Source organism: Carassius carassius, chromosome 4, assembly GCF_963082965.1.
Source record: "Carassius carassius chromosome 4, fCarCar2.1, whole genome shotgun sequence".
Lineage (NCBI taxonomy): Eukaryota > Metazoa > Chordata > Actinopteri > Cypriniformes > Cyprinidae > Carassius > Carassius carassius.
The window spans coordinates 39,641,797-39,774,790 of record NC_081758.1 but is presented as its reverse complement, the minus strand read 5'-3'; the positions used below and the strand labels follow the sequence as shown (position 1 = coordinate 39,774,790).

The following is a 132,994-nucleotide window of genomic DNA, read 5'->3' as shown; positions in this document are numbered from 1 at the left end:
GTGTGGTAGTCGAAGGGCGAAAGGTTAATTCCTTTGTGGTAATCCTGAAACCGTAGAGGATTTAGAGGAGATCTTATTTCTTTTGTTTTCTGGACGGTACAGATGTGAGCCGTCTCTTGGACCAGCTCTCTCAGACGTGTTTTAGAAAGGGCTTGCCATGGTCACCAAAGACAACGCTAACTCTGGTGAGTATAAAATGATCTCAACCCACTATACATGATCAAAAAAATTACATTAATGACAGTTTTCAACATTGATGATAGTAAGAAATGTTTCTCGAGCAGTGAATCAGCTTATTAGTATGATTTCTGAAGGATCATGTGACACTGAAGACTGGAGTAATGATGCTGAAAATTCATTTTAAAATATATTAAAATAGAAAACAGTTCTATTACTGCTTTACTGTATTTTTGATCAAATAATTGCAGCCAATAATTGCAAAACAGTTTTAACAAATATGACTGATCCCAAGATATTTAATGGAAATATAGATAGAAAGCTAGATTTTAAATTTCTGGATAAATTCCAGTTTTATTTGCTAATCATCATAACTCTTCCTGTACATGAATGTTAACTTGCCAAGGAGAAGTGCTGGAAAATATGATTTCTGCATGGCAGACACTAATGGGTGAAAGCAATCTTTTAGGCTTATATTAAAGGAGTCAAGTAAGATCTATAGATATGAACATCAGGGAGACTCTTTTTGTCCCTTTTCTTTAAGCAACCAAAATGCAACATAGAGAGTTTTGCATGCACATGTTTTTCAATTAAATATATGTGCTCTCTTTTATTGTCCTAGGCTCTGGCGGCAAGACAACCTGTGTGAAGAAGCAAAAGTGTATGATGAAAAGTTCCCAAAAGGCTGGGACACTTTACAGGGACCCGCAGAAGACTATATTTGAACCCGAAGTGACCCTAGAGGTCACGGCTGACTAAGCTGGAAGGAAAACGAATCTCAGTGAACAGTGTTATAGAAACGGCTGTGAATGAACAGACGTGTAACATATGGAGTGTTTCCAATCTCCAGAATCTGAAAGAGATGCAATATCTGCACCACGAGACTGAGGACAGTCTAATTGACCCATCACTGGACATAGACAAGTCGTTCCTATTGGCTTTCATTGGCTCTAGTAACCTGGAGAGCTCAGAGGATGCTCAGACCGCTCCGTACATCCAGGTGGACGTTAAAACAGATGTGGTGTTGATCGATGAGGATGATGATGATATGTCTCTAAGGGAGAGGACAGTGACAGACATGTCCACTGCAGACGGGAATGCAGCCGAACTTGTGTGTGGACAGCTCCAGTCAATCTCCTCTGACTCCTACCACTCTTTATGTGATGGGCGGAGCCTAGAGCAGGTTTCGACCATTGAGAAGCCTCAAGAGAAGCCGCCCAAAAAACACAAACGCTCTTGCTGCCTCTGTGTTATCATTTGAGGTTTCACAGAAAAAAAGGCCAAGATTATAAACTTTTCAAGCATTTACAAAAACAATAATTTTATAATTTTAGTCAATGATTCTTGCATCAAAAACAGTCAGAATTTATTTTTTCATGATCATTTTAACTCTCTGTCTTAACCTCCTTAGCGTTAAACATGCTTTATTTGCTACTCACCTTTTAAAGTCATTAAATTACATTTGTAAACTATTTTACTTCCATAATGTGAGCTATTTCCAAGGAAAATAATATTTTAATGGGAAAAAAAGTAAAGTAAAGAAATTTATTAATGTTTGTCAAGGTTTCTTGAACAAAAAACTTTTGTTGTTTTTCATGACCATTTTTAACTCTCTCTCTGACCCTTAAAATTGAGCTTATTTTGTTACAGTCCTAAATGTTATGGAAGCCCATTTCTGCAATGGAATAAAAAGAAATGAAAAGGTAATTGTGAGTCTTTATCTCAAACTTCATATCAGAATTGTGAGATAAATAGTTGCAAATATTTTCTTTTCTTTTTTTTGCGGTGGAAATGGTCTTCCATACATTTTAAAGTAAAAAACAACTTCCATTTCCAGGTGAAAGAATATTTTATGTGGGAAAAAAAGGGAGGGAAGCTTGACTGTATTTATCATGACAACTTTTATTTTAAAAGAGCAAGAAAAATCCTGTTTTCCATTTGGCATGTTGAAGTGAATGCCCATTTACACCCAGGATGATAACTATAAAGTTTTAATCATTCTATTTTTATGAGAATATTAAACTATAATGATAACGACACAGAGGACCGATATCATTGGAATCACTTGTGGAATGATTATTCCAGATGATGAATGATAAAATCATCTTGTGCTTTTAAAGCCACAGACTAAACTGCAGCCCACTTATGATAGACAGAACATTATTAGGCATTAGTGTTTTTCATGCGTCTGGCTTCAGTAGGGTTTTTGTGAATTACTAATTTTGAATGTATTTGTCTTTTATTGCAGTTACGCTTTGGCTTGTGAAATATTCAGCTCAGAGCTTTTAAGAGGTCAGAAGCTCTGTGGAAATGTGAGAGGAAGACAGAGGAAAATATAAATGTGGATTCTTCTAGCTATGCAAGCTCGATTTCAGTCGGTGGTTCACCGAAATGTGTCACATTGCATTGTTAACAGGATTTTAGAGGCAATATCTTATTATAATCAATGTTAGAAACCATTGTGCTGATTAATATATTTATTTAAACCATGACTCTGTGATGAATAGAAAGTTCAAAAGAATAGCATTTATATGAAATAGACATCTTCTGTAACATTATAAATGTCTTTACTTCTGCTTTTGCCCAATTTTATGTGTTCTTGCTGGATAAAAGTATTTCTTTAAAGAAAAAAAAATCTTACCAGTAAGTAAGGTAATTTTGCTACCATTAATTCCATTCCCACTATTTGACCTTCCCTTGCTGGTGTGACAAATGAGCCTGAAGTAATATCACTTTTTAAACTATTATGTATTTAACACATCTTTTATCGAACTTCCAAGATTTTTGTACACACAACATTTTTATGCATAATTGAGTTTAAAAGATTTTAGTTTCTAAGGCAACCAATTCAAGCATAATATCAGTTATCTTTGATGTAATAGTGTCATGTGACAACAATGTTGCAAACTACTTTTTGAAGCCTTTAGTATGCAGCGTACTGTTTTACACACTCACTTTTACACACACACACACACACACACACACACACACACACACACGCACGCACACGCACACATGTTTGTTTTTGTGAAAAGTGGGGACATCCCATAGGTGTAAAGGTTTTTATACTGTACAAACTGTATATTCTATGGCCCTTCACCAACCCTACACCTAACCCTAACCCTCACAGGAAACTTTGTGCATTTTTACTTTCTCAAAAAAACTCATTCTGTATGATTTATAAGTGTTTTGAAAAAAGAAGACATGGGCTATGTCCTCATAAGTCACCCTCTCCTTGTAATACCTGTGTCATACCCATGTCATTATACAGAGTTGTGTCCTGATATGTCACAAAAACAAGAGCACATATACAGTGTGTGTGTGTGTATATATATATATATATATATATATATATATATATATATATATATATATATATATATCTATATAAAGAGAGAGAGAGAGGAACTATTCAGTATACTGTGCAGTATGCACTAATATTCCATTTAGAACACAGCCTGGCATCTCTGACAACAGAACATTTCTAAAATGCCACATTTTCTGGACTTTGCTGATGAGCTGCATCTCTTCATATGGCTAGAACTGTGTCTGTTTTGTAAGTTTTAATAAAAGCCTTGCATATGTTGCCAGATCTTGCTCTGGTTTGTAATCGGAGTCACGTGTGCAGTACAGTCAGGTGGAGGAAATGGTTTCTCATCTCAGTGGAGGTTTCCACTGAGGATGATTTGAGTGAGGGAGTGTGTCTTGTTGGGAGGAGTTTCTGTGTGTGTGTTTGAGGGGTGTGTAAGGAGGGTGATAAGGCAGAAAACGTTTATCTTTAACTCACCACCCTTCAGAGTTGGCGCTGTAAATGTGTCACGCTTATACACTCAGGAGTGTATTTGTACTCTTCGTGAACTTGTGACTGTTATTGTTCTTTAGAATAATTGTAATTAAAGAATAATTTAATCTGTTTTGAAAGTACTTTGTTTGTTTTATTTGAAGAAGGTTATACTTTTTTTTTTACATCAGAAACATGTAGACCAGAATTTGCACCTTCAAAAAGGTATTTTTATTTGTATTTTATTAGTAATTATATATATATATATATATGTAATTTTAAATAGCATAATTAATTTTTTTTTTCACACAGTAGATAGCCCATGGGTGTATTCACAGCAGTTTGGCAGCTTTCATATACAAAACTCAGCTTGTGGCCAGTGATGCGTCAATTTCTGTGGCCATAAGAATGAGCAGGTTCCCTTTCATACAGAGTGACATTTAACTGAATGTGTCAGCGCTGATGATAACAAACCACACAGAAAGCTGAGAGGAGATGTGCTTAACCTCATCTAACTCACTCACTGCTATCAACAGAGTTCAGAATGGAGGAGGAGGGTCTTTAAGGGGAAATTAGGAGAAATGTGGAACAGAACTGTGGTATTCTCAGTACGCCCAAACAGAGGAGAGAAAAACAGAGATGACAGTCGTAAGAGCGGCCTTATGCTTTCTGATGATACAAAGCATCTTTAAAGTTCAGTTTCAAACAATTAATCACAGTCTTCAAATATATTTTCAAATACACAGTCACAAGAGATTTGAATAAAAGTATTTAATTCATTGACAAAACTGTTATTTGAATGTTATACAGTGTGCATTAGCACATAGAACCAGTAGGGCCCAGAAGTCCATTTTTCTTTAATTAAAAATGATGTTACCAGGATAATAATTTCTGTGATTTAGGTTTATTAACGTTAAATTAACATGAATTTGATAAAAGTATTTGGTTTGCCTTTTGCTTTAACCAGATAATCATGATTTGAGATGTTTCACTGAAAATCTTACTGAAATGTCTGAAATGTAACAAATTTTCCTTAGAAATGGTATAGAATTGTATGTATTTTTACTTTTAAATGTGTAACTTTTTACATTTTTACAGGTTTTATAAAATATCCAGATTGTTCATGTTATATATAAAGTAATATAAATGCATAAATGTTATAAATTATATTTTATACTATTAAATAGCTTCAAAATACTTTTAAATATATAACATTAAAGTCATGGATATCTGAAATTATGTAAATATAAAAGTTTAGAAGATTCTTATTTCAAAATGAAAATGTTAATTGAGGGTTTTCTTAAATATAACAATTAATTTTAGGTTTTATAAACATAAATAAAATTAAATTTTATACATTACACATTATGCTAAGAAAAATCTTTAAAATAAATATTAAATATATATATATATTTTTTTTTTTAAATGTTAAAGTAATGCTCATCTCAGTTGAGGCTTAAAAATCAGGTTTAATAAAGCCAGATTTAAAAAACAAATGTATAAAGTAATATGAATACTTAAATGTTGTCATACATTACATGCACATAAGTGTCTTTAAAATAAATATTATTAAATATTAATCTTATATACTGTATTATTGAAGTAGCATGCATTTAAATAATTGTAAGTCTAACATGGAAGTATGTATTTTCATTTTAAATTGGAACTATTAATCCAGGTTTTTCACTCTTCACCTCAGATATAACAGTGAAGACAGACACAATGGATGTTTGTGCCTCTTGCCATCAAAAGGCCACCTGTAATGATAAAACTGATGGATCTGGGGGGAAAGTGTGCAACTGCATGTATGGATTTGTTGGCAACGGGAGGACCTACTGCCAAGGTTTGATTATCTTGAGAACTGTTTAATAACTGAGCATACCTTTTTGATTGATAAACTTATATGTTATATTTGTTTCAATACAGATAAAGATGAGTGTCAGCTGGGTAAAATCTGTGGTGATCACACCAAGTGTCACAACACGTACGGCAGCTATTACTGCACCTGTCTCACAGGCTACAGCCCATCCAATCACATGAACACATTCATACTCAATGATGGAACGTACTGCCATGGTGAGTTTTCATTTCAGTAAATGAGTGCATTTGTAGAGCTTTGACACTGGAGCTCCAGCATATCTTCCCCCTAAGGTTGTTGTTTCCTGAATGAGGTGCAGAGACGTTGCAGGAAGGGTGTGAGCATGGTTTTGCAAGTGTTATATCCTGAATGGCTTAGTTTGTTAAAAACGTCTGCAAAAGTTGTTGCTCAGCTGTGGCTAAACAATGTTAAATGGGAGATGCTTCAAGTGGAATGTGTCAAAATACATTATAATGTTTCTTTTTGACAAAGTGGTTTGGAATTAAATGATCAGGATTTTAAACTTTTGTAAACTTGGTATGCAGTTTAACTCTGGGGGTCATGTAGAACAGGCAGCACATTTCTCCTCTCACTTCAGGATGTTGTTTTTGCATGTACTGTAGATATAGACGAGTGTGGCGTGCAGGGGGTCCGTGGTGAAGGAGGTCTCTGTCACAACACAGAGGGAGATTTCACCTGTTCCTGTCAGACAGGTTACTGCAGCTTACTGCAAGGGTAAGAACAGAGCTATAGCACTTTGAAAGTCATACATAAATCACTCATTTGGACCTCTATAGAAATATCACCTCATTTACAAGAACACTGTGTGTTTTAGTCACATGCCAATAGTTGATAAAAAAAAAGAATTAAACAAGTAAATAAAGAATAATTATTATTATTGGTGGTGCTTTCTTAAGACAGTAATGACACCTCAAATTGTGTGGCTTATTGAGCAGATTTAAATTGGAGGAGGGACCTGACAAGAGACCAAAGTATAAAAGACCCTCTTGCTTGGCAACCACCTAGTAATGCCCTAGTAACAATCCAAATCTAATCAAACAAACCTGAGCAACCAATCAACAGCACGCCTTAGTAACTACACAGCAACAATATTCTGAAATCACCCTGAACACAACCACCACAACAGCTAATCAGACTTCTCAGAAACCCTATAGCAACAAACCAGAGCACCCTATCAGCAATCCAGGAGTACCTTATAACTGCCTAGCAATATATATGTGTGTGTGTGTTTTAAATGTTAATATTACTGTGACATAATGGATCTGTTTTTGTGTGTATGTTTTCTATAGTGATAGACTGTGGGTCTCCTCCATCAGTCCTCCACGCTGAGCAGATCTCATCCACGATCACACACTACAACAGTGAACTCCAGAATTCCTCAGTCTGTGGTCTGGATGGAAAATGGCATGGACCCAGTCTGGTCTGTGAAGGTAATATTGACAATTGAGCAAGTCAGTCTGCCAGATCTTGAATTAAAATGCACTGAAGTAAACATGAAATTATGTTCATAACATTTAAACATACACACACAAATTCAGGTTGAGATTTTACCCCTTTTGATTTGACACAGGCTTTTACAAATGTATTGCATATTTTTACTGACACAATGTAATCCATTTTTACGCAGAAGTGGACTGTGGGGAGCCTCATGTTTTTCCTCAGTCAAAAACGGTTTGGAATTACCTCTCACACATGGGATCATTGGCGCTGTATGTGTGTGACCCACATTTTTATAACAGTGGGCATGAGAATGTATCAGAATTTGCTGCTAATGGGACATGGAGCCGTCCTGACTTCCAGTGTGAAGGTATTTACTTCTGTTTATTATTCACACAGAAATATGACACTGAATCTCAAGCAAAGAATCTGTTGAGTTTGTGTTTGTGTGTGTTTAGAGATACAGTGCGGTCCTGCCTCACTCAGTGTTATTCTGGAACAGTGTCAGTAAAATTGGTTCTGTGGCTCTGTATGGCTGTGATGTTGGATATCTCAGTTTGGATAAAGGAAATGTGTCTGTGTGTGAAAGTGATGGTCAGTGGAGTAACCCAGACTATTCTTGTGAAGGTACAGAGAATCTTGTCACATGTCTGAAGATTTTAGATTTAAAGGAATAGTTAGCCAAAAAAATTAAATATCGTTATAATGTGTATGCTTAGCTTAACTTAAAATGCAAACCTTAAATCCACAAGTAAAAGCATTATTATTTTGGAGTTTGTACAACATATTATATTATGTTTGAAAAAAAGACCAACTTTAATTCTTAAGTTAATGCAACGACAAACAAACAAAAGAATCTTTTACTGCCTTAAAAGTATAATTGAATTACCTGTACAAGTCTTTGCTACTTAGATTATATTAAATTGACTTAAAGCTCAGTTAAATCTCATATAACTTAAAAGATAAAAAATAAAGATAAATAAAATAAAAGTAATTGCTGTAAATGTGCTCACCCTAAGGCCATCCAAGATATAGATGAGTGTGATTCTTCATCAGAACACATATTTGTTCTAATTTAAAATTACATCACTTACTCACAAATTGATCTAATACACTGAATGGGTGCCGTTAGAATGTAAAAAGTCCAAACCGTAAAATTAAGGTTAAGGAACAATATATTTTGCTATGACTGGAGTATATTTGAAAAAGTCCTGAAGATGGTTGCCTCATGGTTTTGAGGTTTCTCAACTTCCACCCTAATCAATGTAAATCCTCTTTATACTGCAGTGATTCAGTCATGACCACTGACACTTCGTTTCCTTCTCAACAGAGATTGTGTGTGGGGAGCTGCCTATAATGCCCCTCACTGAACACATATGGAATGGCAGAGTCACATTTAACAGCACTGTAACATATCACTGCAAACACCGTTACTATCCTAAACTAGGACTTAATATATCTGTGTGTGCTGAGAATGGTTACTGGACAAGACCAACTCTGTTGTGTGAAGGTATTTGTTTACATTTTTATTTTATTCAAAGTTTTGTTTTTTTAGTAAATGACCTGACTTTGTATGTAATGTGTAAACTGAAGACATTTTCAAGGTTTTTGTTGTTTCTCAGAGGTGAACTGTGGAGTACCGCCCTCTCTCCCCCTCTCTGTAATGGTATGGACCGGAGACACTAAAGTTGGATCTAGTGTGTCTTATAAGTGCATTGAGGGATTTTATAATGTTGGGACAGGAGGTGCATCAGTGTGTGATTCAGAGGGAATCTGGAGTCATCCTGATTTTCTGTGTCAAGGTATATTTTTATACTTTTTTCCTTGTTGACATGTTTCCCCTCTTTATTTCATAAATTGTTCATTCTCATGAAACGGCCATTTATTTAGTTCAATTTTGATTCAATTTAATTCAATAACTGAATAACAGCGTGAATGTTAAAAGCTCCTTAGTTATGAAACAGAAGATAATAATGTGATTGTTCAGCTCGAGTAAGTTTTTTTGCATTTATTTTTAAATGCTTCATGTATTTTCAGAAAAAAATGCTGATTCTGTCCCATGATGCTTGCTTATAAAATTTTATTCTTTCTGACAACAAGGGGATAGTTCATACAATAATTACAATTTGCTGAAAATGTACCTGATGACATCAAAGATGTAGAGGAGAAATGTAGCATTACATCACTTGCTTGTCAGTGGATCCTCTGCAGTGAATGGGTGCCGTCAGAATGAGAGTCCTAACAGCTGATAAAAACATCACAATAATCCACAAGTAATCCACACCACTGCAGTCCATCAGTTAATGGCTGGTGAAATAAAAAGCTGCATGTTAAATAGAAAAATCAATCATAAAAATGTTAGCTTTAAGTCATCTCTTTCTGGCCAAAATTCAAGTTCATAATCCATAATATTGCTTCCTGCAGTGAAAAAAAAAAGTCCACCCTGTTGATTCAGATGAGATTACTTTTTCCCACTGGAGAAAGCAATATTATGGATTATGGAAGTAACAGTTTGTAGTTAAAAACATCTCCATGATTCCATGCAGCTTTTTGCTTCACAAGATTATAACTGAGGCTACATTTCTCCAGATCTGGGTGAGCACATTTTCAGCAAATTTTTATTTTTGGGTGAACTACTCCTTTCAGGTAGATCGTCCATTTCCTGAGAACGATCCATTTGATATTTCAGCACTGTTCTCTTTAATAAGCTGTAATAATATGTGTGCACATGTACAGTGTGTCTGTATGTGTGTTTGTGTAGAAGTAGACTGTGGTGTCCCCGTCTCACTATCTCACTCAGTTGTGTTGTGGAATAACAGCTCCTGTCTGGGCTCTGTGGCCCTTTATGTGTGTGAAGCTGGATATCGTACTGTGGGTGAGGGAAATGTGTCATTGTGTAACTCAGACGCAAAGTGGGGCAAAGTTAACATGAGATGTGAAGGTACTGACAACTTGCCTGTCATTGTTTACTCACCTTCATGTCATTCAAAACGAATATGATTTGTATTTATTTTTGTGGAACAACATTAAAGATGTTTTACATTTTAAGGTCATCATACGTATTTCAGTTGGAAATAAAGAATGTGCAGCATTTTTGCAGTGGACTTCTAACTCTAAACACTGGTCCCATTGAGATAAACTGTGGGCCTCCCCCAGAATTCCCACTTACAGATGGGACAGAATTCCCACTTTTCCTCACACAGCAGAGATGTGACAGAGGCTACGTCACGGCCCAGATACAGCTCAGCGGTCTGGCTGCAGAAATCAACTTCACTGTAGGAGATCAGCAGCTGTATGGAGACTTCTTCAACGCACCTCTGGAAAATGGAAAAGACTATTATATTATCCTCCGCACTGTGTGTCAGTGGGGAAAGGTGGGTAGATGTCTTCTGTAAAATGAATGCATTTAATACTTTTTTTTGACTGATTCTCTAAATTCTCTTTCTTCGTTTACTTTGGTAGTCTAGAGCACAGTCCTGTGTGATCTGGGCTAAAGCCAGAGGTAATGATCATAAATAAACACTGCTTTGTGACACCTACAAATTCTGTGTAAAATACGTGAAGCGGTTCAATATAAACCATTTCTCTTCTCACTTTAGGAACATCTTACATCATGAAGATATCCGCTCTTGTAACTGTTGGATCCATAAGTGCTGTTGGCTCAGTCATTGTCATGGGATACTGGTACAGCTGGTGAGATTGCAGTGTTGTATTTTTATTAATTAACAGGATGATAACATTGTGCCTCATATTTCTTGTAAGCACTTTCAAATGATTCTCTCTGTTTTTTATTTATTTATTTTTTACAGGTACTGTAAAAAGTCCAGTCCCAGATTTTGTTCTGCAGCAATATAAACCATCTTCACATTATACTGATTTCTTGAAATAAAAGCCATTTGTCTGTAAAACTGAGGAGTCGAGTCAAAAACATTCTTCAATATATTACTGAATGTTATTATAATGAAAACAACTAAAACACTTGAGGAAAAATTGTGAGGTGCAATTTTTTGTCCAGACTTTTCATCCATTGCTTTTCATGTTGATAAGGATGGAACACATACTGTAGTTAGCAATGATGATTTTTAAAAACACAAATCTGTCCTTTAGATGGCAGTGCACTACCACTGTTCATCAGTGTGACAATGAATGGTGTTTCTCTTTAATAAGAGTAATTGCTAAAAAATAAAATAAAAAAAATTGGTGGTTCACAAACACATCACTTCATTAGATACAGGCTGCTGCATACTTCTTTTCATGACACCACACTTTTATTAAAATATTACATTTTATTTCGCCACAGTAACAAATTATAATAAATTAATATGGAGTCTTATTAATAAGAAATGGTTTAAGAATGCTTCATGATTTTTCTGACAGTTATTAACTTTGCTCTATATGTGATGACGGTGGTGGTTAATAGTGTTGTTGTATTACTGAGATACGCTTATATAAAAAATATTTATATTTTTATATTTACTGTTTTTTTATTTTGGTTAAAGTTTTAGTAAATTTGTTGGGTTTTTTCTCATTTTTTGTGTATAGGTTATATTTATTTCAGGTTTATTTTTATTTATTTTACCATATCAAGTTCAACTAAACGAAAATGGGAAATGCTGCCTTGTCTACTAGCTGAAGTAAAATAAAAATCAATAAATAAAATTAAAATGGCAGCTCAAATCATAAATCAAATGTTAAATGCATTTTAATTTTCCTCGATTGATGAAGCATAAAGCATTACTTTAAAGAAAATAAAACAAAATTATATATTTTTTGTCATTGTCCAGGATAGGTATAAACATAAAAACAACAAAAATATGAATCCACTGTGAATGGAGACTCTCTGCAAGATCAGTCAAAGAGAGAAAGCGTGTCGTGGGCGTGGCTTCATAGCTCAGGCTGTCAATCACTGAGAGAGCGCGGCGTCTCCCCTCAGATAATATTACTAAAGATAAGTTAGTCACGATAAGTTAGTTGATCGATTTAACTCTATTAAAAACATTTTAAATACATTTAAATACTCTATCGTTATTTCAATAGAATTTCAATAGAACCGATATTTGACGATATAGCTATTCAGCGCGATCGCTTTAGTATAGAATTGGAAAGCCACCAAAACCAGTTTTAATATTTTATATAATTCCGTGCAAATGAGGAAAGAAATTTGCACGTTTTCTTGAAACTGCACTTCTATTCATATTAAGATTTTTTCACAGCAAGACATAGCTAACTTAGTTCCATTGATATGTTGTAAATTCGTTTGTGTGTGTGTGTGTGTGTGTGTGTGTGTGAGTGTGTGGGTGGTTTCAACATAATCACTCCACGTCAAGGTTTAATATGTTGCAGACAGGAAGAGGACTAAAGGAGATGGCCCGCAGCTCTAACCCTGCCTCTCAGTGCAGTATCACTCCTACAGAAGCCCTCAGGCTCTTAGATGGAGTTGAAAACAGTTCAGATCAAAATCAGATCACCTTGGGAAGAGAGATTTAGTCATTGTGCTCCAGATACAAGCTCTGATGGAGGAAACTGGAATATTCAGTATTATTTTGTGTTTATGTCATTTCTGTATTCATACTGTTCCACTTATATCAGTCCAATAATACAATATATTTATTTAAAGAACTGAATATGTGCCTTTCAGAACTGTCAAAAACAGGCCTAAACATGACACAGACCTGCATCATAAAAAAATTAAAAAATTCACAAAACAATTAAAGATTTTTTGATATATATATATATATATATATATATATATATATATATTTATATATATATATATATGTAAAAGCTTTAATGCACTATAGTCAAAATAACAACAATATCATAATCATACAATGCAGTTTTAGACAAAGTAACAGGTGTCACGTTTACTTTAAATGCTACAGAAGAGTTAAAAAACAAGGCAGTACTGAACGAAGAGGTAATTGTCCAAACTGACTCATGATAAAGTAAATGTCTCTCTTTGTTGTGCTGTTCGCAGCTTATGAAGAAGTTTTGTATATTTAAATACCAGCTATGATTTCTAAACAGTCTCTGATGTTGCCTGTTGAAGTTCAAATGGATTGCTTTCCAAGACAAGAGCGCAATTATTCCTTTGCACAAATGCAAGATTTTCTAAATGTCACCTGTGAACCTAAAGAAGAACATTTCCCTTTAAAGGATCTTTTCTAAGAAGATAAAACTTGACCTATAAACAACAAAAAATGCTAATTGCCCCCAATGTGCATTAGATAACAACATATCAAAGCGAAGGTGTTTATTTTAAAGAAGGAAGCACAAGTACACTGACTGTCACAGTGTCTGAACGTGACACTAACCAAGCAAATCATTGGACAAAAACACATTTGTTTTGGTTTTAAATGATAAAACCATTGATGTCCTGTTCAAATGCCAATAACTGTCAAAAAGTGCCAATAAATAGTTTGAAAGTGCAAATACCAATTGCTTTTGCATTTTATACAACACAATTACAATCAGAAATACTTTTTTTTAGCCATTATATTGCATGTAAAAGTCAATGATAATTATATTTCATTTATAGTCACCTCTGCTGATAAACACATGGCTGAGTTAGAGGTCCTGCAAATGCCTGAAAGCAGCTTTGCTAACATCACCTTCAAGGAGCCAAAATCTTCAGGTATGGGAAATTTCTGTTCATATTTAATCACAATCAAATAGTGGTTCCTGCTGCAGATTGCTCTTCTAATCTCCAGTGACTTCAGAACCTTTCATTCCAGTTGCTTTGAGGTTTTATGCTGAGGTGGAATTAGACTTGCTTCTTTCACCACATAATCGTAGACTGTATTTACCAGAGCAGCTTATGTCCAGCAGACAGCTGCCAGCTGAGATAGTGCCACCAGTTTATAAGCAGTGAGTTTGTTGCTTTTGTTATAACAAGGAGAGAAGGCTGTAAATATTTGGTAAATTAAATATGTTAAGGCATCTAGAACAGGCTTGTTTTCACTTGCACTTTTGTTTTTACAAACCTGATTCCAAAAAAGTTGGGACACTGTACAAATTGTGAATAAAAACAGAATGCAATGATGTGGAAGTTTGACATTTCATTATTTCATTTAGAATACAACATAGATGACATTTCAAATGTTTAAATGTATAATTTTAATGGAAAAATAAGTTAATTTTAAATTTCATGGCATCAACACATCTTAAAAAAGTTGGGACAAGGCCATGTTTACCACTGTGTGGCTTCCCCTCTTCTTTTTATAACAGTCTGCAAACGTCTGGGGACCGAGGAGACAAGTTGCTCAAATTTAGGAATATGAATGTTGTCCCATTCTTGTCTAATACAGGCTTCTAGTTGCTCAACTGTCTTAGGTCTTCTTTGTCGCATCTTCCTCTTTATGATGCGCCAAATGTTTTATATGGGTGAAAGATCTGGACTGCAGGCTGGCCATTTCAGTACCCGGATCCTTCTTCTACGCAGCCATGATGTTGTAATTGATGCAGTATGTGGTCTGGCATTGTCATGTTGGAAAATGCAAGGATCTTCCCTGAAAGAGACGACGTCTGGATGGGAGCATATGTTGTTCTAGAACTTAGATATACCTTTCAGCATTATTGGTGCCTTTCCAGATGTGTAAGCTGCCCATGCCACATGCACTCATGCAACCCCATACCATCAGAGATGCAGACTTCTGAACTGAGATCTGATAACAACTTGGGTTGTCCTTGTCCCCTTTAGTCCGGATGACATGGTGTCCCAGTTTTCCAAAAAGAACTTCAAATTTTGATTCGTCTGACCACAGAACAGTTTTCCACATTGTCACAGTCCATTTTAAATGAGCCTTGTTTAGATAGGGCTTCTCTTTTGACCTATTGAGTTCTAGTTGGCAACGGCGAATGGCACGGTGGATTGTGTTCACCAACAATGTTTTCTGGAAGTATTCCTGAGCCCATGTTGTGATTTCCATTACAGTAGCATTCCTGTATGTGATGCAGTGTCTAAGCCCGAAGATCACAGGCATCCAGTATGATTTTCCGGCCTTGACCCTTACTCACAGAGATTGTTCCAGATTCTCTGAATCTTTGTATGATATTATGCACTATAGATGATGATAACTTCAGACTTTTTGCAATTTTTCTCTGAGAAACTCAGATATTTCTGATATTGCTCCACTATTTTTCGCCGCAGCATTGGGGGAATTGGTGATCCTCTGTCCATCTTGACTTCTGAGAGACTCTGCCACTCTGAGAAGCTCTTTTTATACCCAATCATGTTGCCAATTGATCTAATAAGTTGCAAATTGGTCCTTCAGCAGTTCCTCATATGTACATTTAACTTTTCCGGCCTCTTATTGCTACCTGTGCCAACTTTTTTGGAATGTGTAGCTCTCACCAAAAATGAGCCAATATTTGGCATGATATTTCAAAATGTCTCACTTTCAACATTTGCTATGTTATCTATATTCTATTGTGAATAAAATATAAGTTTATGAGATTTGTAAATCATTCCATTCCTTTTTTACTCACAATTTGTACAGTGTCCAAACTTTTTTGTAATCGGGTTTGTATTTTTTGAGTCACATTCATCATGTGAACACAAATAATCCACTGCTGACGTGACTGAATATGAATGAGTGGTGAATTTCTATTCGAGATTTGACATAATACGGGTTTATTATTTTGCACTGCTGACATTAATTACTAAATTACTGTTACTGCAACAATGTTTTAACAACAATTTTTTATTAAGTGGTCAAATAACTAGAGTCTTTAATCTTTCTACTGATTGCACAGTTTGTCCAGAGTGTGATGTTTAATGTGCAGTGAAAGTGAAACAACAATAATCTGGGATCGCCGATGATCCTTGAACGCAAAGGGGGTTAACAAACAAAACTTTTATCATCATTCACTCACCTTCATGTAACTTCAAACCTGTATGAGGAGCTTTCTTATGTTGAACACAATATTTTGAAGATTGCTGGTAATCAAACAGTTGGTGTTTGCCATTGACTTCCATAGTATTTTTTTTTCCTACTATGGAAGTCAATGGCAACCAACAACTGTTTGATTACCAGCAATCTTCAAAATGTCTTCTTTTATGTTCAACATAAGAAAGCAACTCATACAGAATGTTCGTTTTTGGGTGAACTATTCCTTTTAGGATTTCCAGTAACATCTAAATCAATCTGGTTCATATCTACTCTGCATCTGTATTCCTCGGAAACAAGTCTGAGAAGTTTGATGTCAAGGTATTTTCTTCCTCATTTATTTTTATATCTGGTAACCTCAAAACAATAGTCAGTGTTTCTAAAGGTTATGCCGATGCCAGATGTAATATTTCTTTGTTGTATGCTCTATTGAAAAGTATTTTGCATGTACGCCTTGAGATCATATGTGGCATACGTATGTTTAAGGTGTTACTGGTGTGTGATGAAGAAGAGATAGCCAGCTACATCTATCAGATCTCCTCACTTACGCTGATGAACTCAGGGAGAGACGGACTGAGCTGGTTGGATAGAGACTGGCTAAATGACAAGTCTACAATCTGCAACTTTTTGTCACGAATCATCTGTCACCCTGTTTGAGATTCGTCAATAATTTCTCAAATTTTAAGTAGATACAATCAGTTTAAAGTATATATATATATATATATATATGAAAAAAATATAAAATTATGAATACATTATAAATAGTAACTTTTATTGTTATTGTAATCCTGATAGCATTCAAAAGTTTGGTGTAAGTAACGACATTAAATTGATCAAAACTGATGTTAAAGACTTAATGACTTATAATGTCATAAAAGATTTCTATTTCAAACAAATGCTGTTCTTTTAAACCTTTTATTATACAAAGAACCCTGAGGGGAAAAAAATGTTTATACAAAAATGTATAAATGATATTTAAAAGAACTGTTCAAAATTCAGCTTTGCATCACAGGAATAAATTACATTTTAAAATACATTCAAATAAGAAAAACAGTTATTTGAAATTTAAAAAATATTAATCAAATAAATGCAGCCTTAGTGAGCAGCAGAGACTTATTTCAAAAACACAAAATATCTGAAATATTTTACATTTCAATTTGACTTGAAGTGTATATTTATTAATGCATTTATATTCAAGATTTGTACTTTTATTACAATAATCATAATGATAAATATATTTTATTGGCTAGTTAGAAATATACATGGTTGGCAGGTGTTCTTGTTGGCACAATTTAATTTTGGAACCTATTCCCATGTAAAAAAATTGTATTTTTATTTTTTCAGAGCAATAATTTCAATTACTTGTTTATAACATAACAGGTCATAACAGAAGAACAGGAGAGGAAATATGGCCAAGAAATGAATGATCTCTTCTAGATCCAGCCCATTTTCACTCATACAACCCGTTAACGCCAAGTCAGTTCATTTCAGCATCTGGCAGCCCCAGGGTGAAAGATTCATTCAAAACCCAGATCTCATGCCAGGCCGAGCTGTTCCCTTGGCTCTTCTGCTTTCCCCATGAAGTACAGAAACTCTGCCTGTGGATTCTGCTCTAGACCACAGAGTAAGAATCACTGGAGCTCACCTGAGAATGATCTGCCCCACAAGACAAGACAAGACAGGAGAGGAGAGGAGAAGAGAGGAAGAGGAGAGGAAGAGGAGAGGAAGGGGAGAGGAGAGGAGATGAAGAGGAGAGGAGAGGAGAGGAAGGGGAGAGGAGAGGAGAGGAGAGGAGAGGAGAAGAGAAGAGAAGAGAGGAGAGGAGAGGAGAGGAAGAGGAGAGGAAGAGGAAGAGGAGAGGAGAGGAAGAGGAGAGGAAGGGGAGAGGAGAGGAGATGAAGAGGAGAGGAGAGGAGAGGAAGGGGAGAGGAGAGGAGAGGAGAGGAAGAGGAGAGGAAGAGGAAGAGGAGAGGAGAGGAAGAGGAGAGGAAGGGGGGAGGAGAGGAGAGGAAGAGGAGAGGAGAGGAGAGGAGAGGAGAGGAGAGGAGAGGAGAGGAAAAGGAGAGGAAGAGGAGAGGAGAGGAGAGGAAGAGGAGAGGAGAGGAGAGGAAGGGGAGAGGAGAGGAGAGGAGAGGAAGGGGAGAGGAGAGGAGAGGAGAGGAAGAGGAGAGGAAGGGAAGAGGAGAGGAGAGGAGAGGAAGAGGAGAGGAAGGGGAGAGGAGAGGAGAGGAGAGGAGAGGAAGGGGAGAGGAAGAGGAGAGGAAGGAGAGAGGAGAGGAGAGGAGAGGAAGAGGAGAGGAAGGGGAGAGGAGAGGAGAGGAGAGGAAGAGGAGAGGAAGGGGAGAGGAGAGGAGAGGAAGAGGAGAGGAAGAGGAGAGGAGAGGAGAGGAAGAGGAGAGGAAGGGGAGAGGAGAGGAGAGGAGAGGAGAGGAGAGGAGAGGAGAGGAGAGGAGAGGAGAGGAGAGGAAGAGGAGAGGAGAGGAAGGGGAGAGGAGAGGAAGAGGAGAGGAGAGGAGAGGAGAGGAGAGGAGAGGAGAGGAAGGGGAGAGGAGAGGAGAGGAAGGGAAGAGGAGAGGAGAGGAGAGGAGAGGAGAGGAGAGGAAGAGGAGAGGAGAGGAAGGGGAGAGGAGAGGAAGAGGAGAGGAGAGGAGAGGAGAGGAGAGGAGAGGAAGGGGAGAGGAGAGGAGAGGAAGAGGAGAGGAGAGGAAGGGGAGAGGAGAGGAAGAGGAGAGGAGAGGAGAGGAGAGGAGAGGAGAGGAGAGGAGAGGAAGGGGAGAGGAGAGGAGAGGAAGGGAAGAGGAGAGGAGAGGAGAGGAGAGGAAGAGGAGAGGAAGGGGAGAGGAAGAGGAGAGGAGATGAAGAGGAGAGGAGAGGAGAGGAGAGGAGAGGAGAGGAGAGGAGAGGAGAGGAGAGGAGAGGAGAGGAGAGGAAGGGGAGAGGAGAGGAGAGGAGAGGAGGAGAAATCATGCACAGTGGTACAGATACACACACACACTTTAAATCTGCTGATCCAGAGAGAGCGGTGTTCATTATGTAGGCTTTATGTCTGAAACAGCTTCTCAAACAGTCTACACAGTAGGCTTCATTTCTGTGTTGCAAACATTAAACAATAACGAAATTATTTGAATAAAAGTGTATTGTCCAGATATAGACTCTGATGTTGCAACCTCTGGAACTCATGTTATGCGTCAAATATAGATTGCAGATGTTACATTATGACAGTAGGAAGCGACCAGTGACTGTTAAATACGTTTATTACATATATATATATTTTTTATGAAACCTAAGTGAATTAGCCTGAATATTGTTTTGTTTTTGTCTAATGTTTTGTTTTCAGAATCATGGGAGAACCGTGATCTCTATTTTAAAAATCAATTATCCAGAGTCATAGCTTAATAAATATCTTGCATCTAGCTAATACTATTATTATGGTTTCTAATATTAAAATGTAGACTAGGGTGTAAAATGTACAATCTTACAGACTTTATGTAGTAAAACATCAAGTATTTGGTACATTCAGCGGAACACAAAAATGGCATTCTTAACAATATTTTAAAAAAGTCTGTCAATTAATTTCAGAACATATGAATGCATAAGATGGTAAGGTGTATTTGCTGTATTCTTTGTCCTGAAAACAAATATAAATAAAAAATTATAATAAAGAAAAGAAAAAACTGCAAATAGCAATTAGTGAAATTCATAACCTAATTCATATTCACAAAATACAAAACCTTTGGAAATGTGCAAACATACTTGCACATTAATGAATTGCATCTCCATATCATATTTTGTACATGAATTAGCCGATGAGTGAATTGCTGTTTGTAAATATATGAACGTTCTTGTAAATGTGAATTAGCCCATGCATTTGAGAATAATATTTTGTAAATAAATCAATTTAGCTCCACAGAAGGAAACACAATTGGTGTATGAAAAATTTCACTCAGAAATTGCTGGTAAATTTCATAATTAATTACAAAGAAATGGCAAGTAACACATTCGATCAAAGGTTAAATGTGTAAGTAGAAAGAACAGAATAGTATTTTCTTATAAAACATACTACAATAATCTTGGTTTTACTTAAAACTTAACAAAAAAAATCAGTCATCTTGTGTTCCACAAAAGAAAGAAAGTCATATATATGTCTGAGGTCTGATTGTTCAGAGGTATTTAGTGCTGTTTTGTTTTTTCTCTCCAATTATAAGACCAGTATTATGTGGCTCATTTATCTTCTGACCTTTGACCTACAGTTGAGAATGAGCATATGCACACATGCATCTGTTAGCTTTACAGTCTGTACACACACAGAAGCAGGTGTAAAGGATGCATCTGGATGCAGATGAAAGAGTTCTATTCAAACGTGACACTGTTTTGACAAACATGTGGTGAATTACATTTCCAGCTACACGTTACTACTGCGACGCCGGTCTGGAACTGAATAAATCATTCGGTATGTGAAGCTGAATGGATTGGCATTAAAAAAAACATTTTCAAAATTACCAGTCTGGATGTTGATTGGGACGACGGTGACAGTGGCCATTCATTTATCTCCCACACCAGACGCATTTCCAGCCCCTTGCTATTTTCTTAAATAAGCGTGATAGAAAGATAGTCATTCAATTACAGGACGATCTTCTTATCGCTGACAGTCAGAGCAGAGGAAAAGCGCCGCACGCACAGAGGAGGAGGAAGAGAGGGAGAGCGATGGGAGTCGGAGGGCTTATCTCAGTCTGACAGCAGCCCTCGCAGGAATGAGCTGGAGAACAGACTCCCACAGGGCATTTACCTTTCTTCATCACTCTCCCTTTCACTCTCTCTCTGCACCCCTTGAGCCTCAGCCTCTGTAAAACACCATAAATAACTCCAACACCATCTGAACTGTGCTTGTGTGCCTACTGAAACAAAAGCAAATAAAACCACAGTGTTCAGACAGTGTTTTCGGACACATAGGTGTAAAGGGGGAAGACGTGTGTCCAGTCTGAGGAAGTAAAACACGGTGTAAATAAATGCATCAGTAATGTGACTGTTATCACAGCGTTCTTTCAGATGGAAAAAGGCTGTGAGAACAGAGCATGTTGTTTAACTACTCTCTTCATTGCAAACATTGGGTCAAATCTCTTGTCACCTTTATTACACTGTCAACAGTGTTTAACCCTTTAACTGTCACCCCGTCCCGTATACGGGACGCTACATTTACTTCACTATATTACAATTAAATCTAATCTAATCTTGACAAACTGTATATCGTTGGAAAGGTCTAAGACTACCGAATATATATTTTACCAATGTTTTTTGTTAAAAATTATGTAGGAGAAGTAATAGATTAATTTATGACAAGAGTGCATCCTCAAAAATCTACTTTGTAACAGGAGTTTTGACCTTTGTTTAAAAAAAAGATTCTTCGTTGAATTTTTCTCCATCACATTTTTGAAATCATCAGAAATTATATATCGACTGAAAACTTAAAATCTCAAAATTCATCCTTTAAAACCCATTTTAAAATCAGACATTGCATTACCATGTAAACGGTTCATCATTATCATGTTACAAAATGTTTTCATTCATGAATTATACAAATTAAAGTTTGGATCGTGCACTATAAAGTCTATGTTCAAAAATGTGAGTGACAGTTTTAACAATGTCTAAATGCTCAGATAAGAACAATTGGCCAAGGTTTCTGCATTTAACTAGTCCTTGCTGAGGTGATCTGATCAAATCCCACAGTAAGTTACTTTTTCAGTCAGATTTATTTATGTTTGATTCGCTTTTTGTTTCCATCATACAAATAACATGATAATAATAATAATAATTATATATGCAGCTCACCCCTAAACCATCTCAATTGGGTTCAGGTCCGGTGACTGTGGAGGCCAGGTCATCTGGCGCAGCACCCCATCACTCTCCTTCTTGGTCAAATAGCCCTTGATGCCTTCAGTGTGACTCTACAATTTTCATAGTCATGAAAATAAAGAAAACTCTTTGAATGAGAAGGTGTGTCCAAACTTTTGGTTTAAATTTTTATTTTTTATTTTTTTATTTTAGTTTCAAATATAAATGATGTATACTAAAAATTTTGTGTATAGAATTTCTAAATATAAGATAAAAACATTTGTATATAATATTATTATATATTACAGTTATAATTATTTTTAAATCAAAATTGTATTTCTCATATTGCATTTTTTTATATAAATAATATACTGTATATATTTAAAAAATATTTAATTAAATAGATTTTTTTTACATTTTTATTTTAAATATAATGGATTTTTTTTAAGTTATGGATACAAAAATTAAGCATTTTAAAATATATTTAAAATAAATTGTAATATTGTATATAATATTATTTTAAAGTAAATTTATATTTTATATATACTAGATTATATTATATAATATAATAATATGCTGTATGTATTCGCAATTTAAATATATTATTTTATGTTATTCAAAATAAGCTAAATTGTATTTCTCATATTTTGCTCTTTTAATTTAGTTATTTTTAATTCATGTAAAATACCAGTTTTGTTGTGGAATTCGTTAAAATAAAAACAGACTCACTTGATACAGTTCATTTGGACTGCATAGCTCATTTGGTCTGTGAAATATTGGAATTCAAACTTTTTTGACAAATACAAATTTTGGATTGCAGACTTTTGACCAAATCTGAGAGATGGAGTGTTTTTCACAGGAGAAATATCTAAGCCTTTGTTTAATTGGATCACTGTCTTGGAGAAACAACTGCATGGTGTTTCTTTCCAGTGGGAAACCGGAGCTCAGGTAGGCTGAAAGTTTGAGTGTGGATTGGGTGAGAGTTTTGTTTCCGGGCAGGTTTGCGTGTTGCTGAAGTTTTTGGCGGATCTGAAAGGCAGCTCTGCAGCTGCAGGGTGTGTTGAGCGGTTTGAGTCGTGAATTCAGCTCCGTCCTAACTGTGTCTGTCCTCTGCCTGACTCCTAATCCCTCCATAATCCCATTATGTAAATCCCCCACAATTCTCAGAGAGACTTTTAACGCAACAATTGCTGCAGCGAGACACCAGCTTTTGATCTGAAGGGAGGCTGAGAGTTTGGGAGAGAGCGAGAGGGGGCTTCGGAGACCTTGGCCCCGAAGAATGTGTTGATCCACAAGCTTGCCTCTGTCATAACCTAGTGTAATTTATGTGAAGCCCCAGGACATTCTAAACAAGATTACCAACATTCAGACAAAACCCATATTATTACTCTGTCAGGGTGAATATGCTGTGGGGTATTTTGGCACAGTGTTGTCCAATCAGAGGAAGGTTTTCATTATGATGTCACTTCACTCTTGGACAGAGTCGCTGTAATAGATCTGTTAGCAGGTGGACATCCAGCATCCCAACAAAAGAGGGAAGCACATTTTGTACAACAGCCACGTATTTGTTAGAGCTCATAGGCAATAAGTCTGCTTTGAATAGTCTGTCCTTTCTGTTGTTTCCCGATGGTTTAAATGTGGAGGGCTTTAAGATTATGAATAAACTCTCCAGGGTAAAATGGTATATGCTGGTTCAGTCGCTGACTTTTAAAGAGAGTGGAAAATATGCCAAATATATTTACACATTGTTCGGTGGATAAAAATGAGAACATAAAAAACTAAAATATTTGGCATGACATTTTGGTGAGATTATACCACTGAGATGGGCTTCATTTTATTTCCTCTTACCTGTTTATATGGCCAATCCATGCATGAATATGACTGGCAGTCTACTGTAAAGTATATAAAATATTTGTATTATAGTTATAGGCTATAGTTAAATATAAAGAAAAAAAATTCCTAGAGACATCAGTAGTTCTGGCATCAGTGATACTCGCCTCATAAAATGAACCCATTAAACATAAAGATGTCTCTATGATGTTTCTACATTCATTTGAAGATTCAATGTGAAATTATTGCAATATAAAAGTATAATTAAAAACGTAAATGTTAAGTGGGGTTAATCACAATTAATTTCAGGAAAAAAGTGTGATTAATTCTTTTTTTTTAATCCATTGACACCTATTTAAAGTTTCTATTTTTTATGTTTCTATTTTATTATTCTTTTTAAAAATATTTATTTTTATTTATTCTTTTTAATTGAAGATTAAGCACAGGACATGATGGATACAAAAGCTTTTCATATGAAATAAATGTACCCTGCTAGGTTTAAACACTAGACTGCAGTTTGTTTTACATGTTCAGTTGGTAAAAAGCTTTATTTCTTTGTATTTACCCCCCCCTCCCCCAGACTCTATACCTGTGGATGGAAACACAACGCATTATGTTAATTAATTTAAACGCATTAATGGCAGATGTAAAAATCACCCCCTGACACCCTGCAACGTCACACAGCGGCATGACTATAAAAATGAGAAGCACAAGCCAAACCCCATCCCTCCCTCACATCCTCGCTCTCTTTCACTCTGTTTTCCATCTGAGGAGTTTGTTCAAGGGTTCAGGAGTGTTGGTTAGCAGAGACTGAGAGGACGGATGCTGATTTATTACTTCTGCAATTACCTGACAGCACTTTATCTTTCCTAAACACTCTGCTCCATGCTGCTTTAACTTGATGTGGACACTATTTTTCATGCCTGAAAATTTGTGCCCGATGCTCCAACATTCATAGAGCTTCAAGGCAACAGAAACTGGTAAGTATTTGTACTTGTTGCTATTAACAAAATCCTTTTCATTTTCCCCCATGCTCATAATCAGACAATGTCATGAACGGCCGTGTTTTTTTTTTTTTTTTGCAGAAGTACTGCATCATGACTAGGAAGGTGTTCACGAACACGCGCGAGCGCTGGCGCCAACATAACGTCAACACAGCTTTCGCAGACCTGCGGAAACTCATCCCCACACACCCGCCCGAGAAGAAGCTCAGCAAGAATGAGATCCTGCGGCTGGCCATGCGCTATATCAACTTCTTGGTGACTTTGCTGGAGAGCCAGGGAGGAGAGCCGGCAGCTCAATCGCAAGCCGCGCTCCTCACACTGATCACGGGGAACATGCAGAAGCTGCGCACCGAGCGCACCTGGACGAGCGACACCGACCCGCCCTCACCCGGGTCCAGCTGCGACAGTTCAGAAGCCTGGTAGAACGGAACGAAAGTGAGAGGATTCCGTGATTGTGATGTTTTTGCAAGTTCCATCGCCATGTAGGGACAAAGCTGGATTTTTGGAACTTGGAATGTTCGCTATGACATCACAATCACTCATTTCAGCCAAGCTGTTTGGAAACGAATGCTCTTTGGAAACACGTTATTCACCAGTACTGCTGTAGTTGAGCAGGAACCACGATCAACATATGCATGGTCAATGATGCACTTTGGAAGCATCTAACTGACACTTTGTAGTATTAATGTAATTTCATTTCCTTGACTGAATTAACAATGTTTTGTTTGAGGTTGAAGGCAACCTCAGAATTGAAACTGTAATTTATTTGATCGTATTTATTTATTTTTTTATATTTATGCTTTCGATGGATTCAGCACATGCAGCTAGTTGTACATTAAATTGTAATTTATTAAATGGAAAATGTTATTGTTTAAACTACTCTGCATTCACAAATACAAAATATGTTTTGCCAAAGATTATTTTTGTGCATTCATTATTCAAGTGTAGAATGTCTTTTCTCAATAATCAAATAATTGTTACTTGAAAATTAATTATTGTATTAATGTAGTCTGTTTGATATTAAAAATGCTTAAAAAAAAATCCCGTCTGCAAATTTACTAAGCTCTTTCAAACATCATCAGGTTGTTAAATGTGGCTGTTGATATAACTGGTTTGTATGAACAAGGGTGCATGCTCTGAAGGCTTTTATTTTACGGTCAGATAACTGTTCACTGCAGTGGCTGTTTTAAGAGCCGTGTGACCATAGCGATGACCTCTGGAAGTGTCCAAGCCACATGATAGAGGTGAATGTAGACACAGCTTAACTTTTGGCCTGAGGCCAGAGGTCATTGGAGTCAAAATCCACACTCGTCAGTGACCAATCAGATGCACAAAGAGGGAGTGTCTAAATTTGTGTTGCATTCAAACTCCGTATAATTTTCAGTATTGTTGCAGTATAAAGTTTTTTTTGTGCATTATATTAAGTGACATTTTAGGAGGATGAATGTGCTAATAAAATCAGAGGTTCTGTTTAAATGTTAATAGTTATTAATATATATATATATTAGTTTTGGAGTGAAATATGATCTGGCCATGAGATTCAGCCTATTATGAGATGATTTTGGATAAACGCATAATGCATATAACACTACAGATAACCATATTCTAGTATTAAGAGCACATTTGACATAAAATTTAAAAAAGACTTTTTTTATCTACTTTATCCATGTTAAATTCATCATCACAGAGGAAGAGTGAGTTTACGGGCAGCTGTTTATCGTTTGAAATCAGCAGCTGACGACCCTCTGTACTAATCACCATTTAACACAACACACAATCACAACTGCAAACACAGAAAAGGCAACTTTGTGATCCTAAAAACAAACACAGAAAAGCAAAGCTCATCTGGCAAGTATGTGAATGGTTGCTAATGCTTATTAAGAGCCTTCCGTTTAAAATAATGTTCAACAACCACTAACAATATTTGCATAATTAAGAAAATACACTGTAAACTGCATTATCTCACAGTCGGTTGTATATTACATCAAACAGTACACTTATATAAAGTTATATAACAAATCTCAAAGGGCTGATTTTTTTAATTGTGTAGCAAAATATTATTGGCCAGCTCTTTTGGATATATAAAAATATCCAACTTTATCTTCATACATAGTATACTCAATTAGGGCAATATATTATTATATTATTGGCAAGCTCTATAAATAGGTGGACATGTGAATATATCTACTTTTATCCGCATACTTACAATATACTTTACTTAGGCAATATGTACTATATTGCAAATCTCAACTGCTTGTTTTTTTTTATTTCATTGCAAATGTAACTTTATTATCATCAAGTTGGATGTATAAAAATGTTTGCATAAATGCATTATAGACTCACTTAGAATGATACATAGCCTACTAAATAGCCAATTCCAATTGCTTGTTTGCTGTTATCAATGGAAAATGTAAACTATACTATTACCAAGCTCGCTTTATAAAGTTGTACTGTATATATAAAAATGCCCAACTTTACCACATACATACAATATACTAATGTAGTGCAATATATATTATAAAGCAAATCTTGACAGCTTGATTTCTTGTATCGTTGCATGATGTAAACTATGTTATTGTCCAGCTCTAATTCACTAAATGCAACATTAACATGATTTTCTGTAAAGCTGATTTGAAACGTTTTGTGTATAGTGAAAAGTGCTATATAAATAAATTTGATAGATTGGACTCGAGCTCTGTTGCACAGCAAATGATATTTAAAGCAAATGTTAATGTGATGAAAAGAGAGTAACCATTAATAATAAATAACGAACAGAATCCATTTCAGCATGACTAACACATCTCCTCTTCCTTCCAAGTGTCCTCCTCTCCTTCACTGTTCTACTCCAAGTATGCGGCTAATCTGCTATTGAGTGTGCTTTTCCTTATCGGAACCCCACACTCTGCCTAAATCTGTTATCACAATGGAGCAGATCATGGGCTTCTCCCTCCCTCCGTCTCTCACATGCATTCACTCCCGCGCTCCATCGCCCTCCCCGAAAAGAGGCTGAATGCAGAAGTGTCTCTGGTGCCAACCGATTAGCCCTGATCTCTTTATACGTCTAAACCAATTCACATGCTGCATGCAAAATTTTTCCCACTCTATCTGAGAGCCTGTCTCCAAAAGGGGGGCTGGAGGGGTCATAAATCTTTATATTTGCCCCCATAAAAATAAAGGAAGCATGGAAGAGAGGGTAGAAAGTGAAAACCATTTTGTATTGGAGTATAAATGTTTGCAAGTGTCAGATGTTATTGATGAATATTTTCTTCAATCATCACATCCTCTTAAAAATTTTTTTTTTTGCAATGAATAGAACTGGGTAGTAACTGATTGCATGTAATCTGGATTACATAATCAGATTCTGCAAATCAAGTACTCTTATTTGTGTATATTACACATTAAAATGCTCATAATCAGATTACAGTTCCTTTTTTATGGATTACATATTGTTCACACAATGGCAGTAAATTATGCAGAATTTATTAATCATCCCTAATTCTTCTTTCTGTTTTACATTTTTCACAAAAAATCCTACTGTGTGTAATTCCATTTAGCTTTGACTATATTCACAATATAGAATGGTCATGTAAATAAATTTGCAAACCATGTTTCTGAATTTGGATGGAAAAAGCACCTCTCAAACAATATAGACCATGTGTGAAACACAAAATTATGCAAGTTATTAAACACTTGTAATGTATAGCTGTAAAACACTCGTTCTTCATCATATCCAACCTTCAATAACATTTGATTCTGAAAGTCTGAACAAAATATTTCTAGCCTGGAAGACTTTGGACATTTAATACCATCATATTCTAATGTTTATTCAAATATGTTCATGTAATGCAGGGTTTCCCAAACGTTGTTTGTTAGACAAACCTCTGTGACATGAGATACAACCCGAATTCCGGAAAAGTTGGGACGTTTTTTAAATTTTAATAAAATGAAAACTAAAAGACTTTCAAATCACATGAGCCAATATTTTATTCACAATAGAACATAGATAACATAGCAAATGTTTAAACTGAGAAAGTTTACAATTTTATGCACAAAATGACCTCATTTCAATTTTGATTTCTGCTACAGGTCTCAAAATAGTTGGGACGGGGCATGTTTACCATGGTGTAGCATCTCCTTTTCTTCTCAAAACAGTTTGAAGACGTCTGGGCATTGAGGCTATGAGTTGCTGGAGTTTTGCTGTTGGAATTTGGTCCCATTCTTGCCTTATATAGATTTCCAGCTGCTGAAGAGTTCGTGGTCGTCTTTGACATATTTTTCGTTTAATGATGCGCCAAATGTTCTCTATAGGTGAAAGATCTGGACTGCAGGCAGGCCAGGTTAGCACCTGGACTCTTCTACGACGAAGCCATGCTGTTGTTATAGCTGCAGTATGTGGTTTTGCATTGTCCTGCTGAAATAAACAAGGCCTTCCCTGAAATAGACGTTGTTTGGAGGGAAGCATATGTTGCTCTAAAACCTTTATATACCTTTCAGCATTCACAGAGCCTTCCAAAACATGCAAGCTGCCCATGTATGCACTTATGCACCCCCATACCATCAGAGATGCTGGCTTTTGAACTGAACGCTGATAACATGCTGGAAGGTCTCCCTCCTCTTTAGCCCGGAGGACACGGCGTCCGTGATTTCCAACAAGAATGTCAAATTTGGACTCGTCTGACCATAAAACACTATTCCACTATGAAATAGTCCATTTTAAATGAGCCTTGGCCCACAGGACACGATGGCGCTTCTGGACCATGTTCACATATGGCTTCCTTTTTGCATGATAGAGCTTTAGTTGGCATCTGCTGATGGCACGGCGGATTGTGTTTACCGACAGTGGTTTCTGAAAGTATTCCTGGGCCCATTTAGTAATGTCATTGACACAATCATGCCGATGAGTGATGCAGTGTCGTCTGAGAGCCCGAAGACCACTGGCATCCAATAAAGGTCTCCGGCCTTGTCCCTTATGCACAGAGATTTCTCCAGTTTCTCTGAATCTTTTGATGATGTTATGCACTGTAGATGATGAGATTTGCAAAGCCTTTGCAATTCGACGTTGAGGAACATTGTTTTTAAAGTTTTCCACAATTTTTTTACGCAGTCTTTCACAGATTGGAGAGCCTCTGCCCATCTTTACTTCTGAGAGACTCTGCTTCTCTAAGACAAAGCTTTTATAGCTAATCATGTTACAGACCTGATATCAATTAACTTAATTAATCACTAGATGTTCTCCCAGCTGAATCTTTTCAAAACTGCTTGCTTTTTTAGCCATTTGTTGCCCCCGTGCCAACTTTTTTGAGACCTGTAGCAGGCATTAAATTTTAAATGAGCTAATTAAGTGGATAAAAGTGTAAAATTTCTCAGTTTAAACATTTGCTACGTTATCTATGTTCTATTGTGAATAAAATATTGGCTCATGTGATTTGAAATTCCTTTAGTTTTCATTTTATTAAAATTTAAAAAACGTCCCAACTTTTCCGGAATTCGGGTTGTATTTACTATGAAATAAATATTATATTTAATATAATACTATTGAAATATCAGAGAAAGTTTATATTTCAGTAATTTAACAAAACATTCCACAGTTTGATGTCACTTGACATGCAGATACACAAATTAAATAATTATATTTTTAGTGTTCAGGTGTTTAAATTATTTGTTTTACATTTTTATGATTTCTATGATTTAATTAATTAGTGGATTCCTCAGAATGATTTATTAGGTTTGTATTATAATTTATAATTGTGTATTTATTTTTAAGAGTTTTTTTTCCAAGAGCTAGTCAATTGACATTTAAAGCTAGCTAACTGAGTAATACTGCATTCAGGTTAATGGCACAAGAAAGTGAATTAAACAATAGCCCCAAGCTGGTTAACTTTTGCCAAACAACATAATCTTCTCTATCCATGTTTTCTTTCCTGATGCAGGAAACCGGAGCATTCATCACTCACGGAGGCACTAATGATATATACTGTATGAGGCCATTTATCATGGTGTTCCCATGGTCTGGATTCCCTTGTTTGGTGACCAAGCTGATAATTTGGCCCATATGAAGGCCAAAGGTGCTGCTGTTGTCAAGGACTTCAACAGTATTCAAATTCGAGACCTGGTGGATGGACTCAATGCCGTCATTAATGATCCCTCATGAGCTGGTTTCAAGACTTCAGTGTAGATATTTTAAAAGCTCTTTGCTGTCTTTCTCGTTAACATTAAAACGCAATAGATATATGAACAGCAAAGTATACACAGACATATAACAGTATTTGTCTTCGTCTCCTCAGGTATAAAGAGAATGCTATGCGTTTGTCCAGGATTCATCATGACAGACCAGTGAAGCCTTTGGATGAGGCTGTGTTCTGGATTGAGTTCGTCAGGCACAATAAAGGCGCTAAACACCTGCGTGTCGAGGCCCACAACCTTACCTGGTACCAGTACCACTGTCTGGATGTGTTCGCTTTTCTCCTCACTGTCCTGATTGTAGTCTTCTACATGCTAACTTTAGCCTGATAGCACTGAAAGTGAACGTCCCTCCCTCACTGCAATCACCGTCCAAAGCCACGCCCCCTGAACGCATACACACTCACAGTCCAGAATACCAGAGACAACATTACTACAATAGGCTACACCAGCGGTTAACAATTCCAGTCCTCACGCCCCATTTAAACCAATTGAATTCCAATTGAAGCTTGTTTCAGGATATGTCTATAAATCATACTCTGACAGGATTCTGAAATCAGTTGATGGACAAATTGGGGAATGGAAAGTTTGACGTTTTTCTGTCAGATACGATGTTCCCGTGTGGCTTTGTGGTCAGATATATGATTTATATCTGACCATGATTGAACTCTCTGACAAGGTGTGTTTTACAGAGCGAATCATCAGTATGCTGCTCTACCTTTCTCAAGATGCTCTTTCCATTTTGGTGTGTAAGAGAAAGGACAATGATTTTGGTGTTCACACACAAATGAAAGCTGTTTATTCACCTCATGTACTTACAAACCTACACGGTGTGCTTTTTTTCCCCAGTGGAACACAAAAGTATAATTTTGAAGGATCTTCATGCATATAATGAAAATTTGATGGTCAAGCTCCAATGAAGACAAAAATTTCCATAAAAGTAGTCGGAATGATCTGGTTCTCAAATTGAGCACTGCAACAATCCCATTCGCAAGTTAACAGCTCACTGGAGAGAAAGATTAACAGTGACTTGAATTTCTGTTTCTTACACAATGCTTCAGTATGACATCAGAAAACCTGAAATATAGTGTGTAATTCTTTTGTGTTGGATTTTTTCCCCCTTCTTGACGTGATCACTATGGATTATGGAGCTATATGAAGGAGATTAATTACAGAAATTTCATTTTTGATGGCACTGTTTCTTCAATCTGTATTGATAGCATTTGTTGCACATTTGTGCTTAGGCTCCCAGGATTCATTTGTGTTCAATGGAAAAAAAATTCACCAACCCCACATAAAACAGCCATATGGATTATAAATGAACAAATGTAAAAGTAACTTGCCATCTGCAAAAAATGTATTGATATTATTTTCTCTATTTTAAACTATTCTTTATCTAAAATTGACTTTTATTTGCCCTGGTCTGCTGACTTTGGAATCACAGCTCAGGATCACTGGGGCTTCATATTAATATACTACTTTTGTTTTATTTGTATAAACACATAAAGAAGTCTGTATAAAACCCAGGTACATTCTAAAGCCTGGGTGAACATAATCCTGGGTTATCTTGTATAGCATTTGTAAATTTACGCAAGGGTTATGTTAAATTATGACAATGAATCACAAATAGAAGACTGTATCAGCATTTCTTGGACAGTGTGGGCATAAACAAATGATGGATCTATACAAATAAAAAACAGTTTTACTAATTTTTAACTATTTGTAGTGTTTTGTCCTCTGGATTAGATATGCTTGTATCATTTTCATGTTCATTTTGTTTGCTAAATGAAAAATTTGGTGCCCAGATGTAAAGCAGCAAAAGGGTTTTGGAATATGAAGACATGATGTTGTGTCTAAAAATATATTATGAATATTTAATATATGACCCTGGACCACAAAACCAGTCACTGGGGTATATTTCTAGCAATTGCCAAAAAAAAAACATTATATGGTCAAAATAATAAATTCTTCTTATATGCCAAAAGTCATTTGGATATTAAGGAAAGATCATGTTCCATTAAGATATTTTGTAAATTTCCTACAGTAAATATATCAAAATTTAATTTTTGATTAGTAATATGCATTGCTAAGAACTAGATTTGGAAACTTCAAAGGTGATTTTCTCAGTATTTTGATTTTTCTTTGCACCCTCAAATTCCAGATATTCAAATAGTTGTATCTCTGCCAAATATTGTCCTATCCTAACAAATCATAATCCATAGGCCTGCCCAAATCAATAGGCGACTTGCTGAAAAAACAAGCTCAAATCCACCCACTCCACTCATTCACTAAGTGGACTTTGTTTGTTTTTTTCTTCCATTCAAAGTCGGTGGTTTTGCGATGCCATATAAGGAGAAAATGAACTTCATTGAACCTTGCATGCATCATTGTCTTGCAAAATCATGAATATGCAGAATCTGTAATGAGAACTTAAGGTTTTTTGTCACTGTGAATGAGATACAGTGCGGCAAATGTATAAATATGATGCATTTTAATTTAGGAAATATGTGATAAAGAGTGTGTGTTTTTTCTAACAAATATTGAAAGCTATATGAACCTGCTTGTCTGTTTTCTTTGACCTTTACTTTTAATGCTTTGTTGATTTATGAGTGCCATGACTTGTTAAAATCTATATACTAGGTTAATAATTACACCAGGCGGTACATGTTGATGCTGGACAAAGATGATCTCAGTCTATCTGGCAATCATGAGACTCGTCGGCTGTTTTCTTTCCCTGCTCACTGTTTTCGGCCCTGCAGAATGTGGGAATGTTTTAGTATGGTATACGGAGGGCAGTCACTGGATCAATCTTAAGATTGTGTTGGAAACGTTGATTGACAGGGGACACAATATAACAGTGCTACTGCCAGATGCTGCTCTTTTCATGAAAGCCAAAGAATCAGATCGATTCTCCTTCCAGCACTTCAGTGTGTCCACATCTGCACAGGACATGCAAGACTTCCTTGATGAACTTCTTCACTTCTCAGTGTATGAGATGGACCATTTAAACTTACTGCAGATTCAAATGAAATTCTACAAGCTTGCTTCCAAACATCAGGATATGTCTATATCACAATGTAACGGCATTCTGAAATCACCAGAGTTGATGGACAAATTGCGAGATGGAAAGTTTGATGTTGTTCTGTCAGATCCGATCTACGCGTGCAGTGATATTGCAGCTGAAGTGCTGAACGTTCCCTTGGTTTTCACGTTCCGGTTCTCCTTAGCTCATACTGTGGAGCGAATATGTGGTCAGTTACCAGCTCCACCATCTTTTGTTCCTGGAGCCATGAGTAAACTCACGGACAAGATGAGCTTTACAGAACGAATCATCAATGTGCTCTTCTACATTTCTCAAGATTGTTTTGCCACTATTGTTTGGAAAACATTTGACAACTATTACACTGAATATTTTGGTGAGTCAAAGCAAGGTTCTGGCGAGAGTTCATTGACAAATAAATTAGTTGTAAACTGGATAATAATTAATTGGCCAGGGACAGCAGGTTCTGTTGCTGTTAAACACATTAATTATTATTATTTTATATATCTGGGGAACAAATTGAAATTATTTTCAAGGGTAATCAACATGCCACAAATACAGATGTTAGAGCTTATGTTTATGATTAAACCCAGAACATTCCTTCAAACACTGATCAGTGCACACTGACATTAAGGTAAGGGACACACTTGTATAGTCATGCTGACAGTCATTAAATGAAGGGGGTTTAGGGCTTTTCCCATCAGCCAAATAGTTTAGTCATGATGTCATACTTCACTCATGTGGAATTTGCATTTGTGTTTCTTATGTGCTGCAGATGCAATATATATTTAAGCATGTCTAAAGTACCCCTCTTTCCAGGACGGCCCACGTCCTATTGTGAGATGATGGGTAAAGCTGATATCTGGTTAATCAGAACCTACTGGGATTTTGAGTTTCCACGGCCATTCCTGCCCAACTTCAAATACGTTGGAGGAATTCACTGCACCCCTGCCAAACCATTACCCAAGGTGCATCTGTCTTCTTCTTCTTCTTCTTTTTTACATTATAACTCATTTACTGTTAATAAGAAAAAAGGAGATCTAAATTCATGAAACACACTTTACAGATTAAATTTTTTTCACTGCAGTGAATTAGATGATGAGTGACCAGTCTGAATGGATTCTATTCAGTTAACTCAGTATTTCAGAATTTCTGAAACAATTTATTAAGGGGTTATAGTATGCCACATGCACTTTTACAAGCTGTTTAAACTGAAATGTGTGTTGGCAGTGGGTGTACACAACCGCTCTATAATGATAAAAATCCATCGAGTGTTTCTTTTTATCTACTCAAATATTTCCCCCTTTCTCAAATCGAGCCTGTGTGATGTCACACATACAGGCCCCTCCCACGATAGTTTGATTGACAGTGGCGTTTCGGCACAGACTGGACTGGTGTCTTACCTTAGACCCGCCCTATGTGAGCTGTCATCAGTCCTGCATTGTTTCACAACAGGATCAGATGTAGACAAGAATGACTCCTAATAGATTGAGGTGTTCTGTTGTTGGATGTAATAATGAATATAGCAGTCTTCCTTTACTCCCGACATCTGAGCTGCTGAAGATGCAGTGGATTACATTCGTTTCTGAAAGGAATGAGCCCCGATCTATATGCATTTATGTTCGTGCAAAACATTCATGATCCAGCTTCACCTACAGAAGAAGTGAGTGTATAATGTTTTTTAAATAATCTTTGCAAATCGCCTTTCCTAATAATGTGCTAATTAGCTAGTTTCACGATGAATGCAGCTAAAGTAAACAATCCCTCAGAGAGAGTGGCTGGAAGAGAGGGGCGGGGTTAGCAGAGCTCATTAACATTTAAAGGAAAATGTTACAAAACAGCTTGCTCTAAAAGAGCTGTTTTTGACAGAGTTAAAAGGGTGTTGTTTTACACTACCATTGAGAAATTTTTACCAATCTGTGTTCATCATATCCACTTGTGGAAAATGGGTATCCTATGACCCTTTTAAAACAACTGGCTTATAAGAGTAAATTGTTCAGGAATCAAACTCTGCTGTTCGTGCTGAATGTTTTTGATTCAGTAAAAAAATGTACTCAAGAATCACTTGTTGAATGAATCATCTTGAATTGGACGGTTCTGGTCACTTTGCATTTGGGAATCTCAATAGAAAGAACTTTCCTGTGATTATTCATTGCTATATTGTTTTAATTATACATATTTTTAACTGTATCACATTCAGACCTGTTAAATATAATTTATTTTGCCATATCACTGAAGATTCAGTAGCGGGGGAGAAACTTAGTACTTGTATCAACTGCTTTTAGTAATATTAGTAGCGATATTATTTTACCTGAAATCTGCAGTGAGCTGTAACCTGTGACGGCATATTCTGTATTTTCCATTTTGCAGAAGTATATTATGGAGTCACTTTTCAGACCTCAAGTTCATGATGTCTTTTTTTGTGTAGGACATGGAGGAGTTTGTTCAGAGCTCAGGGGATGATGGGATTGTGGTCTTCAGTCTGGGGTCTATGATAGACAAAATGCCTAAAGAAACAAGCAATATGATCGCCTCCGCACTGGCACAGATTCCTCAGAAGGTAACTGGCCATTGTTACAGTCTTTTCATCCATATACTGTATCATGACTGTATAAGCACTGCTTCTTGATGTGATTGAAATTAGGGAAAGTCATTTAGCTTTGTCACAATTCAAATCTCAATGTAATTTCTTTGCTATTTTCTGCTGATAAGTTGAGAGTGTGGTTGTATAAATGTGTTGCAGGTTTTATGGCGATATGGTGGAGAGAAGCCAGATACTCTTGGTGCAAACACCAGAATCTATAAGTGGATCCCTCAGAATGATTTATTGGGTTTGTGTTATAATTTGTGACTCGATACTACTTTACATTTTTTTTTAATACATAAAATGACTATTAAAAAAGTAAGATCTGCTTAAAATAATTTTTTTTTTTTTACCTATGTTTGTTTTCTGATGCAGGTCACCCCAAAACCAGAGCATTCATCACTCATGGAGGCACTAATGGCATATATGAGGCCATTTATCATGGCGTTCCAATGGTCGGGATCCCATTGTTTGGTGACCAGCCTGATAATTTGGCCCATATGAAGGCCAAAGGTGCTGCTGTTGTCATGGATAACATCAAAACCACGCAGCCACAAGACCTGGTGGATGGACTCAATGCCGTCATTAATGATCCCTCGTAAGTCACTCATACCATTTGATTTGATACAGTGATGTCAATGCATAACAGGACTCTGGACTTCAGTCTAGATATTTTGAGGGCTCTATGTTCTCTCTGCATATGGACTATATACTCAGACATATAACAGTATTTGTCTTCGTCTCCTCAGGTATAAAGAGAATGCTATGCGTTTGTCCAGGATTCATCATGACAGACCAGTGAAGCCTTTGGATGAGGCTGTGTTCTGGATTGAGTTTGTCATGCGCAATAAAGGTGCTAAACACCTGCGTGTCGAGGCCCACAACCTTACCTGGTACCAGTACCACTGTCTGGATGTGTTCGCTTTTCTCATCATTGTCCTGACTGTAGTTCTCTACATCTTCTTTAAAATGTGCAAATTCTTTATAATGCGTTGCTGGTTTAGTTCAAAAAGGAAAACCAAAAAAGAGTAATGAATTTTTTTTTTTTTTTGCACTGAACATTATGTATCTAACCATTAGATGTCCATCCTGAGGTCCAGTAGCTGTCCTATTATTAACCCAACATCTCTATCACTAAATTAGGTTATCATTAAGATGTGCCTCATCACCACCAGTGTTGGGGGTAATGCATTTCAAGTAGCGCGAGTTATGTAATCAGATTACTTTTTTCAAGTAACTAGTAAAGTAATGCATTACTTTTTAATTTACAAGAAAATATCTGAGTTGCTTTTTCTAAAAAGTAAGGCAATTAACTTTTTGCTTACAATTGACTGTTTTCCCATTTATTGACTGATAAGTCTTCTGTCCCCATACTGGGAGAAATCGTAGGTACAGAGGCGTTGTGTGTTTTTGCTGAAGAGTGTTGAACTTTCTTCTCCTGTGTTCTACTGTACAGACGTGAATTTGCTTTTGCTTCAGCCTGAGGTTTATTCATTACACTTTTTGGTGTGAAAGGACTGCTAGAACTTCTTATATTAAAAACAACCACGCCCTGCTCATATTTAAAAAGTAACGCAAAAGTAATATAATGCACTTGTAATAAACATAATACAGTAATTCTTAATTCCAATAATTCTTAACTATTTCCTCATTGATGCCAACTTTTTGTTTAAAACCATACATTAGAACCAGTACATAGAATTGAACTGACGTTCTGATCTGTTTACTCTTCTGCAGATATATTGCTGTAGTGTTTGTACTGTTTCAAACTCCACATTGTGGTAGTGCTAATATTGGTGAGTCTTGCACTTGTTTTGCTTCATTTGTAATTTCTTAATTTGTCACTGGATGAAACTGCCTGCTAACTATAATGCAAATTAAACATTCCACATGGCAGTTTGCGGTGAAATGGATGTAAAATCTCTCTCTCAAAAAAAATAATAAAAGAATATATATATATATATATATATATATATATATACAGTACAGACCAATAGTTTGGAAACATTACTATTTTTAATGTTTTTGAAAGAAGTTTCTTCTGCTCATCAAGCCTGCATTTATTTGATCAAAAATACAGAAAAAATTTAATATTTTGATATATTATTACAATTTAAAATAATTGTTTTTAAATTTATTATACTTTAAATTATCATTTATTTCTGTGATGCAAAGCTGAATTTTTAGGATCATTATCACATGATCCTTTAGAAACCATTCTAATATGATGATTCATTATCAAAGTTGGAAACAGTTCTGCTGCTTAATATTTTTTCAGAACATGTGATACTTTTTTAGGATACTTTGATGAATAAAAAGTAAAAAAAAAAAAAAGAAGCTATGTTTTTAAAATATAAATATTTTGTAATAACAATATACACTACTGGTCAGTAATTTGGGGTCAGTATTTTTTTTTCTTTCTTTTCTTTAAATAAAATCAATACTTTTATTCAGCAAGGATGTGTTAAACTGATAAAAAAAGATAGTAAAGAAAATATATTATTAGAATACCGTATATATTATTAGAATTTTTTTTTTTTTTTTAATAAATGCAGTTCTTTTTAACCTTTTATTCATCAAATATATTAGACAGCAGAACTGTTTCCAACACTCATAATAAATCAGAAAATTAGAATGATTTCTAAATGATCATGTGATAGACTGGATGTTATATGTGACACTGAAGGCTGGAGTAATGATGCTGAAAATTCAGCTTTGCATCACAGGAATAAATTATTTTTTTTAAGTATATTCAAATAGAAAACTTTTATTTTAAGTTGTAATAATATTTCACAATATTACTGTTTTTTCTGTATTTTTGATCAAATAAATGCAGGCTTGATGAGCAGAAGAAACTTCTTTCAAAAACATTACTAATAGTAATGTTTCCAAACTTTTGGTCTGTATTGTATATATATATATTTTAATTAATATAACGTTTTTAATCATTAAGAACTTTGAAAATATTTTGTTCCAAACAACGAAGAGGAAAAAGTATACTCTTGTTTAATTTATTCTGAAGTCTAATAAATTAAAGCGTGGCTGCCCCCTGTGGCCATTGTAAATCACTGCAACGGGACTTTTATTTTGAAGGCTAACTGCTTTAGTAGTGTACTGTACTTCACATCACGAGCGAAAAGGTCAACAAGCAAGGGAGCTCTTCCTGTGATCCTGTCCGTTTTCCTTAAAACCCGAGACGATTAGAGAAGGTTTGGTGATCGAGGGATTTGCCGCATGATTGATGGCCTTCATTTGAACTGTAGTCCATTTGAGATGGTTAGTAACGTTAACTGTTAAAACGGGTCATCCATTTATACAAGCTTAATGAAATCCTTAATTACTTTTTAAAATTGTATTTAAGTTATACCTGTGAATTAGTATTATAATTGTATAACTGTTCTCGATTAAAGCTAAATTGTCTTTAGAGCTTCGGAATTGTTTGTAGTTTCATAATAAGAGGCCTGTGGTCAATGATGATGTCACAGATCTTGTGCATTCTGACCATAGACTGTATAAAAACAGATTCTGACGCAAATGATGCGCGAAGCTGCGTGAAACTGAGACCACTAATAAGCATACTGCTTTCTATTTAAAATGCATAGCTAACGATTTAACTGATCGACTTAAGTAAATGGGTTTAGAAATATAGAGAACTTGAATGCTGTTCACCGATCTGCCAGAGCTGGTTATAGTAACTGATTACATATAATCTGATCCCAAAAATTAAGTACTTCTGATTAGATAAAATTTAATTTTAAAATACTCCTAATCGGACTACAGTTTATACATTTTATATATTTATTTTGTATTGTTTACATGCTTACACATTCACGAAATAATGAATTCATAATTTATTGATTCTACCTAATTAGTCAGGAGTCAGCATTTGACCACTGGATTTACAAAAAATAAGGTTTAATACGTTTTTCAACTTTGCATCAACTACTGATACACATACATTTTTATTAGAATTATCACCTCTGTCTTTGAAAGGCTTTTGTCTTTCAAACACATTCAAATGCACCAATTCACATTATTTCTTATTTACATGTAAAGCAGGCATTCCTAAACTTTTTTTTTTTTTTCCATCTGAACTGCTTTCATCTTATATATTTGCTAGGAGTACCCCTGAGATTTAAAAATATTTAAATATTTTAATTAGTACCACATTTGCATGTTCATTGTTCTCTGACATTAGTTAATGGTCACATGGCATGCAGGTAAACAAATAAAATATTTCATTTGTTTAGTAAGTGTTTTATTTCAGTTGATGTTATTTGACATTTTTATCATTTGTAATTTTTATAATTTAAATAATTATTAGCTGTCCATTAAACTCGTGATCCCCATTTTGGGAACCCATCACAATGTTCAATGCACATCATGTTGTTAAATACAACGAAATATGATATATATTTCCTTACTCTTGGTATGTTAATATCAATATGGTACAATATTTTCCTAATTAAACAGTCAAAAGTAATAAAAAGTAGTCCGATTAGACTATCTAAAACGTGTAATGTATTAAGTTGCTGTCTACAATTTTACAAAAGTAATCTGACCAGCTCTGCATACGGCAAAAAATTTATTAGTAGTATGCTATTTAACAAATATTCCACTTTACTTAAAGAAAATACACTAGATATAACCTAAATTCTCAAACATGAATTTGACATAATTTACTTATCATTAGGTGACAAATGAATCTTTTTTTGACTATTCTCAATGTATTGTCCTTCTTTCTTTCTTTCAATATGGCAGTGTAATGCAGTTGTACTGATGACTAATAATAATAAAATAAATAAAATTGCAATAAAAAAAGACCGTCTAAACCCAAACCATGATTATGGTTTATTGGTCAAAATCTGAGAAAAGAAGACATGACAAAAATATCTTTAAGACCGTGGTGGTGTTATGATTTTGTTCTGCATCGCAGGAGACAGCTGGTGAAAAACACTAGTGACATCCAAAGGAAAGCTGAGTGGGCTAAAAGAGAGAAAATGTGTCTTAATAAAAGCTATTCACGCTCCACCGAAATGCAGCAGCATTGTTCGTCTCTTGGGAAAGAGAAGTATATATTCCCAGAATACTTCAAATAGACTAGATTCAGTCATCAATCAGAGCCCATTCAGATTATTCACTGATTATACAACCGTGAAAAACTTTGAACAGCTGTGCCACATTCCAGGCTGAAACATTTATGATCGTTTATGACTTGGTGGAGGGTGAATAAGCTAAAACATTTCAAAAATCACTCAAGACCATGAAATGACAATCTGAACCAGCCCCTCAGTCCCTTTACCAGCAAATGTTTTCGCTCTATAACGGATGAACTCTCAGAAAGCAGTAACACACATTAAGGTTTTGGTTTTTAGTCCGACCGCATCGACTTTAAGCATCAGATATGAATAATCCCAGAAATACAGCAGGATACAGAACTCTGTAGAATTTTTCTTGCAAACTATTAGGTCTATATATAAAAACCAACACTAATTTCCACCCTCACTTCATCGTCTATTAAGGTGTATCAGACATTTATTTATTCTTTTCAGTTAGACACTGAATTTGGCCTCATGTCCTGAGGGACTGGTGCAAACATTCTAGTGTCATTATTAAGAGATTATGGAAATCGCAAATAGAATATTGTGGAAAATATGATAATGGTACAAGAATAATAATAATAATTAAAAAAGATTTACATTCCAGCAATAATCTTAAAAAGCACATTCATATTAGTAGATGCTTTGGAATGATTTTAGTTTTGGATAACGCTAAGCTTGTGTGTTCCACCGTTTACAATAAATGTGTTATTTTAGTCCTTCTTATATCCATCAGTTAGCCATGTACAGCTTTCAAAACAATAAATAAGACAGACATTTCTGATTGGTCCTTGAGATAAAAAAAATTAAATCAAAAAAAGATGTATGGAAAGCTCACACTTTTTGATGTTAAGTTTGTTTTCGGTCACTGAAATACACTTTTGGGCTGCAGAAATTGAGCCTTGAACCCACAAATACACAAACACATCTTCCCACAAGGTGCTTGGAAAGAATTAACACTAGAGATCAGCGAAAACTTGATCAAACTGAAGTGAAAGTGATAAAGTCTTCACATCGTGGAGCACAGAAGTCAAAACCTCTGCTTGAGCTTTATATGAACATGATCCACCCTCAAACACACACACACGTCGAGTCATTATTTACATCAGTAATTAAGCCACGCTGATCGAAACAAAAGTGAAAAAAGTGTGATGCATAGAATGGCAAGAAAAAAAAAATCAGCATTAATCATTTTGTCTTCATCCCAGAAACCATCTGTTTTGGAGCTCTTTTGAAGTGCAGGACACAGACTGTAGTCTCAGGTGTGTGTGTGTGTGTGTGTGTATGGTTTTTAATCATCTACAAATGACAAAAGGATGCTGGCATGTTCCCCTTTTGAAGGAGGAGAGATCCAGCACCACAGGTCTCACTCTTCAGAAGAGCGCATCACAGTTTCGGAAGAGATTAGACTGTTCCTCAAGCAGAACGAGGTCTGTTTTCTTCCTCGGACTGATCTCTCTCTCAGAGTGTGTCTGTGTGTATGGAGAGAGCGCTGTGCATCAGGCCGCTCACAGAGCACGCTCAGAACAGGGCTTTGGCTCCTTGGTTGTCAAACTCAGACCAGGCATCGCTCAGCTCCATGAAGATCATTTTAGCATACTGCTCGTACGGCTGACCTGTAGCCTGAAGACCAGAAAAAAAGTTATTTCTCCATAGTTCCTGAATACGTGGATGAGAGTCACACCAACAGAATGTTATTAGAATATTCTTTAGCGCTGAATAAAAAGTCAGAATGAAATCAGAACTGAACCTCTTAATGTATGCTTTGGGATTTATAGTGAATGATTTGTCCATGCACATTAAACTACTTTTTCTTTTTTTTTTGGACCTTCAAAAATGACAAAGCTGCTTTTTGTGACTATATGAATTCATATTGTTTATTACTACCTATACATTTGTAACCAACCATATTTATTAATATATTGTTTTATTAATAATAAATACATTGATTAACATCATTTAATAAATTTATAAATATACCCCCCATTGATTGTTTGAAATGAAAATGTACAAATAAATCATAAACATGAATAAAATCAATAAACAAATAAATACATACCTTTTATTTTTTTGTTCTATAGGCTGATTTTGTATTACTGTCAATAAATATAACAGTATTTAACAATATTTATTCATATATTTTTTTACTTTAATAATTAATAAATTGCTTAATTTATAACAAAAATGTACAAAATAAATATTCTTGAATATAAAAAAATTAACCCCAATACACGTCTGAAATGAAAAGAAAAGAAAAACTGTAATTTTAAAATAAATAACAAATAAACAATAAAAATAATAAACAATGAAAAAACAAACACATACAATTTTCATTTTATTCTTTTATTATCGTCTATAATTTTGTATCCATATTATTTATTCATATATTGTTTAAATTAATATTTAATATGTTTATTAACACATTAATTATAACTAACTATTTGCTTTAATTATTATTATCTTGGGGAAAAAAAAGCTTTCCCCAAATTCTCATGTCTGAAATAAAAAGAAAACAATAAAATACAAATTATTAAACAAACAACAAATAAAACAAAGTTGTTAGTTGTTCCAGCAGAAAAAAAAAATATTTTAGAGGCCATATTTTTGCATTGTGATGAAAAGATTAAATGCATAATGTGCACTGACAAACAACGTGCAATAAGACTTGAGGGTCAATTAAGAGTCAATTTTGAATTCATGTTGACTTTAGAACATATCGATTCACTGTTACAAAACGGTTTATATGTGAATGTAAACCAAACCTTGTCTGGGTGCACAACAAGCACTGCCTTCCTGTAGACCTTCTTCACCTGGTCAGGGGTGACCAGATCTGCCATGTTGACGGGTCTCCAGCGGGTCTCTCCCTCCCACAGGACCGTGTGCAGCGTGGAGAGCAGCGCTCTGATGTTCCTCTCCTTCCCCTCGATCCAATCGAAGATCTAGCATACAAACAACAGCATCATCAAGCCCAAAGCACATCTACATGCAACTATGTTCTTGAACGTAAATTCTGTTACACAGTCATACCTGAAGTTTAAGAGGGTCCATGTCTCTAGACAGCTCCTGTCTTCTCATCTCAGCAATAGTTCTGGGCATCTTCTTGTCAGTTTTGGAGCCAAAACCTTGTGTGGATAGAAGATCCTCAAAGTCATCTTCTTTCACTTTGGGCTTTGGACCTAAAGAGCACAAACAAACAGGCCGTGATGATTATTGCATTTAGTCCCCAGAGAGGCTGACTTAATCTGGATCAGAAATCTACTAATACTGACAATCAGATATTTGAAACCAGTCATGTTCTCCAGGTTAATAAACCTAACTTACAGAGCATTGATGGTGGTTTAAACTACTCTTCTTCTTCTTCTTCTTTATTTGTATTGCCTGACTTTGCAATATTAATAATAGCACGTTTGTCTCTTAGAAAGGCACATTTGACAGTAGCTTGAGTAAGAATGCAGATGTAAATTCATGTTCATTATCAAAAACCGTAACTTCTGTCAAAATTGTAAAAACTTAATTTTTATATGGTGAAATGTTATTATTCAGATTGTTTAAATTTCTGAGTTTTATTCAAATTAACCATTGGGGTCTTCCATAGATCACATTCACATTTAGATCTGGAGATCAGAGTTAAACCAACACATACAGCATCTCAGTAGCATGCAAATATTGAAACTATATTGTTTCTGGGTATTTGTTTGAAAAACAGTAGTCTAAATACAAAACAATGGTTTCTATTTTAATATCCTTTAAATTATCATTTATTTCTGTGATGCAAAGCTGAATTTCCATCAGCCATTACTAGTATAAAGTGTCACATGATTCTTAATAAATCTTTCTGATATGCCGATTTATTATTAGAATTATCAATGTTGACAACAGTTTTATTTATTTTTTATTTATTTATTCATTCATTTAGCTGACGCTTTTATCCAAAGCGACTATATATGTCAGAAGTTGCACACCTCTGGAGCAACTAGGGGTTAAGTGTCTTGCTCAGGAACACAATGGTGTCAGATTCGAACCCGGGTCTCTCACACCAAGGGCATGTGTTTTATCCACTGCTCCAACACCACCCCAGTTGTGCTGCCAAATATTTTTTGGAAGCTATGGTTCTTTTCTCAGGATTCTTTGATAAATAAACAGCATTTATTAAAAAATAGAAATCTTTTCTAACAATATAAATCTTTGCTATCACTTCTTAACAATTTAACACATTCTTGCTGAAAAAAGTTACAATTTATTAAAAAGAAAAATAAAGAATAACAATTTACTGAACCCAAACATTTGAAGTGTAGTGTATATTGTTAGAATTTTTATTTTATTTTAAATAAATGGTCTTCTTTTAACTTTTTATTCATCAAATAATCCTGAGGTTCCAAAAAAAAAAAAAAGAAAAAAAAAGAAGCACAACAGTTTCCAGCACTGATAATAATCTTCATTTTAGAATAATTTCTGAAGATCATGTGACACTGAAGACTGGAGTAATGAGGCTATCAAAGAAAATTAGTTGTGTATTATCTGAATGCGCATTAAAATAGAAATTTTTATTTTACATCATAATAATATTTCACAATATTACATTTTTCCTGTATTTTTGATCAAATAAATGTAGCCTTGAAGAGCAGAAGAAACTTCTGCAAAACACATTTAAAATTGCTCTATTTCAAAACTTTTGACTGGTGGTGGTGGTGTGTGTGTGTGTGTGTGTGTGTGTGTGTATGTATGTATGTATGCATGTATGTGTTTGCCCCCAACCCCCACCCAAGTTTTCATGCTCATTTGTTCTCAAACTGGTGAAAGCGTACCAAATCCTGGCGCACGGATCCCCCTCTCTTCTCGTCCACTGATCACACTGAAGCTGGGCTTGAAGTTTGATTTAGGCGGTTGGGGGACAGATTTGGAGTGCTGGGTTTGTGGTCTGGGTGCTGAGCTCGGAGGCATCCAGGGTTTGCTGGGGCCGGAGGAGGGCCGAGGAGCCTGCTGCCGCTGCTGACCTGAGTTCTTAGGGCCTCCTGCAGAGGGCGTCATTTTTAAACCTGAGCCAGAGAAACCAGTGCTGGCCGAGCCTGAACACACATCAGTGATACATACATGATACAAGTGATATGTGAGAAAGTGTTCTGATAAAGAGTAAACACAAACATACCAGGCAGTGTTGAGCCCAGGTTACCCAGGTCTGCGAAGGGGTCAAAGCTCTGAGATTTGGCCTTTGAGAAAGATGAGACTCCTGAGGCTGCACAAACACAAAGTCAATGGGTTACAAAAGAAATGTTTTAAATGCTTTATAGGCTGCTGCAACTGGATTGTGAGCAGTCTTATGATTTAACAAGAAATCTGATTGGCTGGTAAACTTAGGAAATGTTTGACTGTATGACCCGAGTAATGGTTACTGGTTAAACGTTAGCACTTTACAATAAGGTTTAAATTGGTAACACCAGTTAACTACATTTGTTAACATGAACTAACAATCTATTAACCTTAAAACCTTTAAAGTTAATGGTAGTCTCAGCATTTACTAATACATTTCAAAGATGTATTAGTTAACATTAGTTAATGTACTGTGAACCAGGGTTATTAAAAGTAAACTAAAACCATAAAAACATTTTAAAATAGTCAAATTTTTTTTAAAAAAAATTAAAAAAAAAAGTTTTCAAGGCAACATTTGTCAAGGCAATTAAAATATAAACTAGTAAAAAAAAATAAATAATAGTAACTATGTAACTATGACAATATCGCGATTCTTCAATAACAGCTGTGAACTAACATGGACATTTTTATTAACTAACATGTAAATGCTGTAAAAATATAGGTAATACATTATGTCCTTCTTATGTTGCATGTACTTACTATAGTAATAACGGTAAATAACACATAATTACAAGAAACTAACCTTAAACCAAACCCGGGAGCACTTTATTTGGTTGCACTTTATTTTACAGTACGTGTACTAACATGTACTTATAGTGTACTTAGAGTGTATTTATCTAAGAAAGTTCTGGTAATACAAGGTAACTACATGGGGTAGGTTTAGGTTTAGGGGTAGGTTCAGGGTTAGTACCTAGTTATTACATAGTTATTGTAATTACTATAGTAAGTACATAGTATGTACATGAGGAACAGGACTGTAAAATAAAGTGCTACCCTTTATTTTACTGTCCTGTTCTGCATGTACATACGAAGTACTTGTTATAGAAATTACAATAATTATGTACTAACCCTGAACCTACCCTGAAACCTTAAACCTCACCGAACCCATGTAATAACATTATATCATCCAATACTTTCTTATGTAAGTACAGGTAAGTGTACGTACTGTAAAATAAAGAGTCATTCCAAAACCTAGTCCTATACTAAGTACGTTGTTAAAAATATGACTTCATAATTATATATTTATACTGTATCAACGACACCTTCAAATAAAGTGCAACCAAAATATATTGCCCATGTCGCTTAATTTTAATTAATGCATTAACTAATAACAAAATAGACTTTCTAAAGTGTTACCAGTTTAACAAAGTAACTGTTTTGGTAATCTGAGTGAAGGTCTGATTGATTACCACTCATAGTAGGTTTGCTGGCAGCAGTGGTCATGTTACTAGTGGTGCTGGTTCCTCCTGTGCTCCAGTTTTCCCAGCCACCTAACAGATCAGGCTGACTCGCTGATGATGTCATCTTCGGAGGCTCGCTTGCTAACTTACCTGGCAAAACATTTTCAGACACCCCGAAGTTTGCTTTGAAAACAGCACAGAACTACCCACTCTCAGTAAACACAATTTTTGTGTCCATTTTAAATGAGGCGATTATGTTTTATATTGAATAACATGTTATTTAGTATTCCAAAGTTTTGAATTATATGTAAATCAGAGCAGAACTCACTAAGGTTAAAGAGGCTGGAGTTAGATGCAGGAGGCGGAGCTTTGAACCCGCTGCTAGCACTGTCTGACCCCAGGAGGTCACCAAACAGATCGGACCCTGCAGAGGCTGACCCCACACCGAAGGGGTCAAAGAAGTCTACAGAAAGAAGTTCAGTATAATTTACAAAACACATTAACAAAATCTAAAATAATAATAATAATAATAGTATAGTATGTTAATAACAAACAAATACATTTACAAACAACATGTGCAGGTGAAATTTTACCCCAACATTAAAAGAACAGAAAAGAAAAGAATATACAGTCAGTATAGAAAAGAATCACCGGCCTTTAAAATAATCACATTTTGTTGCTTTGCAGCCTGAAATGAAGACAGAGAGTTTTTTTTATCCAGCTGTATTTACTCAGAGCAACTTATAACATCAAAGTGATTCTTTTCTATACCCTTTGTGTGTGTGTGTACATATACATATATATATATATATATGTGTGTGTGTGTGTGTATTGCATAAATAGAAATTTAGTGCAAATAATGTAATTACTGTATATGTCCTTGTTACCGTAATGCATCTGTATTTTTCATTATTCTCATTGATGATTCTCCTTTCTGTAATTTAATAATGAAAATAATCCTATGGCAATATTTTCTATTTTTCTTTTTATCATGAGCTCCCTTTGTTTGAATATTTTAATTTATTGTCATTTGTTTTAATATTTATAGATGTTGCTTTTCCCCCACACTGTATAACCATGTCAATTCTATTTATGATCGCATTATATATATATATATATATATATATATTATATGAAGAGAATTTGAGATAAAATAATGTAAAGGCAAAAATCATATTGTTCCTTAAACATGCTTTGTTTTCTTAAACCAAAATATTAATTTTATATTTTTTGTACTTTTATCTTTATTTATATGCATTTCATTTGTTGTCATTTTATTCAAAGCAAGCAACAGGAAATGTTACAAAGTACAAAGATGGTCCCACTGGAATAATATGGGCTCACAAGGGCTGCTCTAAGGCATCATGCTTAATGCAAACTTTTGGCGACTAGCTTTTAGCTACTGAATGCTACATTTAAACATTCACGTACAGTCTCTCTTACCTTTGTTAGCGGTTGGTGCCGGTTGGCTGGATGTGCTGCTGAAGAACAGATCTTCCCCTGGACCTTCTCCCATCAGGTCTTCTGCGTTAGCTGAAGGCACAGTATTGGGTGCAGGGGCGAACAGGTCGTTCAGTAAATCACTGTTACTGGAGGAACTTTTCAAACCTGTCTCATTCGCAAGGCCCAGCTGAGTGGTGGCTGCTGGGGGACAGGGGTCAGAGTTCAGGCCGAGTAGGTCCTCTGTGTCGGGCTGAGGGTCAGGTGGTGTGGTTGTGAAGTCTGCCTCGAAGAGCGGTTCACTGGTGTCACGTGACAGAGTCCCATCGATGGGGGCGGAGTAAGGCACAGACTCCTCCTCCGATCCGCCACTCAAATCATCCTGGTCCTCCAATTGGCTGTCAGAACAATCAAACTGCCGACTGCCATCTGTAAACACACCATAATACAATCCAGCTAATTCAAGTGCATAAAACATAATAAAGGCTGAAGAAAGAAATGCTTTGGTTGGTGAAAAGATGATGGTCCGAATACAAATGACATAAAATGACTTTCTATGTAATAAATCACTATGGGGAACAAAATGTGCCATAAAATTCCGAAAACAAGGTTTAATGCTTACTTTTCGCCCCGAGGAATCAAACGTGCCCCTAATTTGAAAAATAACTATTCATTTAAAATAACGTATTTATATCTTAAACATTGAATCATATGTCCGATACAATTTACTGCACACCAAAAATACCAATACTAACCAGCAAAGTTCTCCGGGACTTTTGAAATGTCTTTACCAATTCAAGGTGCTTTATCCATTAGTCTATTTTGACTTTGAAATGTGCAGCACTCACATTTATTTAATTAAATCACAGCATGAAGTTTAATAATCACATAAAGCTGTATCAAAATTCCTGTTTTCAAGCCCCAAATATAAGACCATCTTAAAAGACTTTTGCTTTTGTATTTTTAAGATACTTAAGACTTTATGACCTTAAATTTTGATTTAAGTCTTTTTAGGGACCCACTTTTTATTTGCGCCCATGCTCCTAAATACACAGTACAGTTCACACACACATCTATAATTAGTCATAAATGCAAGTGAAATGCACTGTTGAGCTCTGTAATATTAAAATTATTCATTAAACTTAGATAGGAGGAAATATTTTTAAATTATGAAAAGTTACATATTAACACCTTAAATGTTCAGAGACAACTAACGGTAAAACTTCACAACAAGGTTCCCCTTTTGTTATTATTAATTAACCGCATTCGAAAACATGAACTAACAATGAAAAGTGATTCTGAAGCATTTGTTAATTTTAACATTCATTTCAACCTTTACTAATTCATTTTAAAAATCAAAAGTTGTATCTGTTTATATTATTTAATAGATTTTTACATGTTTATATTATTTAATGGATTTTTATGTTTATATTATTTAATGGGTTTTACATTTGATGTTAACAAAGATGAATGAATACTGTATTTGTGTATGTATTTCTCATTGTGAGTTTATGTTAGTTAATGTTTTACCCAACTAACAATCGAGGGAAACCATGAAAAAGTCTATGGATTATGTGTGCTCATTTGCATAGAAATGTTATGAATGTACTGTATACCTTCCCAGTCAAGCATCTGGAAGAAGTTGTTGGCATTGGTGTCTGTGCTTTGAGGAGAAGGGGAGTCCTCCTCGGTCTGTGGCCCTTCAGGCGAGCGCTCCGGCTGGGCCGGTTCAGAGCTGTAACAGGCTGTTGATCCAGGCTGACGTGGAAGTTCTGGTTTACCTGATCAACCAGAAAGATTGAGAACAAACATCTCAAGTTAAAATTAATTGGAAATGTGCAACATAACATCGATGAGAAACAAGAAACAAATCTGCAGAGTTTTAAAATTAAAGACCTTTTTAAGATTTAAAATAACTTGAAATGTATTATTGCGTATGAAATAAAGGATGGTTTATATTGTATTTGGTATATTTAAAGAAATGCAATATTAAATTAAATTTATGCATTTAGCAGACGCTTTTATCTAAAGCGACTTACAGTGTATTCAGGCTAGGGCTGCACGATGTGTCGTTTAAGCATCGATATCGCGATGTACGAATCCACGATAGTCACATCGCAGGATGTGCGATGTAGGCTGTCGTAGTTGATCCGTTATTCATTAACTGTACGGGACGGCTGCTCCCCGGCCCTTGACAAATGTGATTCGTGGATTAATTGCACAGCTTAACTGTCACAGAGTGAAAGTTTATCATGTTTATCAAACACATTATGCATGTGTTTTTAAGTCCTGTCAGTTTAACAGGGCAGAGAGAGAGAGAGAGAGCGCGCGCACGAGAGAGAGAGAGAGAGAGAGAGAGAGAGAGTGCGAGAGAGAGAGAGAGAGAGTGCGAGAGAGAGAGCACAAGATCGCGCGCGTACGAGAGAGAGCGCAACAGAGGGAGAGAGAGAGAGCGAGAGAGAGCGCGCGTGCGAGAGAGAGAGCCTGAGAGAGAGAGAGAGAGAGCGTGACAGAGGGAGAGAGAGAGAGTGCGCGAGAGAGAGCCCGAGAGAGAGAGCGCGACAGAGGGAGAGAGAGAGTGCGCGAGAGAGCGCGCGTACGAGAGAGAGAGCGATAGAAAGAACGACAGAGGGAGAGAGAGAGAGAGAGAGAGAGAGAGCGACAGAGGGAGAGAAAGAGAGAGCGCGAGAGAGAGAGAGAGCTAGAGCGAGCCCCGGCCGCACGCTCACCGTCTTCAAACAACACGAGCGCTGTCTTGCTCTCTCTCCCTCGCGCATATTAATCAATTGACACGAAGGTGTCGATGTTTAAATCATTTAAAATGAGAATGTAAGTGTGCTCACCCCATTTTTGTTTGTAAGAAAAAATTTGATTAGATTTCATATCGCAATATATATCGCAGAAAAATAAAATATTGCAATATCATTTTTCCCCAATATCGTGCAGCCCTAATTCAGGCTGTCAATTTTTACCTATCATGTGTTCAACATACAGATTATTGTGACAAAACTAATAAAATCTCTATATTGAATGTGTTAAATAATGTTCTTAGTCTTTACTTCCTTTGACAGAGTGTGATTAAGTTCTAGATATAGTTTATTGTGTAACCAAAATTAAAGACCTTTTTAAGATTTAAAATAACTTGAAATGTATTATTGCGTATGAAATAAAGGATGGTTTATATTGTATTTGGTATATTTAAAGAAATGCAATATTAAATTAAATTTATGCATTTAGCAGACGCTTTTATCTAAAGCGACTTACAGTGTATTCAGGCTAGGTCTGCACGATGTGTCGTTTAAGCATCGATATCGCGATGTACGAATCCACGATAGTCACATCGCAGGATGTGCGATGTAGGCTGTCGTAGTTGATCCGTTATTCATTAACTGTACGGGACGGCTGCTCCCCGGCCCTTGACAAATGTGATTCGTGGATTAATTGCACAGCTTAACTGTCACAGAGTGAAAGTTTATCATGTTTATCAAACACATTATGCATGTGTTTTTAAGTCCTGTCAGTTTAACAGGGCAGAGAGAGAGAGAGAGAGCGCGCGCACGAGAGAGAGAGAGAGAGAGAGAGAGAGAGAGAGTGCGAGAGAGAGAGAGAGAGAGTGCGAGAGAGAGAGAGAGAGAGAGTGCGAGAGAGAGAGAGAGAGTGCGAGAGAGAGAGTGAGAGAGAGAGAGCACAAGATCGCGCGCGTACGAGAGAGAGCGCAACAGAGGGAGAGAGAGAGAGCGAGAGAGAGCGTGCGTGCGAGAGAGAGAGCCCGAGAGACAGAGAGAGCGTGACAGAGGGAGAGAGAGAGAGTGCGCGAGAGAGAGCCCGAGAGAGAGAGCGCGACAGAGGGAGAGAGAGAGAGAGAGAGAGAGAGAGAGAGCGACAGAGGGAGAGAAAGAGAGAGCGCGAGAGAGAGAGAGAGAGCTAGAGCGAGCCCCGGCCGCACGCTCACCGTCTTCAAACAACACGAGCGCTGTCTTGCTCTCTCTCCCTCGCGCATATTAATCAATTGACACGAAGGTGTCGATGTTTAAATCATTTAAAATGAGAATGTAAGTGTGCTCACCCCATTTTTGTTTGTAAGAAAAAATTTGATTAGATTTCATATCGCAATATATATCGCAGAAAAATAAAATATTGCAATATCATTTTTCCCCAATATCGTGCAGCCCTAATTCAGGCTATCAATTTTTACCTATCATGTGTTCAACATACAGATTATTGTGACAAAACTAATAAAATCTCTATATTGAATGTGTTAAATAATGTTCTTAGTCTTTACTTCCTTTGACAGAGTGTGATTAAGTTCTAGATATAGTTTATTGTGTAACCAAAATACCATTAATATACCAAATTTTTTATCATAATGCATTAATTATAAACAAGCCTAAATATATAAACAAGATCAAATATAACGATTCATAATATAAACATAATAAAGCAAACCCTATCATAATCGATCAACAGTGGATCATAAGCAATCGCTTGGCATAAAGGAACAGTATTCACTGATCTTGGTCTTTATATGTTTAATAAACACATTAGGCTGTATTTCAGTTCCTGTTTTTCTGTGTCTATTCTATTCCATTTCTGTGCCCAATTCTAAACCATTTAGGATATTTAAGACACAAACCGAACCGGATACATTTTCAGACTTTTTAAGGACGTGAGAACCCTGAAAAATCAACCAAATAGAGAATAAAACCTCACCAAATTTGGTCAGGATCTCTTGCTGTTCATCTCGGCTGGAGAAAAGGATCTTGGGATTGAGTCCTTTCGTGGGAAAATTTTCCCAAGGCGGAGTCTTGGTGCTAGGGAGACCCTGAGGCTCCACCTCCACATTTACATGTACCTGGAAGAGGTCGGGGTATTTCTCTTGGATGTCACACGCATCGAGATCATACCTGCAAACACACACAGCACCACCATCTTAAATAAAACTGAATGTGAAACTGATGTGAGATCATTCTAAGAGTGAAGTGAAACTTACTTTGCAAATTTGACAGTGGAGGCATTTCTGGGCACAAACCCAGTATGGAACTGAATCTGAAACATCTTCATGGAAGCCATCTACAAAAACCACAGCACAGCAATGACTAAGAAGCATTAACAAAATATGAACAATGGGTGAAATAGACTTCTAGGGCTTTCAGTGTGAAGATCTGTTGGAAGCAAGCAATAGAATAGAATAGAAAGAATATACAACACTGTAGGTGAAATAAAAAATAAAACCAGCCCATTAATATTTCTTATTGTCCAAAAAACATTTTTATTTGACTTTTTAATTCCATATCAAAGGCTATATTTAGGGCTAATATAAATGTAAAAAAATAATGAGAAAAAAAAAAAAAACATACATTACATCATGCAAATTATACTATATAAAACATAATAATAATAATAATAATAAAATATTTAATGGAAATAATTTTATAATTTCTATCAGTTATTAAAGATTTTACATAGTTGTTAATGTAGTCGTTTTATATAGTTTTATATAATATATATAATTATATAATTTTTATTATAATTAATAAATAAAAATAGTATAATTTTTAATATAATAATATATAAAATGATTATATTAACAACTATATAAAATCTGTGATAAATAACTGACAAATTCTAGTATTTTTATCGTCCACTGTATTATGCATTGTTATATTAATAATATACAGTAAATCAATCGATGTGTTTTTCCTGTTAAATTAATTATCCCCATTTATCCATTGCATTTTGTGGCAAAACAAAAATCACTAAACTTGTAAATTAAACGCAACAAATCTCACAAACAGCAAAAAAAAAACAAATATATTTTGTTCATCTTAATCTTAATTTTGTTCTTTTTTATTTTATTTTGGTGGCTTTAAAAGGGTATAATTATAACATACTTGGTACAATTTGTAAAAGAGATGCACAATAATTTTTTTAAAATATTTATTTATTTACCTTTTTTTAATTCCTCTTGGTTAATTAGGAAGAGACTGAAAAAATGTAAAAGATGCACAATGGTATATTTGTCTTCGATTTGATTTGCTCAAATTGTCAGTAAGGGTTAAACTACTGTTCTTACTAGGGCTGCACGATATTGGGAAAAAATGACATTGCGATATTTTATTTTTCTGCGATATATATTGGGATATTTTTTCTTACAAACAAAAATGGGGTGAGCACACTTACATTCTCATTTTAAATGATTTAAACATCGACACCATCGTGTCAATTGATTAATATGCGCGAAGGAGAGAGAGCAAGACAGCGCTCGTGTTGTTTGAAAACGGCTCTCTCTCTCTCGGTCTCTCTCTCTCTCTCTCTCTCAATTCAATTCATATTGCTTTATTGGCATGACATACAAAGGTACATATTCCTAAAGCATTGTACATAGCAGAATAGAAACAAACAAAACAAAAATACATATATATTCATAAGAAAAAAAAATTACATGCAAAATAAATCCATATACATTTCTATAAACATTGATGGTACTTCTAATGTACTCTATGTCTGTCTCTCTCTCGCGCGCGCTCTCTCTCCTTGTCTGTCTCTCTTGCGCGCGCTCTCTCTGTCTCTCGCGCGCGCTCTCTCTCCCTGTCTGTCTCTCTTGCACGTGCTCTCTCTGTCTCTCGCGCGCGCGCTCTCTCTCTGTCTCTCGCGCGCGCTCTCTCTCCCTGTCTGTCTCTCTTGCACGCGCTCTCTCTGTCTCTCGCGCACGCTCTCTCTCCCTGTCTGTCTCTCTTGCACGCGCTCTCTCTGTCTCTCGCGCGCGCTCTCTCTCCCTGTCTGTCTCTCTTGCGCACGCTCTCTCTGTCTCTCTCGCGCGCTCTCTCTACCTGTCTGTCTCTCTTGCACGCGCTCTCTCTGTCTCTCTTGCACGCGCTCTCTCTGTCTCTCTTGCGCGCTCTCTCTACCTGTCTGTCTCTCTTGCACGCGCTCTCTCTGTCTCTCGCGCACGCTCTCTCTGTCTCTCTCGCGCGCTCTCTCTCCCTGTCTGTCTCTCTTGCACGTGCTCTCTCTGTCTCTCGCGCGAGCTCTCTCTCCCTGTCTGTCTCTCGCGCGAGCTCTCTCTCCCTGTCTGTCTCTCTTGCGCGCACTCTCTCTGTCTCTCTCGCGTGCTTTCTCTACCTGTCTGTCTCTCTTGCACGCGCTCTCTCTGTCTCTCGCGCGCGCTCTCTCTGTCTCTCTCGCGCGCTCTCTCTCCCTGTCTGTCTCTCACGCGCACTCTCTCTCTCTCTCTCTCTCTCTCTCTCTCACAGTGTCTCTCGCGCGCGCTCTCTCTCTCTCTCTCCGTCTCTCTCGCGCTCTCTCTCTCCGTCTCTCTCGCACTCTCTCTCTCTCCGTCTCTCTCGCACTCTCTCTCTCTCTCTGTCTCTCTCGCACTCTCTCTCTCTCTCTCTCTCTGTCTCTCTCGCGCCGCCGCGCTCTCTCTCTGTCTCTGCCCTGTTAAACTTGCATGTGGTTTTCAGTCCTGTCAATTATAAACTTTCACTCTATGATGGTTAAGCTGTGCAATTAATCCGCGAATCACATTCGTCAAGGGCAGGGGAGTAGCTGGCCCGTACAGTTAATGAATAACGGATCAACTATGACAGCCTACATCACACATCCTGCGATGTGACTATCGTGGATTTGTACATCGCGATATCGATGCTTAAACGACACATCGTGCAGCCCTAGTTCTTACATCGCTGTTTACATTATAATCCATTAATGCCATTAATATCATGATAATGCCATTCCTAATAAAGTTACCGGCCAACTGGTCAGTAACATTTTACTTGCATCCGTTAATTTCTGCTTAGAAACGTGTACTGGGAAGATATTAGCGAATATCTTACTTTGTCCTGCAGGCGTCCGCCCAGCGTTGCGCGTGAATGATAAATCACTATCAGCACGTCTCCCTGCACAGTTATATTCAGAGGAATCTCCGCTCGCCCGTCCTCCATCTTAAAATCCCTGCAGAAACGGCAAAAGTAGTTAGAGATGCAGACACTAGGTATATATTTTTTCAATAATGCCCATCAGCAAGGAATCACATGACGTTAAGTTTCATCACAGGGTTGACTTACTTCATTCTGTCAACGTCCTGTGAAGTGGTTGCGACTCGCTCGTCACCGACGTAAACCTCACAGAACGGCCGACAGCCATATCGCTGCTTATTAAAGAGTGGTACGGGAGTCATGGCTACGGAGCGGATGGTAATAGGCTTGCTGTGGGGGATTATGGGCTCTTCTGCCATCATATCACACATGTATTCAATATACCTACAAACAACAACAGTCATCAGTTAATGCAATTCATCAACATGCAGTTATGACGAGCATCTACAGCTAAACCACACATTTCGATCACGAGACGAACCCAAATTTACGAGGCTATCCTCAAGACTTCTGTAACTTTTTTCATGTGCGGTTGCTTTGCTTTAGACGTTAGCCAAGGTTTCTTGTACCAAAAACAGTGATTTCGTTTTTACATGGCCATTTTCACCCCCCTCTCTGAACTTTTTTTAATTATACAGGCTGTTAGTGCACTTTTCTATATGCAAATGACCTTATTTCATAAGACTTGAATACACCAGTGGTTCGAACAAAGAGCTTTTTAAAGGCAATAGTGACGTTTTACAATGTATTAATGTTGATTGCTTAGCAAGCACCATTAACAACCAGCAAAATCAGCATGGTTCATCATCGAACATCTACGCTCTGGGACGAGATGCCTGACCTCATTCTCATGAACATTAAAAACTGAGATCACTTCGATCTTTGCCATGAACCCCACATCCTCACAAGCAGATTTCACACATCAGGAGATATCATAACGTGAGATATGTGCACGAATGTGTGCTGTGAGCTGAAAGTTTTTTGTCTTTTTATTTATTACTGTGGTGATTGTTTGGACTTTTTCTATAATACTGGTCTATTTTTGCATGGTTTACAAGCTTTATACGATTATGACAGGAGTCATGATCGTTTAAGTTAAGAAATGAACACAAAATAACACAAAAATAATCAATGACTAAATCTCGAGGCAATCCTTTGGTAGTCTAATGGTTAATTCAACACAAATCAAACTAAATTCCACCATATAAAATGATGTTGTTACAATCTTTATAGATGTGACTGTTTTTGATAATGAACATAAATTTACATCTGCATCCTAACTCAAGCCACTACTACTGTAAACTCAAGCTACTGTCAAACGTGCATTTCTAAGAGACAACAATTTAATATTATTAATATTGCAGCATGCACAACAAACTGTGCTTAAGATCCGCGTCAAAGTCAGGCAACACAAACCCGTTTCATGATTTGAAACAATAACATTAGAAAATGCAGAAACTAAGAAATTAATTTTTATAATAAGATATTTATTTTGTTAAGGAAGAATGAATGGAAAAGTGTAAAGAATTAAAAAGTTGAAGTGTTTGTCACTTTCTGAGAATAAAGAGTCATTTAAAACACAATTAACTGGTTTCTGGGAGCCTGACTTCTACAACTTTCTCTTGGGAGCAAAAATATGCCTTTAAACATGAAAGAAATAAAGATTTGAAAATTATCATGATAATTATCAATATCGACTGATATGAAAAAATGTATCAAGATAATTTTTTGGGTACATCACCCAGCTCTATTTATACTGTAATACTGTGCATTAGAACCTGTGTTCTAGTTTTTGTAAATGTTGTGAATTAGATTTTATTTTTATATTTTCTGTTCTCATTTGAATTTGAAAGCTTTAGTAATTTAGCTTTGTGTTTGTCCTTTTTGTTTTTTGTTAAATATGTCTGCATAGTTCTTGTCACGTTTTAGATTTTAATTACTTTTTTTCTTCATATTATTCAAAAAAGAAAAAAAAAAGAAAAAGGTTACTTTTGACAACTAGCTGAAATATTTTATTTTCAGTTCATGTTTATTTTATTTCAAATAATTAAAATGTTTCTTTATGGTTTCAGTTTTTATAAACAATAACTTGTTTACTAGGGCTGGGCGAAAAAATCTGAGTTTTCGATTAACAGTTTTTTTTTAAGTGGTCGATTCAATATCGATTCTCAAAAGCTGTGAATCCATTTTTTTCATATCTTTTTCCGCAATCATTGAATGTAAGCTCTTAACGAGTCTCTTTTTTTTTTTTTTACTTGTCTTCTCCGCTAGATGTCACCCTCTTCTTTACCTTGAGTGATGTTACAACAGAGAGCCTATATATAAAATTGTTTTTTTATAAAATGACAAAAGCACATTATAAAATTAAAAAAATTTAAATGGAAAATATAATAAAAGCTAATTAAAAATATTAATAAATACTATAATATATTAATAAATACTATAATAGTATATAAGAATACTACATTCCTTTAAATGCAGCTCAACACTCTTGCGTTCTGGTGAGCAGCAGAACTGAACGTTCTGTTCAAGGTTATGTCACTTCCTTTACATTTAGCTGACAAAGTCACTGTTATCAGCTCCTGTAACCACCCACATTCACATTTGGTTAGAATCAAGAGTCCCATGAGCTTGCGAAGTTCGGCAGAAGCAAGCCAAAGAACAGCTGTGGCAGGAAGTGACCTCATCACTAAAGAATCGTCACACCTGCGGCTCACTGCTCATGTTCAAGCACCTAATTCTGTGAATTAATCCACAGAGCATTCATTTCTGTTCTAAAACAACCTGCCCTGACATTCTGCTGTGCAGTACTTCTTAACTCAAAGGAACAGAGTGAGAAAAAGACAGGAAGTTACCGTTTGTGTGAGGGCGAGATGCCTGGTGGGCATCGTTTCATGCTGAACATGTAAACTGCAGCCTCGGCCGTAGAGAAGAGACGACAGAAAGCGAGGAAGGCACAAACCACCACAGCTGACGCTGCCCGTCCATCCTGCAAACACACACAGACACAATATGAAGATCCCAGGACACACATCATTTTTCTTCTGAATATGCTGAATTCAATGAACTGGAAGGCAACAGTGTAAAGTGTTTGTTTGTAGGCATGTTAACGCATGTGATTAATGTTTTTTACTTTAACGGCATTAAAATATTTAATCACATATAATTAGTTAAATTGTTTTTCAATCGACTGACAGCACTAATATTAACATTGTTGGAAAAGGGCCTTGTGTGTGTGTGTGCTCACCAGACAGTGTACGATGCAGATGTTCCTCTGGTCCTGTTTGAGCCACTGGTGCATGTTTTTACATATACTGTACAAGTTCTTCAGAGTAGGAGCTCTTCTAGGTTGCCAACCGCACTCTGATACCTGCACACACAACACAACTATGAGTTTATCAAGTACTGTATGTAGGGCTTTAACAAATTGCTTTTATTTTTTCCTAAATTATGTCTGAATTTTTCTGGATCCTCTTTTTTTATATCTGTCTCAATGGTTGTAATAAATGTAATCAAATTAAAAAGCATGTCTAATCACCTAATGCATAAAACTATAACAGTTTAATAATGTAATAATAATAAAATTGGGCCAAATTAAAGGTTTGATTTTTTTTTAGAAATTGTTTCATTTCAAATCAAGACATAAAACGTTAACAATTTAATTAATCTTTTAAAATGTAACCTTATGAAAATGTGACAATTCCTTTTTTTTTAGTCATAAAGTGCTTTACAACAGAGGTTTACCAAATCGCGATTTTGTTATGATTTAATAACATGATATTCTGTTTTTATGACTTGATTTTTTCTTGATTCTGTAGGTGTTTTCTGCATCGCTGTACTTCTATCTAGCCTCGTTTCAATCCATATCAACTTAAGTATACTCTGTTATTTTTATATTATTTATATCATAGTATTTATTATTATTTTAAATTGGTTTTTATTTGTACATTTTATATTCACATTTTCAGTTTTTATATGCTTTTATATTTTATTCGTTTTTTATATTTCTATTGAGCTTTCATTTGATTGTAATTTTTCAGACTAAACAGAGTTTCAACTAAACCTATTTTCTTTTACATTTATGTTATGTTTTTCATCTAATATCTATATTTTATTTCGGATTGTTTCAATTAAATAGGTTTTAGTTAACAATAACAACTCAGGATTTATGATATTAGGATAAGACATCAATTTCGATCCCTGTAATGAGTCCATCAAATGCTTTGCCGTCCGCTCTCACCCTGTTGTGAAACCTGGCCGGTCTGTAGGAGCGTGTGGAGAGGTTGTATACTGCATAATGACCCGCGTGTCGAGAATCCAGGAACAGACGCACGTCCTCAATGTTATTCTTAATTGCAGATTCAACACCTTCAGCTGGGAAAGACATGACTGCAAAAACACAAATAGGCAGGTTAATAACTTTAACACCATTACGTTAGTGTTAAGACATCCAAAATGAAAGCTGTAATACACAGGTGACTGTACCTGCTAGTCTGGAGGTGATGTAGGACAGGTCCAGGTCTCCCTTAGCATAACTGAGACAGGACAGGACACGTTTAGATGTATGAATGCAAGAACTACAAGAACATCTACATTACAAGCTAAACCTCGAAGGAAAACCTGTCGACAAGAAAAAGAGTAACGGCTTGTATCACAAACTTATCAGAAACTCCGTTAAAAATCTGGGTCTAAAAGTCAAAAAAGACTAGACTTAAAGGAATAGTTCATTCAAAAACTAAAACTTACTTGCATTCCTTCTGTTTTATACACTATTGTTCAAAAGTTTGGGTCAGTCAAATTTTGTTTTATTTGTATTTTTTATTAAATATATTTAAAAGATTCAAATAATACCTTTTTTGGATCAAATATAATGCATTTATATAGAAGGCTTGGGATACAGTGTGATATATCACTGAATATAGTGTACTATTCCTTTAAAGTCATTTGGGGAGCAGCACTCACACATATGGATTTAGTAGGCAGCTGTTTAGACTTTTATTTAAGAAACTCTACTGATCAGGGTAATGCTGTGCTGATGGGAGCAGACTCAGACTGAGGTTATTAACAAACAGCGAACAAAGCCATGAGATGAAGGTGGAGTGAAGTTCACACACCATCTCTACACACACACTACACACATGTAACGCAAACACATAGACACACAGGCGCTGTCCCATAGTTACCTGGAGCTGCCAGACGTTGGTGGGACCGAGAGACGTGATTCAGGAACAAAATGAACAAAAACAAAAAGAAAGCAAAAATGGGCCAACAGAGGAGAAAAATAAACATGACCGACTTGTGGAGACGTTGAGGGGGATAATTATTAAAACTGATTAATGCATGCAAACAGATTATGGAGGGGAATTTATGATCTGGTAGATCAGCGCGTGTCATAAACAAAACCCTGATTGAGTTTAAATCGAGATTAACATCCAGTCACTGCAATCAGACAGATCAAATTTACTATCTTATGAAGACAATCATGATCGAATCAACATGAACTCAGAATTGACCCCATTTAGTTTTATAAATGTCTTTTGTTTTGAGTATGATGCATAAGCTATTCTACATAAAAACATTTTAAAAAAAAGTAGGGCCCCAGCCCCAGGCTAGTTCATTAAAAATAAACGTGAGACAATTATTAGTTAAAGAGGATATCATGACTCACATGTTCAGGAATAATTGTGCAGTATGCACTGTAATGAGATTATTTATGTAATGTAATTTATTTTTTGCTTTAATTTTTTGTGTTTATTAAATAGGAAAATAAATATATAGATACATAAAAAAATGACAAAATACTATTAAAATAAAAAAATGCTACAGCTCATGAAAAAGAGCCTCTGAATCTTTTTATACTAAGAAAAGAGATTTTGCTAAACGTGCTCAAGTCAGCAGTTGATGGCATTGTTTGTGAGCTAGATTAAGTGATATCAGATTAACCGCCTGCAGATTACTAGTACTCTATCCACCACTACGACCTCTTCAACCAATCGGTTGAAACTGTCAATGGCTCAGCGGAAAGAGAAGCATCATAACGAAACCAAGGCAAGCCAAAACACACTCGAGCAAGCCGTGTGCACTAGCTAATTCGGGACAGTCGCAGGGGTGTTTCACTGAAGTCTGAATGCATCGCTCACCTGGCCACCGACTGGATGACTTTGGAGGAAGTGTCTTTGATGTTGGTCAGGAATCTTTCGGTTCCTCCTTTCAGAATATCCAGGAAGCCTCCACCCATGGCCGGGTCTGCATCATTCACACCTGGAGATTCGAACAACGCTTGTCAAAAGAGCTTTTACAGGACAAGAGTTTCGATGAATATTTTTTGACATATGCACACAAGAAATGTCTCTATGCAATGACTCACAATCATCTCATAACACTTGTCAAGAACAAAGAACTGTTCTTTACAACCCAACTGATCAGATCTAAGGGTTACTTCACTCTAAAATGCCAAAGTTTCATGCCATTAAAACTTTGACAGATATTTAAGAGTTTTGAAAACACCACTCTGTAATCAACAAGTATTTAATATTGGATTTTCATGCTCCTAAACGTCTCTTAAAACATACAAACTGAGGTTGGTGGCTTTATATGGATGTATGGTGGTCTAAATTGGTTGCTCGTGGACAAAATGAGATGCAAAGATGACCAAATTTCTATATATGTGAGATGACCATCATCCTAGCATTTGGGTCGAAGATCTACGAAATTTCTGGGTCAATATAATAACCATTTATTTATAATGTCCTCTGCCGATATAGATTAGTATAGTTTGTTTGTTTTGCTTTTATTATTCATTACTTAGATAACATGAACAAACGCTTTTATTGACCAATATGACAGTGCATATCCTTATCCTTAACATATCCTTAATATCAAATGCAATGAAAAATTACTAACCAAACAAAAACTAAATAACTTTAAAATAATAATAATAATAATCACACTCATTGCTAGTTCTTGTTAATGTTAACGAGTAAGTAAACTAAAAAAGCAACAACTAACAAACAAATAATAATATTTAAAACATTAACATAAACCATGAACCAATAGAATTTATTGATCTTACAGTAGTTTATTTCAACATTTACATCATTTATATTTTTTTTAAAGAAAAAACATTACCGGTATTTAAAAGTTGCATTGATTAACATTAGTTAATGCATTTTTACTGCATTTTAACTAGCATTAAAAATCGCTCATTGCAAAATACAAATATTGTCCATTTAGTTGTTAATTCACGGTTTATGTTGACACATGTTAACTAAAGACAATAACAAACATTAACATATAATAATTTAAAAACATTAACAAATTACAAATAATAATAAATAATAAAAGACTTACATGAACAAAAATAACAAAAACAACCAAAACTGAGTGAACTAAAATAGTGTGCATAGATAAAAGAGATTAACTAGATACATAAGTCTTAAAGCAAATGGATTTAAGGTGAAAAAGGAAATGCTACAAAAGTGTAAAATATGACCCATGTAATTCGACTGTAAATGAAGAAACAAGATACGTGGTATTATTTACATTAAGTTCAAAGCGACTTACAAATGAGGACAATATTATAATTTTCTGACTGTGTTCAGTAAACTCAGCACATGGTGACCAGAGGGCCAATCCTCTTACAGAACGGAGAGAGAAATTGTCCCTTGGGGTAAATATGGGGGCAGGGGTGTGTACAGAGCACGATCTGTTTGTGTACAGTATTATGACAGCGTGACGGTAGTTGGAAGGTTACACTCATGTAACATCATTCAGGCTGAAATATCATGGCTACATTTTCAAAGTCAGTTCCTGAAAGTGATGCATCCGTCCACTACTGTTCAGGTTCCTTGCATGAGTGAGTGTCTTTATGTATAAGCACTTTAATTAATTTGTGTGTGTTTGTGTGTGAATATCTGTCAGGTAAGAAGTCATGCAGATGAACTCTTAAAGAGCTCATTCAAACTGTGTGTGCAGTTTTAACAAAAGTATAATGACATGACTGATGATGCTGTATCCGGGCGGTCTCTGTCTTATTAAGTCTAAAATACTCTTTGATATGAATCACTCACAAACAAAGCACTTCTCATTTCCACAAGAGCTGGTGGGCTTAAAGCCACAAATCATTGTTTTGCAAAACTCAGCCAGTTCCTGAATACAGTAATATGTGGTATTAAGAGCTTTTCAGCAGTTTAACAAAGTGTACAAAATACAGCTGTGTCGGATATTACTTGTGTATATTATTAAATGCTGCATGTTACCATTTGTAGAGGAATTTTACTTTACAAAATCACTCACAAAGAGGAAGATTCACAGCCGATGAAATATTTCACAGCAGAGTACACTATATGTATTCTAACTAAAACACCTTAACACACACAAACTCACCAAATGAAAAAGAATTGTCATTAATCACTTGCCTCAACAAACAAGGTAAGTGATTAAAAGACAAGTCGTTACTGAATTAATGTTGCAAACAATCAACAAACTAACATGAATAAAAAAATAACATACCAACAAAAAAAAAACTAAATAACTAACAAAATTTAACAACCCAAAACAATTCGAAAGCTATAACTTGTATAAAGAGAAACTTCCAAACGTAATGCATGTAAACAAAGGATGTCAGTGCATCAACACGACAAGATAAGATCCAACAACACGGTCTTCTCCACTAGCCTGTTAACCTTTACAGTAAAAGCGTGACATCAGTCCCGATTAAAGGTCATAATTACAAAGGAAGGGTGACATATTTGAATACAAAGAAAGCTATACATCTACTATGATGAATATGGCTTGCCAAAAAACTAATATGAATGCAGAACTCACCAGCATTGTTTATGTTGTTGATCTGCGACGGAAGCTGTGTGCTGTTCCCGTAGCCTCCGTTCTGCTCCAGGAGCTGTAGGGATTCATAGCCATCATACACAGACTTCAGATAGTAGTATGAACTTAACAGACTCATCAGGATGTTAGTCCACTGCACACACACATCAGGAGCAAAGCAGGAGACCAGACTCCAGAATACACACGTGTCTGAACATTAGTCAGTAACAGCAGAGCATCATCTGGAGCTTCTGGCTGTCGATGGCAATCACTTAAATCCAGAGAGAACCTCCTTCTTAATCCCGATCAGATGCATCTAAAACTGCCCTCTCCACCATGTGTGCACACAGGAGCATAACACTGACTAGCGCACTCAAACACAGCTGTTTGGATGCTCTTAACTAAATCATTCAAATGCATTAATCCAAGAATTGTTAATCCAGGAACGGATGATTTGTTTGTCGTTCTTTGAGCAAACAGGCTGGGAAAGCCCTTGTCTTCCCAGTGTTTCCTCTGTTTCTGTCTTATGTAGTGAGATCAGTGGCCATTAGGTCAGAGCGAAAAAGAGGGATGAGATGCTGCTTTGTCTCCAGCAGGTCATGGAGAGAGGGAGGAAAGGAAAGAACGACAGAACACAAAAGGAAGAGTGCGGCGGTGTCTCTAAATGGCTCTTCAGAGACTGGTGATCAGTATGTGGGACTCTCCTCATCTCTATGTATATGTGTGTGTGTGTGTGTGTGTATGTCTGAGTGTCAAAGAATGAGGGGGTTTGTTTCAAATGAAGCACCAAAAGAGCCTCATTAAACCAACTGAAGCTGACGGTGATCAAACAGAAGCTCTGAAGGAGGGATTACTAACACCGATACGAACTGAAACTAGTGGTAGTAGATCATTGAGGTGCTGATATTTAAAGAGCCAAGAGGGCAATTGCTGATATGTTATTGCATTAGATAAAATAGATTTTGCAATGACATGCACAACTTAATGATGGCAAATTATTTTTATATTTAAATTAGAAAGTATTTAATACATGTATTTATTTATTTAATATAAAGTGCATTATTACTATTATTTATTGACAGCATCACTTATTTATAATAATCAATGAATATTGATAAATACTATACAAATTATATTAAATAAATACATAGCAAAGATCTAATCATCTTTAAATTAGCAAAAAAAAAAATATATATAGAATTTGTTATTAAGTGGCAGATCAAGAAATAATAATTTACATTATACATAAACAAATACATTATATTTAGAACGAGTTAAAACATTTTACATCATAATCTAAATGAATATGTTAACATGCAATGCATATTATATATATATATATATTAGGGATAGGGCTGTGCGAAATGGGGAAAATATCTAATAGCGATTTTTTTGACAGATATTTTGACAGATTTTAAATTTGCAAAGTCAAGCTTCAGCTCAATATTGTCAATAATGTGCAGCACAGTATGAGTATCATTACCCTGCTGAAAAAAAAACAGATATTCTTACAGTTTCCATGAAACCATTACAAAATTCCTTTTTGTTTATGGCATTATTACAATAGGAATTACTGTTCCTATTGTCTTGCTATTACTTCCTATTACTGTTGTTCTATCCAATACAATTCCCATTATAACCCTGAAATCCTCTCAATTTTCAATTGTGTTTTGGGAGGGGTTCTATATATATATATATATATAAATAGCTTAATATATATACACACATTTTCAGCAGACAAGATTATAATGGTATAACTAATTTTATAGAATTAACTTAGTTACTGAATTATTATTTTTTTTTTATATAAATAAAGAACTATTTCTTTAGTCAATTATTAAAGTATTACATATTACACTGTATTTGGGATTTTAAGAACAACTGGAAAATGTGCTGAATGTTTAATTTCATTCAAATGAAATTAGCAAGCAGTTAGACTGAATTTACAATCGTTTTAAACGAGAGCCAGGCGCGAGCTGAGGAAGGTTGCGCACGTGCTTCGAGCCTCATCCATAGGTTGCGTGAGTACGGCAAGTGTGAACGGCTCGTCCGTGACGCGCGATTCGTACCACGTGGGAAAAAGAGGAGTGAGTATGAGTAGCATTCAGAGACACAGGCTGTGTTTGCGGTCTTCTGAATTGGGAATAGCGAATAAGAGATGCTCCTGATATGCATTGTGACGCAGCTCTTGTAAATTATCTTTTTTGTTCGTTGTCTGTTTTTTCAAACCTTAAGTTACATTACATTACATAGTTTTTCTTTAGTTTTAATTTCCCTAACTATTGACCTGCCCCTGTAGACCCCATAATCCCAGTCTGTCTCTCTCCTGCTTTCCTTTTTCTTTTCTTTTTTTTAATGGTGGGCGTTTACACAGTTGGCTAGAGCAGTGCTGATTGGGGAGAACGGAGGTGTGCTCACTCTATCGGTAAGTAAGACTGTCACTCAAGGCTGGCAGTCATGCATATGCTCTGGAACAGAGTAATAACGCGTCCACATCGCAGGCTTTTGCGATTTGCAAATCGCAACGTCTCAAATCGCGATTTCGATTCGATTTCGATTAATCCCACAGCCTTAATTAGGGATGTGCATCTCTATAACTGAGGTGGATGTGATGAGAATTTCGATGCATAGCCAACGATACGATACATTTAAGATATATATGAAGTAGCTACTGATGCGATACGATATGATTCACACCATTATGATTATTTCTTGTCATTATTTGGTGAAAGATGCAGCTCTACCTCTGCCATTTTAATTTTAATTCTTTGTGACTCTCAGGACACCCCTCGGTCTCCATAGTGTTATGATACATCATATTTACATAGCTGCAATGATGAAAGAACATGCTTGAGAAAGAATTCTTACAAATAACAATCTATATATAAAATACCAGACAGAAATGATTGGTCACTTTCTAAATACTAAAAGTAAAGCACATCTATTAATAATTATATATAAATTAATCTGTTTTTACCAATGCAAATATGTTAGAAACGATGCATCGTGATACAAATGCCAACTTGTATCTGATGCACTTTTTTAAATCAGTGCATTGCATTAACTTTTATGCTGATGCACTGATGCGAATCTGTGAATTTCGATTGACTATTATAAACTAGTCTCTTGCATCCCGTATTTAACATGAAACCTACGAATGACCAGTGAAGACTTGATTTAAGAGACCGTTTTTGTTAGACGGTGTGTACCTCAGTAATGGGTGATTTTGGGTTGACGTTCCTGGCTGCAGCGATCTCCTGCAGTTGGCTTACAAGCTCGTTGATTGACAGTCGCTCATCTGGGTTGATTTTCAACATCGATCCTGGAACAAACACGCAAGGCTTTTGACACACCACAAACAAAATAAAGATATGATGTAGGGGAGATTTTGGGAAGAGGGAAGGAAGTTAAGTTCCTGCAGGATACTTACGGATGAGTTGGTGAAAGACTGTGTACTTGTTGTCATTCTGAGGTATGTTGTATTTGCCGTTTACTATCTGGAGTTTGGCTCCCTCTTCAAATGGGTGCTGCTTAAAGCAGAGCAGGTACAGAATGCAGCCCAGAGCCTAGAGAACAAACCAAGACTCTTACAAAACAAAAGGACAAGAGGAAAAACCTGTTACACTGTATCCTGACCAGGTGCTATAAGTAATGCCAAAAAGCTGCCTTCACCTGGTTTGGACCAAAAAAAAAAAAATCAAATCTCTTTCTCAGCCTTCTAATTTTTCCAAGCCTTTCAAATATCAAGCAGCATTTTCTTTCCAATTTAGCACAGATGATGTGGAAAAGGTCTGCAGGTTATATCTGTATCTGCTCATAACTATACTAACTCACCCAGATGTCTTGTTTCTCGTTTATTGGGTAGTTGGAATAGAGGTCAATCATCTCTGGTGTCCTGTAAGCTGGAGTCGTGTTTCTAGTGATCTGAGGGATAAAGAGAGAATAAGAGAAGGAAAACTATTTATAATTTAGTGGGTCTTTATGTTAAGCTTGCATGCATGGATAAAATACATTTCTTTTTTATTATCCATGTTTAAAACAGTGCTTCTTAATATTTTTGTGGAAATCATGACTAAAAAAAAAAGTCATACTATCCCAAAACTTGTTAACAGTAGGGTAGTTTTTAAACATTTTTTCAAACTTAATATTTTAGATGAATAAAAGAGTAAAATCTTTATAACACAAAATGCTAAAACACTGGTTCTTATTATAATTAGCTGCTAACAAAAATGCATTAAATAAACACAAACAGACATTCATGCGCAGAGAAATGGCGGGCTTTGCGCATTGCGTGGGTTTCAATTTACTACCAATAACTGATTTAAGAGGACCAGAAACCAAACAAACTAATTGAATCAACAAAACAATTAAATCAGTGAATGCTTCCACGGGAAACAGCCAGAGATTTTAATACAATCACTGCAAAATATTTCTTTCTGGCCACTTAACAATGTAATCATTTCCACAATTATTGTGACAATCCATGAATCACAATCAAAACTATGGCAAAATGAACCAATCAGAGGACAGTGATATCACGGTGACTTTATCCTGGTATTAATATTTATGTAGCATAAAGCTGGATGGGCTGAGAAGAAAGAATTTGTATTGTCTTTACCTCGTCTTCCACCATAGATCTCTTGTGAGCAGACCAGCTGTAGTCTGGGTAATGTGCCATGGTGGTGGCGCTGCCAAAGTCACACAGCTTTACAGTGCCCTGATGACTGATCAACAAATTCTCAATCTACAGAGACGAGGAAATGTTACTGAACAATGCATATGATCATTCGGCACAGATCAAGTGAGAAAATACACACTGCTATATTTATTAAAGTAATAAGTCATCTAATGTGTTCCTGTACTTTTACCACACCATGATATACACACCATGATGGTAGTGTTCAATGTACTGCATTATGCTGATTTATATTAAAACATTTGATTAAAATTTTAATTCAATAAAAAAAATTATAGTAATAAAAATGAGAATCACCACTGAGAATAATTAATTACAAAATTAAAAAAAATATAAAACACAATATACAAAAATTTATTATTATGATGATTATTAAATATTAAAATAAATAAAAAAAGGCCAAGAAAATGTGCTTAACTGAAATTACTTGTCATGAAAGTAATGTTGCAATTTTTTTCTGAATTCTTTTTTCTTTTGATATTCTGGGTTATGTTTTCAAGAGACTCATACTCTACTGCATTAATAGGCCATACTACTTATGAGCTAATAAATAAAGAGGAGTTTGGTGAGTGGGGCCTCACCTTCAGGTCACGGTGGATGACTGCTGGAGACTGTTTGTGCATGTGCTGCACAGCACGACATGACTGATAAAAGATCTTCAGCACTGTGTCACATGACATGGGTGCTCTCTGCTCCATCTTCTTCACAAAATCAACCAGCTGGCCTGTAGGAAACAGAGGGCGGAGGTCAATGTGAACACAGGAAACCCACGCCAGTGCCAGAAAATCAGAAGGAGAGAGTGGAATGTGTTAAGTCAGTCAAGAGCTTCCCTCTTTTTCAAACTTTTGCAATTCAGCAGTGATGCATTAAATTTTAACAGCCCGAATGAATGTGTTTTAATTAGCTCTTCTACAACAAGGGCTGCACAATTCATCGATGGATGCCACAATTACGTAATCGTTCAAAGCGGCAATTAATCGTTTTAGTATAAAACGATTTTAGTTTTAGTATAACATTATAATACCATTCATATTTGCACTTTTTTTTTAATTTAAAGAAAAAAAACAATCTGATGTATAGTTGACATTTGAGGCTTAATACTATAGAAATGCACTAAAAGTTTTTTCAGTCAAACTGTTTTTTCAGCTTGTTTATTTTCATAGAAAAATACATCATGCAGTTGCATCAAACAATGGCATAAACCTCATTTAATGTAAATTTTGATAATTGTAATTAACAAAATCGCAATTACAATTTCAAGGGAATAATCAACAATCATGATTTTCATTTTCCAATGAGCTCCAATAGCACATTTTGTATTCGCAATATACTGTATATGTCCTATATTACATATTTATTTTATTTTCACTTAACTTGTGAACTTTTCCTCACTGTTTTATGTATTTGCAAATAAATTTGTCATAATGTCCATCATGTCAGCAAGGAATTGGGAATAGAAACAATTCCATTCTTAAAAAAGTTGAATTAAAAACTGCCATGTGTCCGATTTAAATGTTTAGAAAACAACAAGTAATTTTTAGATGCATAAATTACATTCTGTCATCCAATAACTGCAAATAACAATATTTGTAAAAAGTGTGACATGAATTTGAATGAATCACAATTAAATGTGGCTTTAAGAAGGGTTTTCTCCATCATCTTCTGCTCCTGAGTGTACGTACCTCTACACAGCTCTGTGAGGATGAGGAACTCCGCTTGGCCCGTGTCCGACTCTTCTTTACTGATGGACGCAGCGGAGCAGAACTGAACAATATTGGGGTGACCAGACAGCTTTTTCTAAACAAACCACACGGAGAAGCAGATCAAGCATCTTACAGCTTTTTAGCAAGGTTTTGTTTTACTGGGTAATGCGATTTATTGTTTTGCTGCTCTACAGATGTGAGAGATGCCGGCAACATCTTTGCTTACCCAGCCATGAAAAAAGTGCCTAGGTATAATGCTGTGGCTGTGTGATAATGTAGTAAACGTGTTTAATTAATATTTTAAATTATTACCATGAAGCAGACTTCCTGAATGATGGCTTTATTCTTCTCCTCCTCATTGGAGAGAAGTCTCTGCACACAAACAGACAAATCAATAAAAATCAAAACCTTTTTCAGATCTTTCTTGAATCTGTTGTTGTGCCTGTTTAGCAACAGGAAAAAGGAAAAATTACCACAGAAAGTGAGAAAAATGCCACAAATACCTAAAAATTAATTTCCTCATTTTCTCTACAAGTTAGGTAATCTTTGATGTTATATTTTATTCTAGGTCTATCCAGTGCTGTATATGCAATGTCCATTTTTCTGAACAACTGACAAGACAAAGTTTTTATTTTTTTTTCAGTGCTATTTTAGTATTATTTATATACTGTACTACTGCAGCATTTATTCATATTTTAAATAGTTTTCATTTTTATATTTTATACTATATTTTTGTTTGTGTATTATTTTTATTATAATTATTTTTTTCTGTTTTAGCTTTATTTTTGTTTCAGTTACAGTAATTTGAATACATGCCCTCATAAAGATTCTAAAAAAAAATCTGCAGGTGGTAAATATTGCTTTGAAATAACATTAATTCATTCACTTGCATAATTAACTCTTTAGTACAAATTGTGGCAATCAATCAACTGTAATAATCTGAATTTTAACACAATGTATATGTTATCATACCTTGAGCGCATAGTCCTTACTGCTGCCCAAATCCTGGGCTTCATACACAAACGCAAAGCCACCTATAAGAGAGGAAACATATTTCATCATTAGGTTTATTTTAGGTTAACTGTGATGGCACCAATCTGAATGAGGATTTTGGCAGATTCAGTTTTGCTGACTTGGGATTGTGGCTCCAACAGGACGTGAAACAGAAGCATTTCCCAAAAGATAAGTAGAAATGTCTGGAATCAGGGGCCGGCTGCATAAACCGTTTAAACTAGAAGGGCCCTATGATTTCCGCGATTGTGAGAAACGTGGACGAAAAAGCGAAATCCAGTCTAAAAAATGGAATTCAGTTGAAAGAATTAATCAAAAGTAGGTCATTACACTTAAATCAAATCACAATATGGACTAGTATCTGTAAATATTAAGCTGCAAAAGTCAATTTAAATATGAATCCTACATGTTCTGCGTGTCTCTGTTAACGAATGTCGCAGATGTGCAGTTTCATTTACTACACATATACTGAAGCGCACGTGACGTCTCACTAAATGAGGACGTAAACACATGAATAACTTCTCCAGAACTCCTCTGAGTGTCACTTCATGAGCATTTGACCGTTCAATTCGAGTAAAACTAGTCTCATATCACATACACAGAACTGTAAAGGTATTCATGGCCACCTGTCAAAATAAAGGTCTGGTCTGATTTGAAGACATTGTGCCTATTACTATTGTTCAGCAGAATGTACATAGCCTACTACTACAACTACTATTACTAAAATGAAACAAACATTATTTTAAAAAGGAATAATCATACAACATTTCTTCCATGTTTTAATTTTAATAGTAAATCCCCTTTGTTTGACAAAAAAAATGTTGGCTTAATTTTCAATAATCAAAAGATAAATGAATTTGAGAACCAGAAACATTTAAATACACAACACAGAATTTCTGAGGGGGAAAAAAAGTCATAGGGCTACTTGTGAATAAATTAATAAAGTTGTTTTATGTATTCAAATAATTAGACACGCTAAAACACAGAATTTGGTTACAATAAACAATATGGTGAGAAAAAAAAACACTTCATAGGGCCCTAAAACATGTAATTTTTGTTAAACTTAAACTTTTAAACTTTTACATTTAAACTTAAAATGTATTTTTCTGATTAATACATTTTATTTAACTATTAAAAAGGAGTTGAGAAAAAAAAAACAGAATCTAGAAAAATTTAAATTGAAAAAAATAAATAAATAAATAAAACTGATTTCTAAACTAAACTAGTCTTAAAAAGTTAGTCATCTAAAACCAGTTCCTAAATAGTGGCTGTTTGTGCAAGTGGCCCCAATCTATTTTAAAGGTGAAGAAAATTCTGAGTGGTGGCAGACGCAAGTCAGTAATAGACAACCTTTCCAGCATCATAAAATTCTTGTTAAATCCAACATGAATGAGTCAGCCTTCTAGAAAGCATGAATAACACACAGAAAAAAAGAAACTTTCGCCCTCAGCAGTCATTATTCAATAAACAGAGAATGAACTCATTATATCTGCAGCTATGACACTACACAGCATTTATGAATCACTGATCTCAGCAAAAAAACATTTCATCATCGATTTTCAGTGCTGGGGAGAAAACACTATAAATGGATTAAAAACACAGACCTCATTGACATAATGTGGCTGATGTTTGACCAATACAACTAGCAATTAGCAGAGAGGCAATCAGTCTTAAATCAATCAACTAGCTACAGGCATTGAAATCTACTGTATCTATTAGGGATGTATCGGCAGCCAATATTTATCGGATGATTTTTTCCTATATTCTATATAAGGAAAAAGGCTGACATAACAAACCGATGGTTTATTAATTATCTGTGTGAAGACACTGAGCTGTATAATGTCTGTTGCATAATCTTGGCACTGCTGTCTGCACTTTAACACTAATCAAAAAACAAAAGACTGCACACTATTCTTGACTAAATAACTTTTGCAACTTTCATAAGTGTAGCGGACCTCATCTGAATGATGATCAAAACAATACTGAGGTTTTATTAAGTTTACTGGATCCTTTTTCACTCCAAAAAAATCACCATAAGAGCTAAACAAAATATATAATGAGAAGTGCACATTAAACTCTCTCTCAGTTGCATTATCAACATACAGCGAATTACACAAAACACTTATTACAACTATTGTTTCCCTGCAAGTCATGTGACCATTAACTGTCTTTAGCGAATCCTAAATATGTGAATGTGTCATTAAATTATTGAAATAATAAATTCAAATCTCAAAGGATACTACAAGTAAATATTTTAGGTCACAGGTGTTCACCTTTAAAAGTGATTTTAAAGGTGGAAAAAGTTCCATTTTATATTTAGGCTATATATAAATATCTATATTTACTGTAGATGAACACAAACATTTTTCTTTCGAATAACACACAAAGATATGCAAAACATGCTTCATGAACAATAAGGACCATGTATCAAGGAAGTAAATAGGTATGTTTATTTCTGCATGAAGATATAAAATGAAGAATGAATATTTCACATCATACAAGCATTTCATGACTGATTCTTAAAATACAGCTTAAAGTACGGCTCCTTGAACAGATGTTGACTGTGTCAGGTGTGTATGTCTTTACATGAACAAAAGTGACAATGCAAGGTATTTATGGACACTTGTGAAACAATCCTCAAGTGCCCAAAAGGCCCTGTAACCATGGTAATGGGTAAATGAATACCAGTGGGGGCCCGAGTCGGGCTGCATGAATCCAAAGAAGCTTTTGAGTTTCATGTTACAGTGCACTGACATTCACACGCACCGCCAATTTGCAAAGAACAGTACAAAAAGTAACAGGAGGAGCAGAGTCTTCAGGTGAATAAAACATACAGTCTACTGCTTCAGAAACTGCTGTACTGTTCTTTTCAAATGTAAACCTTTTCTAGACACAATATTGGTCAACATTACAGTCCAAAAATGCCATTGTGATGCAAAGAGCTATGTAAGCAACACCATGTCAGATGCTGTCATTTAAATGATGCCTTCATTCAAAGAACCTCATCATACAGACAGAAACCTGAAGTTGATTGTTCATCAGTTGCTGAGTTAACAGCCTAGATCTCTAACCACTACGCAAATCATTCCTGTTTACCCAGAATGCCCTCTGTTTCCATTTAAGGCCTGTTAATGTCAACACACCTGAGCCAGTGGATCAAAGTGAAAGTCAATGATGGGCTGAACAGTTGTGGACATGTTATTGTCATAACCCAACAGATTAACAAACGCTGTTCTTTTGAACTTTCTATTCATCAAAGAATTCTGGATTCCACAAATATATTAAACAACGTAACCATCATCAACATTGATACTGAAAATAAATATTTCTTGAGCAGCAAGTTGCCATATTAGAATGATTTCTGAAGGATCACGTGACACTGAAGACTGGAGTAATGAAGCAGTTTCAGTACTATTGATAATTACTACAATACTAATATGTGATATTAATAATAGGACGATTTACAGTACTAAATTAATTAGCATTAATATGTCTGAAAGCCCATTTCTAATATGGAATAAAAAAAAGGTTACTGACTTTTTCCCTCATAATTCTGAGCATCACAAATATTTGATGTGTTATTTTATTGGTGGAAACAATTGCAAGATGTTAACTCCGAATTTAGAGAGAGAAACAAAGTCCAAACTGTGAAACAAACTCAGAATTGTGGGGAAAAGCCAGAATTCTGAGAAATAAAGGTCAGCTCAGAACTGTGAGATATAAACTCAGAATTCTGTCTTATTTGATGCATCAGAATTTTAAAATATTTATTCCATGGCAGAAACAGGCTTCCATAAAGATGTGATACTATGGTACTACCACAGAACATTTTATAAGGAATTAAACTACTAAGAAAATACCAGTGGTACCTTCATGTTTTTTTTTGTTTGTTTGTTTTTTTTACACATACCATGGTGTGTGAATACATTCTGTACACAGGTGCGTTTAAATTAAGATCAGTTCTTACATACAGACGAACCTATGGAATATGAATATGAACAATATTAACGTGACTATTCATATTCAGTCACAAAATATAACGATATACATACACATATATATCTGATTGCCTCGAGAAGACACAGATGAACGTTTAAAATGTATGAGTTGATGTCAGGTGTATCATAGCCAAGTGACTAGCTAACAACTTAGCTATAGTTTAAGTCCATTGTCATTAAACTATAATCACAAATATACACATATATACTAACCCTAATGTTTATAAATGCAAATGAGACTATATTATGAACATTCTATCGTCAGATTTAGAGCTTTTTTAAATTAAATTCATGTTAAGCAGGGGTTAGCATGACTAGCCTGATGCTATTTTGAATGAGTCTTTTACCTTCCGCGATGACTCGTTTGATCCGGAGCTTCAGGTCTCCGAGCTCCACCACCTGCCCGACGAAGTCGTTTTGATCCCGGCTGGCGGCACCGGATCCGCCGGGCCCAGCCAGGAAATCGAGCGCTGACTGGAACAGGGACATTCTGTCCCTCTTTTTCTGTTGCGCTTATTACCGGATGGGAGAAAAAGTGCAATAACTCAACTGGTGACGCAACTAGATAACAGAGCGTTAATTTTTATGTGAAAGTCTCTATTCTAGTGTGAATACATCCCGAGTACTGGTTCCGATCGACCTGCTCTCTCTCAGCAGTATTTCCGCAAGGTGCTGACGTGGGGCCGTGACGTCGCACGCACACGCACACACACAAGTTGCTTTCAAACTCGGCTCTGGTTTGGCAGGTCTTTTTTGTCCGTCAGATCTGCTGCGTAGCTGGTGACTAAGGTGATTGGAAGTCACTGAATTGTAGGTTTCAAAGTGAACTGAATTCTATGCATCCATCGAATTGTATGAATAATTGACGGAAAAATCGGAAAAGTATAGGCTATGTGCATGAAGGTCCCGTATCAAAAAACATTCCTTTTGGTAGTATACCGTTACAAAAAAAAAGTAGACTACTGTTGCGGACAGTAGCATGGTAAAGTTATGGTATCATCAAACGGTAGTACTTGTACTTTAAATATGCCGTGGTATTTACTGTAGTGTTAAAAATACAATGGTAAAGTACCATGATATTTACCGTAATGTTAAAAATACAATGGTAAAGTACCATGGCACATTTGATGTTTTGTTAAAAATGAATATAATACAAGCATATTTATGGCCCAAAAATGAAAGATGTTAGTCCCTCTCGAATGGGAACTCTATGCTGTGTTCCCCAGAGGGCACTATGGGAAATGCTTATGGCATGACTGGTGTCTGAAGCATGAGTCTAAACACAACAATGAACTTGACAATGGCAGGCGGTAACCTATGACATCACAACTGGTGAGGCCCAGAGTATAAAAGGGCACCTGTAAAATACACCACCCTCTTTCTTGTCTTCAGGAGGCCATTTGTTTCTGTGTGTGTCTAAACAGGCAAACTATGGCAAACAGCACCACAAAATTTAGAAAGTGTGTTAATCCGTGTCTGTTTCTTCACACCTGATGACTCACATACAGTATTATGGGCATTATGATCCTGGGTGAGGAGCATACACACTCAGTACTTGAGGGGGCTGTTTGAATGCATTGTGAGCACTTTTCTTTGAGAGAGAGCTTCGCTCTCATCTTTCCCTTTTCTTGAGGGAATCGGGACAGCCATCTGCACCTCGGACTTTTTGGACCTACTGAAGCCAAGACCCACCCTTAACGAGTCTTCCCTTTCTCCCAGATCTCGGAGAAAGCCATATTCTACTCGCATTAATTATTCACAGGCAAACAATGCTGATGTGGAGGGGAAGCAGGAATGCGTCAATGCCTCAGAATGAAGAGACGCTGGCTAGCTATCTCGGTTGGTGAGGCATCCACATTAAAGATGCCGGTTCTGCCGACTAAGTCGCTGTGTGTTACATTAGAGCTGAATGGCAGAGCATATGTGGCAGCGGGTCAGGCTGGGAGGGGCTTTGCATATGATGGCCGTGCTGGAGGCCTACTGCAGGACCTGGACCAGAGCTAGGGACTCTCCCCGGAGGTGTTGGCTCTCCTTGCCACAAAACAGACTGCCGCAGTGATCGGTGGATCCATGGCTACGGAGAGACATCTTTGGGTTAACCTGGCAGACATCGGGGAGGAGGAGAAATGTCTTCTCAATGCGCCTGTTTCACCTTCCTAGCTTTTCAGCACATCCGTCAAGATGGTGGTTGGGAAGTTTAGGGAGGTGAAGGTGCACTCCACGCACCTTTAAACCTTTAAAGTGCACGGGTCCAGGTCCAATCCTCAAGCCATGAAGGGGGCTGGTCTGTCCCAATCTGAGGACCTCCTTCAAGTGGTAGAGCACAACGGAGGAGGCACATAGCTAGAGGGAGAAGAAAAGATCTGTTAAGTGATCCAGAATAATCACTCGGAGTACTCTAGGGTCCCAGAGGCTAATTAACATCTGCCTCTTTCCTCCGACTATCACCTGACTGAATTTGGGTGGAGGCTATGATGCACTTTTATATCTGACCCTGAAGCTGGACATATGATGTTTTTGGTAGCATATTTCTCTCCATCACCTGCTTTACTGATGGTCGGCCAAAGTGGCTGGTTGTGAATGCATCATCTATTTCAGACAGTTTACCAAGTAGTAGGGTCGCTAGGTAGCTTGCTAAGTTGTTAGGCTCTATTTGTGCCTCCTTGTCTACTACGAGCATCATCAGGCCTCCTCTCACTGTACAGAGTTAAAATATTGAGGGCTCCATATGCCAGAGCTCTGAAAGGACAGCATCTGGCTTGGCTTGGTATTGGCTATCAGGGGCGGACTGGCCATCGGGAGCATCGGGACATTTCCCGGTGGCCTGACGGTCATTGTGGCCTGCCCGCTGCCGCTCAGTCGATGAGGCTGACGTGCAATAGGCTGTTATGCAACTGAGAATTCATTGACGGTTTTATGAATCTACAAATCAGGCGATCGCGGAGTGAAAATGACACCACATGACCAAACATCAGCGAGGCACTGCCCAATTGGCTATATCCAGAGGCAGGCTTTATCTTAGAAAATCGCGCAAAAAATGGAGCCGTAAACGCAAAGGAGGAGCAGAGAGGGAACGTAAAAAAAGGAGAAAAGCCCTGGCCACAGACGCAGCAAATTGCTGCAAAATCCCAGCCATGTTCGCCAATTTCATATTGCAGAGAAACTCAATGTACAGAGTGAGAGAGAGGGGGATTAAAGGAAAGATGATAGAGACAGTGAATGCCTTGATACTTCTTTTGATTATTTTGCCCGTCCACAGTCTAAGGATTTTGATTTATTTTTTAAGTACCACCCAATTCAAACAACAGAAAGAGCCAAAGAGTTTATCAGTCTGGTAGACACATAAACTGGATGGTGGTGACTGCAGCAACAGAGGTGGCCTGGGGTGGAGTCAGATTCCCGGCCTGATTTACTGTCCCAGTCCGCCACTGTTGGCTATGTAGTATGAACTGTATACTATATACATTTCTACTCTACTCTAAAATTAAATGACCTTATTCAACAATGAACCTCTGGAACAAATTAGAAAGTAAATTAGTAAAGTGTTGAGTGCAATCTGAAACATGAAAATGTGTGTCCATAAAACAATATTTCTTCTATTTTATTCTATACACTCAACATAAAGAAGCAAAAAATACTTAGTGGATTGAAACATTAGCTTTATTTATTTCTAAAAAAAAAGATCAAATATACAGTTGATATAATTTAATATGCATATTGCTACATGCAAAGTAACTAGAAAGTTTGATCAGAAAGCAGTGATGAAATGGTTAAAGTAGCTGCGGGTGAAGCCCAGGAGATTACAGTGCTCTTTTACAATTCTTAATAACAACAGTATAGAGAGAAGACATACATTCATCAGTTAAACTTTGAGGGACCTAAGATGTGACTCAATACAGGGCCTGAATGTACAAAACATCTCAAAGTGCACAACACCGCTCCAGGATCAGATCTTCTCATTTCAGTCACAATATAATACAACACAAATGACTCTGAGATGCACTTTTGTCAATATGGCCTGTTTGGAGTAAGCAATTCATTACCAGACAATGCAGCTGTTTTTTTTTCTTATCGAGTCAGCTATATGAAATTTAATCTGTACATATTACAAATCATGTTAGAAACAATGTATTTGCATAAAACAAGTGTTTTATAACTATAAAAGGACATTCTGGGTCATCTGCAAAGCAGCATTTTCATTTGAACAATACTCTGCTGAATTGAGCACATCACTGATTGGTGGACATGCATGTCAATGACACAAGTAATTAATGAATTGAATAGTCTAACTCCATCTGCTCAATGCTGCTCTGACACCATCCAATCATAAAAAAAAAATGCAATGCGAGGTAGTGATACACAGGTACAGTTCACACTTTCATATGTTTAAAATATGTATATACTTAAAGAGTGTAGAATGTGGTTGCATACTCCTTGCCACAGACAGGATTGTGAAACAGTTTGTGGTATCGAGGGCTTGATAGAAAAATGAAGAAAATACAACTGATAAAGATCTGAAGAGCAAGAACTAAATGTACTGTAGCACAGACCGGATTCTGCAGCAAAGCAGATGAGAGTCTAGAAAGCTTTCTTGCTTTGGATCATTAATTGAAACTCACAAAACCAGAAGAAAAAAGTAATTATATCGTATGAAGCCTATTATAGGACCGTTATTATTTTGAATTATATATATATATATATAAATTATTTTAATTATATATTTTTTCTTTTGACATTTGACTGAAATGTGATTTTGCCAAATTCGGTATGAATGAGATATTAACGGATTTGGGTATCTGTGCTTAATACAGAGGTGAGTATTGTGGTAGTGTTAAGCCACAAATAAAGACATTCACAACAATTCAGAAAAAGACAAAAAGGAGAACAAGCACCAAAAACATCAAGCAATGTTTTTTTTTTGTTTTGTTTTTTTTTCTGAAAAATGTCTACTGAAAAATGACAGAAAAATAGTATAAAATCAACTATTTATGGTGTCAGATTTGGAAGCTGTTAGTTTAAAAGTAGTATTTTTACAGCTAATGAAGCCATGAAACGGGTTAAAATGTGTTAAACAGAAAGAAAGAATGTATTCATAGGTTAAAACAAGTTCATTATAAAATATGACAATTGAGGCATAAAAACATATTACCTATAATTCTAGCTATTGCTGGTTTGGTTTGGCGAATTTTACTCTTTGGTCAGTAAAACTGTGAACCTCTAGAATCCAAGATGACATGACTTACTGTGTTGATGTTAACATGTGGTTCTATAGTCTATATTATTTGGCTTTCTAATACACAAAACATATAGAAACCCGTGTATCTATTGTATAATACATAAACAATCTGAAAGTGTGTGTGTGTGTGTGTGTGTGTGCAGCCAGACTAAAAACTATTTGAATCTTTTAGATGTTAAACCCCATATCTACACCAGACACCTGCGACAAAACTAAATTACTCTGGTCATAATCAAAAGTTATTGTCTACACTGTGCACCTGATGTGGACACCCCGCTTCTCCATTGCTATTTCTGACTCCAGCCTATATCATCTGCTTAATTTCTTTGTTATAAATTGTATTCTTTACAGGTTTAAATAAATTCTGACCGTTATAACAAAAGCCAGCTCATGATGTTTCTAATCTGACAATAATTTGAATCATTTTTTATTTTTATCCATTCGCACATGCAGTTGTAGAAATTCTAACATAGGTAAAATTTATTATAAATTTAATCAAAATCAATTCTATAATAGATTTCTATTAAAAAATTCAAGTGATTTTATTGTCATTTTGATAATCGCTTAAGTTCAGCCTTCTATACTAATTTTAATGATTTTTAATGATTTCTAACAATATGCATGTGCAGTTGCAGGAATACAAACATTTGTAACATTAACAAAGTTAATCATATGCAAAATACATTTTTATAATAAGATAAAGATAAATGTAAAAAATGTTATTGTCATTTTAATGATCGCTGAAGTCTAGCCTTCTGGTCTGACGTACTAATTTGAATTATTTTGTTTTGTCTAACCATAAGCATATGCAGTTGTAGGAATACAAACATACATAAAATTATCAAACCAATCACATGCTATATCAATTTCTGTTTAAAACAAACAAAAAAAAGTTTTGGTCTGATTGATTGTTGTTTTAGTAATCGTCGATTACTAAAGTCTAGCCTCGAGCTTACTGCTGACTGTGAACATATCCAGTGCAGACGGCCTCCAGTTGTTGCGATGTCGGCCGCTTCCAGTGTAGACACACGTGTTTTTGAATAGACCCTTGGTTTGTTGATGCCATCGTGAAACGTTCCCATCTGCTACTTCCAACAAATCCTCTGAGCAGCTGTCTATTTCACCTTCCTACTTTAGTTTTTCTACAACGATTTGATAGTGAAACATCTGTATAATACATTCACAAGGTAGACAGCTGGGTTGGGTGTCAGGTGTCTGGCAGTATTGTTCAAACACATGTGCAACACACGAGTGCGCAATCTCGCACGACTCGAACTCCTTTCTCCATTTGGCTGCCGAGTGCTCTCCATCCAGGCGGGAATTCTGGAGCACTTTTGATCTTTTGTTCTATTCTTCATCCTCTGTCTCTGTCAGAAGAACATGTACTGGTTGTCGATGGCTCTCTTGCGCCCCCTGTTGGGAGGCTCCAGCTCGTAGTCAGAATCCCGGTTGGCCAGTAGGGGTGGCAGCGGGTTTGGGTGGCGGAGCAGGTTTCTGCGGCCCACCGACTCGCTCCGGCGCAGGGGGGCAGGAACGGGGCGATCTGGAAATGAAAGGGGCATGTGGTGCTGGAGCACGTCTAATGCGGACGACTGGACCGTGGAGGGGCTGGATTGAGGGCAAGAATCCGGACTACAGTGAGCCAGACTCGGCTCCGATCTCCAGCGAGAGAACGGCACCAATAACGGAGAGCCAAGAGCCGAACTCTGACCTAGAGAGATGCAACAGAGAAAATATGAATGCAAATCAGCAAATTAGAATGATTTCTGAAGGATCACGTGACACTGAAGAAATTCAGCTTAGTATCACATGAATAAATTACATCTTAAAATATATTCACATATTTAAATTGAAATTATATTTCACAATATTACTGTTTTTACTGAATTTTTATCAAATAAATCCAGCTTTGTTGAGCAGAAGAGACTGCTTTTATTTAACAACGACCCCAAACCTTTTGTATTCTTACAAATGTTTTCCATCAATAGAAATGATTATGGATAGAAATCGTGAACTATTTTAAATCTACCTGACAATAAACCTCAATAACCATATTATACTCCCTATATCCCATAGAGGGCATTGTCTTCTCACTCACAACCTCTACTAGTATCACAGTGTGTTTGAAGTATATAGAAGTGTGGCACTAGTAAAATGTGTATATGAATGTGTGTGATAAAAAATAGAATTGGGCTTGACCACATTATTACAGCTTGTGAGGGAGGGACTGCAGGAAACAGAAACTTGATGGCAGGTTAGTCTGAAGTCATAGTGTCTGCAGTTCTGATGATATGCTTTGCGTGTATGGATGAGTGTGTGTTCGTGTGTTTGAAAGAGTGCATGTTTCCTTATGTCAAGTCTCACAGACCTACTAAAAGCCATCTAAACCACAAAGCACAAGAGAAAAATGGATCCTGTAAAGCTCTCTCTCTCTCTCTCTCTCTCTCTCTGTGTGAGAGAGAGACAAAAAAGAACCTGCATGCATGTTTTTAACTGCTTGAACATTCCAGATCAATAACTGCTACATACAGTAATATATTATTATTTATTATATACTGTTCTACATTAGATTTTAAATATGCAGTGCTAAACAGTTTATGATCACTAAATTTATTATCATTTTTTAATGTGATCTAGAAACAAAATCCAAAATAAATTCTTGCCAAGTGATAAATGTGTAAAAAAAAATGACAATGGTGACTAAATCAAACACAGTTACTCGCCATTATGACCTGCAAAATCACATGGTTTACATCAGACTGTGAAAATGACTCAGAAGCGATTCAAATCCAGTTGTCTACTAAGAAAATGGGATGTGCAAAAGGATGTTAAAAGGACTTTTTTTTTCCTTTCCTTCCTCACATTGTGGCATGTGTGTGTTATATTGCTCATATTAGCCCATCAGAACTAAAGTATGAGGAGCAAAATCAGAATGTGTCCCTGGTTTTGTTTCACAAGTAAAGTTTCACACAAATTACTCATTCACTCATTAATCTGCTCTGTTGTCACAATTATGCACAATGTCATTATAATAGGGTCAAATATGCATTGTTAATAAAAACAATGCAAAATACAATCTGACCTGTGTGAGTGGGGTTTACCCGCACATAATTGGCCAACATAACTTCACACGCGGCGCCGCACTCCAGCGGGATCGGACAGTTGCGGAAGTGACTCAGCATGTCCATGACTGATGGGAAACGCAGGTGCTGCACACGACAGTGACCCCACTCAGTTAAAGATAAACGCAAATGCTGCAAAGGAAGAAAAACAGTGAAAAATGCAATATAAAAACAGACATGAACAGAAAGATGTGCAACAGTCATTCCTTACTAAGCACCAAAATAAAGATCAGATATACTTGATACTTTTACAGGAATTTTAACAAATAACTGAACAATAATTATTTTGATGTAATGACTAATAGTATTAAATAAAATAGTATTCAAACTAAATAAAGCACAGTAATAAAAAAATAAAAACAAGACTTTTAATGCTTTTAACATTAGCAGCCTAAACATGATACCAATAAAAGAAACAAATAAAAATAAACTTATTAAAATTTGATACATGTGTGTGTGTGTGTGTGTGTGTGTGGTTTGTATATGCACACACATTTATATATTTTATATTTGAGACCAGCATGTCACCATTTTCACCCATTTTTTCATTATTCTATATTATTACTATTATAGTAATATATATATTTTAAATATAATATTTATAATATCATAAAATTGTATTACCGTATTTTTCGGACTATAAGTTGCACCTGAGTATAAGTCGCATCAGTCCAAAAATACGTCATGAGGAGGGAAAAAAACATAAGTCGCACTGGACTATAAGTCGCATTCATTTAGAACCAAGAACCAAGAGAAAACATTACCGTCTACAGCCGCCAGAGGGCGCTCTATGCTGCTCAGTGCTCCTGTAGTCTACACTGAAAACATAGAGCGCCCTCTCGCGGCTGTAGATGGTAATGTTTTATCTTGGTTCATTTCACTTGGTTCATGTCAAATTAATTTTGATAAATAAGTCGTACCTGACTATAAGTCGCAGCACCAGCCAAACTATGAAAAAAAGTGCGACTTATAGTCCGGAAAATACGGTAATAAAAAATATATAAATAATTAATAATATAGAATAAACTGGTCACTGATATTGTATAATCCTAAATAAAAAGAATGAATTGTTTTGAAACGAGGATGAGGATGATGATGATTAGGCCTCATTACCTTTGCTCTGCCCTGGTAGTTAAACGTGAGGACGTAGTCTCCTCTCCGCGTCTCACTCTGTCTCACGAGGAAGTTCCCATGACCGCTGCCCCCAGCATGCTGTACAAGACAGGCAGCCCGCACACGTGATATGGGCCCATGGAACCATGGGTAAGAGGACAGGAAGTGATCCGTTTTATTGTAGGCGTGCTCTGCGAGTCCAAAACCCAGAGAGCCTGTGGAAACACACACACACAAAACAGAAAGTTTACAGACATCAGCAGGCATGTACTGGCCATCGGGGCTACCGGGAGATTCCCTGTGGGACGCGGTCTGATTGGGTCGGTGCGTTATGTATTTTGTTTTTTTTAATCATAATTAGTCATAAATATATTCGTAAGTATACTGTTGTATAGTCCAATTCCAATTATGTGTCTCTCTCATGAAGCCGCATGAAGCTGATGCGAGCTGCGAGAGTGACAGGTCTAAACCTGTGATGAGCACACGTGACGTGTTCACTGAGCATTGGCCAATCAGAATCAAGTTCTAGCCTTAAAATAGCGACCGCTTTACAACTGCAGCGATCGATGTGATGATGTCCATTGTGCAACGAATTCAGTATGTTAAAGAATACAATCTCTAAGCGTAAAGGAGGGGCCGAGAAGTTGAGAGAGAGAAAACGGCAAGCACTTGAGGCAGATGCCACCAAATGTGTCAAAATAAATGAATTATTTGCTGGAAGGCTGACAAAAGACTTCAGGGAAGATGTTAGCCGGGCGGGCCTGACTGCTGAGGTGATACAGACATTTAATGATACTCGTAGGCTACTGCATTGTATTGTTTTTTTTTTAAGTTACGATGTTCCAGCTGTAATACGAGAGAGCCGCGTCTCATGGACAGCAACACCGATCTGAGCTCTCCTTCAGGACGTTCGCATCCTCCTGCACCTGAATGAACAAATTCAAATCCCAGTTTAAACAAACAGAAAAAGATGTGAAAGAGCCCAATTCAGCACCGCGGTGTTCTGGAGTTCAGGGTGCAAGTAGAGACGCGCCTCAAAGTCTTCTTGCTTTTGTACCGACAAATACATACAAAATATGTCAAAATACCCGTCTTGGAAAGTGTGTAAGAAAAATTCTGTGGTATATATTAAGTGAAAGTAAAGAGTTGAGAAAGAAATCAGATGTGTATCATTGGAGCATTCTAAAAGGACCGCACCTAATTTACTAGCTCTGCTGTCAGTGTCTTTAATGTATGAAAATGAAAGTAAATCACTCACTGCTCTTGACTGAATTACTTTGTAGTTTTAACAAGAATTTATCCACAGTCAAACCAAAAATCAGATATAATTGATTATATTGTTTTACTAGTGGGTGCAGGACACTGGTTCATTTATGTAAGTGAGTATAGCAAAATACAGTGATCTGTGAAATATTATACTCAAAAATTCTTCATACTGTAGACTACCATTGCTGAAGACAGTCAGTCAGTTATATATATATATATATATATATATATATATATATATATATATATATATATATATATATATATATATATATATATATATAACTGACTGACTGTCTTCAGCAATGTTTGAGCTTAAAAATTTGTGTGATGCAAAGCTGAATTTTCAGCATCATTACTCCAGCCTTCAGTGTCACATGTAACATCCAGTCGATCACATGATCATTTAGAAATCATTCTAATATTCTGATTTATTATGAGGTTAAAAAGAACTGCATTTATAAAAAAAAAAAAAATCTAATATATATTCTAATAATATATTTTCTTTACTATCACTTTTTATCAATTTAACACATCCTTGCTGAATAAAAGTATTGATTTCATTTAAAAAGAAAAAAAATTACTGACCCCAAATTACTGACCAGTAGTGTATATTGTTATTACAAAATATTTATATTTTAAAAACATAGCTTCTTTTTTTTTTTTTTTTTTTTACTTTTAATTCATCAAAGTATCCTAAAAAGAGTCACATGTTCTGAAAAAATATTAAGCAGCAGAACTGTTTCCAACTTTGATAATGAATCATCATATTAGAATGATTTCTAAAGGATCATGTGATAATGATCCTAAAAATTCAGCTTTGCATCACAGAAATAAATGATAATTTAAAGTATAATAAATGTAAAAACAATTATTTTAAATCGGAATAATATATCACAATATTACTGTTTTTTCTGTATTTTTGATCAAATAAATGCAGGCTTGATGAGCAGAAGAAAGTTATTTCAAAAATATTAAAAATAGTAATGTTTCCAAACTTTTGGTCTGTACTGTATTATAGAGTGAGCTGAAAACCTCTTCAAGATTTCCAGTCAGCCCCACAACTAGCTTTTTTTCAGGTCCTAAAATGTTCTATTTGTAATTATTCTGAAAAGTGGTGCATGTGCCTTTTTCTTTACTGCATACTCTCTTCTTTGCCATTATAAACTTAAATATGAGTCTTTTAGCCCTGTGTAAGAACATGAAACACAGTCAAATTTTTTTGGTGCAGTGTTTAGAACATATTGTGTCTATTTTTGTGCGTTTCTGACATAATCTGTGTTTATTCTCAGGCTAGGTCCAGTAGGTCCACATTAGAGGAGAGAGGAGAGGAGAGAGGACATGAGGCAGGAGAAGAATGTGAAGAAGAGAGAGGAGATGAGAGTAGACAGGATAGAGAAGAGAGAAAAAAAGACACAGGAAAAGAAAGAGCACATGATGGAGTAGAGGATAGAGTACATGGAAGAATAGAAGAGAGTGGAGAAGTAAGAACATACACAGTAGAGGAAAGTGAAAACACTAAGGAACAAATTGATTACTACATTCGTCCCCACCATGACAGCTTGAAGACCTTTTTTGAGTATCATCCTCAACAAACATCAAGTAATCCAGTAGTGCAAAAAGTGTTCTGTTGCAAGGATGGCACTAATAGAATGTGGCTTACTTACCGCCAAGAATGTCATGCATTACATTGCTCTTACATTGCTTAGCATTTTCCAAGTCAACTGACAAATCTCCCTTCATTAGTGGTATGACAGACTGGAAACATGTGCATCAGCGCTTAGAGGAACATGAAAAGAGCATGGCTCACAAAACTTGTGCAGGAGCATACTTTCTAAATGCCTCTAAATCTGATGTGAAAGACTTACTTAGTGGAAGTCAGTTGTCCTCGCACAGGAAACAAATCCGAAAGAAACGACAAGTACTGGAGCGTGTAGTTGATGTTTTGTAAAAATGATTGGCAAAAGAGGCCTAAGCTATCAGAGAATGAGGCGGCATACATGCTTGATGACTTCAGTATTGATCATGGTAACTTCTTGGAGGTTATAGTCCTGTTAAGCAAGTATGACATCCGTCTAAAAGAGCATTTAAAGGAATGTATCGAAAAATCCAAGAAGATTCATCAATCTGGGGCAAAAGGCAGAGGTTCCATGGTTTCATTACTGTCTGCAAGAACCATTAATTCTGTCATTAACACCATTCAGCAGCTTATCCAGGAGACCATTGTGAGCGACATAAAGAATGCTTAAATGTTCTCACTTCAGATTGACACCACACAAGACATCACATCACAAGATCAGTGTTCTGCTGTTGTACGATATGTTACAGACAAAATTCACGAAAGGCTTATCAGCATTGTCAAGTGTAAGGAATCGACTGGACAATATTTTGTCAGTCTTGTTTCAGAGCTTGCTGAGCTGAGAAGTGCATTGGACATGCTACAGATGGTGCATCTAATATGCAAGGCCAATACAAAGGCTTTTCTACTCAGATGTACAAAGTGGCACCAAATCAAGTGCATGTTTGGTGTTATGCGCATGTCCTCAACCTAGTTCTGGCTGACACAACCCAAACAGTAATAGAAAGTGGTTCACTGTTTGCAGTGCTCAATGATATTGCTGTGTTCTTTCGCGAGTCATACAAAAGGATGAATTTGTGGGAAAGTGAGAGCCAGGGCAAGCACCAGAGGCGACTCTCACCAATTGGCGAGACAAGATGGTGGGCCAAAGATAATGCACTCAGGAAGGTGTTTGGATCATTTGCAAATCCAGATAATTGTCTCTATGTGGATGTCATCCTTGCATTGACTGCTATACAAGAGGATATGACCATGAAAACAACTGCTCGCGTTCAAGCACAAGGATTTGTTGAGGCTCTGCTTAAGTATGAGATGATACTGACCGCACAGATCTTCCTCAGGATATTTGAGCAGACATCACCACTGTCCAAATACCTCCAAACACAATGGATGGATATTTTGTCTGCCCACAGAATGGTTAGGGCAACACATGAAAGCCTGAAAAGCATGTCAAGAGACCATGCCTCAGTCAATGCAGCTGCAGGGAAATTTGTTATGTGGGCAAATGAAAAATTGCTGGAGCAAGACAGAGATAGAGCTGGAAGTTGAGTCTGCTTTACCATCAAAAAGGAGGAGGAAGAAGACAACCAGGCCTGGAGAGATTCCTCATGCTGGAACTGTCACAAATCCAGAAAAGGTTTATGAAGTTACAGTTCATAATCAGATCATGGACACAGCTACTGAGACACTGCACAGGAGGTTTCTGTGTCATGGAACACTCTATGCTGACCGTGCATTTCTAGACCCCAGGAACTTCACTCAGTTAAAGACGTCCTCTCTTCCACCATTGATGTTCCAAGAGCTTAGCAATGTCTGTTGAGATTTGACAGTGAAGCAACTGCTGAGAATTTACAGTGTGAATTTACAAATGTTGTTCTACAGTGGGAAAAACTGAAAATGTATCCAATAGATGAGTACAAGGTCAAAACATTGGAAGACAACACAGAAGATGAGGGGGTTGAAATCCGATGCAAGGAGTTTTCCTCATGTAATGAATGTCCTCTGTGTTGCTATCAGATTCTCGGGAGGTTCAATCTGATGTCAAATGCCTGCTCAAAAGTTCCTGCTCACCCTGTCAATCACTCAGGTTGCCTGTGAACGCACATTTTCAATGCTTAAGTTCATTAAAACCAGACTCAGAAGCAAGCTCTCACAGGAGCACTTGGAAGCTTTTATGTTGATGGCAACAGAGAGGGACATCCTTTTCTCTCTTGACTCTGATGTGATCATTGACAAAGTTGCAGAGAAAAGTGAACCGTTTACTAAGCTTCTTCTGTAGGCCCTGGCAGTGATGTTGCACCTCATGAAATAATAGTTACAGCAGAAATTGTGTACCCTAAACATTAATATTTCTATTAAAATAATCAGCTGCACATAAATTACTGTAAGACCTTTAGATATTTACAATAAAGCCTGATAAAATAATTTGCATTTTCTTTGTCTATTATTTAAATATTTTTTTTCTTGGTTTTGATAGTAAATAAATTATAATCTGTAATTTTACATGCAGATTAATGTATGTATAGACATGTAGTGTGTATGTGTGTGTGTGTGTGTGCTCTTGTTTTTGTGACATATCAGGACACAACTCTGTATAATGACATGGGTATGACACAGGTATTACAAGGAGAGGGTGACTTATGAGGACATAGCCCATGTCCCCATTTTTCAAAACACTTATAAATCATACAGAATGAGTTTTTTTGAGAAAGTAAAAATGCACAAAGTTTCCTGTGAGGGTTAGGGTTAGGGTTGGTGAAGGGCCATAGAATATACAGTTTGTACAGTATAAAACCATTACACCTATGGGATGTACCCACAAACGTGTGTGTGTGTGTGTGTGTGTGTGTGTGTGTGTGCGTGCGTGTGTTTACATGCATAGTGGGCCGGTCTGGATGAAGTCCAGGGCTGATTTTTTGTCCCAGTCCAGCCCTGGACATCAGAGCAGTGGGTTACTGTGCAAAATAATTTAATCGCATCTATTTAATAAGAAATACATTTGCTATAGAAAATGTAACTGTCACATTGTTTTAAAAGTATAACCAAAACGAATGAACAATACAGATGCCATTACATCAAAACGGACAGTTTTCTGGCCTGTTTTCGTGTTTACACAAATGTCTCTTTTTGAGCTGAATTTGTAGTTATTTTAGCATAGTTGCATTAATCTAAGTATTGATAAGTGAGAGAGAGAGTTTGTGAGTGTGTGCGCGTGTGACTCACCCTGGCCACCGTGCTCTGTGCTCCCTCTGCGAGCTGCGTTGAGCGAGTCACTAACAGGAAACGGTTCTCTATCCACACTATCTGACCTGGAATCAGTCACACACACACACCTATGAACTTCTTTAACTGCATAATGAAGAAGTCACACAATGTCATGCATTCAATCACATCACATATACTAAGTACATTTTTTATTGTTTTAATAAAATAAATTATAAATAATTATTATTTCACATTTTGAATTCAGTGTAAAACGTCAAATAATCAAAATAGGGATTTTAAAAGTTAATTATGGATTATTTGTCATTTTGGAAATGGAAGATCAAGATCAACGCATTGCATTGTGGGCTACATTTATCTTTGTAGTAGTATACTGAACAATTTAGCAAATGTAGTAGGACATTCAAATATTTCTTGCAAAAAGACAATTTTGGTGCTGCTTTTACTATGCATATTGTAGAAATAGTGTGTGTGTGTTTGTGTGTGTGTGTATATATATATATATATATATATGCTATTGGCCTCTCGAGATCATCTTTACTCTGGTTTAATTGTTATTTTCATCATTGTCGTCAGGGTGTGTCCTACAGGGGTTGTCAGTCGGATTATACAGGTATAGTGAAAGGCATCCCTCAAGGTTCTTCTCTTGGACCTTTATTATTTTATATCTTTGTTAATGATATGCCCTTATGCTGTACTGATTGTAATATTCATCTTTATGCCAATGATACAGTTATTTACTGTAGTAAACCTACCATCTCTGGGATAAACCTCTCTTTACAGCACGACTTCAATTCTGCACAGCAGTGGCTATTGGCTAATAAACTTCTCCTTAATAAATCAAAGTCCTACTCTTTATTGTTCCATAGGAAAGCCTTGGATATAGGTGAAAACAACCTTAATCTTTGTTTTCTCAACTCCTCTCCTTTAGAGTCAACTGAGACCTTTAAATATCTTGGTGTTTGGCTGGAAACTGATTTATCTTTTAAAACTCATGTACAAGCAATGACAAACAAACTCAACTCTCGTCTTAAAATACTTTATCAATCTGTTAACCGTTTTAATTTTCTGGTCAGGAAAAGAATAGTCTTACAGCTGCTCATGCCTATTTTGGACTATGCCGATATTATTTATCAGAATACTACTGCTTCTTGTTTGCATTCCATTGATGTGGTCTACAACAGTCTTTGCCGTTTTGTTCTCCGCTGTCCCTTTAGGACACACCGTTGTGTGTTGTACAGACATTTGTCCTGGTTTGCCCCTTCTGCAAGGAGACAGTATCACTGGTTACAGTTTATTTTTAAAAGTTTTTACTTGAATTATCCAGTTTATCTCAAGCAACACTTAGTTGCTTTATAATTCGTTATACAGCCTGCGACACAATGATCAGATCTTTTTTGTTGTTCCTAGAGTTAAAAGACAGGTAGGGAAATATGCATTTTGTTTTAAGGCTCCATATGATTGGAATAATCTTCCATTTTCTATCCGTTCTTTAACTTCACTTACAGAGTTTCGAAGGGCCCTCGGGGAACATCTTCGGAACATTTGTCTTTGTTTCTAGTTTTGTTTGTTTGACCTTGGACTTCATTGGTCATGTGTTTACTATTTCTCATTTTTATGTCCTCATTTTTATTTATTTATTATGATTATTATTGTTATTATCATCATCAATGTTCTTGTTTGTGTTCCTCTTAGTCCTTGATCTTGTGCAATGCTAGTCATGTGGTTGTTTATTTGTCATGTCACTTGTGGGGTTCGTGCTGGGTGGGGTTGAGCATTGTGAGCTGGTATGTGTGTGTTGTTGTGTTTTGTTGTGCTGTTTTTGACCGTGATATTTGCTCTGCTGTTTTGGTTCATTTTGCTTTGATGTACTGGAGGACCCCCTCGAAAACGAGATGTTTCATCTCAAGGGGTCAATCCTCGCAATAAAGATATGTTAATAAATATATATATAAAATTATAAATAGAAAGTTACAATATAATATTTATAATTAATATATTAGATAATAAAATCATAAAATGAAAATATGAAAATATAACATTTAAATAATAAATAAAGGTTTATAATTCATAAAAGTAAAAACTGGTGAAAGACTGGGTGAAAATTCTGACTAATTAAAAATAAATAAATAAATAGGAATGGAATGAATACAACAAGAAACTGGGTCAAGAGGAGAGCAGGTCTTATAGGATGAGAATTAGAAAAACAGACGTCACTTTGAAACCTACAGGGACGAAATGAAGGAAAGGTTAGAGGAAGAGAGCAGAAGCAAGACGCGGGGAGGGGAGGGCCGTTTGGGGAAGTTGCGGGGAAAAGCAGCACAAAAGCTTTTGGTTCGAGTCAGGAAATGTGTTGTGTAATTCTTGGACAAGCACAAACCCTTTTGTATATGATGCTCTTATGTCAAGATGAACGCATACACACAGGGTGGACCGAAAAAAAGGTAAAAAAAAACAAAAAGGCAAACGAGACAGAGTAAAAAAGAGAGAGAATGGGGCATGGAGAAAAAGGAGGCCATGAGATGTGCTGAGTCGAGTTCTTGAGATTCTTAGTAATCAGAAAAACAGGAAGACCTCACTCTGGTTCTCTCTCTCTTCCTAAAACTCACATTGATATATTCACACAGGCTTGAGTTCTCAGTACCCTCACACCAATAAAAGGAAATGAAACAGATGCGTGCACACACACAAACACACATTTAGTGAAAGACATAGCATACGCAGAACACACAGATGGTGTGTGCCGACATGTCTGCAAGAAAAAAAACCCCAACTGACATCTAAATTAAGACTTTTTAAAAATACTAAAATATGTGAGAACCCAAACGATGTGCATTTCTTTAGCAGTAGCACTAAGTTTAGTTTCGGTAAAATAGAGCTGTTGTATTCTGTGTGTGTGAGAGAGTGTATGTATGTGTGTAAAAGAGGATCTGAGGGGGTTTTCTCAGAAGGGGAATGTCAGGAACGTTTGCAGATGTCTGGGATCTTTAAGTTTAGTTAAGACACAGAAAGCGTTGCTCTCTCACCTGCTGGTGATGCATTCTCTGAGCTCTGTGGTCCAAGAGCTGACCTGCTGCTCATTATCAGCCTCAAATAAAAAACTACCTGGATGACCAGTAACCTGAGCGCAGAACAGAGGGGAAAAAAAGAAACACATGACCAACAAAAGAAAATAAAAGATTTGGAAATGAATTTGACATTTGGTGAGGGATTCATAAAAATGTTTTTATTCATAACAAATAAAGTGTCTGACCGAGTTAAATGTTTATTTACCGACTTTTGGTTATTCTGTTTATTATCTGCATCATATTTTAAAATATTTTTGGTGAATTTGAAGTAATATTAGAAAACAAAAATGCTAAAATAAAATATTTACAAAAAAAAAAGGAGTAAATTCGAATAAAAAAAAGATATATATTTCATGAAGTAATAATAATCATTATTATGATCCCATTTATTTAAATATATAAACCTTTTACTAAATGTATAAATCCAAATTTGAATAGTAATTTTGGATTTATATATTTTAGTAAAAGGTTTATATAGTCTCTCAATTATAAAGAGGCCATAAATGTTTATTTATACATACCTTCCAAAATACTATTCCATGTATTTGTTTAATTATTATAAAGTCATAAAACACAAGTTAAAAAATGTTAGCCTGAATGCACTGTAAGTCGATTTGGATAAAAGTGTCTGCTAAATGCATAAATAAATAAATAAAAACTTTTATTTACATATATATAACTTATTTAAATATATACATTTAAAATTACCATTTAAAAATTATATTAGGCCATAAAAACTGCATACATGGTAATTATAAATTGTTTAGTTTTATACAGAGAAAAGCATGTTAATGCATTATATTGGCCATCAGCTACTGCTCTCTAGATATCAGCAGAAACCAAAGCAAAACCCATTCTGGTCAACCACTAATCATGACAGTGGGTTCCAGAATTGTGAGACGAGTTAAAATGGTTCTATTTTGCATTTTTCTAATTCATAATTATTGTATGAAACCTGATGATCGTGTTCTCAAGCATAATTTGAGTTGTTTCAAAGAGCTTCAACAGAAGAACTGACTGTACAAGATTCACATAATCGATGGCACTCATTTACTTGATACTGAGTCCTAAAAAGTATTATTACATTATGAAGTTTATAAAGAAAGTCCTAAAACCTTGTTGATTCCATGTATAAATATAAAAAGAAAAATGCTTTCAGTGTGGTCTTAAACTTTTGGATGTATTATATAGTTCCATAATTATGTGTAAATTTAATAAAATTGAATGAGCAATGATTTATTGCATGCAATATTTACTAAAAGCTGCACTAAAAAAACATCATCAAAACAGGGCGTACCTATACACAAACTCAAATGGTCTTATATGATCCAAATGAATCAGCCTGGTAAATAGTTTATCAATAAAATGAACCAGTGTGTAATTCATGACTGTGTGTCTTTGTTCACCTTTAAGACAAATGTGTTCATGTTGTCTGGCATCTCTAGGCGATTACAGCGTCGAATCTCTTGGATGTCCGAACAGGGTACAGTGAGCTTTGGCGTTTTGTAGTCCTAAAACATAAAGCACAACAACTTAATATAATTAGTTAAATAATGTATGTAATTCCATTCATATATCAAAAACCTTCTTTATCATTTATACTGTGCATGCATATTGTCTTTATAGTTTTACTACTAGTAAATGCATTAAATTGTTGTACAGTAGCAACGTTTTCTCTTGAAAAAGTTTCTCCTCTCCATTTGTCTTTGTAAATGCATGAAACCTGCTACTAAACTTAGAGCAGATTTCCACAAAACCAAATCTGACACTGCATTATAAGAATGATAAGAATTATTACTCAAGAACTGATCACAACTGCTTATATTATTCTCATTTGTGAGATAAAAGTGTAAAAAATAAACGCAAATGTCAAATTTGACATTGAGCAATAAATTGTGATTTAAATGGAAGCCCGTTTTCACCACTGAATGAAATAAAAGAGGTAATTGCAATTTTTTACCTCACAATTAGGGGTTTGTATCTCACATTTTTCCTTGCAGAAAAGTCAGAATTGAGAGATAAAAAGTCAGAATTCTGAGTTTACATCTTGCAATTCTGACTTTTTCTCTGAATTCTGGAGTTTACATCTTTCAATTCAGTTTTTTCTTTCCTGTGGAAGCCTGTTTCTGGCAAAGGATAAAGTAATGCCAACCAACTAATAAACTCATAACACCTTCAAAGGTCTCTTGAGCCTTCAAAATGGTCTCTCAGTTTGGTTCACTAGGCTACACAATCATGGGGAAGACTGCTGATCTGACAGTTGTCCAGAAGACAATCATTGACACCCTTCACAAGGAGGGTAAGCCACAAACATTCATTACCAAAGAAGCTGGCTGTTTACAGAGTGCTGTATCCAAGCATGTTAACAGAAAGTTGAGTGGAAGGAAAAAGATGCACAACCAACCGAGAGAACCGCAGCCTTGTGAAGCGAAATTGATTCAATAATTTGAGTGAGCTTCACAAGGAATGGACTGAGGCTGGGGTCAAGGCATCAAGAGCCACCACACACAGACGTGTCAAGGAATTTGGCTACAGTTGTCATATTCCTCTTGTTAAGCCACTCCTGAGGCGTCTTACCTGGGCTAAGGAGAAGAAGAACTGGACTGTTGCCCAGTGGTCCAAAGTCCTCTTTTCAGATGAGAGCAAGTTTTGTATTTCATTTGGAAACCAAGGTTCTAGAGTCTGAAGGAAGGGTGGAGAAGCTCATAGCCCAAGGTGCTTGAAGTCCAGTGTTAAGTTTCCAGTCTGTGATGATTTGGGGTGCAATGTCATCTGCTGGTGTTGGGCCATTGTGTTTTTTGGAAACCACTGCACCCATTTACCAAAAAATTTGAGTACTTCATGCTTCCTTCTGCTGACCAGCTTTTTGAAGATGCTGATTCCATTTACCAGCAGGATTTGACACCTGCCCACACTGCCAAAAGCACCAAAAGTTGGTTTAATGACCATGGTGTTGGTGTGCTTGACTGGCCAGCAAATTCACCAGACCTGAACCCCATAGAGAATCTATGGAGTATTATCAAGAGGAGAATGTGAAACAAGAGACCAAAGAAAAAAAATGCAGATGAACTGAAGGCCACTGTCAAAGAAACCTGGGCTTCACACCACCTCAACAGTGCCACAAACTGATCACCCTCTATGCCACACCAAATTGAGGCAGTAATTAAAGCAAAATCAGTCCCTGCCAAGTATACAGTAAATGAACACACTTTCCAGAAGGCCAACAATTCACTAAAAATGATTTTAGTGGTCTTATGAAGTATTCTAATTTGTTGAGCCAAAATCATCACGGTTAAAAGAACCAAAGACTTAAATTACTTCAGTCTGTGTGCATTGAATTAATCTAATACAGGAGTTTCACAATTTGAGTTGAATTACTGAAATCAGTGAACTTTTCCACGACATTCTAATTTATTGAGATGCACCTGTACACTACAATCTGGCACACAACTACTATTCATTGATGATAATGAATGTAGTCCATGAATGTAGTCCAGTGTTGGTTTGAGCAGAGACTAGGGGAAATTAGAGGGGGATGATTTTTCTTGTTCTACTGGGATTAGCTAAGAATGTTCATCTGGATATTAAGAGGGAATAGATCTATGACCCGTGATCTGAAACCCTCGACCTACGCCTACACACACACACACACACACACACACACACACACACACACACACACACACACACACACACACACACACACACACACACATATAATCACTCACAAAATACACCCGCACACACACACACACACACACACACACACACACACACACACACACACACACACACACACACACCAAATCTCCTTGGGAAAAAATAAGAGCGGATTCCGGGAAGTTGTGAGAGCTGCAAATGAATCCGGACGCTCGGAGCTGCAGGAATTTGTCACATCAAAGATTTGGGAATGAAGAAGCTCTTTCTCTCTCAAACAAAACTGAAGTGAGTCGGACGGAATCATGGCTTAAAATAGCTTCACACGCACAGGCTTCTGCCAGATCAACGTGTTGTAATTTTACAAGCTTTCCTTCTAGAACTGCAGTCAACTCTCACAGAGGAGAGCAGAAATCACCACTGACTTATTGACATCTGCATACAAACGCACACTTCTGCACTAATTCCAGTGGAACAAGAAGTGATTAAAATATTAAACACCACACACATTTATGCTAAAACACATGATTGGTTTCTCTTCTTCATGTCTCTTCGCAAATGCATGAAATGTGCTTGTTCAGCAATTCCTATAACATACTGTAAAATAACTAGACCTATAGTTATGGCTGCATAGTACATATACATATGTTTATGAACCAAAAATGTATTAAATCTAGCATAAATATGGTATAAACAATGATTTAAACCAGTATACATACAGTTGCAAACAAAAGATAATTTAAACTGGTATTTGATTTAATGATTTAAGGATGAGCAAAATATAATTTAAAGTAGTAGGCTTTATGACTAGTAGTATAGCTACAAAAATCAACTAAAATAGCATACCATTACAAACAAAAGATGATTAAAAATAGATATACGATTACGAATAAGATGAATGAAACTAGTATACAAACAAAAGTGCGCCAGTGACACATTGCTGCCACACATATTTTTTTCTACTCAATAATGTTGTCATAATGAGATGTTGTGCCACTAAAACTGTATCCTTTCTCATAATCATGAGTTATCTCATTAAAACGACAAAATGATCTTGTTAAAAACAAAAAATTTTCTCGCAATAACGAGATGTTTTGTCATTAAAATTATGTTGTTGTTTTTTCGTTATAGAAAATGTATGGTTATATTAGGTGAGCAAGCTAAGCAACTGTTTGTTGCCACAGTCCTGAGATAAATGAGGCTCTGAACGGTGCTGAAGTGGATAATAGAAATACAAGGTTTTAATTGCATTTAAATGTTATTGGTTTTTTTTCTATTGTAACAGCATGTTTATTAGGATGAATCTCCAATCTGTCTACAATACAATATTCTCCAATAATTGCACTCTGGTCTTTGAATATTTCGTTTTCTCTAGTTACAAATAAAGAGAAATGACCAAGGGTTTGATATTATTATTATTATTTAGATTCTTTTGAGAAACAGAAAAACTAAAATTAAGCTATTTTTCATCGCTAATAACTTGCATTGTGATAACAGTGGAAAGAAATGTAAAAGTCTTCTTTATTTTGTGTATGACCACAATAACAACAAGTGCTTTATGCACATCCTGTTCACAGGATGAAACACTTGAAGCAACCTGGAGTCACAGTGTGCAGCTCTTCTCATAAAAAAAGTTAAGCAAAGAGGGAAGAGATATTGAAGAGTATATCGCATGGCACTATCGGATACCGATAAGGGGTATCGGATCGGTGCATACCTAATTCATGTTCACGGGGGGTTTAGACTAGTACACATATGGTTATAAACAAAATATGATTAAAAATAGCTTACACACATTTATGCACAAAATATTATTTAAACAAGTATATGTATGACTTCAAACAAAATATGAATTAAACTAATATCCATATGATATTTTGTTTAAACAAAACAGTTTAATCTATGCATATGGTTACAAACAAAAGTCAATTAAAACAATATATACATTTCATGAACAAAATAATTTAGTATACGTAAAGTTACAAACAAAAGATGATTAAAACTAGGGCTGCAACAAATGATTATTTGAATAATTGATTAACAATGTAACGATTATTGCAATGATTAATTGACTAATCAATTATTTCACCAATTAATCGGTAGGCTTTGTTCTAGTATTCTGCTTTTTCAATTAGTTAAAATACTGAGTTACACATATTCTAACTAATAAATAAAACAAGGTAATCACTTCTTTTTACAATACAAATAAATATGTTTAGCACACAAAATTATATGAAAGACTTTCTCATTCACCATTTAATTAACTGTATGAAGTATTTGACTGACTGAATGATGCATCATTCTGCCAGACATCTTTTTTTAAGTCATATATGGGACAAAATATATTGCTAAAACATTTTATTTTCAATAAATTATTTTATTCACAACATTAGCTCTCTTAAAACACCTTATAGTGTTACAGTAATCAAAGCAGTCCTGAGCTAGATCAAGCTTTCATCTATGCAAACCAAACTATCACTTTAATGTAATGAATGTTTATTTATTTATGCATCCACTAATAAAATTAATTGGCTAGCTCCACATTGGACAAGTGCTTTATAGCAGAAAGTCAAGTTGTAATTCCAACTGAAAGCGAGATTGACACTTTGAGACTTTATTTTTCATGTTTTATGTAAAGCTGCATGCTTTTCAATCAATCTTCTGTATAAAGCGCTACATAAATAAATGTGACATGACTGGAGTGCCGATTGCAAGCTTAGGTTCCTCCCAAGGTTTTTTTCCCCATTTCTGTCACCGATGGAGTTTTGGTTCCTTGCCACAGTCGCCTTTGGCTTGCTTAGTTGGGGACGCTTGACTGATTGCCCAGACAATATTGGAAGAGAGCTGAACTGGGTGATGACATTACTGAATCATCAATGAACCGACTTTAACTGAAAAATTACTGTTATTGTCTTCTTGCATTATTGACAAACTATTTTCCTGTTTGACACCGTAAAGTTGCTTTGACACAATCAGTATTGCAGTAAGCACTATACAAATAAAGGTGACTTGACTTGACTAGTGTAATTTAGCTCCATTCATTCAAATATCTTCAATTGTACTGTGCCAGAAAATCTTACATTTAAAAATATATTTAGTAGTTTAGTGAACCTAAGCACTTTTTATTTTGCTTTACTGTTGTTTAGGTATGAGAAACTTAAGCAAACTTGAAGATATCTAGCTTCTAGCTTGTGAAGTGACTTCCAGAACTGCTGCCAGCCGAGTGTGAAAAATCATGATGGTTCTTAAACCAAAGTGAAAAATACTAAGAAATCCATATTGAATTGCTTATTATGACCATATTTAGTCCCTGTTTCTGTGTGTCGGAGGCTGGAATATTTACTCTCACTCTACACAATACAAATTATTTGCAAGGATGTGTAGAATGTTGTTTTTCTATTTTATATATATATATATATATATATATATATATATATATATATATATATATATATACACACATACACACACACACACACACACGTATATATATATATATATATATATATATATACACACATATATACATATATATATATACACATATATATGTATATATGCATATATATATATATATATATATGTATATATATATATACACGCATATATATGTATATATATATATATATATATATATAGATATATATATATATATATATATATATATATATATATATATATATATATATATATACGTGTATATATATATATATGTGTATATGTATATATATATATATTTGTATATGTGTGTATATATATATATATACAACCCGAATTCCGGAAAAGTTGGGACGTTTTTTAAATTTTAATAAAATGAAAACTAAAGGAATTTCAAATCACATGAGCCAATATTTTATTCACAATAGAACATAGATAACGTAGCAAATGTTTAAACTGAGAAATTTTACACTTTTATCCACTTAATTAGCTCATTTAAAATTTAATGCCTGCTACAGGTCTCAAAAAAGTTGGCACGGGGGCAACAAATGGCTAAAAAAGAAAGCAGTTTTGAAAAGATTCAGCTGGGAGAACATCTAGTGAATAATTAAGTTAATTGATATCAGGTCTGTAACATGATTAGCTATAAAAGCTTTGTCTTAGAGAAGCAGAGTCTCTCAGAAGTAAAGATGGGCAGAGGCTCTCCAATCTGTGAAAGACTGCGTAAAAAAATTGTGGAAAACTTTAAAAACAATGTTCCTCAAGGTCAAATTGCAAAGGCTTTGCAAATCTCATCATCTACAGTGCATAACATCATCAAAAGATTCAGAGAAACTGGAGAAATCTCTGTGTGTAAGGGACAAGGCCGGAGACCTTTATTGGATGCCCGTGGTCTTCAGGCTTTCAGACGACACTGCATCACTCATCGGCATGATTGTGTCCATGACATTACTAAATGGGCCCAGGAATACTTTCAGAAACCACTGTCGGTAAACACAATCCGCCGTGCCATCAGCAGATGCCAACTAAAGCTCTATCATGCAAAAAGGAAGCCACATGTGAACATGGTCCAGAAGCGCCGTCGTGTCCTGTGGGCCAAGGCTCATTTAAAATGGACTATTTCAAAGTGGAATAGTGTTTTATGGTCAGACGAGTCCAAATGTGACATTCTTGTTGGAAATCACGGACGCCGTGTCCTCCAGGCTAAAGAGGAGGGAGACCTTCCAGCATGTTATCAGCGTTCAGTTCAAAAGCCAGCATCTCTGATGGTATGGGGGTGCATAAGTGCATACGGTATGGGCAGCTTGCATGTTTTGGAAGGCTCTGTGAATGCTGAAAGGTATATAAAGGTTTTAGAGCAACATATGCTTCCCTCCAAACAACGTCTATTTCAGGGAAGGCCTTGTTTATTTCAGCAGGACAATGCAAAACCACATACTGCAGCTATAACAACAGCATGGCTTCGTCGTAGAAGAGTCCGGGTGCTAACCTGGCCTGCCTGCAGTCCAGATCTTTCACCTATAGAGAACATTTGGCGCATCATTAAACGAAAAATACGTCAAAGACGACCACGAACTCTTCAGCAGCTGGAAATCTATATAAGGCAAGAATGGGACCAAATTCCAACAGCAAAACTCCAGCAACTCATAGCCTCAATGCCCAGACGTCTTCAAACTGTTTTGAGAAGAAAAGGAGATGCTACACCATGGTAAACATGCCCCGTCCCAACTATTTTGAGACCTGTAGCAGAAATCAAAATTGAAATGAGGTCATTTTGTGCATAAAATTGTAAACTTTCTCAGTTTAAACATTTGCTATGTTATCTATGTTCTATTGTGAATAAAATATTGGCTCATGTGATTTGAAAGTCTTTTAGTTTTCATTTTATTAAAATTTAAAAAACGTCCCAACTTTTCCGGAATTCGGGTTGTATATATATGTATATATGTATATATATATATACACACACACACAATATAAACAAATAGACTGCGATGGCACGAAAATCCTTATTTATAACTCATAAGGACTTCATGACTCATCCTCATATTAAAAAGTTTCATTTCAACTCACAGATGTTCTCTAGTGTTACCGCATAAAACACGGTTTAATTGTGCATGTGTTGTGTATGAGTGTAATTTTAAATGCCACAACAAACAGCCACACCATTCATCTGAATAACTCCACTTCCAAATTGTTACTTTTGCTTTTGCTAACATTCTCAGAACAACCTTTCAAAATTAGTCACGTAATGAAATTGGCAATAACAATCAGAAAGGAATCTAGAAACGACAGGATGCAGAAAGCACAAATATAAATATATATATATATATATACACACACACAATTTAATACAGAAACACTGGTTTAAGAACCATATGTGACACTGGAACACAAAACCAGTCTTAAGTGTAAATTTTTCTAAGTTGAGATTTATAAACCAATTTTCATTTGAAAGTTGAAAAAATGATATTTCCTTTGATGTATGGTTTATTAGGAATGGACAATATTTGTCTGAGTTACAACTAATTGAAAATCTGGATTCTGAGGGTACAAAAAAAATCTAAATACTAAGAGAATTACCTTTAAAGTTGTGCAAATGAACTTCTTAGCAATGCATACTACTAATCAAAAAATAAGTTTTGATATATTTATGGTAGGAAATTTACATAATATCTTCATGGAACATGATATTTACTTAATGTCTCAATGATTTTTGGCATAAAAAAAAATCGATCATTTTGACCCATACATTGTTATTTTGGCTATTGCTAAACATATACCCCAGTGACTTAAGACTTTTGTGCTCCAGGGTCTCTCACTCTCTCTCACTCGCACACACAAACACACACAAACACACACAAACACACACAAACACACAAACACACCAACACACACACACACACACACACACACACACACACACACTTAATTTAATTGACAATTACAATTGACAAATTGAATTGTTTTTTGAAAGTCATCTACTAAATAACAGTGAAAATTTAATTGAATGGACATTCCCACAATTTCCTGTGTGACACTTTACATTTGATGATTGTTTTCATTGCTGTCAAAGATATCAAGTCAATATAAATTATAATATTTGCATTAATTCAATTTAATATATTTGATAATTATTTTCAGAACTTAATTAAAAAAATATACAGAGCTTTCCACACATAGACATTACCTAGCCCAAGTATATTTGGTAACATGTTTTAGCTTTTCGTTATTTTTATCCTCTTATACTTTTTTATCTGCCCGAGATGATGAAACCATCAATTAGAGACCATTCACATGTGGCGTCTAAAAACACATAAAAAATGCCGGCCTCATTCTCCAAGAAGACAATGACGTTTCAGTCAAGGATAAATGGATTTCCAGCACTTGTTTTAACTTTACTACTAGATATATTTAGGGAGATATGAAAAAATAATGATAAAAAACCTGTACAGCTATGATCAGCTTTTCGTCAATCTTGGCTGGGTTCTTGATCTCTATTTGAGTGTCTACATTTAAATAATACGTTTGAGCATGCAAAAGACGCGACATGAAGTTCCTAGACGTTTGGTGTGCGTGAGAACTGTTTAGTCCCACTGACAGTCCCAGATGCGCTGCAGAGACGTGGTGGATGTTTCATAGACAAAGACTAGGTAATATGTTTGTGTGATCATCTTTGTTCTACATTGCATTTATAAGAGCAGCTAGGCACATACAGAAAAATTAATGGATCTCTATATAATTACTGTATTTCCTCCAGATTTTCCTGTAACCAGCAGATGGCACAATTCTTCCCAAACACCTAGATCAATATACAGAAACAACCAATTTTGATCATCATTAAAGGTGCTGTATGTAGGATTGACAAAGAGTGGTTGAACTAGGTATTGCAGTCCAAATTCAAAATATTGGATAGGTTTTTTTTTTCACCCGGCCCCTCCTCCTCAGACTTGATGCACAATCAGGTTGCCTGATTGATGACAGAAACAGGAACGAGCACACTTGACAATAAAAAAATGAAATTACACTGTGTTTCCAATTAGCAACTCGGGTGCCAAAATACAATTGGGTAAACTGGCAGTGGGCGGGTTCCACAAACCAAAACAAAGATCGACATTCCGGCCCGGAACGCACATTTTAAAGGAGAATAAATGACTGTAGAACTGTTTATCAGATAAACAAGTATGTTGACTTAGCATGTTTCTTAAATATCTGCAAACATATTATGGTATTTTTGTGCTTTAGTAGAGTCAAAAACTTACATATAGCACCTTTAAAGTGTTTTTTTTCATAAAAATGTAGTATTTCAAATGCATGCTAATGGTGTAGTTGACGAATTTGGAGGTTAATGGATAAAAAGTACTTCATATCCCCCTAAACACAGCATAAGCTGTATCAAAATGAATTTCTATAAACAAAAACATTGTTAAAAGTCACATTATTTGTAGTTTGTCACATGAAGTAGACCATTTTTGTGCTGTAGGTAATAGAAGGATTTCCACTCGGCTACCCCCCCGCAAGTATATTTAAAACCTGTGGGAAGCACTGATATATATTATTATATATACACAGAATATTATATCAATGCTCTTCAGTGGTGTTGACAGCTAGCATGTCTTTCAGCATATAACACGTTCTTTGACATTTAAGTTCCCCACCTTTTGAAATACACACACATTTGTACACAAATGCATGCTGTGCTAAAGACTGATCCTTTTCTTGGTCAGAATGGTTTGCACATGGTTTTCACTGGCTTTATTTTTACACTCCTTCATTTATTTACCTCCCTCTCCCTCCCAACGCACTGCTAAAACAGTGTGTCAATCACTCTGACCTTTACTGCTGCTCTCGAAAGCCCCACCACAGCTTTACACAGTACTGAGAAAATACACATGAAAGGAAGAAACAGAGATAGAGAGAAGGAGAACTGCAGATGAAAATAAAGAGCCAGTTTCCTCTGTCAGTCAAAACCTCCAGATTATGGACAAATATCTTACTTTTCTTTAGAAAAGGGATGTTTTCTGTAATCTGAAACCGCTAGAAAACCACTTGTCATCCACCGCTAGCTGTGTTAAATGCTATTAGCTTGTTGCATTAAATGCACTGCAGGAAAAAAAAGAAAGTGCATTAATGCATCTAGCAGAAGAGTTCACTTTATTCTTGCTTTTTAATTCAACCTCTCTCCCAGCTTGAGCAGTTTATCTGTAGCTGCAGATTCAAAAACACTTGTTTGTCAGTAATAATAGCATGTTGAGAAAATGCACCGGGCCTTAAATTATATAAAAATATAATCACTATAAATGCACATGCAATTTGGAAAGTGTTAGTACATAACATGACACGTATACGTAAAATATGTATACACTTATGATAAAACACACACACAGCTACTCATATACAACTTCATATTCACACAGGTCGAGCAAGCATCCTGTTTACGGACTAGAGAAGGTGAACCACAGAAGCTACATGCATCAAGACACCGAGACGAATAGAGAAAGAGAGAGAGAGAGAGAGAGAGAGAGAGAGAGAGAGAGAGGGGGGGGGGGGGGGGGAGCAAGCGGTGCTTTCCATGGGTATAGCTCAGTGAGGTCAGGTATACCAGCTCAGTGGTTGCAGGTTTTAACATAAAGAGCTGCAAAAATGCCCACACATACTTGCAATATAGAATCTGCACTGCTAATGATTCATTGCATGCGAGAAACTAATACGCTTCCATTTGGGTTTTTTATATAATAATAATTATAATAATATAGTCAATAATTAAAATTTAAATCTAAAAATGTAAAAATAAAAACATTTTAAATAATTTTAAAATATATTCTTATAAGTTTTATTTTTATTAAAATAATATCTGCTTGCCATCTTTATATAAAAAAGCTTTATCGTTAAAACGTTTTATTGCTTTTTTATTTATTGTTTGATCTAGTTATTTGCTCTTTTTATAACATTCTTATCTTTGACTGTCACAAACACTTTAAAAAATATTTTTTACTATAGCATCTATAATAATAATAATAATATAGTTAATAATAATAATAATAGTAATAAGTTAATAATATTATAAAAAAAATAATTATATGCTTGGCATGTTTATTTAGGGGTGCACGATAAATATCGGCCGATAATTAATGCGCATCTCGTCAGTAAAGCCGGTTCTCTAATCAGTGGTAAATTCCATTAGGTGCGTGATTTCACATAGAGCAGCTGTTACTACACAGAGCCGTTGTTAACTGAGAAGCTGCACAAACCCACACTGATAATGAACATGGATTTGCACAGCTTCTCAATTAACAACGGCTCTGCGCATTAATTATCGGCCGATATTTATCGTGCACCCCTATTTTTATTCCAAACAAAAAAGTTTTTTTTCTTATACAGTTTGACACAGTTTGGGGGGAAGTCGTGGCCTAATGGTTAGAGATTTGGACTCGTAATCCAAAGGTTGTGAGTTCGAGTCTCAGACCGGCAGGGATTGTAGGTGGGGGGAGTGAATGTACACAGCTCTCTCCACCTTCAATACCATGACTGAGGTGCCCTTGAGCAAGGCATCGAACCTTGAGCAAGGCATCGAACGCTCCCCGGGCGCCGCAGCATAAATGGCTGCCCACTGCTCTGGGTGTGTGGTCACTGTTGTGTGTGTGCACTTTAGATGGGTTAAATGCAGAGCACAGTGTAGCTCCGAGTGTAGCTCACCATACTTGGCTGTATGTCAAGTCACTTTCACTTTTTTCACAGAAGCACATTGGTTTTTAGGTTTTTCTTCCCATTTATCATTTGAACTGATTTTTATTTAGTTTTTTATGACATGTTATCATTTTAGGCTATTCTGTTAATGTATAAATAAATACAATAAATAATATTTATCAATATGGCATTTAATAATAATTGATTAATTATTCAATATTTAATAATAAAATATATTTAAATTAAATAATACTAATAATTACAAAATTAAATAACTTTAGTTACTAAAACATTTACAAATGCAAATGTTTAATCTGCCTGGCATATTTAGCACAAACAAAAAATGGTTTTATTTTGAAACTTTTTTTTGTTTTTAGAAGCATATTGGTTTCTCATTTATACTTCCGATTTATCATTTAAAAACGGTACTTTACCCCTAATGTGACAAAATCTAGACTACAACTGAAGTATACATTCCATTTATGTTGCAGTATATAGCAAACACAATGCAACAAATCTAAAATACACCTACTGCAATGATTGATTGATATCTATATTGCATTGAAATGGTCTTGGTATGACACATCAAAACCAGAGCGTCACGTCTCCACCTACAGTGTAGACAGTAGACACAGCTTGAAACAGCTGTTAGTTGAGGGAAAAACACACTGCACGACACTTCACTGCATTTACACACACATGCTGCCAGCAAACACCTTTGATATACAAATTAAAGAGCCCAGGCATGCTTTCCACATGGACACACACTGAAAAACAATGCTGAGAAACCTATGCTCACATCTGGGGGCCAAAACTGAAAACAAAAGCTAGTCTCTGCATCTGAAAAGACTGAGAAGACTGCTGGATTCAAGCAAAGTAGAAATAACAAATAAAGCCTCTTTACATCTAGCATTTACATGCATTTTGTATCCCGATATTTTTTAGCAAGATTGCATTAACACATTTATTCCAATGCACCTTCAGTGTGGTCAGACAGAAAATGCCAGGTGTAAATTACATACTAGTGGATGAGAAATATGCTGGTAAAATTCAAACCCACAGGATGCAAATTACAGGGCCTGAATGGGTCTGACGCCACTAAAAAGTAATGTCTACTACACAGTGTTTTCATTTCATAAATTGGTTCAAAGGTGCTTTCACTATGTTTGAGTAAGTTTAGCAATATTAGGTTGCTCAATTTTCATTTGAAATTGCTAGATACATTGACACACAGTACTGTCATTATTTATTTATGTCAGTACAAGCTACAGGTAGTCCAAAATGCAGCGGCTAGAGTCCTTACCAGGTCAAGAAAATATGATCATATTACCCCAATTCTACAGTCTCTGCACTGGCTACCTATTAAGTTCTGTATCAGTTACAAATTATTATTACTTACCTATAAGACCCTTAATGGTTTAGCTCCTGCGTACCTAACTAGCCTTCTACCTAGGGCTGGGCGATATGGAGCAAAAAATATATCTCTATTTTTTTTTCTTCATCATATGTTTCATTGTTATCTAATTCTGTGTTTAAGCAAGTGTAATTATTTAAATACATAAAAACAACTTAATTTGTTAAATTTTTTTCTTAAAATAGCCTTATGTGAAATGTTTTTTCCCCTCTGAAATTCTGTCTATTCACATTTTTCTGGTTATCAAATGAAGGCATAAAACATTCATTTAATGTATCTTTTAATTACTGAAAATTAAGCAAACTTTATTTTTTGGTAAACAAATGGGATTTACTATTAAAAATAATACATGGAAGAAATATTGTGTGATTATTCCTTAAATTATGTTCGTTTCATTTTAATAAAAGTAGTAGTAGGCTTTCTACATTCTGCTGAACAATAGGCTAGTAATAGATATCTGGCAAATACTTTTATTTTGACGGGTTTACCTTTACAGTTCTGTGTATATGATACAGTCTATGATGTGATATGACGCTAGTTTTACTCAAATCAAACGGTCAGATGCTCATGAAGTGACTCTCAGTGCAGTTCTGGAGATGTTGTTCATGTGTTCACATCTTAATTTAGTGAGAAGACAGAAGCTGAAATCACTGGAGCGTCACGCGTGCTTCCGGGTGTGTAATAAAACGAAGACGCGCTTCTGCTCCATTCATTAACACAGACACGCAGAACATGCAGGATTCATATTTAAATAGACTTTTCCGGCTTAATATTTGTAGATATTAGTCCATATCGCAATTTGATGTGAGTGCAATGACCTACTTTTGATAATTCATAAAAAATTTGACAAATTTCATGACATTTCACATGATTCCGCGATTCCGTCCGCGTATTCTGCATCGCGGAAATAATAGGGCCCTACAGTAGACATCTGCCTGCTGTTCACCCGACGCTTTAAAACCGAAGTATCTCCATATAATGAGCCAGTTGTTCTTTTTTTTTGACTAGTTCATAGCCTCCGGGCTGGTTGCGGACGCCGCCATGTTTATGAGACAACATGCGAGGGGAGGGCCCAAGGAGGCGGGGGCGAGCACAGCACAGAGAAGACAAACAAGCAAAGTGGCGGAATCAGAATGAAATATAAACGATATATCGATATATATACGATATGTCAAAATCCATATCGTGCTTAAAAAATATCTCAATATATTTTAAATATCGAGATATCGCCCACCCCTACTTCTACCATGCTACAACCTAGTGATGCACGATCATGATTTTTCATGGCCGATTCCGATACAGATTTCCGATTTTGTTTTTATCTTTAAGCAACAAACAAGAAGGAAGGAAAGTGTGCATAAACAAGATGTTTATTTGGTATTTAATAGGCCAAACTGGCTTTTGGCTATTGAAAACAATAACCGTAACCATCTGAAATTAATGGCAGTAACTGCACAGTAAGTAGCCTACATTCAGTACAAACATAGATGATACAGACATCAGCCTTTAGCTTTTGTTTTTTGAATTGGGTTGAAACTACATAGAACTGGCCTTAAATGAAAAGATTAACTGTAACCATGTGAAATTAAAAGCATCATCTGCATAGTTCTACAGCCCAAACAACAAAATCAACACACATTCAATAAGATGTTTATTAATCAGCATTCAGTATTTGTTTTAGTTTTTAAATTTGGTTTTAAATAAAACAAAAGTCTTTACCAGTGAGACTAAATAAAAGTATGCTATATAAACACATTATTCCAAAATGTTAAAATCAAATAATGTTGGTGCGAATAAAGCAAAGATGCAAAGTGTTTCATTCATCCAATTAAAAAATTATAATAATTAGAATAATGATTCACATCTATATTTTTTACTGAAAAATAAATAACTATTGTCTCAAGTAAAAAAATATATGTGAATCATTACCCTAAAATTTTTTAATTGGATGAATGAAACACTTTTTTTCAGTGTGCTACAGTAGAAGATTTTTAATTTTAAGTCGATGTAATTTTAGTTTGTGCAGGGCACGGACAGATACAGTATGCTCGCGCAGCTTCAGTGCGCGCAGGAAAGGCTCTTATTTGTGCGCCAGCACACCAACAGATGTTCGTTTCCTGGTATCTGTGCCTCAGACGTGTAGCTCTGCACTTCCAGTGCTGAACGGCTGCCCGTGTCCTGCACACAGATTTCAAAATACTTCCACGCAAATGAATCGGCTGAAAAAAGACAAATGACTGGTCGATTGCCGATCGTGTATTTTAAGCAAAAACCGTCCGGTTCCGATTTATGGCCGGTCAACCGGTGCATCCCTACTAGGGCTGTCAAAATTGCTCAAAATTGACGTTCGAATATTCCCTCTAAAAATACACGAATATTCGAACTATTCGAACATCTGGGTGCGCGCATGTTGTCAATGACGCGCATTACGTCAATAACAGGCAAAAATAATACAAAGAGACATAACTAATTGTATAGATAGTCTATTTAAGTTTAAACATATATGACAACGTATTACCTACACAAAAACAAGGAAATCAACTAATGGCCAAGACTGCAGACCTCACGCTCTCTCACCCTCACGTTCTCTGCGCATAATGGTTTAAATGAAACAAACAAATTTTTGTGCAAGCAATTTAAGGTCGCGACTGTTGTCCCAAATATAGCAGGCTTCATTCAGTGATTGAAACAAATATTGTTAATATTAATTGAAGTTTTACAGCATATAGAACTGACATTGAATGCTCTGTGCTGTGGTAAACATGGAACTTTTCCTCGACATGAAACGATAAATAATCAAACCTCGGATCCATTGCTTGACAGAACTCCCCGAAGCGTGCCCCATCTGCGATACTGATCGGTCTCATGTCCTTACAAATGAACGAAATTATTTTATCCGTTATGGCCTCTTGTCGTGTTGCAGACAAAGTGCTTGCGGCGAGCGATGCAAAGTAACGTTAAGTGTCAAGACGTGACTGTTTAGCTGGAGTTCCACACATTATGCCATGCTCATTTGGGTGCACATTTTTGAGATGTGACCTCATGTTGCTAGTGGTCGAATGCTATGCTAACTGTATCTTAAATATCTTGCATACAACTTTATCTCGCAGGTCAACAATTTTACCTCATTTTCTCTGCTGCGGTCGAGTTGGGCTCTGCACTCTGCAACTTTCAGCAGTGATGCTGTGCCAGACAGTGCGACTCCTGTCTGGCTGTGACCTGTCCCTGAACCCTCAGGCGCGCTAGCGCGCCCACTCGCAAAGCAGACAACCATGCCTCTACTACAGCGGGCCTTTTTTTCCACATTTTTTTTTTATTCGAATATTCATTTTCACCTTCGGAATTCGTTTTTTTTAAACTATTCGAATACATATTCGAATTTAGAATATTCGTTGACAGCCCTAATCCCTACTACAACCCATCACGCACCCTAAGGTCACAAAACACTGGAACTACTTTTGGTAGTTCCTAGGATAGCAAAGTCCACTAAAGGAGGTAGAGCTTTTTCGCATTTGGCTCCCAAACTCTGGAAAAGCTTTTCTGATTCTGTTCGGGGTTCAGACACACTCTCTCTGTTTAAATCTAGATTAAAAACAAATCTCTTTCGCCAAGCATTCGAATAATGCATCTCATAATTTGTGACTGCAGTTGTATCTGGTCAAATGTGCACTCTTATTCTTTAGCTTGGGTTTAACTAATTAATTTTACTTTGTTGGAACAGCAGCTATGCGAACGATGTCTTTATTTATTTCTCAGTTTTGCCACGGGATGTAACTAGGATTTACACAAGCTCCAGTCTGGATCCAGAACACCTGAGAAGAGATGATGCTGACCCCTCAGAGGACCTCAGATGATGCTAACCCTGAAACAACATACAGAACTACCAAATATTGCTACCATATTTTCCGGACTATAAGTCACACTTTTTTTCATAGTTTGGCTGGTCCTGCGACTTAAAGTCAGGGGCGACTTATTTATCAAAATTAATTTGACATGAACCAAGAGAAATGAACCAAGAGAAATGAACCAAGTGCACTGACTGCACATAACAACAAACATATAGCACAGCCAATGCAGTACAATTTAGGAAAAAATTACTTGTGATTCAGCATTTTTAGTGAATCATTCGAAAGCCTTCTCAAACTTCCAAGTTATCAGTCTGAATCAATGTATTAAATAACATGCTAAATTTTCAGTGGCTGCAAGCAAATGACAAACATAGAACTTCCAGTGTAGTTCAATTCAGGAACAAATCTTACCCTTGAGCACAAAACCAGTCTTAAGTAGCTGGGGTATATTTATAGCAATAACCAAAAATACATTGTATGGGTCAAAACTATAGATTTTTCTTTTACGTCAAAAATAATTAGGATATTTAGTAAAGATCATGTTCCATGAAGATATTTTGTAAATTTCCTACTGTAAATATGTTAAAACCTAATTTTTGATTAGTAATATGCATTGCTAAGAACTTAATTTGGAAAATTTTTAAAGGCGATTTTCTTAATATTTTGAATATTTCTCACCCTCAGATTCCAGATTTTAAAATACAGTAGTTGTATCTCTGCCAAATATTGTCCTATCATAAAGCAAACATCAGAGGAAAACGTATTTATTCAGCTTTCAGAAGATGCATAAATCTCAATTTTGAAAAATTTACCCTTATGACAGGTTTTGTTGTCCATGGTCACAAATGACTAAGGTAAGCAAGTTCTTTAAATGAATCAGTCAAAAGAATTCTCAAATTCACAAGTTCACAGACATATAGCATGGCCAATGTAGTCCATTTCGAGACCAAATGACTCATGTTAGACAGTTCTTTGACTGAATCAGTAAAAAAAAAAAAAAAAACTCAGATTCAAGTTATTGGCCTGAATCTGTGTAATGAATCCCTCAATGAATCTTCACCAGCTGTATGCAAAAACAAACAAAGCACGGCTAATGTAGTCCAATTCAGGACCAAACTCCTCATATGAGCCAGTTCTTTTAATGAATCAGTTAGTTTTTTGAATGAATTAGTCAAAAGCACACTCAAACTCAGAAGCTATTGGTCTGATTCAGGGTTATTAAAAAGTTAACTGAAACATTAGAATGTCGTGAAAAAAATTCATTTTGTTTCAGTAATTCAACTCAAATTGTGAAACAAAGCGCGTCTTCATTCATTACACACACAGAAGCGTGTGACGCTCGCGGTGATTTCAGCTCTGTCGTCTCACTAAATAAGGATGTGAACACATGAACAACATCTCCAGAACTGCACTGAGAGTCACTTCATGAGCGTCTGACCATTTGATTTGAGTAAAACTAGCGTCATATCACATCATAGACTGTAGTATCACATACACAGAACTGTAACGTGAACCAGTCAAAATAAAAGTATTTGCCAGAAATCTATTACTATTGTTCAGCAGAATGTACATAGCCTACTACTACTACTACTACTCCTCTTAAAATGAAACGAACATAATTTAAGGAATAATCACACAACATTTCTTCCATGTTTTATTTTTAATAGTAAATCCCCTTTGTTTACCAAAAATAAAATTAGCTTAATTTTCAATATTTAAAAAGATAAATTAAATGAATGTTTTATGCCTTCATTTGATAACCAGAAAAATGTAAATACACAGAATTTCAGAGGGGAAAAAACATTTCACATAAGGCTATTCTAAGAAAAAGATTAAACAAATTAAGTTGTTTTTTTGCATTTAAATAATTGCCGTATTTTTCAGGCTATAAGTCGCACCTAAGTTTAAGTCGCGAGTACTTAAACTTAAACGCGTTTAAGTACGTCATGACGAGGAAAAAAACTAAAATCGCACTGGACTATAGGTCGCATTTATTTAGAACCAAGAAAAAACATTACCGTCTACAGCCGCGAGAGCGCCCTCTCATGGCTGTAGACGGTAATGTTTTCTCTTGGTTCATTTCTCTTGGTTCATGTCAAATTAATTTTTCTAAATAAGTCACACCTGACTTGACGGAAAATACAGTACACATGCTAAAACAGAGAATTAGGTTAAAATAAAACATATGGTGAAGAAAAAATTATTAATTCATAGGGCCCTAAACATGTAATATTTGGCATATTTGTTTTTGCAGTAGTTTTGGGGGGTTATATAAGATACTAAAAATAAAATAGGCTATATAAAAGAAAAACTAATTTTTTTTTTTTTTTTTACAAAAACTGAACAAAATGACTAAAATGTTTTATAAAATTAACAAACAAACAAACAAAAAAAAACAATTTAAATGGTTGTTCACCCAAAACTCAATGTATACAGTATTTCACACACTGCTCAGCTGTTGTGAATATTCACACTGGGGCCTTTAACAGTGGCCGAGTTCAAAAACACAGGCGTCATGGGGCTGTTCTGCTGAATTACAGGCAACACTGCAATGTTACACAGTCAATATTTTGAACATGGGCTGTTTCACACCCACCACCCACATGGCCATGTTTGTCCTCTGAGTGCACAGCTCTCAAAGGTATTGTGTGAATGTGTTTTACAGAAAAACACACAACCAGCCAAAGATGACGAACTGTCATATGCAAAGCACACAAAGGATCTCATCTCAGTTCCAATGCTGCAGACGCAGAAGTTTTGGACAGTCTGTACCAGTGTGGAACAGTTATGTTGACAGATGTGCTTTACTACTAATGATTGATCTACAACAGTAAATACATAAAGCAGCAGTCCACAGACAAAACAAACCAGTCAGTTAATGGAAACCACGAGGTGCAAAAACACTAAATTATTAAATAGGCCAAACAATGTGCAAAGATACCAGTAAATACAAAAATAAAAATAAATAAACGTATTACAAATGCCTACCCTTAAGAAATTAAATGTTATTGGATTTAAAATGATTCCGGCAATTCTAATTATTTTATCCCAAAATGATGACTCTTTGTAAAGTAATAGATAAAATGTATTAATATTTTACTGAACTATGCAGGCCAAAAAATCTAAAAAATTATCATGTGTTCATATGTGACATGAAACTTCGTGTGTGTGCCTGGACGTCTCTGAAAATGCATCAGAGCGTTTGCTGCTGTCTGCATCTCTGTGTGTGATATAATTCTTGGTTTTTATATTGTCAAGTGTTATGCTTTCGGAGAAAAAGGGACATGTCTGATTTCGCTATGACTGATGACTGTGGCCTACTTATCAATCTGCAGATTTTCATATTGATAAAGAGGCCAGAAAAGCTCTTGATCACGTTAAGAAATGAAACTTTGAGTCAGACTGGGTTTCAGTTAAGTTTCAGAACATTTCTTCAAAAGTCAAATGGAAAACAAACGAGGGCATGTAAACAGAGCCTAACAGTCAGGCTCTGCAAGTAAAAATCCCATTCATTTTCTCCATAAATAATTGTCTTTTTAGTTTTTTTTTTTTTTTGCTTCATGTAAGTTTGCAAATGTTTTGAATCATCTCAAAGCTAGTTGGTTTGCTTCAAGATTTTTTTAAATCCCTGTGAAGAAAATACGATTTTTTTTTCAGAACCAAAGCCTCCTCTAAGATGCCAATCAATATTTCACTTTTAAAAATGCAAGCAAAAAACATAATAAACAACAACAACAAAAAACTTCCATATATCATATGCAACTGGCAATTAGTTTCGGTTTTAATCTGGGCAGCCTGTTTTTATACCAAACACTGTTGTTGATCTGATTCGGTTGTTAGTGGCTTGTTAAAGAGTTGACTCTGGATGTAGTTGTGTGAGCATCTGCATGAGCACAAGGTCACCGTGAAGCTCTAACACGCTCCAGATGGGAGGATGCGGTTTTCTAGAATTAGAAATATTTTCCACAGCACTGGCTGCAATAGTTGTACAGAAAATAACACTAGAAAAACAAGACACCTCCAACACGAAAAGAATTGCAAAATCTGAAATCTAACTTTGATACAGCATGTTTTCTTTCTTGTTTGATCACACACCAACAAGCCACATCAGAAGACATCAACATAAAACACCATTATAAGGTCTTATCCAATCCACAAATCCACACTCCGTTGGCTCAAATGTATTTCACACTGCTGGCTTTCCTGGTTGAATTTTAAGGTTTCTAAGCACTCCACCAAACTTGTTTATACTACATCAGCAATTAAAGGTCTATGGTCTCCAGCCCTGGAAGCCCTGTTTAATGAACACCATTTGAGGCCAACAACAGATGTTTCTCAAGCCTTCCAAACAACATCAAATACAAGTATTAAAACACACACACACACACACACACACACACACACACACACACACACACACACACACACACACACACACACACACACTGCAAGGCTCTTTTTTTTTGATTGCTTGATTCTGATTGGTTAGTTGTGGCTTTCTGCAGTCTAATACAAACTGTATTTCCTACATTGCATATATATAAATGCACACAATATGCTTGCACTTTGTCTCTGGTCTAGCTATTCATTTTTAACTTGATGATCATACAACACTTCTGTGAAATCTGACAGCAGATAATCATACTAATTTATCTGCTGTGCACAGGCTGGTTTTAAAGTTAGGACTTCAGTGAAACAAAGTTTCTCACACAAAAAAATTATCAGCCAGCCTGCAGCTTCCTCTCTTAGCATAGCTGCCCTCACTGCTGCTATTGTAGCGAACATATCAAACATAGAGCATACAATTACAGAATCAAGGCATGAACTAGTATGCGCTTTTTAATGCAGCCTCCACACTCACACACCAATGCTCACCAGCACACACATAGTAAGATGCATGCAATGAAACTATGTTGCATGCAGTGCAAAGCAAAAAGCAGACACATTTCTCTCTTTAACAAGATGAAACTAATAAAATGTCTAAAAAAAGAACTGATGAATACATCGCTAGTTTGCTTCTGACATTTATTGGAGAGTATACACTTTAAGTGTTTGAACTTTCTTGGCCTAAACTGCCTTTCCCTTACATAGACATTCAGAACAAGTCCTCGCATCTCTGCCAAGATTCCTCAGCAGCCAATCAGTCTTGATACGGCTGTGCCGTGACCCCTCAAGTGAGGAGACGTCATTTGCAGGCTGAATGAACAACCAAAACTAGCAATTAGGCTATAATGCTGTGTAAGCAGGAGAAATTAAGCAAGGCAGACAAAAACATAATTGTGTCCTTATTAGTTTCATTACACATCATAGTATAAATTATACACCGCTTCAAATTGGCTGTTTGTCTTAAGTGCGGATGGATTAATTAGGCAAAATGAGTGTTAATGGGAAAATATCACATACTAAATTAATTGTTTTAGACCCATCTTTCTTCCATGAAGCACAAAAGGATAAATGTAGCAGAATGTAAATAAAAGCAGTTTTAAATTTGCTTAATATAATGTATTATTAATATATTATATTAATTATTAATATATTAAAAGTTGTTATTTGCTAAAAAAGAAGAAGAAAAAAAAAAAAAAAGTATTCATGTGTATTATAATTTAAGGCCACATGACCCTTTTTAATATTTTTGAATATTAAACCCAATTGGTTCTCATGTGCCAAGGGGTCATAATTGCATATATGAGAAAAAAAAATTGTATTTTTAATTAAATAAAACACAGCATAGCTCTCAAATCTCATTTACAATTACATATATTTAAATATAAAGCTTCAAGACAAGTCACTTGAAATTCACAAATACAAATTCATTTGGTTCTTGCGTGCTTTGTCATTGCAAACAAACTTTGTGCAAAAAATATCACACATATGAATACATAAGAATGAACCCATTCATGGTTGCATGTTTGCATATATTTAGGTATAACACTTCAAAACAAGTCACGCCAAAATTACAAATGCAACTGGTTCTTGCATGACTTGTCACTGACAACAAACGTCATGCAACACACTGACACGCCACATCTGAATTCTGCTTATTTTCAGCATTTTATTAAACATTATTATTATTATTATTATTAATTTACTCAAAATTCATCTTTGTATCTTTCTGGGATGAGGTCATTATGTGCATTAACATTATTTGGGACAAATATAATGTGATTTAATGGAAAACTAGTGACTAGCGTGGATAGTGTGCGTACACTCCTAGAAAACAGTTTGAATTTTAAAGATGGACTTCTCAAACCGGTGTGCAACCTCCTTTTGCAGTGAGGTTACACAGATGTATCTTAATTTCTTCTTGCCATTTCTTGCAACCAGAGCAGTTTTCTTTTATTTGTTTGCAGGTGATAAATATTTAGTTCCAGGTTTTTTTTTTTTTTTAAGTTTTACGATTTTTTTGTTGTTGCAAAAATAGAAACCTGTATTGCATGTGTGTCCCTATTTTCCTCATAGAAATTAATAAAAATAAAAATGGTGCTTGGTTTTCCATCAGTTCTAGTGGGCATGGCATACTCTCTGGCTATATCAATAAACCCTACCCTCAAGACTGATTGACAGTTGACGGTGTCAGGCATTGGAAATGCAAGTGCAAAGAAGACTGCGATTCCATTTGAATTTTGTGAGGGTTGAAGCAGGATGTGGAGAAAGTGAAACAGCAAATGGGTAATTTCTATTGGTATTCCAAAATGACAGGGTCATAACTTATAAGACATTGGAAATGCTATAGCAAATGGACTTTGCATTTCCATTTAAAATTCGGCAGACATGTTACATACATGGAAAAGAAAATTGAAATACAAATGTCCAATTTGCAATTGCTTCTGAATACTGTCCAGAGACATTTGAATATCTTAATAAATATCTTAATTTACATTTTTATTAACTAAAACAATGTAGCTCTTGAATCTCATTTTATGAATATAAATATAATGCTTTAAGACAAGACACACCAGATTCCAAACCAAAATGTACAAATCTAATCAAAAATTTATGCAACACATCCTAATGTGCCATATATTGATGTAAATGATGACAGAATTTTCAAAATTTCCATTTGAACTTCTTTGTCAAGTTTTAAATAGTTGACCTCCTTCAAAACAGGGCTGTGACAAATGATTATTTTGATAAACGATTAATCTAACGATTATTAGAAAGATTAATCAACTAATTATTGATTATTTCACTGATTAATCAGTAGACTTTTTTTTTTTTTGAGTTTCCACCAAAATCAGTATTGCATCTGGTCGGTATTGAAAACACAATTTAAAATTTTATGCAAAATGCCATATTTGCAGAGTTATTTGGTCATGTTTTCTCCCTTTTTTTTCCAAACCACGACAAACACCAGTCTCCCTTTTTTGCAGAATGCGATATATCCGCTCAAAAAATCACAGCGCAATATTCTACGCACTAGACCGTAATGGCGGCACTTTGAATACACCCGGCATCCTAGTTTTCCTCATCTACTTTGTACCTTTTGATCAACAAACAAGTAGGGGTGCACCGAAAATTTTCGGCCGAAATGGCATTATCGGTTTCGGGCCGAAATAAAAAAAACAGCCCGAAAACATAAACCGAAAATGAATGTCACCCGCCCCTCCCATCCGTGAGCAAGCGCTTAGGTTTCACTCACGGTCGAGCTGTTATCACGCGTCTGCCTATCAAAGATTAAGCATGTCAAAGGGCTGTCACAATCAAAAAAAGCTTGTCACAAAAGCTGCACAATCGATCGGACCAACCAACACAAGTTTCGAAAACGAAAACAGGGAATCGATTTTAACGGCCTTCTCTCGGAGCGCGTCCAGCTCGCCACTATACGCTCGCAGCGAACGCGCGCCACACAGCAACTGCAGGTTCTGACACACACACACACACACACAGCCTATTAGTGCATAATATCAATGTAGCCTTCAGTAATGTTTTTCATTGATGTTATGGCAGTCCACATTGCTGACTTGTGCGCGTCTCAAGCGCTCTCTTTAAGTTCGCCCTAATGCCTGTTTAGTTGTCGGTGGAGTTGATGGAACATAAAACTTGAAGAATAATTATTATTTATATTTATTGTAAAAAATATTTTATGTTTTGTTATGTAACTGTTAATAAAAGTTTGATTATTATATTGTGATTTTTCAATTCAGATCCATTAAATCCAAGCAATATATATATACGTTTTTAAAAGAAGCCATTTTCGGCTTCAGTTTCGGTTTTCGGCCAAGTGCATCCTAAATTTTCGGTTTCGGCGCAGAATTTTCATTTCGGTGCATCACTACAAATAAGGGCTGCAAGATAAATCGCATGTAATTGTCATGCGCATCTCGTCAGTAAAGCCGGTTCTGTGATTAATAGTACCGGTAAATCTCCATCAGATGCTTTCAGATGGAAATTATTCAGATGCATTTAATATACGCTACGCTATATCATGTTCATCAGATGAATCACATTCAATTATGAACGGGATATTGCGTAGCTTGTCAGTCTTAGTAGTTTTATTAATGCCATTTAAGTTTTTTATAAATAAATCACATAGCACTAGTCAACTAAATGAATGTAACATGGTAAAGATGAATGCACTTTTGGAAGTTGAATGTAAGGAAAATGTCATTTTGGAATTTCTGTAGTCTATGTTGAAATTTTATTTTATTGCTGTAATTAATTTATTAAAAACAACATGACACGTTGAATTCATTTTAGAACCGATGACTGATGAATGTATTTTTACTCCAGTGCCTGTGTATAAGATTAGTATTGACCAAGTTCAGAGACTGTCATATGTGGATCAACTTACTATGTTGTGTATAACTTTCATATTGATTCAATGGATTCATTGCATTTTGGGAAAAAAATTATACAATTTTATAATAAATCTTTGAAAATCAAAACCTGGATTTAAATTTTTAATGCTATTATAACTTAAATATGCTATGTGAAAGCTTGAAACAGAAAATAGGTGTTTTTCATCTTGCCAATTTCTTTGTAAAGAAAACACACCTCAAATTAATCAAAATGTATTTATTGCATTTTGGAACCAAACTCTTCACATATTCTAACAAATAAAGGTAATTATTACAGCTTTTGAAAATCATTATGTAATTACAATTATTATACAATTAATTTATACAAATTAATTTATTTGGCACAAAAAGTGAGATGACAGAGAAACTCTCTCATTCACCATTAAATTAGGCAGTGGCGGTTTCTCCATTAGGGCGATTGGGCGACGCACCAACAAAGGAAAGGGAGGGATTTTTTTTCTCTTTTACATTCAACCACAGTGTTACGCTAGACTGTTTTTGCTGCCTCTAAATAGTAAATCAGCGTCGAGTCGCGTTCTGTGTAGTACCGCCCCTTTTTGGGCGATTTCTGTCAAACTGTGAATCGCCCAGAGTGCTCTCATAGACTTCCATTCAAAGATCTTTTTTTTCAAACTGCAGCCACTACCATGCAATCTCAATGAGTTCCGGTAAGGGCTCGCCCTAACTTGCTTTCGTCATCGTGCGTAACCTTAACTTGTGCAATTACTGGTGGGAACAGTGACATCCAATAATATTTAAAAACTATTTTTAATTTAAACAACAAGGAAAAAATTAAAAACTACTTTAATATCTTTATCAAATGTAAAAAAAACCCCCAAAAAAACAGAGAGACGGGGACAGCTATGCAAATTCAGTTGTCAGCTGAACTTGATAAACATCACGGCAACGTTACCTCAGCGTAGATTAATTCTATCGTGTCACTGAAAGAAATACCATTAATTCGTTGTAGCAATAAGGATATATTGGCAATTAAAGAACAAACAAGTATCTACAAAGGGCGGGAAGTCGTATAAACAATTATTTTCGAGGAAGTGGTATGAACAGAGAAAAAGGCTAATAAGCTGCGAAGTAGCTGACGCTTTATTCTGCTAATTTACAGCTGCATTTTGTTACATCGCGAGAGCATGACGGACATTGCATGGACAACTACAGGTGTCACCGAAATGCATCATCTCTCGGAGAAGGTGAAAAAACACGAAAGAGCAAAGATGCATATGGATAGTAGGGAGCAGTGTAATATAAGTGAGTAATTTAAGTAAGCAGTGTAATGTAAGTGAGGAATGTGATATAAGTGAGTAGTAATATAAGCAAGTTCTGTAAACAGTGATTTATGTGACTAATTATTTCTTATTAAACTGAAATCGAAGTAAAAAGTTTTTTTTGGAAAACCACGTCCTGGCATCAGTCTTCATTTGCTGCTGCTGTTAACATGCATATAAAAACATAAGGAGAGCAAGAGATTGATTCCTAATGTCAGTTTATTTTTAATTAATACTTTAGTAGTTCAGTTCCCTTTACATCTTTAACTAGCTGTTAATTTATCAATTGAATGGGTGAACTATCCTCATTAATCGAGCAAACATGTGCCCCCACTGAGAGAGCTGGCAGGAGGCGCCACTTAAATTAGGTATATGAAAAAGCCTAATTTAAGTCACAGAAGTCACATGATTATGAAATTTGACTTACGATTAATTGTCTAAAAATAGTCACGGTTATTGCAATTAATTGTCTGTTTCAGGACTTTGGTGATTATGCCCATTATCACGATTAATTGTCTGTTTTTTATGGCTTTCATTATATAATTGTGATTTATAATTAGGGTTCAGCAAATAATTATGATGTTATCTTTTAATCTATTTTTAATTATTAATTGCAGTGTAAGATTAGAAATGACTACTAGACAACAAAAATGTATATATCTGTCCACAATTTTTTATTGTTGACGTTGTCAATAATGTTGACTAATCATTACTAATAGATATGATCTATATACCAAGCTATCATAAGCCAACAAGAACTACAAACTCTGAGAAATACAATTATCATATCAGGCCAAAAACAATAGAAGTAGTCACTCTTGAAAGATGCACAGAGATCAAAAGTTCACCTTACCTTAGGTGGGTCATAGAGCTCCAGCTGGTACTTCTCACTAGTGGTTTGTTCGTTGATCCTCCTGACCTGCAGGCGGCAGCGCAACCAATGTGGGGGCGTGTCTGAGATAGTGTCATCCACCTCCAGGTACCGCAGCTGCCCCTCTTTACAAACACTTCCTGACTCTTGCCTCCGTCTCACAGTTCTCAACGGATTCCATCGTTCCCACCGCGCACTCTTCTGCGAGGTGTGATGGGCGGGTACCTGCACTGTCTGAGGTGGGGTTTGAGTCGCCGAGGGTCCGGGCCCTTTGATCGAATCCTCCCTTTGGAGACCACTTGAGGATTCGTCAAGTTGCTGGGGTTTTTTAAAGAGTCGGTATACGCTTTCTCGAATGCCCCTGATGGAAAAGTGGGTTACTTCACTACGGGAAGGAAAGGGAAACGAAGGGGGAGAATATCGTTCAGACCCGGTCCTCCGCTCCGGGTGTTCATCTTCCTGGCTATGATGCCGCGTTCTGTGTGTAGTGTCTGCAGGAGAGCAGCACAGCAACTGCTCCTGTTCCCTAGGGATGCTGGCGGCATCTGGTTTGGGTGCCAACACGGCAACTAGTGGAGCCCCTCCCGGCCGCACGGTCTCCCGGTAGTCCAGCACCCCTGAGAAGGAAGTGATGCGTAAGCGGGCAGTCATGGGCAGTAAGGGAGGTGGTGGCGACAGCCATGGGGCAGGTTCTGCATCTTTAGCAACCTCGCAGCTGAAGTGGTGTTGGAAAAGGGCGCTGAATTGCTTCGAGAAACTTTCTGGAGGGACCACATCATGCACTGGCCGCTCTCTGATGAAGCACCGGTAGTGCTGGGCAAGTTCTCGGGCCGTGGTGCTGGCATGCAACTCACAGAAATCCCTCCATCCACAAGGAGGTGCTACAGAGGGTGCAGTGCTTGTGGTCTTCTGGACAGTGTTACCATTCATTGCAGTAACCAGCACAGCAGGGAATCGCTGTGAACAACAAATGAAACAACGACATAAAAATTGCATCAATAAGCAATAAATTATGAAACTGTGCTATTTTGCATCTAGGGTTGCAAAGAGGCAGAACATTTCTAGTAAGTTCCTGGTAGCGTTAGAGGAAAAGTTTAGAAAAGGTTCTGGAAATTTACCACCCCTTTGCAACCCTAACTTCATCAACTAAAGTAAAACTTAAAAGTTTTTATTTTAAATTTGACGAATATTCGAAATTTCTTTTTTTCTATTAACAGCCCTATGCAGTAGCAAAACAACGATACATTATTCATTAATGTTATTCATTGCTTGTATGTTTATAATTGGATTGATGGCTAAATAGGATTGTAAATTCTTCATGCAAACACCACAGTCAATGCAATTGAGCTTGATTCAGCCCAAGTTGAGGGGCGTCGAAGAACTTAGGGCCATATGCTTGCGCCAGTGCAAACCTACTTTTGACATTAAAAAAACTACTGTCAGGATTTATTAAAAATGTGCAGTGAAAAATGTGTGTTAAAAGGGGTGGACCAAAAATTATTTTATTCACATGCATTATTGCATTTGCATTTGTAGGAATTTCCCTATCAGGCACAAAATATATGGGAGGAGAATACTTAAATGAATCACACTGCATGATTTAGTAAGGTTTGGAGTGATCAACTTACTGGTATTTTACTGTAGAAAGCATGTCTTAACAATTTGCACCTGTGCTGTTAGTAGATTACACAAACCGTTTATCATTGGCTCTGCTTGCTTCTTTATTTTGAGTATCGTCAGTAAATCACTTGCAGAACTCCCCATTCTACTCCCAGAAGCATCCTGTTCTGTTTTTAATTAGAATACATTCTATATATTGTGTTATAGAGATTGTTTTTTTTAAATCATATAAAGTTTAATTATTCTAGCGAGTGTGAACAATCCATCTTTGTTTACACTGCGCATCTACTGACGTAGGAATCTGTGTACCGAAACTGTTCAATGAATCTAACTTTCTATGAACACTAACTAAGTGTCTCAGTTTTGCTCATCACCACATTGACGGCATCTCTTGAACCCAAAAGGTACGATACAGATTCTACACTTTTACTCACTCCCTCATTCAACTCTCCAGTACAGGAAGAGGGTGACTAATATCGCTCATGCTGCTTTATAACACGCCACAGGTCAGAGGCAGAAATATCTGTCAGGACATCTTTGATGTGAAGAGAAAGACTGAGGAAGTGGAAAGTGTCAAAGGCATCTGATACGAGTCACCGATGGGTGGTGCAAACCACCTTCAGAATCAGATCACAGACGCCATTTGCAGCAAGGGGAAATTTTCGTTTGAAGCTAAAAAAAAATAAAAAAAATAAATCAGCACATGGGTGCCGTGCTTCACCAGATGCATTGCGACACAAATGGAACCAATCTCCCCATTCTCGTTCCCCACATTCTCTTTTACCAGCGAGTGGGCATCTCGGATGCCTGTGAACGTTTAAATGTGCGTGAGAAGTAAATGCATTCTTAAAGTTCTGTCGGAAGCCCTGAAGCATGACAAAATGAAGGTTTAGTACATGAAAAAAGCAATAGATCAGAAAAACCACAACACTTGCATATTCAGAGAGAAAAAAAATAGGAGGGGGCCATTCTATAGATGGCACCACACGCTCTTTGCTCTCTCATTGGGTAACAGGAAGCATTAACCTACACAAGGAGAGGAACACCCATCACACATATAGCAGTTTTCTTTTGTGTGCAAAGTTCTTTTTTGAGAACACAAGCAAAACTGATCGCAAACATCTTTGAGATGTGGTGCTGGTGTGGTGGTTTGCACACAAGGCTTCCTAACGTGCTTAAAGGAATGGTTTGCTCAAAAATTCACATTATGGCATCATTTACAACATTAACCCCCGGTTTCACAGACAAGGCTTAAGCCTAGTCCTAGACTAAAATGTAAATCTGAGCTGTTTTATCGAAAAGAAACTTGCACCGACTGATCTTTAAACATGTCAGTGCTTTTATTTTGTCTTAAGATGCACACCAGTAATACTTTTTTTGAAGGAATGTTTATAAAAATTACTTAAATGTCCTAATTTAACTATGGCCTAATCCTGGTTTAGGCTAAGCCCCGTCTATGAAACCGGGCCTAAATACCACAATACTGATTTTTGATTAAAATCAACCTGAAATGGTTTTATATATAAAATGTGGTAAAGCCAATTTTGTGGGTAATTCATTAAATTAAATACTTTACAAATGAAAATTACCGGTTATTTTCCATTTGAAAATATTAACTTTATGGGCGCAAACCGAAAATCAAGATTATTCAGAGCAAATGTGGAGAGTCAATCACACAAAATTTATTTTTTTGTATCTAAAAATGCAAGATTTAGGGCAGTGTAACGGACAGAAAGAAGATTTTGGCATCATTTATATACTCTCTTATCACTGCAAAACCAGTTTGGTATTGGTTTGAGGCATGAAATCAAGATCGAAAAAAGAAACCCTAAATCAAATGTTTTTGGTTGTTGTTTTTTAAGAAAAAAATACACTTTTCTTTGGAAGATTTTGGCAGCATTTATATACCCTCTTGCATTGCAATGTGTTTGGAAAATCATGCAATAATGTTCTGTTTACAGGTTTTGAAAATCATGCAATCATGTTCTATTTCATCAACCAGCAAGACTTTCTTGGTCAAGCATCAGACTAGCACCTAACCAGCCTGCACCTCCCCAAAGTCATACACTAATGTTTTCAGCTGAATTCATAACATACATGGTGTTTACAGCACGGGACGTCCTGTGGAGTGCACACTCTCACCACGCGCACTCATGCTGTTGTTCAGAGCACATGCCGTGTGACGCTGTCCCGCCCCCTGCACTGGCCCCTGGGTGTTCGTTCTATCAGTGATCATCCGGCCCACTAATGACTCAGCAACCTCCAAACAGGCTAACATCACTTCCTCATCCCTCACACGCATGCATGTTAAATTCCCATTCTTGTAATACTTCCATCACCCTGCTTACATTTCATTCACTAACCTCTACATACTCACGCAGCCTCATACTTTTGAACCATTTCCTGTTTCATGCCATTAGCTTATACATTTCACTCACTTATCTTTTCCTCTCTACTAATCTCTGCATTTGTAGTCTTAACTACCCAGGTAATGCTCTTTCTGGCCTTAAATAGAAGTCTTAGACAGGATTTAGGCCTAAATTAACAGCATAATCCAAAATATAGTTATTTTATGTAAATCAACCTCAAATTATTTTCCATATTAAATAATCATGTGATAATGTTTTTGACAATCCATTAAATTAAATATTTTTCAATTTTCTATTTGTACTTGGAAAAAAACCGCATGCATTTTTAAAAAGTTAATCTTTTCATTTGTGCAGCGTACTTTTTAGAACATTGTATCATGAGAAAGACACTGCAAACGGTGCAAGATGTGAGTGCAGCGGTCAAAGTCGTCCATGTAGCATATGTTTACATAGAAAACAATGGAAAAGCAGTGCAGTGGAATGCAAAAACATGTTCTGTATGAACAGTGACTAAGTCTGGCATCAGTACAAATGCATCTTCATGTTGTACAAAACCTGTTGTAAAATCATATGGCTAAAAACTGCATTAAAAACATTGAATGTGAGTCATTGGCTGCTGTGGTTGGTTACCATGCCATTGCTATGTGGCTGCTAAGGTGTCCTGATTGTTTAGATTATATAGTTTGGATGGCTTGGCACATCAGAGGGTTTTTTGTGATTTATAATGCGATTTTTCAAACACGCACACAAATCTTCTGTACACTTCTGTACACTGGAGAGAAACATAAATTATCATATGTTTACTTGAAACTTCCTTTAAAAGAAGTATTAATTAATTTATTTGTTTTCCAAAATAGGATGCATTGGTCATTATTGAGCACTATTTACATGTAATGTCATTCATACTGGAAGCCAGAGGGCGTCCTATCATAGACACTCCACATATGTATCAAAGCGGTAACAGAATTCATGACGAATTCATGACGAAAATTGAAATCTCGGTGGGACTTATTTGGGGAAGTCGTGGCCTGGTGGTTAGAGAATCGGGCTCCCAATCGAAGGGTTGTGGGTTCGAGTCCCGGGCCGGCAGGAATTGTGGGTGGGGGGAGTGCATGTACAGTTCTCTCACCACCCTCAATACCACGACTGAGGTGCCCTTGAGCAAGGCACTGAACCCCCAACTGCTCCCCGGGCGCCGCAGCATAAAAAATGGCTGCCCACTGCTCCGGGTGTGTGCTCACAGTGTGTGTGTATGTTCACTGCTCTGTGTGTGTGTGCACTTCGGATGGGTTAAATGCAGAGCACAAATTCTGAGTATGGGTCACCATACTTGGCCGAATGTCACTTCACTCACTCACTCACTCACTCACTACAGGAAGTCTGTAATATGGACAAAAGCATCCAGCTATTACTGTAACTGAATAAAAAGAATGTAAAAACGATTTGAATGATGAAATATGAAGACAATAAAAACTCGACCATGTATAGTTCATCTGTGTTCTTCAAGTCATCTCGGGTATTTTCATAAAAATTTTAAGTATTTATAATACATTGCTAATCGACACTGCATTTTATTTAAAATGTGGAAATAAACCACTGATTAACACGGTTTCATAAAACTGCACTTGTTTTGAAATTTCTGATGAAAAGTCTATTTTGAATCACTTATGAAAATTATTTAAATACTTTTTTCTATTTTTACTATTCTTCCTCCTTTTTAAAGTGCCCCTATAATGCCATTTTTAAAGTTCCTAATATTGTTTTGGGAGTCTCCTACAATATGATTGCATGCAAGATCAAAAAATTAGGGATGCACAATCATGATTTTTTCATGGCCGATTCCGATACCGATTTTCTTCTAGCAAACTGGCCGATTCCGATAACAATTTCCGATTTTTTTTTTTTTATCTTTAAGCAACAAACAAGAAAGAAGGAAAGTGTGCATAAACAAGATGTTTATTTGGTATTTAATAGGCCAAACTGGCTTTTGGTTATTGAAAACAATAACCGTAACCATCTGAAATTAACGTCAGTATCTGCACAGTAAGTAGACTACATTCCATACAAACCTAGATGGTACAGACATCAGCATTTAGCTGTTGTTTTTGAATTGTATTGAAACTACAGAGAACTGGCCTTAAATTAAAAGATTAACTGTAACCATGTGAAATTAAAGGCAATAACTGCATATTTCTACAATCCAAACAACACAATCAACACACATTCAATAAGATGTATCTTAATCAGCATTCAGTATTTTAGTTTGTAAATTTGGTTTTAAATTTAAAACAAGGTCTTTACCAGTGAGACTAAATAAAAGTATGCTATATAAATATTATTCCAAAAAGTTAAAATCTAATAATGTTGGTGCAAATAAAACAAAGATGCAAAGTGTTTCATTCATCCAATTAAAAAAAAAATTAAGGTAATGATTTACATCTATTTTTTTTTACTTGAGCCAATGAAAAATAAATAACTATTTTCTCAAGTAAAAAAATATAGATGCGAATCATTACCCTACATTTTTTTAATTGGATGAATGAAACACTTTTTTCAGTGTGCTACAGCAGGTTATTTTAAAA

General features: G+C 36.0%; 4 protein-coding genes across 6 annotated transcripts; 2 read left to right on the top strand and 2 right to left on the bottom strand.

Moving 5' to 3' along the window:
- The first annotated feature begins 24,582 nt into the window (after nt 1-24,582).
- On the top strand, nt 24,583-26,294 carry LOC132131565 (T-cell acute lymphocytic leukemia protein 2-like). Its single transcript, XM_059543623.1, has 2 exons — nt 24,583-24,801; nt 24,907-26,294. The coding sequence occupies exon 2, from the start codon at nt 24,919-24,921 to the stop codon at nt 25,246-25,248; it is 330 nt and encodes a 109-aa protein (XP_059399606.1). The 5' UTR covers nt 24,583-24,801; nt 24,907-24,918; the 3' UTR covers nt 25,249-26,294.
- A 7,265-nt stretch (nt 26,295-33,559) lies between these two features.
- On the top strand, nt 33,560-37,939 carry LOC132140016 (UDP-glucuronosyltransferase 2A2-like). The gene is made up of 6 exons (XM_059548772.1): nt 33,560-34,421; nt 34,865-35,013; nt 36,474-36,605; nt 36,789-36,876; nt 37,005-37,227; nt 37,379-37,939. Exons 1-6 carry the CDS (start codon nt 33,689-33,691, stop codon nt 37,659-37,661), a joined length of 1,608 nt encoding a protein of 535 aa, XP_059404755.1. The 5' UTR covers nt 33,560-33,688; the 3' UTR covers nt 37,662-37,939.
- Nucleotides 37,940-41,465: 3,526 nt separating this feature from the next.
- On the bottom strand, nt 41,466-78,508 carry LOC132140014 (cyclin-G-associated kinase-like). 3 transcript variants are annotated; one of them, XM_059548769.1, is made up of 28 exons: nt 78,172-78,508; nt 73,788-73,849; nt 73,128-73,187; nt 72,795-72,909; nt 71,694-71,836; nt 71,035-71,160; nt 70,251-70,340; nt 69,847-69,982; nt 69,626-69,738; nt 66,420-66,492; nt 63,734-63,854; nt 62,079-62,128; nt 61,834-61,982; nt 60,841-60,963; nt 60,449-60,582; nt 57,783-57,977; nt 57,552-57,669; nt 54,707-54,786; nt 54,427-54,620; nt 51,333-51,497; nt 49,720-50,145; nt 48,605-48,739; nt 48,286-48,459; nt 46,875-46,961; nt 46,534-46,794; nt 44,756-44,904; nt 44,491-44,667; nt 41,466-43,351 (listed from the first exon to the last, which is right to left on the bottom strand). In XM_059548769.1, the coding sequence occupies exons 1-28, from the start codon at nt 78,311-78,313 to the stop codon at nt 43,250-43,252; spliced, it is 3,900 nt and encodes a 1,299-aa protein (XP_059404752.1). In that variant the 5' UTR covers nt 78,314-78,508; the 3' UTR covers nt 41,466-43,249. The 3 variants fall into 3 exon arrangements, with proteins under 3 accessions (XP_059404752.1, XP_059404753.1, XP_059404754.1); XM_059548770.1 differs by having other exon boundaries at nt 48,286-48,426; XM_059548771.1 differs by lacking the exon at nt 48,286-48,459.
- Nucleotides 78,509-83,372: 4,864 nt separating this feature from the next.
- On the bottom strand, nt 83,373-127,416 carry LOC132140013 (SH2B adapter protein 3-like). Its single transcript, XM_059548768.1, has 7 exons — nt 126,406-127,416; nt 97,837-97,941; nt 96,389-96,483; nt 93,363-93,448; nt 87,296-87,510; nt 86,143-86,314; nt 83,373-84,771 (listed from the first exon to the last, which is right to left on the bottom strand). The coding sequence occupies exons 1-7, from the start codon at nt 127,351-127,353 to the stop codon at nt 84,431-84,433; spliced, it is 1,962 nt and encodes a 653-aa protein (XP_059404751.1). The 5' UTR covers nt 127,354-127,416; the 3' UTR covers nt 83,373-84,430.
- Nucleotides 127,417-132,994: the final 5,578 nt, after the last annotated feature.

Bases quoted from the DNA above. Each gene is read 5' to 3' on its own strand.
- LOC132131565 (XM_059543623.1), top strand. From the start codon at position 24,919: ATGACTAGGAAGGTGTTCACGAACACGCGCGAGCGCTGGCGCCAACAT.
- LOC132140014 (XM_059548769.1), bottom strand. From the start codon at position 78,313: ATGTCCCTGTTCCAGTCAGCGCTCGATTTCCTGGCTGGGCCCGGCGGA. The intron at 66,493-69,625 runs GTACACACCGTC...GAATCCCTACAG, and splicing joins CAAAATCACCCATTACTGAG to CTCCTGGAGCAGAACGGAGG. The intron at 54,621-54,706 runs GTAAGTTTCACT...GTGTGTTTGCAG, and splicing joins TCCACTGTCAAATTTGCAAA to GTATGATCTCGATGCGTGTG.
- LOC132140013 (XM_059548768.1), bottom strand. From the start codon at position 127,353: ATGAATGGTAACACTGTCCAGAAGACCACAAGCACTGCACCCTCTGTA. The intron at 97,942-126,405 runs GTAAGGTGAACT...TTTATGTTTTAG, and splicing joins AGCTCTATGACCCACCTAAG to GACTACAAAACGCCAAAGCT. The intron at 86,315-87,295 runs GTAATGAGGCCT...CTTCCTTTGCAG, and splicing joins ACTACCAGGGCAGAGCAAAG to CATTTGCGTTTATCTTTAAC.
- LOC132140016 (XM_059548772.1), top strand. From the start codon at position 33,689: ATGATCTCAGTCTATCTGGCAATCATGAGACTCGTCGGCTGTTTTCTT. The intron at 36,877-37,004 runs GTTTGTGTTATA...TTTCTGATGCAG, and splicing joins CCCTCAGAATGATTTATTGG to GTCACCCCAAAACCAGAGCA. The intron at 37,228-37,378 runs GTAAGTCACTCA...TCGTCTCCTCAG, and splicing joins GCCGTCATTAATGATCCCTC to GTATAAAGAGAATGCTATGC.